Genomic DNA, 144179 nt, shown 5'->3' with positions numbered 1-144179 from the left:
TTTACATTGAATCGGCTCTCCTTTGGATAATTTTCTTTTTCGTTTTTGTCTTTTGGGGGCCGTACCCAGGGCATATGGAAGTTCCCAGGCTAGGGGTTGAATCAAAGCTACAGCTGCTTGGTTACACTACAGCCACAGCAATGCCAGATCCCAGCCACATCTGCAGCCTATAGCATAGCTCACTGCAATACTGGATCCTTAACCCACTGAGCGAGGCCAGGAATCAAACTTGAATCCTCATGGATAATAGTTGGGTTTGTTACCACTGAGCCACAATGAGAACTATATCCATGGGATAATTTTTAAAGAACTGTGGCATTTGCCTATATTAATAAAAGTTATGGAGTTCCCTGGTGGCCTAGTGGTTAAGGATTCATCGTTGTCACTGCTGTGGCATGGGTTCGATCTCTGATCCCTGACCTGAGAACTTCATGCCATTGGTGTGGGCAAAAAAAAAAAAAAAAAAAGCAAAAAAGTTAAACAAACAGCCCCATTGAAATGAGTCACTCTGTTCACGGTGAAACTGCTGTGGAGCATCCCCTGATGCTCTTTACTTCTTGGGCCCTGGGCAAAACCTATTCCTAGGTGTGCTTCGTAAGAATAGGCTGAGGGTCTCCTGGGAGATTGGTCTGTACTTATCCCAAGACACTGTGAGTGATGTACCTGCTCATGCCTCTTGATGCTGTCTTTTTGCCATTTCCTGGGCCGCTCCCACGGCATATGGAGGTTCCCAGGCTAGGGGCCCAATTGGAGCTGTAGCCACCGGCCTACGCCAGAGCCACAGCAACGCGGGATCTGAGCCGCGTCTGCAACCTACACCACAGCTCACGGCAACGCCGGATTGTTAACCCACTGAGCAAGGGCAGGGACCGAACCCGCAACCTCATGGTTCCTAGTCGGATTTGTTAACCCCTGCGCCACGACGGGAACTCCTTGATGCTGCCTTGATCAGATCAGATTTGATGTAAGATTCCACACGGAGGTAAAATGGTACCTTACGTGCTTTTTCACACAGGCTGAATTTCTGCTTTCACTTTATAACTTGGTTTGTAATCTATAACATTATTATTATGCATGTCTGGTTCTGCCTTCTCATTTCTACATTAAATATCCTGACGAATTTCTTGAGTGGGTGGAGAACAGGTGGAAAGTAATGAATAGCGTAGAAGAGTTTTGCTTTTTTTGGTTTAGACGGAATGAGAATATCATTCAGGGTTTTACAGAGTCATGAGCAATAAATACTTCAGTGTCAAACACCACTTAAATCGTTCAGTACCAAGCCCATAATGAAACCAAAGGATCTGCAGTATTTATACACTTTTCACACTGTCTGCAATAATTAGAGTCTGTGGGATTGATATACATTTTGCATGACATGGGGAACTGCAAAGTGTAATCAAATAGAAAAATCACTATTACATTGTAAATGTATCCAAAGGATGACTATTTAAATATGTAAATGATCCTGCAAATCATTTTCCTTAATGGTCTCCAGTTTTTTCACCTCCATGATAAACCCAAGGACATTTGTTTCACCTTCTACTCCAACGCTGAATAGGATCAGTCTTTAAATTTTTTGACAATGTAATAGGTGATAAATGGTTTAAGTTTGTTGGTGAACTTGAATCTATTTTCATAAGTTCATTGGCCATTTCTATTTCATCTTCTTAAATTTTTTCCCAATATTTTCCTATGTTTATTTTTCTTATGCTGCTATGCAGTGAATTCATATATGAGATGGGAGAGAGTAATATACATGCAATATTAATTCCCTCTACCAAAGTCTTCCATTGATGGTTTATAAGATTCTCCATTAAGGTGTGCAGTTCTTTAATACTGTGGAAACAATATATAATTGATATTATGTATCAATATTGCGAATATTTCTTGGCCACTTGTATGTTATTTATTTATTTATTTTGTCTTTTTTAGGGTCGTGCCACCCACGGCCCATGGAGGTTCCCAGGCTAGTGGTCCAATCAGAGCTGTAGCCACCAGCCAGCACCACAGCCACAGCAACGCCAGATCCAAGCTGCATCTGCAACCTACACCATAGCTCACAGCAATGCTGGATCCTTAACCCACTGAGCGAGGCCAGGGATGGAACTTGTGTCCTCACGGATACTAGTTAGATTCGTTTCCACTGAGCCATGACGGGAACTCCTCATGTTATTTTTATATTACAAAAGAGTCCATAATCTTTTTTCCATGTCGTCAAATCCAACAATACTGCTTTGATTCTGAATATTTTCTTGAGAAAATCTTCCCTATTAAAATAGCTGTAAAAATGTTCTTGAGTTTAAAATTTATTTACACAAGTTAAATCATTATGCTGTCCTTTAAACGTATACAGTGCTATATGTCAATTATATCTCAAATGGGAAGGAAAAAATAAAACAGATTGAAAAAGCAATAGATTATAATAAGCATGTTCTACTATAAACAATATTATGCATTAGCTGGATAATACTGAAAAATCATCTTTAAATGGAAGCATTTTGGGAGTTCCCATCGTGGCTCAGTGGTTAACGAAGCTGACTAGGAACCATGTGGTTGTGGGTCCGATCCCTGGTCTTGTTCAGCAGGTAAAGGACCTGGCGTTGCCGTGAGCTGTGGTGGAGGCCGGTGGCTACAGCTCTGATTAGACCCCTAGCCTGGGAACTTCCATATGCCGCAAGTGTGGCCCTAAAGAGACAAAAGATTAAAAGACCCCCCCCCCCAAAAAAAAAGAGGTATTCTGGAAAGCTTCCTAGAAAAAAATTATTTGGCCATAGTTTTTGTGTTTAAAATTTTATGTTTTTTGTTCTCTGCTTTTGACCCCACTGATTCCTTTTTTGTTTTGTTTTTCGTTTTTATGCTATGGAATATAAGTTGCTTTGCAAGTTTCATTTAAGATCCCATAAAGACATATAAAAATGATTATAACTATTACGAAAAAACTCACTTTATCTACAAATACAAAATCACATATTTACATTCAGTTTTTAAAATGATTTGGAATTTTTGTTGCCGGTGGTTGTAAATTAAGGATTTTCATTTTTTTCAATTTGTTAGCAAATTGTTCTGAACAACTTACTGTTCAAATAACTCTTCTTTTCCTGTCTTTTAAATAAGTCCAGTTGTCATATTCTAAATTTAGATGAACATGAAAGACTGTACACAGCCTTCATTCATTCATTTTAACTTTTGTTTGGAGTCCAACATGTGGATAATGACATCTTTATTTATCTGTTTCCATTAGGTTGTTCATAATTTTTTACTGTTACAAAACGCTATACATCTTCGTACCTATCTCCTTTAATGATTATGTGAGAAAATTTTCTATCACGACGCCCAAGTCAAGATAATGGATGTATCTGTCACCCCATGTGTGTGTACGGATCCATCACCCACATGAAAACTGTATCAGTCAATGTATATAAAATTCTGGTAGATGCAAGTGAATCTGTAGTGACAAAAAGCAGATCCCTGGTTGCCTGAGAATGGCAAAGTTTGGGTGAGTGCAGAGAGGCGAGAGGAAGATTACAAGGGGGGAAAGGGATTGTCTTTGTTCAGAATTTCTTTACTGTTCTTGGCTTTTCCTGCTTCCACAGAAATGCAGAATGTTATTCAAATGTCACAAAACTATGATTTTGGAATTTCGATTGGAATTGCATTTAAATTCATCCGTGAGTTTGGAGAGACGAATACGTATGCACCATTGCTTCCTCTATCGAGACGTGGCTGTTAAAACTAGAAACCTCAAAAATCTTAATTTTAAGAGTTTTAATAATTTTAATCAAATTTAAATGTCATAATTTTTAATAGTTTAATTTTAACAAATTTATGTTTGATACATTTTTGACCTTGCTACATAGACAATCGTGGGAGCTCCCTGGTGGTACAGTGGGTTAAGGATCTGGTGTTGTCAGTGCAGTGGTGTGGGTTCAATCCCTGGCCTGGGAACTTTCACATGCTGTGGGTATGTCCAAAAAGAAAAAAAAAGGACAACTGTATTGTTTGCCAATAATGACAATGCTGTGTCTTCCTTATGTCTGTTTCTTCTTCTTTTTTTTTCTTTTGATTTTTAGGGCTGCACCTGCAGCATATGGAGGTTCTCAGGCTAGGGGTCTAATCAGAGCTGTTGCTGCAAGCCTATACCACAGCCACCGCAATGCCAGGTCTGAGCCACGTCTGCCACCTACACCACAGCTCACAGCAACACCGGATCCTTAATCCACCGAGCGAGGCCAGGGATTGAGCCTGCGTCCTCATGGATGCTAGTCAGATTTGTTAACTGCTGAGCCACAATGGGAACTCCTTATGTCTGTTTCTTATCACACCGACCAGTACTTGCAACAGTATTGAATGGTAAGATCTCCCCAGTTTGGAGAGATGCAATTTCCCCTTTCACCAAGGTCATAAATATACTAGGTCAGACTCCGTTTAAGTTTGTTTCACTAGAGTTTCCTATGGTGCCATAAAAGGGGCCCTCTAAGGAGATATCAACCCAGTTAAATGGATGCAGATTCCAGGGACTCCTTTGTTACTCAGAGATTCATGTCCAACTGGCCATCAGCTGAAGCTGTTAGGAGTAAGAAATCCAAAAGTTAAAGGAATCCTGAATCATCAGTTCAATGTTTTTTTATGCAAAAATGATGAGAAAGGGCTACGTTGGGCCCGGTGTCCTACCATATACAAAATTTCTTCTTCTAAGCAGTTTGCTACATTCTTCAGCATTTTATTTTTACTGTATCCTCAGCCTGGGGTGCATTTGGTCATGGATAACTGTGTTAGATTAGAAGATTTATTTTATTGTTTGTGAATTTAAAAATAGTGTTTATATTAATTAAAATTTCACTTGTACTGAAGTGAATATATCCCTTTAAAAATTAATTAATGGAGTAAATTATACGGACGGATTTCTTAATGTTGAACTGGCCTTGCATTCCTTGCCTAAACTGATTTGGTCTTACTGTATTGTTTTTCTTCACACTGTTGGACTTGATTTGCTAATATTTTGATATGATTGTTGTAGCCTGTGACTTTTAGAAGATACTGGTTATAATTTACCCATCTCTTTTTAACTGTTGTCTCTTTTTTAAATGTTTCTGCAGGCTGAAGTTTTTATTGTGTAAAAATATAGCTGGATTTTCTTGTAACTATTGTTTTAATCTTATATAATTTTCTTAGTCTTAAAATAGTCTTTAGTTTGTTATTTTGCCAATATTTAAAATGATTTCAGGAGTTCCCGTCATGGCCCAGTGGTAACGAACCCAACTAGTATACCTGAGGATGTGGGTTTGATTTTGGCCTTTCTCAGTGGGTTAAGGACCCAGCATTGTCACAAGCTGCGATGTAGGTCACAGAGGCAGCTCGGATCTGGCATTGCAGTGGCTGTGGCATGGGCCGGCAGCTGCAACTCCGATTGATCCCTAGTCTGGGAACTTCTATATGCCACAGGTGTGGCGCTAAAAAGACAAAAAAGAAAATTATTTATAACCTACTAATTAATATACTTTGACTATTGTGCTTTCTTTTTGCTTCTTTTTCCTTTGATATCTTCTTATAAACTGCTGAGGTTTTATTTTTTGTTACCAATTTGAAAGTTATTTTCATTTCTTTTTAGTATTGACCTAAGTTTTAAAAAGGTTTTACATCAACTTTAAATTTTATAACAACATTTTCGATTGTTCACTATCTCTGTTCTCTTGGAAAAAGAAATGAACGCACTTTAATTTCCCTCCAGATTCTACCATTTCTGTTACTAATATATATTTTTGTTTTTTAAACTGAAAATTATTAATTTTGCTAATATTTGTTTAGATTTGTTATTTCTTTATGGGTTTATTTTTTCACCTTTTGTAGTAGTTATTATTTTGCTCTGCATTACATTCCTTAGTGTTTATTTAGCAAATGATACCTTCATTTTTACATGGCTGTTACTGCCTTTATTTCACTTGATGTGGAATGATATACTTGCTTGGTAGAATATCTTTGAGGACATCGCAATTCTTATGCCATTACTGATTCCTGAGAGGGTGCTCCTCCACTGCGTATCCTTATACAATCTTTTGTCTTCTAATCACAGACCAATTTTTCTTTTTGACTATTTACAATTTTCTTGTAGTGTTTCTAGATGGGATTTAGCTTGTTTGAGAACAAATGAATTGCTTCACGTTTAGAAAAGCATCTATTTCAGTATTGTCCTTCTCTTGTTCCAACTATTCTTCCTTTTTGGAATGCTTATTTGATGGATGTTGGTCCCTTTCTAGGTCCTCCTTATTGTTTAAATTCCTCCACGTTTCCTGATTTACTCCTTCACTGTATGTGTTTGAATTACTCAGCTCCGTTTTCGCATTCACTGATTCTATCTTAAACTGTATCTTTACTCTTTAACGCCTCTATTTGTGCTTTTCACCGAAGAATGTTTATTTTGCATTTATAGAAGTTAAAAAATATCTCGCTAGTTACTGAAACGAAAAATGACATCACAGAATGAAAATTAAGATGGGAAGCAAAATAGAGGAAAACGGACACTCCAAAATAAAGGCAATTTTCAGGATAAACTGGAGTTCCTTTGAGCTACAGAAAAGGGAGAGGATGATGGACTTAGTTTTTCTGTCTGTTATATTTAACATACAAATAGTAGTAATTCCTTAAGGACCTAGAAAAGTGGGAAAACACAGTGACTAAAATGTGCATGGGAGAAGAAAATTTTCTGAACTGAATAAAGAGCTATATGTGTAGATTTAAAATATTTTTCTTACATTTTAAGGCAAAGCTGATAAAAAGGGATTTGCACTTGCACAAACGTTGGCAAAACTGCTTCAATTACAAAGAAAAAGATAAAGCAATTTAATTTTGTTCCTGTAGGAATAATAGGCTGGTCTTAGAGTTATTTGTAACTCTGAATTCCAGAACATATGGAAACAATGATTACAGTGTATTGGGACTAGTTTGTGCCCCAAATTGTGTATTCATTCCAAACCTTGTTGTGTTTGAAGATAACAGTCACCCAAGATTAGCAGCTTTAGAAAGTGTACAATGCACATAAGCACAAAGCAAAAAGCAAACAGGAACCTTGCTACTTAAGACAATCTCAATATAATTGAGAATCAAATTAATATTGGAATTCAAAATATATAGAGCGTATATGAATGATACGACAGTGAGCATTGAAATTGTTATACATATAAATTTATTTTAAATTACCTTAATAATTTAATTTAAGTTTAATTTAAAATGTCTATTTTAAATTAACCTACAAATTAGATACCAATTACTTTTTAAGTGAATATCACGTGATGGAATTAATACCAGAAACAATTATGTTTTTGTTTCTAAAATCTCAAGTTACAGCAACAAATATCATGAAGTGTGTGACTAAGGATGTAAAATTGTAATAAATTTATCCCCCTTGTTAAGGAGGGGATGAAAATATGTGTTTTTCACTTGACTAATAGGATAAATATAAGTCCATATGCATTTTTGAAAAGATAATTATTATTACCATTAAAATACAGAAAATATACCCCCAAAAATCACAAAAAAGCTCTATTACATAGGGCTAATACAACAAATATAGGAGACTAAAATACATTTAAAAAGAGACAAAGTCCAAGCATAGGAGTTCTACAGTAAGGTTATTTCTTTAAATCCCACAATAGCAAAAAAAAAAAAAAAAAATGTATAGCTTCTATTGTTCTACATGGCAGATTCTGGACCTTGACAGAAAATGGATGGGACTTGGAGACGGGATGGAACGTCTGAGTAGATGAGTCTGAAGATCCTGAATCCCAAGTGCCCCCTTGAACCTTTCCAGCTGGCAGATGTGATCTATTCCCCTTGTTGGAAGAGACCACTCTCACCCTGCAAAGTCCTCAGCTAAGGCAGACACCTTGCAAAGGGAAGTCTGCTGCCTCAAAATCCACCAGCCTCCTAATGGTGGGTTGATTCCACTAAATCCCTTCTACCAGGGGTGTGGGTGTGTCTTCTTTGCCTCTGCCATCCAGGCTATCCAGTGACTTACAGAACACCAGATATATCGACATGGGCTCCCACACAATGCCCTGGACCACGAGACTGATTTCAGGACAAAGTTGCAAAAACAGGGACATGATCATAGGATCCACTCATCGCATCTCACCCAGATTCAGCAAGAATAACGGAGTATTGGAGTAGCCTGTTGAAGACTCCGCTAATGGGTCTGCCTTAGGACAATAGCCTACAGGTTGGACACTGTCCTTCATATTGCAATGTATGCTTTAAAGCAGTGGCTGATATGAGGTGCTATAACCCTGTTAGTTAGAACACAGAAGTCCAGGAACCCAGGTGGGAATAGAATTGGCTCTACCCACTTGTAGAATATTCTCTTGCTAGGTTAGATATCCTAGATCCTCAGATTGGGGTGGGAGTGGACATTTCTACCAGGACACGAAATATGGTTCCTTTGAACTTGAAACTATGACTACTGTTAGGTCACTCTGGGCTGCAGGTGGTTGACTTTGAATGCCACATAGAGCTAGGGTTGCTGCTACAATGGATCGGGGATATTCACTGGGATGTGTCCTGTTGCTCCTGTGCCTGGTGACCTAACTGAGTGAACATTTATAGCAACCAGAGCCTGGCAAGGACGAGATAACCGAAGGCACAGATTTATCAGTGATGATGCTCTAGGTAACCCTACCTGACCAGCAGTGTAGACCAGCCCAGGTGCTGAACAAACATAAGAGAAATGTAGAATAGACAGTGGTCGATGGAGATGGTGAATAGCAACCGCAGTGTTGGGACCAGATGTGGCAGAGGGGACCACAGCCCATAGCTTGTCCTACTGCCCCAGGCCATCAGGTTTTGATGTGATTAAGTTGAACCATCACCCCGAAGGGGACTCCGTGGCTGGATGAAGGCATGAAGAGATCTGAGAGGGGCAAGAGGGCAAATTATGTTGGGTGCTTTGTGCATTTCTTCATAATTTCTTGATCTACTTTTCAGCTCCAGCCACCGCTGGAAAAACCAGGTCTGTGTAGGCGCCAAGCAGCTTCACCCAGGTACGACTTGTGCCTCGGAGTACCTGCTTCCTGTCCGGGGGCTTCTCAGACACTGTAGTGCAGGATGCTCCTCAGACCTGGAATAGCACCCATGCTCCGACAGCCATCGGACAGCAGGGAAATGCAGGAGGGCAAAGTCTGCAGAGACAACTTTGACCCATAGGACAAGGAAGCTGGTGGACTGATGCCTTCTACCTGTCATGGTCTGGCCAGGCAGCTCTGAGAAGTATTCCATACAGCTCCATGGAGAGTCCCATGGGATCCCATAGGCATGCTCAACTTGACAACACATTGGCTTTCTTTATGTTCACTTTCTCTGCCTTCCTGAGATCTCGTTACCAAATAAGCTACCTGCACACAAGTCCTTATCCCAAGCTCTGCTTTCGGACTAAGACAACTCAACTGTATTAATTTTATTCCGACAGTCATATCACATAATAAAGCAGTTATCAAACTTTTTGGTTTCAGGACATCTTTCTCTCTTAAAAATGACAATTCGCAAAGTGTTCCTTTTAAAATGTTTTTGGTTTTTTAAAAGAAGGTGTAGTCGATTTATAATGTTTCAGTAAACTTGTTACAGTAAACTTATTTAGTTGTGTGTGTGTGTATATATATACATACATATATATATGGAAAATAATATATATGTACATCTGAAAAACAGTGTATATGAACAATCAATGTACATATACATTGTTTTCAGATTCTTTTCCATTATAGATTATTACAAGATATTGACTATAATTCCTTGTGCTATGTAGGAGGTCTTTGTTGTTTATCTGTTTTATATACAGCAGGCATATCTGCTGATCCCCAATTTCCAATCCATCCCTCCCCACACTTTCTTCTTTGGTAACGGTAAGCTTGTTTTCTATGTCTGTGAGTCTCCTTCAGTTCTGTAAATAAGTTGACCAAAGAACTTCTTAATGTAGACAATCTCTATTGATAGTTAAAACGTTAGCAATGAAAATTTGAAATTTTTACCTTGCTTATAAATTCCTTAAAAATAACATTAAGTCCATTTGATGTTAATATAAATAACATTTTTATGGAAATAGAAACTAAATTTTCCAAAACAAAACAAAATGTTGGTTAAAAAAAAAAAGAGTTGTATAGAGTGGTAAAAAACGTCTGGCCAAATGAAAAACAGCTGGAGTCTCACAGTCTCTGCAATAAGTTGTTTCAGTTCAAATATTTGCAAAAAAAAAAAAAAAAAAAGAATCTAGCCTCACAAAGGCTATACAGTTGGAAAAGGGAAGAGTATTTAATAGTTTTTTCAGACAATTGTGGATATCCTTTGATATATCACTAAAACTTGACCAGTAATAGTTTCTTAAAGGTTTGTTGTGAAGTTTCCATAGTAGCTTAGTGCGAATGAACCCGACTAGTGTCCTGAGGACACGGCTTCAATTCCTGGTCCTGCTTCATGGGTTAAGGATCTGGCACTGCCATGAGCTGTGGTGTAGGTCATAGATGCAGCTCAAATCTGGGGTTGCTGTGGATGTGGTGTAGGCTGGCAGCTATGGCTCCGATTCGACCCCTAGCCTGGGAATTTCCATATGCCATGGGTGCAGCTCTAAAAATACAAAAAAAAAAAAATGTTACTTGTAATTCTGCACATTTATCAAAAAATTTTTGTTCTCTATTACATTAAAATCTATTCGGCCTATCTTATGATTTTGGTGGATTTTTTTACCTGTGTGTGATATTTATAGATCAAATGTTTATCATTTGCGTGACACTGTTTCACTGGGTTATGCAAATCTTCCCAATTTTAGCACATTTCATTATACAGTATAATAACGTATGTGTTACAAATCCACCATTCACATCAGAAAAATCTTTAGTTATTGAGAGGCTTTCAAGCTCAAAGCGGTGGCTACAATTTTTTTTTAATTTAATTTTTTGTTTGAAAACTTCAGTTCAGTCAATGGCAACAAAGACTGTCATTTGTTTTTCTTAAAGCACTTCCTCCATTGTCACAGAAAATATTAAAGATTGATTGTCCAGGGTTGATATTAATGTATTAATCTGCCTCATCAAGGTCATTCTTCTGTGAAACTGGCATTTTTTGTCATTGGGAGCATATGGAGTGAAGGGACACTAGTTTGTGCCCCGGTGTTGATGTTGTTTTACCACCACTATTTGTGCACGATTGGGGCAAATGTTAACACGGTGAAAAAAGCAAGGTTCAGCTCCCCGTGCAAAGAGTTTTGACCTTGAAGACCCCGCCCCTGAAAATCCTTGGGGAATCCCAGAGACCCATGGGCTATGTTTTGAGAAACACTGGTATGAAATATTATGAGTTTTGTTTTCCCTTCCCCATATTTTCTGAAAGTCAAAATAAAACAACACACACACAAAAAAAAACTTTTTTTTTTTTTGCTTTTTAGGGCCACACCCGTGGCATATGGAGGTTCCCAGCCTAAGGTTCCAATTGGAGCTACAACTGCCAACCTACGCCACAGCCACAGCAACATCAGATCCGAGCTGTGTCTGTGACCTACACTATAGCTCGTGACAATGCCTGATCCTTAACCCACGGGGCGAGGCCAGGGATCGAACCCGAAATCTCATGGTTCCCAGTTGGATTCGTTTCCGCTGCACCATGACAGGAACTTCAGCTATTTTTAATGCAAGATCTAGTTATTTTGCCCCAAAGTCTCCAGCTAGCCACAGCCAGAAAAGGAAGTCTCTATTTCATTATTCACGTGGCCAGGGTTGTATATCAAAACATAAATCTGATCCTATCACTCCTTTGTGTAAACATGCATAAACCCTTCTTGAATTTTCTGCCACTCTGAGGATAAAATTAAAACTCTTTGCAGGGTCTCTTTATGGGTCTTCTAAATACTCTCGCTCGCTTCCTTCCCTAGAAATCTCTCTCCTCCAACATAATTTATTACCCCTTACTTGAATAACTTCTTTATAGCTTTCTGGTGTCCCCTTTGGCAGGTTGTCTCATATCTCAAGCCTGATTGGGGTCCCCCCACCCCGTGTCCTCAGTGCTGGGATTCCCGTACATCTCACGGTGACTTGTGACTTAAGTATCCTTTTCCTCACTAGTCTGTAAGTTTATGGAGACAGTGATGTCTCTTGCTCTCTGTGATATTACTGGTTAGCAGACATTTGGGTCTGTCAAAATGTCGGCAAGACATTGGTCCTTAAGAAATTTGGTCCATGCCACAAGGTTCTTGATATTTTGTCATATGTCCAGAGCATCCATGGACTCCATGCCAAAAGGTCCCAGATATTTAGTCCTGGCCAAAACCACTTGGCATGGGCCAAATATGCTCATGGCTCATTTTTATGGGACCAAATTTGAAGGACCTTTTGGAGCAGACCAAATGTCTTATGAACCAAAAGTCTTATGGACCAGATGTCTTAGGAACATTTTGGACAGGAGCAAATGTCCTGTAAGGACGTGAGGATAATCCCACTAACTGTGAAAGTGCTTTTTGCATTATTGGCCTTTTATGTAAATGAGGAATTTGGTCTGGGGGGGCTGGGCTGGAAACAGGGATGCTATATACCTCACTCAGGTTCTATAATCTCTGGAATTTTATCAAAATGTTATTAAATAATTAAAGTATTAACTGTAACTACAATAATAGATGCAGGATTTCCCGTTGTGGCTCAGCAGCAATGAACCCCACTGGTATCCATGAGGATGCAGATTCAATCCCTGGCCTCACTCTGTGGGTTAAGGATCCACCATTGCCATGAATGGCGATATGTATGTATCACAGCTGCAGCTCCGATTTGACTCCTAGCCTGGGAGCCTCCATAGGCTCACTGCAGGTGGGGCCCTAAAAAAAATAAATAAAAATTGCACACATTACATACATACTTATGTATTTATATATTTATTTCTATATTTTAAATAACGCAATCATGATTTGCAGTGTCCCGAAACTTGCTCTTGATACAATAATATATGTATAATATTTTTTATGTGGGTAACACGGATTATCCTTATTAATAACAGCTGTCCGTATTCCCTCTGATTTTATTCCATTGCCTGTATACATTAACTAGTTGTCTACTAATATATACTTGTAGAAAATTTCTCACTAACCACTACAAGTAAAGCATTGCTGAGCATTTTTAGGCACATATTTTTCTATTGCGTCATTATTTCTACAGCGTAAATTCCTGGAAGCGAGACTCCCAAGTGGACACGCTCCAAAAACCAGTTTCACTGGAAGTGTGAGCTGGTGTTCATGCTCCTGCCCTGTATAATCAATGAAGACATGTCACGTTGCTAAGTAAGTACGGTGCTTTCTTATACTGTTTTTAATGAGTTCTTGGTAAGCTGACTCTCTTTTAACGTCTTTGTCATTTATATTTCTTCTTTCTTGAATTGCCAGTTCATGACCTAGCAGTATGTTTTTTCCATTGGCCTTCTGCTCTTCCATAATAGTTAAACATTTATTTATATATTGCAAAGAATCATCCAGTGTCTGTTTTATTTTTCATTTGTTTTAAAAAAGAGTCTTTTAGCTAATTGATTGTGTTCTCTTGGTTACCTAAATTTACGGTTTTTACACAGCCAAGCCTCTTGTCAATATTTTCCTTTATGGTTATGGTTTTCTCTGTCTTTTTTTTTTTTTTTGCTCTCTCTTTTTAAACGGAAGTAGAGTTACTTACTTGACACATTGTGTTAGTTTCAAGTGTACAGTGACGTGGTTCAGTTACACGCAGTTAAACACACACATATGCATACACCTATATTTGTATATATTCATTTTTAGATTCTTTTCCATTACAGGTTATCACAGGATATTGCCTCTAGGGCTACACATTAGGTCCTTGTTGTTTATCTCTTTTACAGTCTGCGTATGTTCATCCAAAACTCCTAATTTCTCTCTCCACCCTCCACCATCCCCTGTGGTTAGGTTTTGATTTTTCTTCTCTGTCTGTGAATCTATTTATGTTTGGCAAATAAGTTCATTTGTCCTGTTTCAAAGGCTCCCAACATCCAAGAGTCTAAAACATGCCCCTGTTTTCTTCACAGACAAGACTGCTGTGTGCACCTGCTGTCTGGAGCCAGAGCTGCGACATGAAGCCGAGAAGCCCACCTCCCGTCTCCTGGGCCCTTGGCCCTTCGTGATGCTGTGCTTCCTAGAATGGCTGAACCAACTTTATCATAAACACTCACCACGCCTTTCAAACATCAAACATTTCCTCCTGTCGGAATTGCTCCTGATTGTTTTCAGTCTGGAATTGAAGAGATGTTTTTGGTGGAAATTTGGGAGGAAGAAATTACAACTTGAACACACGTAAATCTCTCCTGATCAGGCCAATGAATGTGAGTTAAATCAAGACAAAATTGGAATCTTTTGGCTTTATTTTATTTTTTAATTTTATTTTTATTATTGTTATTATTATTATTATTTTTGGCTGTCGCACATCATATGGGGTTCCTGGGCCAGGGATCAGATCCGAGCGACAGCGTTGACCTGCGCTGCAGCTGCAGCATTGCCAGCTGGATCCTGGATTAACACTGCGTCAGGTTTAGCTTTACTTTAAATAGCTTTTACCTGAGATTTGAAGAAAAAAGTTTCATCAATTTTTTTTTTTGGTATTCATTTTCTTTCCTTGAGTTCTGAAATTCCTTGTATACTCAACAGCTGGAAACAGTAATTTTCACTATCATCAACACAACTAAGCATAATAGGATAATAGTTCAAATAGTTCAGATTATGAATCACTGTCTTAATGAATAATGGTTATATTGTTCATTATTATGGCAGTTGCTATGATTATTTTGGGGGGATTAAGAACGCTCCAGAAATGGCATCTTTTTTTCCTAAAATTATGTTATAAATAATGACAAAGATGCCAGTAATAACATCACAACAGATTTCTACTTTGGGGAGCACACAAAACCATTCTATGAGTAAGATTTATTTTTTTTTTGTCTTTTTTTGGGGGGGAGGTGGCACTTGCAGCATGTGGAGGTTCCCAGGCTAGGGGTCGAATCAGAGCTGTAGCCGCTGACCTATACCAGAGCCACAGCAATGCCAGATCCGAGCCACATCTGTGACCTACACCACAGCTCTCGGCAATGCTGGATCCTTAACCCACTGAGTGAGGCCAGGGATTGAACCTGTGTCTTCATGAATGCTAGTCAGATTCGTTTCCACTGAGCCACAGCGGGAACTCCCTGGGTAAGAGTTCTTAAAAGCACATTTAGCATTTCTTTTATAGAAGGCAAGGGAATAAAGAGGACAATAAGAGCATGATGTTTCTCAACCTCTAGGAACCCTCGTATTCTAAAGCAAAGTGCAGGGAATTCTAAAATTTTAACACTCATTTCTCAAACATCTAGTCATGAACGATTCTCAGTGATAAGAGATGTCATGAGTTAAAAATGATCAGTTTCACATGTTTTAGGTTACAGCGATATGGGTGAAATGCAAAAAAAAAAAGATGCAAGAGAGGACACAGCATGACTGGTAATGAGGGGGTCGGGGGGACCACTGTAACCTCCAATGAGAACGTATCGAATGGCATCTAGAAAACAAGGCCCTTTAGTCCAAGACCCCACCCCTCTCATCCTCCTGGGAATTTAGGCATTATCTCTATGAGATTATGTGAGATACAGCAGACCTTAAAGTTTTAATTTCTTTCAGATGTGACTAACAGGGACATATTTCCCTTGAAAACTCTGCCCAAGGTTTTGAAATATGGCCATATTTCACAATTTTAGAAAAGAAGACTGCTTTTATTATCAATAACAATAAACTTGCATTAAAGATGCCAAGAAAATAAACACACTTTACTGAAAACAAAGCTCAGCTGTCTTGTTTCAAGCTCAAAATATTGTAATGTTTAGTATTACAAAGTTTCAATTTTTATTTAGATTTACATAGAAAATGAAAAAACAGTAGAAAAAGATGAAAAGTGCCCCAGTACAATACATGAAGTGTAAAAATATCAAAAAAAGTAGAAAATGGGAGTTCCCACTGTGGCACATTGTTCCCACTGTTAAGGACCTGGCAATGTCTCTGTGGTAGTGTGGGTTTGATCTCCAGCCTGGTGCGGTGGGTTAAGGATCTGGTGGCATAGGTCGCAGCTGTGGCTCAGATTTGATCCCTGGCTGGGAACTTCCGTATCCCATGGGTCTACAGAATTAAGTAACCCAGGTCACGTGACTAGTAATTGCTGGAACCAGAATTTCAGGCCCCAGAGCTGCATAGCGCCCCTCAATACCTGACATAATACCCAGCACACACCAGGTATGCAGTAGTCATTTAACGAATAAAATGACAAATGATGGGAATCACTTGAGGATGGCGTTTTTTGCTAGCAGCATCATCGGAGAGCAGGTGTGGTGAACATCTGACTCTGTTTCACTGTATTCTGTTTATTCTCTTATTTATTTATGCACTTGTTCAGCAGATATTTATTGACTACTTCTCATGTTTGGGAACTGTGTTGGCATCAGGAAAAGAGAAGTAAATGAAAACGTGGCTCCCCTTTTCATAAATTACATAGTGTGACGGGAGCAAAGAGCTCTGAATAGTCAAACCCATATTTAGTTACAAACTCTGAGATGTGTAATGCACAGAAAGTGTAGGAATAAAATTGACCACATAATTGGATGGATTTGGATGGAGGGAGGGTGACGTGTGATGTGAGACCCAAGTGACATTAGCAAGGCAAGTAGTGTGGGGACACTACAGGTGACAGGCATTTGAGAGGATTCCAAAGTGGGGGAGAATCGGGTACTTTCAGGAGAATTTTTTAAAAGCCAGTGTGATGAGAGCTGGGAGCAAAACGTCTCAGGGGCGCCAAGAGGAACACTCGTTACATTGTAGAATCCAAAATCGATCAGACATGGAAGAAGGGGCTCTAGAGGGTCTTATGCGGGGAAGTGATGTGCTCCTATATTCATCTTATTTTATTTTACTTTGTTTTATTACTGTTAGGGCCAGACCTGTGGGATATGGATGTTCCTAGGCTAGGGGTCAAACTGGAGCTGCAGCTGCAGCTGCAGCCTGCACCACACACACAGCAGCACCAGATCTGAGCCATATCTGTAGCTTGCACTGCAGCTTGCAGCAAAGCTGGATCCTTAACCCACTGAGCAAGACCAGGGTTTGAACCTGCATCCTCAAGGAGATTATGTTGGGTTCTTCATCCACTGAGCCACAACGGGAACTCCCCAACGTGCATTTCAAAAAACATCACTTTTCTTGGTTAGCATCAGAGACGGTGAGCAAATCTCCTGGCCTCAGCTTCTATAAACCTGTAAGTACTTCTCCTAGAGACACAGTTCCAGAGGTTCAGGTTCCTAAAGGATTTTATGTTATTCCTTTTCTTCGATCTAAAAAACTCTAATGTCTCTGAATACAAGGAATATCTTCGATAACTGCTTTTAAATACCTTCAGCCTCTGGTAGCAGAGTTGAAAGCCTAAAACGTGTTTAATAATTCATCAGGAATTTTAACCCATTAGAACACATTAAAATGCATATGTTTACACCCATGCACACACACGTATACACACTGAGGTCCTTGGTTGCATTTCTAGAAGGTTCTTTAGAGGGTTCACACGCAGGCAGTGCAAGGCACGGCTTGGGGGCAATTTTATGGTCCAGCCTGAATCTTCACCAGTGAAATTTCCACCCCTGTTTTATAGACTCAATGTTACTCCATCTTAAGATAAGCATCTGGGAAGAATGGAAACACCTGCCCTGGTCTGAGTTCCACATTCTCATGGCTGTAACTCTAGCCTGGGCCATAAAGCTTTAAAGAATGAGACTCTCCCCTGACAGATGCGCCTGTTCGAAAGTTCATAAGGCACAGCAGTCTTCGCTGAGAATTTCCTTTTTGTTTCAAAAAATCCTACTTTGCAATTTTGAACTTGCAAAAGCTATTCTAGCAAAAGGCATTACAGAGAAACCTAATTAATAAAGGCATCCAATGAATGAAGATATTTTTTTAAGGGGAAAGAGGCATGAACTTAAGACAAGGGCCAATATTCTGAAAGAACTGGTGTGGAGACTGATAAAAAGAACAAATCTTTTGGAGTTTCCTGGTGGCTTAGTGGGATGAGGACCTGGCATTGTCACTGCTATGACAAGGGTTCCATTCTTGGCCAGGATGAAATAGGTGGGGGGGAAAAAAAAAAAAAAAAAAAGGAAGAAGAACCACTCTTTCATGAAAATCAAATATGAATCCTCAGTACACTTTAGTTACCAATGTGAACTAATGCATTTTATAAGGATTCTTCACAAGGATAAAAATAAAAGGAGGAGTTCCTGCTGTGGTGCAAAGGGATCTGTGGCATCTCTGCAGCGCTGGGATGCAGGTTTGACCCCCGACCCAGCACAGTGAGTTAAGGATCTGGCCACAGCTATTGTGTTTGTCGCAACTGCCACTCAGATCTGACCTCTGGTCCAGGAACTATATGATGCAGGGTCATCCAAAAAAAAAAAAAGAGTTGCCATGGTGGCTCATCAGAAACAAATCTGACTAGTATCCATGAGAACGCAGGTTCGATCCCCGGCCTTGCTCAACGGGCTGGGGTGTCTGCGAGCTGTGGTGTAGTTCGAAGACAGGGCTTGGATCTGCGGCTGTGGCTCTGGCTTAGGCGGGCAGCTACAGCTCCAATTGGACCCCTAGCCTGGGAACCTCCATATGCTGCAGCCCTAAAAAGACAAGAAACAAAAACAAACCCAAAAAGCAAACAAAGAAAGAAAGAAAAAAGAAAATGATTTGCCACTGAACCCTGAACTTATCATAAAATTCAGTTAACTGGAAGAGGCATCCTACTCTCAAGCATTTTGATTAATTGTCTGTTGTGTAATCATTAGACTCTGATGCGCCAACATTAAATGTAAAAACAAAAATCACGGAGCATTTATTGTATCCCCTGGAGTGGGTACAGGATTATACGGATCCAGACTAAACTAGGCTACACAGAAAGAACGGCCTTCTCAAAACACATGAAAGTTTACAAAGTTTTATTGCCATAATTTTCTAATTCCTTTGTGACCAACTTTTTGAAAATCATGAGTGTTATATTTTTTTAAAATCAAACCATGGCATTAACGGAATTATTTAAATAAGTTCTAAAATTCATTGCAACAGGCTTTAGTAATAGATTTTGTGTGAAACGCAAACAGGAAAATAGCCCCAGAGTATGTTTCACAAATGAGTCAGACATAAAATAATTTATTCATGGCTCTTGGAAGTTCCTGTTGTGGCTCTACAGGTTAAGAATTAGACATAGTGTCTGTGAGGATGCAGGTTCAATCCCTGGCCTCGCTCAGTGGGTTAAGGATCCAGTGTTGCCACAAACCGTAGCACGGATTGTAGTAGATGCAACTTGGGTCTGGTGTTGCTGTGGCTGTGGCATCCAGCTGTGGGTCCGATTCTACCCCTAGCCTGGGAATTTCCAGTGGGGCTGGCTATTAAAAGAAAAAAAGTGTGCCCGACGTGGCTCTTGTTGTGGCTCCCGTCGTGAATATGACTAGTATCCATGAGGACACAGGTTCCATCCCTGGCCTTGCTCGGTGGGTAAGGATCTGGCATTTCCATGAGCTGTGGTGCAGGTCAAAGATGTGGCTTAGCTCTGGCATTGCTGTGGCTGTGGTGTAGGCCAGCAGCTGTAGCTGATTCAACCCCAAGCCTGGGAACCGCCATATGCCACAGGTGCAGCCTAAAAAGACAAAAAAAAAAAAAAAAATTCATGGCTCTAAATATCAAGAGTTTAGGTATACATATTATGTCGTGCACATTTCAGAAAACATTACTTTCACAAAAAAAGCATATTTTTGGAATTGTTTTGTAGATCTGAAACCCAGGAAATATTGAAAATAAAACCCCACAACTGGAAGAAAGACACTGGAAGAAGAAGCGCATTTTCATTCATTTCTTGTAGCCTGATGGCTACTCCTTATAGGAGATATCATGCGGTGTCCACGCCAGCAGGACTGTCTCATCCATTTGCCCTGCACCTCATTAATGCTCAGGGTTCAAGGCATGATTGAAATGATCCCATCATTTAAATAGATGGCCATAAAATTACTATTATTGCCAAACATTTGTTTCCCACAGCTTTGCTGGAACTTCATAGTGTACTTGGTTAGGAGATTCAGTGTACATGAAGCTCCCCAGAGTATAACTCCTCTCCAAGGGCGTGGAGGGGGGGACAGTATTTGCAAGGATTTTGGATTCATACCACAACGGGCACTAGGAGGCATTTTGCCACTGCTCTTACCATTGTGACTCTAGCAAGCACATCAGCCACCCACATTTCAAAGGCTTCTTGGTCAGAAGGACATAGTACTTTCCCTGGAGGAGGTCTCTTTTGATGTTATCTACAGAATCTGGCATGGAGTCTTATATGTGAAGGGACTCAGAGCATATTTGTTGAAAATGCACTAATTTTCTTTCTTTCTCTTCCATCCACACCCATTGCAGACTTTTGCCTCAGTCTCCAAACGATATTGACAGACCCTTGGTCAAAAAAAATCAGATATTTCACTTGATTTCTGTTGTTAAAAGACGTATTTCTAGGATCACAGAAAGGATGATTCTCTGCCCATCTCTGGGAAGTTGTGCAACATCGATTCCCCCAAACTAGAACATAGCCTCTGCTAGTGACGGCCACGCAGTGCCAGAGGAACTGTCACCTGACCTTTCACTCAGGAGAGTCACTGCTAAATGACCAAGCCCTCTGGAAGCCTCCAAACCCTCCACATGGCACCCCAGGCAGCCGCTGCACCCTGGGCACTGACGCAAGGTGACCATCCGTCTTACCGTGACTTGCATACACAATAAAGTCTTGTTTACTATCAATTAATTCACTCACTTTTAGACCTACCTGTTTTAAACCTAGTGCAAGTCGGTGTCTTGAGGGTTTTGTTTGGTTGTTTGGTTTTGGTAAAATACTCAGCCTTGGTTCTTGGCTGTCTTCTATCCTTCCTCTTCCAGCTGCTCTCTGAGGGGTGTCTGGGTGCTGGAGGAGTGGGCCGGCTCATGGGACTGCATGGTGGATGGACTTTGGAGGCCTCCTCCATTTGATGTTCAATATTCTTTGTATCCAGGTGGTCCTTGTCCTGTTGGCACCCAAGGCTGAAGTCTGTGACTGATGAACTGTGGTCTGTCATTTTGGCTCAGCTGACACTGTGTGTGGGGGTCATCAATCACGTCCCCCGGATGACACAGTGCCCTCTCTGCTTCTGATGGCTGTGGAACACCAGGTCTCCATCACCCCCGCCCCCACCCAGTCCTGTGCCCAGTGGTCCTCTACTGCAGGGTATGGGATGCTCGAAGCTACCAACTAGGGCTCTGTCTGTTTGACCCATCTGTTCTGCTCTCTTAGCTGGGCTAAAATGCAGCATGTTGGCAGAAGGCTCTGAGCACTGATCTCTAAGAATCATGAATGGAGAATTTGGAGACAAAATTCCTCCTTCTGTCCTCCAAATTACTCTAATTTATTTAACGTATTTTAGCTTCTCTGTGCAGAACCTGGAAAGAGGGAGATTGGAACACATACCTCTGCTCTAGTATTTTCCATCTCTCTACCTCTTGCTTCCTAAACACTCCAGGGAGGAGAAGGCTCTCCTCTCCTGGGTAGCGCCTAGGGATCTGTAGTTTAACAAGCTCTCCAGGTAATTCTGACGCAGCTAATGCTTGAGAACGACTAAATAGGTCATCTTTTTTCTTAACCCATCATGACTAGGCTTTAATGGAAAATAGGTAATCCTTTCCAAAAAGAGAGAAATTTATGGTTAGAGTCCCCCATCATTAACCCTTAACAGTTGAAAAGGGAAGGAAATACTGTCTTGAATAATCTCATATTATTTGAGCTGGAGCTCAGGTTTTGAATTAATTCCATGACAAAGCCTAATCCCTCTCCACCCAAATTCTTCTCTCATCCCCCCAACCAAGAGGCTACCCTGGGCCAGTGAATAAGAAAGTCATGATCTTAGAAAGAAAATAAGAAAAGCCCATTCATTATTGTCCTAGCTATTTAGCTCTTACAATATGCAATGAACCGTATGTAGCATCCAATATCACCGCCATTAGAATGCACTTGGCGACCACTTGGCCAGGTACTACTAAAGTGAACGCTTTGATCCAAGGCAGCATCCTGTGACTTAGGGATCCTGTTATATATCCTATACTGTTTGGATGCACATCAGTGAGTTAGGAATCACTCATCCGCCCATTGTCTGCCTGTGGACTTTCATATTTATTACAAAAGATTCTGGGGTGTTCCACCTGCAGTGACTCATGGTTCACATCCTCTTTTAAGGCATAATAAGGTTTGCCTTCCTCCTCTGCACCACCTCTGAGAAATACCAGTGGCTGAGGCTCATCCCAACTCTAGCTCCTCTGGTGCACTCTTCACACTGCGTAGACACTGAGGGAGGGGGCTTCTTTCTCCTTTTTGATGGATAGAATACAGACTTCAGAAACTATATCTAGAAAAAACATTCCTGTTGTTTATACCTGTTGGATTCTTCAATATTTTGTTTAACAGAATTTAACCATCACAATAATTTCCTGCCCCCTCACTCTTGCCAGTGACCAGGTATCAGCACCAGTGTCTTACAGATGAACTCTTTCCAACTCTGTGGATGTGGACCCCTGGCTCTCTAGCTTAGGTGTGTGTCAGCATCATCTGGGAGGCTGGTTAAACAAGAGCTTCCTGCAACCTTCATCATACTGCAGTACGATGTGATAGGAAGACATACTTCAGTTTGTCATGTCTTATCTTCCATGTAGTTGGAAGAATAATGGCCCCCAAATGCTGTTCACATCCCAACACCTGTAGCGCGTAAATATGTTACCTTACGTGGCAAAGGAGAATTAAGTTTGCAGAGAGAATTTAGGTTGCGTCAACCTTAAACTAAGGAGATTATCCGGACCATCTAGGTAGCCCCAAGATAGTCACAAAGATCCTTACATGTAGAAGAGGAAGGCAGAAGGAACCAGGGTGACGTAAGGTGAGAAGAACTCAACTGCCTGTTGCTGGCTTTGAAGATGGAATGATGTGGCTGGGAGCCAAAGGGTTCGGGCAGCCTCTAGGAACTCGAAAGAGCAGGGAAAAACATACCCCCACAACCCTGAACTTCCAAAAGCAATGCAGCCCCGGCGAAAGCTTGATTTTAGGCCAGTGGGAGCCTTTTCAGGTTTTTTTGACCTCAAGAACTATAAAGTAATATATTTGTATGTTTTTCCACTGAGTTTGTGGTACTTTGTTACAGCAGCAAATAGAATACTAATACAATAGGGCTGGAGAGGGTCCAGTGATACTGATGCTGCTGGTCAGGGGCTATCTTTTAAGAAACAAGATGTAGGCTTTCCTTGTACATCTTACTCTCTGAAGACTCTTCTGGTTACGGCAGGCAGACCTTAGGGCCACCTGCATTATCCACTCCTCCTGGACTCCTCTTGTATGATCCCCTCTTATTGAGTGTGGGTGCAACCTAGGTCTTGCTTCTAACCAAGAGAATATGGCAAAGTGTTGGTATGTTACTTCTCTGTTGTGTAAGACTCTGTCTTGCTCACAGACTCTTTATTTTTCTCTGCTGTTGTCTTTGAAGAAGCAGGTTGACATACTGTATAAAGACCTATGGAGAGGATCCCATGGCAATGGACTCTGGGTGGCCTCTATTTGCTGATATATAGTAAGAAGTCAAGGAACTCAGTCTTATAGCTGCAAGAAGTTGACATCTGCTAACACTTGACTGAACTGAGAAGAGGATTCACTTCCAGTTGAGTCTCCAGATGAGAACACAACCCCATCTTGATTGCAGAAGTTTAAACAGAAGACCCAGTTAAGCTGTGCCCAGACTCCTGATCCATATAAACTGTGTGAGAATAAATGTAAGTTGTTTTACGCAATTCAGTTTTTGGTTGTTACACAGCATGGAAAACTAATAGTATAGTCCAGAGACTAGAATAGACACAGGTCACTGCGTGTGGATCGTGTCTGTTGTTCAGTTACTGCTACTAAAATAAAGCTACTGAAGGATAAATTAGTAGATTGGAATTAACATATACACAATACTATTTATAAAATAGATAAGTAACAAGGACCTATTGTACAGCACAGGGAAATCTACCCAATACTCTGTAATAACCTATATGGGGAAAGAATCTGAAGTAGATATATGTATATGTATAACTGATTCCCTTTGCTGTACACCTGAAACTAACACATTATAAGTCAACTCTATTCCAATAAAATTTTTAAAAAATAAAAAAATAAAGCTACCACTTAGGGAACATATTCTGTGTGGCTGGCATTGAAAGATCCTGAAAGTTGCATACTCACTATCTTACAGAATCTTCGCAATAGCTATTATCCCATTGCACATATCAAGAAATGGAGGTCCCAAGAGGACAAGCTGGTGTCCCTGAGTCATTAAGGAACAGAGCCCGGATTGAAATATGCATTCGTCTGTCTTCCAAAGTTATACCCTAAACACCGGTACAGGGACACGACCCTGAAGCGAAGGCGGCCAAGGGAGGCACTTGCAGCGGCCCAGGGGCTCATGCCCATCACGGTCAGTGACGACCGTGGCTTTCCCTCCTCAGGGTCGACCCGAGGCATGGTCTGGGAAGTCGGAACTGAGAGCAGCAACGCCCAGAATTTTGTGTTCATTCCGCCTGCAATCCTTCCTCAGCCCTCCGGCCTCAGGGTATCTGAGACGTCCTCCAACAGCTCCTAAGTTCTGTGTCCCGCAAGGGGGCTGAAGCAGTGACCCTCCTTGCAGAAATTGAGAACATAGTTAAAGAAATAAAACTTTAACAACAAAAAACACTTGTGCCAGAACATTTACAGTCTGGAAAAGGGAGTATTTGCCTAGACCACTTGTCCCCATAACCTATTTCCCTTAATTTTGCTCATAATGGACGGTTGCTGCACCTTCATGAGTCCAAGGATGAGCTCCCGATTTTAGGCAGACCCACGCGGTTGTGGCCACATTCGTAACGGTCTCATTTGTGAATCTCAGCACACCCGTTGAGTTGGATGAAGTGAAAAAACTAGGAGCTCAGAAGGTCATTCAGCTCCGCGACTGTGTGTAAAAACAGTTAACGCACACCTCCATAACGTGCTGAGGAAGTGTCCTCCCGTAATATCCGATTCAAGACAACCAACAGGACTAACCCGGTGCTTTGTCTGGAGAGACATCTGAAATATATCAAGGAAATAAATTAACTGTCAAAAGCTTCATTTATTCTACTGAGATTATGAAATGCTCCCAGAGAATTCATCTGGAAGATGTGGCTGCAGGAGCTCTGAGTGGAGCTGCAGTTCATACCCACCGTGGAAGGTCTCCAGGTAGCTGGGGTGAGGAAGCCCAGGACGAGAGGAAGGAGGCAGACCCAGCAGAGCCATGGAGCTCGGAAAGGCAAGACACTGGGAAAAGCGAGCTGGGGCAAGTAGTGGCCAGGGTTGAAGTAGCAGCACAGCCGATGTGGTTGTGGTAAACGCCTCTATTCAGTTTTTATTGAGGAAATGTCATCCTCCGCCCAGCTTTTTCAAAGCGTCAACTCTCTACCCCCGTTTTCTCCCAAGATAATTATTTTGTGGGTGGTAGGTCGGGGGACGTTGGGGATGGGGCAAAGGTTAGAAGTTAAGGGTTCTCCTTTTCAAACACTGGACTTGTACATTGCAGTGGCTCAGGGATAAAACCACAGGCCAACGAGGTGAGGTGGTTCATTCTATTCGAGAACAGAATGAGCCACGGGTGACAAAGGGCATCCATGAAAGTTGGGCTCCATGAGGAAGAAAATGGAGTGGCCTTAAAACAGTGTTACTTTTACACTGCCTACACATCTGTAGTCTTTTAGAAGCAGCCCCTTCCTCCACTCTCCAAGAGAAAGGGATTTGTGTTTTTATGAATGGTCAAGGGTAGGGCTCCGTTTCTTCTTCCAGGGCCCAGAATCACGGAGCATATGCTTTCACAGGAGCAGCTGACACCTTACACGCGTCAGTGCTGAGCTGTTCTCTTCCCTAAAACCCACTTAGGGGCTCCGAAGACAGAGCGCCCCCATTCTGCAGGCAAGAGCACAGCCGTTCAGTGGGCTTAAGCGACGTCCCCAACATCGCCATGTTAGCAAGAGTGGCAGCGTGGCTTACGCAGCAGAGCTGTTAAAAAGAGTCACTGAAATATGAGGATGGCTGATCCGAATGATATTCAAGTGTCTTTACAAAAGGAGACTGGCCCTGGTGTCTAATTAATCTTGAAGATTACTAGGTATGGAGAGTCTGTAGAGAAAAATTAACCCTAGGAGAGTAATTAGAAGAAGCTTCTGGAAACTATTTAAGGGAGTATGTAAATATGCATATAGGGACAAACATGGAGGGAAAGAACATATTTCCGAACGAGAGAAAGATTTACAAACACTGTCGAGGAAGAGGTCGGGGGCCAGGGGGAGCAGGTGTGGAAGATGAGACTTGAGGAAAGAGGTCGGGGTGGGAATGCCAGGGTTGGCTGGGCCCTGGCTCCACGTGGTTGGTTTTCTCCCTCTGCAGCTTGGCCCTCTCGGTTCAGCTGGGGCCCTGAAGGCAGACCCCTCTGCCCACCCTTCTTGACGGGAAGCAGGAAGTGCCCAAAATCTTGCAAGGAAGCTGATTCCCTTGACACTTCCTGCCCTGAAGATTCGAGAGAGGGAGGCAGATCTTGAAACCTGAGGAAGCTCGGGTGAACTTCACCAAGTTCACGGGATCCAGGGAGAGCCCCGCGGGCTGACAGCAGCTCTCACCAGCAGCAAGGATTTATGTGCCCCCTTTCAAAGGACACGCATTTGAAGGATTTCTTGCTGTGTGAGAAACCATTGGGGCAAAATGGAGTCGAAGAAAAGTACACCTGATTGTAATTAGCGCTGACAGTAATCTTCAGCTCTCATCCTGAAACAGCCAGATGGGAAAGTTGGAACTGGTAAGAGTAGAAAACGTTGCCATCCGCAGTTCCTGGAGCCATAACTCTTTAAGACTGTTTGGATTCCCGATTTCTCCAGACCCGCCCAAGGCAGAGGCTGCTGGGTCTGGTAGGAAAGGAATCAGAAAGAGGAAAGCTGTGCTCTCAGACCCCATCCCTGACGAGAGGTCTCTGTGCAGGAGGCCTGGAGCTGGGGTTGGGGGGGGGGGGGGGCGGGCAGGAAGGGAAGGTGAGGAAATACTGAGAAAATGCGGGGTCAGAACATGGTATGGAAACCTCTTAATTAATAGTAGCTTTGGTTCTACGGGCCTCAGCCAGGGAGGTGCCCAGGAAGTGCGTGGGGCCCAGGCTCACAGGAGGTTTAAGAAGCACGTTGCAAAAGAAGGTTCTTCCTTTTCCAAGGGCCCCCTCGAATGTGGCTCAGAGGGGGTGTGCATGGGGGATGGACCTGGGGGTGGGGAGGGGGAGGGGCAGTGCTGTTTCAGGTTGGGGATGAAGACCAGAAGGGGAGGAGGTCTGGGGAAGCCGTCTCTCTGCCGGGAGCAGCACCCCGAGGTCCCCTCCTGTCCCTCCCTGACTCACCAGAGAGCCCTCCGGAGCTGGCGAGGCTCGCTGTCTGAGGGGTCAGGTGCAGCCTGGTGCAGAGAGGGAGGCGGAGCAGCAGGGGATCCATGGGCCCCCAGGACTCCCTTCGGGCCTTGGAGAAGCAAATCGGCTGCTTCGGGATTTCATGGCCAGAGAATTCTGGGGGTGGAGGTGCAACATCCGGGGCCAAGGCGGCCTTGGACCCCCGCAGAGGGAAAGTCCTCCATCAGAGCAGGGGGCGAGCCTGCGTGAGAGCTCCCTGTCCTGCCCCTTTTGTATCCTGGTCAAGCGCATCACTGGGGTCAGGATCCCGGAAGGAGCCTGGGGAGGAAGGGAGACTGTGCCGCGAGGAGGAGCCTGGGAACCGTGGACTTCACCCCCGCCAGCCCCCGCCAGCCCCCGCCAGCCCCCGCCAGCCCCCGCCAGCCCCCGCCAGCCCCCGCCAGCCCCCGCCAGCCCCCGCCAGCCCCCGCCAGCCCCCGCCAGCCCCCGCCTGTTGACTTTGAGTTGGAGAGAACTCCTTACACCCTCCCGCCTCCCGGGGCCGAGCATCTTTCCAGCATCTCAGCCCCCAGCTTGGGAAAGACACACGTCTGTTCCCTCCTTGGGGGTGCCAGGGCCCTAGGGAGCAGGAACTGGCACAAACGAGCCTTGTGGGTTTTGGAGCTGCTTCTGTGAAAGTCGATTTCCACATATTACAAGCCTGGCTTTACCTCCCCTGCCAAGCCAGCCTCGCAGCAGCCCCCACCCCCAATGAAAGCTTGGGGAGTGCGTGGTGCCTTGCCTGTGGCTGCGGCCTTCCAGCAAGCGCCCTGTAACCCGGGTAATTACAGAGCCTGAGCCCACTCAGGGGAATTAGATGGAGCAACAAGCTATTATTTCCTTTGTTTGCAGAAGTCATAGTACGTGGCATGTCTGCGGCCCCTTTCATCAGGAGACTTCAAGGTGCTTCCCAGGTATCGTTGGACTGGAAGCTCTTGGCCCCCGATTTGCAATAAAGAAAATTTGGAAGGGCCTCCTGTTGGTGAACAAGTACCAGCCACGGAGCAGGTGCGGGGGTGCCTCTGGGAGGAGGGTCTTCACCCCGAGTCCCCCCCCCCGCCCCCGCCCCCGCCCCACACCCAAAGGGAGAGACTCTCAGACCACAGGGGCTGAGGCTGCGACCTCCTGGGCACAGGTGGGGGTGCAGAACGCCATGCCCAGCCCTGGAGTTGCAAGGAAAATTCAGCATTTCCACAGCGCCCCCTCCTCCCCTGCCCCCCAGGTCGGGTTGGGCACACAGAAGGGGGGCCGAGGGAAACGGGAGGAGGCTTGAGATGTTTAAACAAGTTCACTGAGTTCAAAAAAGGGCCCTGAGGAGATGAGATGACTAAGACCAATAAAGCCACAGTTGTATAAAGCAGCCCTTGGGGACAACCAGGAAATGGCAGGCCCGTCCATTTGACATGAATTGTGGGTCACTTTGAACTTCTTTTAAGAGTCAAAGGGGAGAACATTTGGAAAGATGGAGCTGGTCGGGGGTGACTGGGGTGTCTTCAGGAAGCAAGGGGCATTGGATTTCACGAACTCAGGGAATTCTTTATAGATCCGGCTGGTTGGGCTGACAGAGGGAACAGGCCCTTGTGCTGGGAAAAGCTACCTCCCTGGGGGAGGGCAGGCAGCGCCCGCAGCCCAAATGTGCTGAGCCACTTGTGATGGGCAGTGAAACGCGGATGACACACAGGAGGGGTTTGACGGATTTCTCCACCACACACCCCCTGTTCACTTTCGCCGGCTGTCGACGCTGGCACGGAGACCCACGCTCTGCGTGCACAGCTGCCTCTCCCAAACTGGGTCCCTCAGAATCCTGAGTGTGCGATGGCCCTTGAGAACTGCCCCGTATTGAAATAAAGTTTGGAAACGCTGCAGAGTGCTAAGACTGCAATCTGGAAGATGAACCCTGCACATGAGCTTCTTAAAGGCCCTGCGAAGTTCTGTACAAAAGAAACATTTTATTACTATTTTTATGATTATTATTTTCCAGCATGGCCACATCTGTGGCGCGTGGAAGTTCCCGGGCCGAGGGTTGAATGAGAGCTGCAGCAACAGGTCTAACACCACAGCCACGGCAACACCGGATCTGAGCTGCATCTGTGAACTACACGCCAGCTTGCAGCAACACGGGAGCCTTAACCCACTGAGTGAGGCCAGGGATTGAACCTGGATGCTCACAGAGATGTCATCAGGCCCTTAACCTGCTGAACCACGACAGGAGCTCCCAAAGAAACACTTTAAAGTGTCTTTAGCCCTGTGTTCCTCGGCCCTAACTGCCCTTGGGTCCCCTTTCCCTGTTGCAAACGCTTGTCACTGTCTCTTGGAAAGGGGATTCCGCAGAACTCTGCGGGCCAGCACTGGTATGAGGACATTTGAGGGCGCGGTCCATGCTCCTATTTGGCCATCCAGGCTGTCAGAAGGGCAGAGGCTGCTGCCTGAGGCAGCCTGGGACCACGTGGCAGCCTTGCGGGGGGCGGGGGGGTGTCGGGGACATCAGAGCCGGGAGGAATCCTGTTCAGTAGCGCAGGGGAGAGGCTCATGACTTGCAAGGCAGTCGCAAAGGCTGGCTCCAGCAGGGCTGGCTGACCAATCAATAAAATCACATTCTAAGAGCGGAGCACACGCAGGCATGGCTGGGGCGCAAGCGAGCACTGGGACCCCAGCGGGCGATCAGCTGGTGGTTGTTTACCATGTGCTTAGAAACCCTCTTCAGCTCTTTATTTATTTATTTATTTGTGTCTTTTTAGGGCTGCGCCTGCGGCATATGGTGGTGCCCAGCCTAGGGGGTTGAATTGGAGCTGTAGCTGCCGGCCTATGCCACAGCCACAGCAACACGGGATCTGAGCCGCGTCTGCGACCTATGCCACAGCTCACGGCAACACCGGATCCCCAACCCACTGAGCAAGGCCAGGGATCGAACCTGTGTCCTCGTGGATGCCAGTGAGATTCGTTTCCACTGAGCTACGGCGGGAACTCCCCTCTTAAGCACTTTATGTGCATGAGTCTCTCTGAGGTCTTAGAAGAGCATATGCTGTTGACACTTAGAGCAGTCGGGTGAGTTGCCTAAGTCTGCACAGATGAGAACCCGCCAGGGCTCAGATTTGCTCACGCGCATCCGTGTTCAGTGCCTTCCCTTTTAACCTCTATGCCAGGTTGGCAAACTACAGCCCGGGGCCAAGTCCAGATCACTGCCTGTTTTTGTAATGAACGTGTTTCATCCGCCGCGGCATTCACCCGGGTACGGCAGAGTCACACAGTTGCAACGGAGACGGTAAAAGCCTATGACACCGCCTCCCTCGCCACTTACAGAAAAGTCGCTGATGCCTGCTTCGCATGCTGTTAGGCGGCTAGCTGGGGGCTGGGAACACGTGGAGCAAGAACCAACTCCAAGGAGAACAGGGACAGTTTCTCAGGGTCTTAAAAAGCGGTGTCTATGACACTTAGAATGGATAAGCAATCAGTCCCCACTGTATTGCAACAGGGAACTAGATCCAATCTCTTGGGATTGAACATGACGGAAGATAGTATGAGAAAAAGAATGTGTGTATATATATATGTGTGTGTGTGTGTGTGTGTTTGTGTGTGTGCATGTGTGTGTGCGTGTCTGGGTCAGTATGCTGTATGGCGAAATTGACATGACAGTGTAAATCAACTTTAAAAGAAAAAAACAAAACCCATGGTGTCTGTCCCAGAGCAAGCAGGCCATGTGCCTCAGTCTCTGCTGTCAGGTGGGGCCAGGTGGTCCGTGAGCATCTCGAGTGTTCAACATTTGACTGTTTATAATGTGTCTGGCCCTGCAGGCCCCACAGCCAGGAGATCCCAGGTATATCGCAAGAGATCTCAATTCTGACTCATAGTGAAAGTGGGTTTTGGCTGTAGATAATTCTCTGACCCTGTCTTTGAGACTATTGAGAACTGAGGTTGTCCTGGGCCTCTAATTGTTTTCGTAACAGCACCAAATGCAGCTGCGGTTGGGCCTTTGGGAGGCTTTAGCCCCAGGGAGCTGGGAAAGACCAGCCTGAGTCAGGGGAAGGGGTGAGGGGCTTGGCACAGGTCCCCATTTGAGATACAAGCCCCGAGCTTGTGACCTTGGGGAGCCGGGCTCTCGGCCCACGTGGGGTGTAGACTAATGATGCGGGCTCCTTAGCACAGCAGGCGGGGAGCTGGGGATTAGCCCCGGGGGTAATGAGCCTTGTAGAAAACTAAGTGGATTCTCAGTTTTGAAGTCATTTTGTCCCAGGGACTCTTGGCCCTAAAGACAGTCTGAGAGGCCGTGGTCTGGGCAAAGGCTGGGAAAATAAAGACAACTTCAGCTGAGGCGGGTTTGGTTCAGTCACTCATTCTCCTCCCAACCCTGCTTTTTAGGCCCACACCTGCAAAATATGGAAGTTCCCGGGCTAGGGGTGGAATCGGAGCTGTAGCTGCCGACTTACACCACAGCCACAGCAAAGCCAGATCCAAGCCATGTCTGCGACCTACACCATAGCCCAAAGCAACACTGGATCCTTAACCCACTGATCGAGGCCAGGGATCAAACCTGCATCCTCATGGATCCTAGGCAGGTTCGTTACCGCTGAGCCCCGATGGGAACCCCCAAGTCACTCATTCCTTCCTCCAGCTCTCATGGGTCAGTTCACACTGAACCCCAAAGATTCTGCTTCCTGGGTGCCAGGTGGGATCCAGGCACCTGCATTTGCAGCATGAAACCTGTGTGTGTTTTCTAGTGTTGATTCTTGGACTGTGCTCTGATAATGTGGAGGCTCGAGCTCCAACGTGGGCTGGCGGACACTCCCGCCCTCATCTCCTGGAGCCCTGGTCCTGAGCTGCCTTGATGGGGTGCTCCACTGCTGTGACCCCTAGAGCCTGGTCGCCCGCATCAGGGGCCTTGGGATGTTTGAGACTCAACATGCTGTGTGTTTTAGCATCCTGTGTCAGTGCAAACAAAACTTCTTGGCTTCAGACCCTGGTTTTATGAAACGCTATTTCTAGGTGGCCCCCGGCCTCCCCATCCTGTGAAAGGCAGTGGGTCTAGGCAAGGGCATTAGAGTGTATCCTTCCCCAACCTTTGTCCTCCCCCCCTCCCCCGCCCGGGGGCAGTGGGTGAGATCCTAGCCATTCCTAAGCCCCGATCTGAGGAAGACATCTGCTGATGGACAGACAGGGAGCCAGGTGCTGCCCCTATATTCTCTCCCATACGGGAAGTGGGGGCACGTCCCAGGAAGCAGCAGGATTTCTCCCACGATGGCAGCTGTGTCTGAGCAGGCAGGTGTGGCATGAGGGGTGTGGAGCAAAAGCGGTCTGGCATGGACTTCGTCATCTCCCTTCCAGGGACTTTGACCCGTGGGAAATGCGGTGGCCCTGGAGCCCAGCTGACCCCAGTGGCCAAGGGGTCCCCACAGATGCCCACTCCAAGTCCATCGGGAATGCGTTGACACTGCAGGATGGTATGGGAAGGGTTCTGAGACGCCCTCAGAAGGCGTGTTTCTCTTCACCTTTGGAGAGCCTGCAGGGTGTTCCCGATGTTACAAGAATTCCTTCAAAATGCACACGAAACAGAAACAAACTCACAGATTTCAAAAGCAGACTTATGGTTACCCTAGGTGAAACACTGGTGGAGGGAAGCATTGGTAGGGGGGAAATAACACAGACCCACTACCGTATAAAACAGAAAATTAATGAGAAGCTACTGCATAGCACAGGAAAACCTGCTCGATAGTTTGTAATAACCTATATGGGGAAAAAGAATGGATGTGTGTATACGTATGACTGATTCACTTTGCTGTTCATCTGAAACGGATACAACATAGGAAGTCAACTACATCCCGATAAAATTAAATTAAAAAACAAAAATAAAAAATGCAAACACATATCACTTCATGGAGACAAGCAGCAGCTGAGTTGTTGGCCTTACTTTCTTGAGTCATAGGCCATAAAGGTCAGACTCGTAATCGCGGTCATTTGGGAGGTGGAAACGGGAGGTTATTAATTTAGGATGCAGCATGGGTGTTCCATTGCAACATTCACATGCTGTTTTTCTTTTTCCATTTTTTTTTGCCTTTTGTCCTTTTAGGGTTGCACCCGCAGCATGTGGAGGTTCCCAGGCTAGGGGTCTAATTGGAGCTGTTGCCGCCGGCCTACGCCACAGCCACAGCAACGCCAGATCCGAGCCCCATCTGTGACCTACACCACAGCTCACAGCAACACTGGATCCTTAACCCACTGAGCAAGACCAGGGATCAAACCTGCAACCTCATGGTTCCTAGTCAGATTTGTTTCTGCTGCACTACAATAGGAACTCCTGTTTTTCTTTTTAAATATATGACCTTTTGTTTGCAACAGATTAAAATCATATATTAAGAATGGTCCCATTCAGGTTGTCTCTCATCCCTTCCTTGCAGTGACCCAGCAATATTCAAATTCATGTCCTTCCTGGTGGCAGTCACGGCTATTGCCCCTTTGGATGCTGTGGCAGGCTAATAAAAAGGGAAATAGAATATGTGAGTATTTTATGGTTTCAGTTCTTAGCAGGGGATGAGTTACAATCGAAATAGTGTGAGGCTTGTCCCAGCCAGAGATCTCATATTGATTCACCAGTATCTCAAGGCACCATTGTTCTTTCTTGTGCCTCCCGGATGAATTTTGTGGTTTGGACCCTTCTGTTTTCCTCCTCTCTCTCTCTTTCTCAAGCACGTACTCTGAGGTGAGCCCTGGCTTACAAAGCCAGTGGCCTTGGTGCATATGCGCTTCTGCAGGTGCAGGATGCTCTGCCTGTGCCCAGGATTCTGGACAGTGGGGTGGTCAGGGAAGAGCCACACTCTGGCTTGGACACAGGCTAACAGAGAGAGCCTGAAGAAGCTACTTCCTTCCTCTAATCCTCAGTTTCCTCATTTCAAAACTGGGAAGCTTGGTAAGAGTTCAAAATAAAGTGGCTTTAAATGTATTAAGTCCCTCACTGGGACCATTTAGGTTGGTGAATAAATAACCTAAGCCATTATTTTGGACACTAACTCTCCCCAGACTTTGCATCTGCTTCCGCGCTGCCTCTGGTCTGCTCTGACTAGTCCAGGCTTGTCTTCATCTTACTGCATCCAGTGAATGAATTCATTCCTTTAACACATATCTATTAAATGCCTAGGATGTACAGGTTCTCTAGGCTAGATACAGAAAAGCAGTGATTTCAAGGAAAACAAGACTCCATTCCTCTCTTCAGGGAGTATGGAGACCAGGGACTTCTCGTTCTCCCAGCACCTCAGCAGTCATCTTCCCCCTGAGTCCAGGTCACCGTGCACACCCCCTTCGAGCTGCCTCCCTCTCCCCAGCCCTGTCTCTAATCTGTACCTGAGTCAACAGTATGTCCAGGAACTGGCTCTGCCTTGTCTGTATCTGACGGCTCTCGGTTTAAGAAGTGAGGGCCAGTGTGCTGCTGTGGCACAATGCATTAAGGATTTGCTGGTGTCATTGCAGTACCTCGGGCCGCTGCTGTGGCCCAGGTTTGATCCCTGGCCCAGGGACGTCCATAGTCTATGGGAGTCGCCAAAAAGAAACAAATAAACACACACACACACACACACACACACGGAAGAACGAGGGCCAACGTCACAACAGTGAATACTTGGGCCAGGGCCTACGGTGTGCGTGTTGCACGTACAGGGCCGTTTTTCCTTACAGCCACCCATGAAGACACAGGCTATCTTTGCAATAAGGAGCCGGACGTGTAGACATGCGACCTTGCCTAAGGACCCGCAGTTCAGGATCCTCCTCCAGCAGCCCCGCTGCTTTGTTCTCAGCAGCCTTGGTCTGCTCGACTAGCTACGCCATCAGTTACTTCTCCTCTGCTGAGAAACGAGTTGGGATGACGGCTTTCTCCAGGCACTGAACTTGCCCACGCCGATGGTCAGTGGAGAGAAGCAGGGTTGTAGAAGCAGTGTCTTATTTTTGTCTATTAGTTTTATTTCACTTTTACGCCAGTTGTTTCTACTGCAAAGAAAGTCAAAGGGGCAAGCTTTCTCCTAAGATGGTATCAAATTCACATTCCTTCTCCCAGTTCCCATTAAAATCCTTATGAAGATGAACTTCCCAGATAAGATGGCAGCTAGTTAGGGGCACGTTTTTACCTTCCCCAATTCTAATTGAAATAATTATGGAAATTGAGTGAGAGATAAAAGCCTCCACAGTACTGGAAATTGGGAATACAGACTAATGATTTGCTAGATGCCAGGAAGAATTTCTACCAACTAAAGCTCCGATGGTGCCTGAGGTAGACAAGCCAGATCAAGCAGAAAGCCACTGAGAAATTTCCACCCCGTCTTACTGAGTTACGTATCCTAGCATTCAGGAGCCTTCACCAATTAAAGGATGAAGCAACTGCTTTCCGTCGTGGCTAAGTTTATTTCAGCCAGCCAAACTCTTTCCTTGGCACGTCTCTTTTGCTCTCCTTTTGGGGAGCTGGGGAGTAATGCAAGAGGGTAAGGTCGGAAATAGTCAGACACAGGTATGAGACACGGATGATGGTAAATGGAGGAACGTGAACATAGTGAGTGAGCAGACAGGAACAATTTCAATTATCTACGAACAAACTGTATTTTTTGCAATATAAGATGCCCAGGATGGGAAAGCAGACCCCTCACCAATCCCAGAGGGCCATACTACATAACTGCCTTTTAAAGACTGAAAGTAAAGTGAAGTAGCCTTCTAGTCTGGGGTCTAGGAAGAAGATGCTGATGGAGATCATATGGCTATTGATGGGACCCAGTGGCTCCCTGCATTTGTCAGTATTGGCAAACTTCACGCATGGAGAACCCTCGGGTCCTTCAAGAATGGGCAGACAGGAAAAACAAAGAAATCTCTCATTGGAATACAATGAAAGAAATGTATCAGTAATGTCAAGGTGCAGAAGGAAGAAAGGATTCTAAATAAAGATGGTTATAGGAAAAGCTCACCAAATAAGCCACCTGCATACGCATCCTAAAAAACTACTTACGACATGGGGCAACTGATCAATAAATGAGTCAAAATTAAACAGCTAAAAGTCAGCAAGCAGTGGTAATATGGAAAGCAGATAAATATTGAGTCAAGTCTAAATAATTGTTGTAGGAATTCTCACTGTGGCACCAAGGGTTAAGAATCCAACTACAGCAGCTTGGGTCGCTGTGGGGGGCAGGTATTTGACCCCCAGCCCAGAACCTTCGGTTAAAGGATCCTGTGTTGCTGCAGCTGTGGTGTATCACAACTGCAGCTCGGATTCAATCCCTGGCCCAGGAAATTCCATATGCCTCGGGTGCGACCATTAAAAAAAAAGTAATTGTGATTAGAATATGGGATGGAAATGTAAAAAAGCAGAAAAATATAAATAACATGCACAATAGTGTGCATCGAAGTGTCATCAGAATCATGCTTTAGTCCAGAGAGGCCAGGAAAAAAAAAGGAGGAACAGTGAAATAATGCTCATGTTGCCATCTTACTTATTAAGTGCGAAGGGTCAATACTTCTGCATCCTTCCTGAGGGAAAAATGTACACTGGGGGAACATTTAAAAATGTACACTTCAATTAGCTACCAGTATAACTAAAACCAGAATCTTGTAAGTTACCAGATTACAAAAAGATTAGAAAACATTTCCCACATAGTAAAACACTGAAAAACAAAAGGTTTTCTATGTTTATAGGTTTATATGTTTATAAAACATGTAAAGCATAAAACAAGGTAATAGAAGTAATACTGCATTATTCATTAGTACAATAAATGCAAATGGATTATGTTTAAATACAGACACATGCAAGATGCATAATGAAAAAAGAAATAGATACACTTAAATTTTAAAATAAAATAAAATAGAAGTGGATACCTATTGTGAACCATAAAAATTCTTAAAGTGATGCTTAGAAAATACTCACCTATAGGGAGTTCCTGTTGTGGCTTGATGGTAATGAACCCAACTAGTATCTGTGAAGACGTGGGTTCGATCCCTGGCCTTGCTCAGTGGGTTAAGGATCCGGCGTTGCCGTGAGCTGTGGTATAGATAGCAGACTTGGCTCGGATCCAGCGTGGCTGTGGCTTCAGTGTAGGCCAGCAGCTGCAGCTCCGATTCAACCCCAAGCCTGAGAATTTCATATGCTGTGGGCGCAGCCATAAAACAAACAACAAACAAAGTTTAAAAAACCCTATTTGTTCTGTTATCCCAACATAGCAACAGTTTTCTTCTCTTACTCAATTGACGGTACTTTTTTTTTTTTTTTTTAAATCAGGATTGAACTCCATTTTCTTTGACGTGCAAGATATTCTGAGCCCATAAACGAAGTGTTAAAGATTCTGTGCAGGTAGGATTTCTAGGCTTCCTTGTGTCTCATCAACTAGAAATCCAAACTTTATTGCCCACGATCAAGGGTAAAGTGGGTTCCCAGAGCCCAATTTGCAATTTCATAAGCTCTCTCTTGGCTAATGGTGTGGTGAACTGTTCAAGAGCAGCTCCGGTGTTGTGATTAAATGTAAGTTCACATTAGAGCAATTACACGGTCATTTGTGCCTACAATGTAATCACCTTAGACAAAAGGTCCCACACGAGTCAAAATGTCAGCCATCATTAATATTACCGTGAGCTGTGGTGAACGCCACAGTTAGTGGTTCATACGCAGATGTTCTACGCTTGTTTCTGTCTTACTCAGAATTATCCTTTCAGGCTGAATAGATCCTTATGTGATCTGAATATCGGTTCTTGTTTTAGGTAGGTGTGACAGTCCGTATTTGTCATTTCTTACTTGAATGGAATCGGTCTTACTTTAAAAATAACTATTAGTGTTTGAAAGTTTATGCTATGTACAAATACGAGAAACGTAGCCATGCATCAATGTTAAAATGATCTAGTTCTGATAACTCTTGAGAAATTTCCTCCCGGTCAGAATGGCCATGATTCAAAAGTCTACAAATAATAAATGCTGGAGAGGGTGTGGAGAAAAGGGAACACTCGTGGAGGTTCCTCAAAAAACTGAAAGTAGAAGAATTTCCATATGATCCAGCAATCCCATTCCTGGACATATATCAGGAGAAAACCCTAGTTTGAAAAGATACAGGCACCCCAATGTTTACAGCAGCCCTATTTACAGTAGCAAAGACATGAAGGCAACCCAAATGTCCAATAAATGTATAAAGAAGATAAGATATATGCATACAGTGGATGAGCCATAAAAATGAATGAAATCATGCCAACACGGATGGAACTGCATGGATGGAGCTAGAGATTATCTTACTAAGTGAGGTAAGTCAGGCAGAGACACATAAATACCATAGGATATCACATATGGAATCTACGATATAATACAAATAAGCTTATTTGAAAAACAGAAACAGACTCATAGACATAGAAGACAAAAGTATGGTTACCAAAGGGAAAGGGGGTGGGAGAGGGATAAATCAGGCAATTGAGATTAGCAGATAAAACTACTGCATATAAAATAAGCAACAACGTCCCACTGTACAGCATGGGAACCATAGTCAGAGTCTTGGAATAAACCACAGGCCAAAGAATATACATGGTGTAGAATGGAATCACTTTGCCGTACACCAGAAACAGACATAACGCTGAAAATCAACTAGACTTCAATTTAAATAAAAGGAACTCCCTGAGGAATCACCACGCTCCCATTTGTCGGTGATGTGACCATTCGATTTAGGATCTGTCCTGGTGTCCTCGGCGGCAGCAATGGACGGCACTAACATTCATTACGTGTTGGGGAGCCACAGTCAGGATTTTCATAGAGCATGATCTCCACTCAGAACCCATTAGGAGTACAGCCTGGGTTGTGTGACTGCAGCAAGAAAGACATAATTTACTTTTTTTTATCAGTAATATACTGAGTACCCCTGTGTGTTAGGAACAACTATCATTGAGTTCATATTTCAGTTTTAAGGACCTATGAGGTTATGAAGATAATAATATGTTCAGGTAGAATGTAACGAGTGCCCTTAGAGAGGTTCAGATAAGGGAATGAGAATGCGTTTGGACCTGTAAGATTAAGTCCAGGCCCCCAGTCTAAGTAGCATTGGGCATCCCTGTACATCAGGGATCAGATCGGCTAAGCCAACAAATTGGAGGTCTTCGGGACGTGCCACTGGCTGGAACTGGAGAGTCAAGGACTGTCTTCTACAACTGGCTCTCTGTTTTGTTATTTTTCTTGTACAGTTCAAAGGTCTCATGAGCCTTTAGTGAGTATGTACTGAATTGTTGGCAAAGAGTGATAAAACGGATATGCAGGTTGAAGAGAGACGGTGTGAACTTGCAAGAGAATTACAATGTGCACACACACACACAATCTTAAGGTATTTGTTGCCTACAAGGTATTGAGCAGACAATACCAAAAAAACGAATAGCCCCATCAAAAAATGGGCAGAAGATCTAAACAGACAATTCTCCAAAGAAGACAGACAGATGGCCAAGAAACACATGAAAAGATGTTCAACATCTCTCATTATTAGATATACGCAAATCAAAACCACCCTGAGGTACCACCTTACACCAGCCAGAATGGCCATCCTCAAAAAATCTACAAACAGTAAGTGCTGGAGAGGGTGTGTAGAAAAGGGAACCCTATTACACTGGTGGTGGGAATGTAAATTGGTGCAACCCCTGTGGAAAACAGTATGGAGATGCCTCAGAACACTAAAAATAGAATTCCCATTGGATCCAGCAATCCCACTCCTGGGCATCTCTCCAGAGAAAACCACGACTCGCAAAGACGCATGTACTCCAATGTTCACTGCAGTACTATATACAATAGCCCAGACATGGAAATAACCTAAATGCCCATCGACAGAGGAGTGGATCAAGAAGATGTGGTACATATACACAATGGAATATCACTCAGTCATTAAAAGGAAAGAAATACTGGCATTTGCAGCAACGTGGATGGACCTAGAAATTATCATGTTAAGTGAAGTCAGTCAGACAATGAGACACCAACATCAAATGCTATCACTTACACGTGGAATCTAAAAGAAGGACACAATGAACTTCTTTGCAGAACAGCTACTGACTCACAGACTTTGAAAAACTTACGATTTCCAGAGGAGACAGGTTGGGGGTGGAGTGGGGGGATGCACTTAGGGTTTGGGATGGACATGCTATAAAATTTGGTTTTGATGATCATTGTACAGCTATAAATGTAAGAAAATTCACTGAGTAATAAAACAGAGATAAACAAAAAGATATTGAGCAGAGAGGAGCAATGATTATTAGATCTAACTGGTTGTTTATGAACGGACCCCTGAGGGCGGTAGACTTTGAGACGGGCTGCAGAACGGTCAAAACAAGAAGGTCAGGCGAGGAAATGAGGAACTCTGTTCCAGGCAGCAAGAAGGACAAGAGCCCTGGGGATGCATGGGGTGCACGGATACCATTCCCCATGTCTTGGTCCAATCCAGGTGGGTCTGGGTGGGAATACAGTGGGGGTCTTGCAATTGTAGTTCATGGAGCCGTGCGAGCACGAATCCACATCCATGAGGAAGGTGGCCGAGAAAGTAGTGGCGGCTCCTTTGTGTCATCTCACAACTAAGGGAGGGAAGGACCTGAGGAAGAGTCTAAGGGCCAGATGGGTACAGGCTGTCAGTGTCTTTTAGTTTTTACTTTATTATTATTATTTTTTTTTATGGCTGCACCTGCAGCACATGGAAGTTCCCCGGCCAGGGACTGAATCTGAGCTGCAGCTGGGATCCTTTAACCCACTGCACTGGGCTGGGGATCAAACCCACACCCTAGCAGCCACCCAAGCTACTGCAGCTGGATTCTTAATTCCCTGCGCCACAGCGGGAACTCCTGTTTATGTCTTTTAAAAGGAGCAAAGCTCAGCCCAGAGGCAGGTGGATCTGCAAAGAGCACTGAAGGAAGCAGGTGAGTGGAATGGAGTTTGGAAACTCAGGGTAGTTTGGACTATTGGAGTGCAAAGCAGCGAGAGATGAAACCAAGAGAGAGGTGAGCAGGGTACAAGTAACAAGAATGTGCTCAGGAGCTTTATTTCATAGACAACAGGGAGTTACTTATTACAGGGATCTGGTCAGGTCTGGTTTTGGAAGACCGTTTCCAGTGCAGTGTGGAGAATGGCTCAGAGAGGAGGAGGAATGGCCAGGAGGCAGGTAGGGGGCTGCTGAACTAGGTGGGTCTGGGATGCTGAGCTCCCGAACCCTGGCTGGGGCCTCTCTGTGCACGCTGCTCTTTCCTCAGAGCAAATGCACAGGGTGGGCTTCTTGGTTCTCTTGCCACCTGGGTCAGAACGTGGCAGGTGCCTGTTACCTGGCAACATCCCTACATTGGGAAGGTCCATACAGGTCAGCTCTGTCCCCCTGGCGCACGTTCCCACACTGACGTTTCTGGCAAGTGCCTGACCAGCTTGGAACCATACCTCTCCAACCTCCGCTCCCTAAGCTGTCTGCTCCGGATGCTTCAGGAGCTGGCAGGGCTCTTTCTCTGCCCTAGGACTTCACCCACGCTCTTGCCCCCCGACAGCCTTTGGGTCTAGATAAACGGTCAGCTCCTTGAGAACCTTCTCTGAGCCAGTTCTTAGCCCCCCTTATTCTCCCTCTCTCACCATGTCCCTCCACGCCTGCCATCCCCATAGCTGGAAAACACAACGGACATATTTCAATGCATTTTTAACCCTCTTTCCCCTAAACCGTGAACACTGCAAGGGCAGGGAGTATATGTGTTCGTTGCACTAGAACATTTTCCCAGAGAACCACATGGCTTTGTTTAGATGCTCTCAAATGCGAACATAAATGTTCTTCCCTTCAGTGTCCAGATCTGTTTTTTTAAATTAAAAAAACATTAGAGTTGATGTACAGAGTCGTGCTAATTACGCACAGCATGAGACCCAGTACCTAAAATATGTGTATATGTGTATCACTATCTTCCGCCACGGTCCATCCCAAGAAACTGGACCTAGTTCCCTGTGTTAGACAGCAGGGCCTCATTGCGTAACCAGTCGCAATGTGGTGGTTTTGCATCTACTAACCCCCAGCTCCCAGTCCATCCCTCCCCTGCCCGCCCCCGCCTCTGGCAACCACAAGTCTATGCTCAAAGTCTGTCTCTTTCTGTTTTATAGATAGGTTTAGTTGTGCCATATTTTAGATTCCACATGTAAGTGATATCATATGATATTTGTCTTTCTCTTTTTTTACACATTAACCTTATTCTATTTTTAAATGATTTTTACTTTTTCCATTATAGCTGGTTTACAGTGTTCTGTCAATTTCCTACTGTACAGCAAAGTGACCCCGTCACACACACATGTATACATTCTTTTTCTCACATGATCCTGCTCCATCATAAGTGACCAGACATAGTTCCCAGTGCTACACAGCAGCATCTCATTGCTTATCCATTCCAAAGGCAATAGTCTGCAGCTATTAACCCCAGATTCCCAGTCCATCCCACTCCCTTCCCCTTGGCAACCACAAGTCTGCTCTTCAAGTCCATGATTTTCTTTTCTGAGGAAAGATTTATTTGTGCCGTGTATTAGACTCCATATATAAGTGATATCATACCGTATTTGTCTTTCTCTTTCTGACTTACTTCACTTAGTGTGAGGGTCTCTAGTTCCACCCACGTTGCTGCAAATGGCATTATTTCGTTCTTTCTATGGCCGAGTAGTATTCCATTAGGTATATATACCACATCTTAATCCATTCATCTGTCGATGGACATTTAGGTTATTTCCATATCTTGGCTACTGTGAATAGTGCTGCTGGAGTTCCCGTTGTGGTGCAGCGGAAATGAATCTGACTAGGAACCAAGAGGTTGCGGGTTTGATCCCTGGCCTTGCTCAGTGGGTTAAGGATCCAGCATTGCCATGACCTGTGGTGTAGGTGGCAGACGCGGCTTGGATCCAGCGTTGCTGTGGCTGTGGTGTAGGCTGGCAGCAATAGCTCTGATTTGACCCCTAGCCTGGGATCCTCCATGTGCCACAGGTGCGGGCATAAAAGGACAAAAGACAAAAAAAAAAAAAAAAGGAATAGTGCTGCTATGAACATATGGATACATATGTCTTTGGCTTGGAACTAAGAACTTCTTTGCAAGAAGCTGCCCTCCAGTAGACGTCAAAAAGCAGATCTGCTATTGAGTCTTTTGCAAAAGCGTTTCGTTCCAGGCCACTGAGGAGAGCTAGCACCTCGGGCGTCAGTGAGCACGGATGGGGACCCACACTGGGTTCTGGCAACAGGTCCTGCTATTGCAGGTCAAATGACTTGCCTCTCAGTAATAGAACTCTTCATCTTTCAGAAGACGCCAGACTTCACGGGGAGAAGATTCTGGTTTATGGCTTCCAAATTCTCCCGGAGGATACAGCCAATGTGGAATGGCTAGAATAATGAGGATGAATACTATGCCGTTTAATTACAGCCCAATAAACATGTAAGCCAGATTATCAGTCATTTATAATTACCTCTTGATCTGATCCTTCCGGGGAGGAAAGAGTGAACTATGCTCCCTTTGGAGGTGAATGAACCCTTCCTGTCTCCTTATTGCGATAGGGCTATAATTTTCTGAGTGCAACGCTTGCAGCAAAACAGTTCAATTATAATCCAAACGCAGGCCATTTACTTACTGGTAGGACGAGTGCCCTCAGTTCATACCCAGGAGGAATCAAACATCAAGTGGAGGCTGCCTCTGTTTTAAGCACCCGTGGCCAACATCGTCGGAGAGGAATTGAGACTTGTTCAGGGCTCAGCCTCGCTACTAAGTGAGGGCTCATCTGTTAAGAGCAAAGGGCACAGCGGGCCGGGGAGGGCCCACGCGCCTTCCTTGCTAATGGCTTGGAACCTGCAGTGAAGAGGGCCCGAGGTGCGGATCTGGTCTTTGTGCTCCTTCGGTCCAGACCTATGGGGCCTTGGAGAGCGCCCTGCCGAGCTGAGAGAACATGGCTCAGTGCCTCTGTGCTCACGACTGCGCCTGTGTCTCTCTGGAGGGGGCACAGATGAGTCCTGGGAGGCCCATGCTGTGGATTCCACAGGGCGGGAGGAAGGCCAGGGGGCACAGGCCTTCTGGCAGAAAATGACACACATCCGAAAAACGCCTTCAAAAACGGCAAGATGATTTGGGGCTGGGGACCCATAGGTCATTGATCCAGCATTGTCCATCACCATCTGTGACACAGTCTCTCCCTGCAGGAAAATGTGCTCCACACACAGTGCACGGCCACCTGGAAAAGGGGTGGTTGTCACAGAGCCCAGGAGCCCGTGGGGCAGAACTCTGCGTCCCTGAAAAGTGACCTTTGGGGTTGCTGCTGGGGATATAGCTTCGGATGGCTTTCTCCCATTTCCTCTCAATTCTTAGTAAGTGGGCAGAAAAGCGAGACCGCCAACGCAGCGAGAGACAGGGTGTCATCCCAGCGGCTGAGGGCGGCAGGGCAATGCACAGAGGTGGCTTCGGCCAGGCGGGGACACCCATCTCAGGGGTTTCGGACCCTCTGCTGCGGCATGGCCTTCTCCCTCTCTTCCAGAACTTACAGGGACTTCCTCAAGGAAGGAGGATGGGAGCTGAAGAAGCAGGAGCTGCGGGAAGGGTGGGGCGGCAGGTCTGCAGGGAGCCTGCCTTCATCTTGGCTCCGCCCCACGATCTGGCCACGCCCACTGGAGGGCGGGACAAGCCCCCGGCCGCTGCTGAGCTGGTCGCTGCGCTTGCAGCTTCCCGAAGCCTTCGGGGCCTTGCTTCCTTTCCGGCTGACTTCCTCCCCACCCCCGCTATGGGGTGGAGACAAAGGTGTGTTGCACTTTTTTCTTCTGTTTGTTTGGTTTTTGTTTTGATAAAGGTTGCCTAGGGGCAAGAAAGCAGAAGTGACACTGGGAGTGACACGCAGATATTTGTGGGTGTGCTATGCTTTTCCTTTCTTAACGGAGCGCCCTCCACTCCAGCCGCCTCCCCCGGAAACACTGCTCCTTTGTCCTGGCGGAGGAATCTATTTTAGCCGTGACCCCATTCCTCTGCCATGCCATCACAGGGTCCTCAGATGGGCCTGGCGGGAACTGAAGGTGCTTTTTCCCTGGCCACGCGGCAGCAGAGGATGTAGCCCCATGGCCGGGGTGCCCAGCAGAGACCCTTCCTTCTGTCATTCGAGTCACTCGAGGGAAGCGGGCTCAAGAGAGACTGAAAGCATGGTGGGTGGGACGAGTCCAGACCCAGAGATTTGTCTTTCTGTCTTTCAGACTTTCCTTTTTCTGGAACAAAAAACCCAGGCAGGCAGCAGTCCCCTCTCTCAGCTGTGGACACAAGCATCCATCATTTCCCCTTAGGTATCAGGCCCCCAGGGAACCAGCTGTGGTGAAATGACAGGCACTGCTTCTGTAAATACTATTATGTTTAGCTATTTTGTTCTCTGTGGACAAAGTACAATAGTCAGAGTGCATTCTTCTTGAAAGTAAATCTAGAGGAGCAATTTCTCTCCTCAGGGTTTCCAAGCGCCAATGGGAGGCAGAGATTGCTGATCCTTTCCCTTTTTCCTGGTGCTAGAATTCCAGTTGTACTCTACAAATCCAAGTACCTAGCTAAAAGACTACAACCCCCAGTTTCCCTTGTGCCTAAGTTCTGGCCAATGAGACATAAGCTAATTTCTAGGGCAGTACTTCTCAGAAGGATTTTTTAAGGGAGTGACTCTGCTGGGGAATACCTTTTTTTTTTTTTTTTTTTTTTTTTTTGCAACATCAGCTTTCTTCCTTCTTTTAACCTGCTAGTGGGACACAATGGCTGGAGTGACAGCATCGCTCGATCTTGTGCTGTGAGGTAACGTTGAGGCTGGAAGCCCCACGTTAGGTTGGGAATACAAGGGTCTCAGATCCCAAAGGCTGCAGTACCACCAAATTAGTCCTTCTTTTGGGCTTATATGCATGAGTATAATAAATAAATGTCTATCTTAAGCCATGAATTAAAAGGAAAGGTTTTGTTTCTATTCTGTATGCTGTCTGGTCCTGTGACCATCAGGTTGCCTGTGGGTGATCACTTTGTAGTCTGTTTGGGTATTGACAGAATCTGATTGCAACTAATTATTTTACTGATTTTACTCCAGCCTTGGGGAGTTCGCAGTGCTGTTTTGTTGGCAACGACCACTCTCCTGGTTCTAGAAAAACTGGAAATACCCTGTGGTTATGCTTCCCTGTGATCAGCCACTTCCTGATCCAGCCCCTGTCCAGGAAGGAGAGCTTCCTACCAACACGCTAATCGGGAGCCTCAGGTACCCTTCTCTTTCTCCTTTCCTATTAGAATCCTGACTTGACTTCCTCACTTGCCATAAATTAGGATCCTTTATCATCTATACATCTCAGTGTTGCTGGCAAGAATGATGAACCAAGCAACACGTGTAAGTTAAGAGGCCATATCAACATATTTGATAATGGTGATAGGAAATTCTGGTAGTAATGGTATCTTCTCCATGGCTCTGGTGACATAGCTCATGGGTCTGCAGATTTCTTCTGTAAAAGGCCCAGATAGTAGATATTTTAGGCGTTGCAGGTGACACATTCTCTATCCCAACTATTCAGCTCTGCCATTGCAGCACATAGCTAGAAATCATAGCGAGAGTATGAACAAAGGAGTATAGCTACATTCCAATGAAACTTTATTGGCAAAAGCTGGCAACAGGGCTGGATTTGGTCCACAGACTGTCGTGCGCCAACTCCTGATCCCTTTCTGAAGCAAGGGTTTGAGGGATACCCCGGGTGCTCTTGATGATTGAAAAAAGACGCTGTGAAGTGACAGAGAGGGAGTGCATGCAGCCGCTGTGATGACGAGAGACCATGCACGTGGAGACTGGGGTGCTCTGTGATTCTGTGGGGTGCTTGGACTTTAGTAGGTCCAAGGAGAGCTTGGGGAGCTTTGGGAGCGTAGACACAGGGAAAAAAATTTTTTTCTTCTGAAAATAAGAGTAAGAGATTTTGTAACTAAAAGCATGATTGTCGGAATTTGAGCCTCTGTCAGATAGGACACGTGTCCAGGTCTGTCCTGAGACCTGTATGTTAAACAGATCAGAGGAAGTAGGGCTGATGGAGCCCAGCCTGCAGCAGCTTCTCCCACAAACCACACGTGAGGAACTGCACAGTTTGAACCAGAACCTCCTGACCAACCCTGGAAAAAACAACTCGTCTTTCTTTAGGGGGCCGCCACCTAGATCCTAAACTCCAGTGGGATTTGCGGGGGGGGGGTGGTCAAGGGAAAAATGGCTCCAGTCAAATATTCATCCTCATGGTACTATTGAAAAAGAAGTCTCAAGGGACCTTCTGAGAAACACCCCAGCCTGAAAGTTAGAGGGCTTTTTTTTGTTTTTGTTTTTGTTTTTTAAAACAAAAACAAAAACAAAAAACCTCTGCCTCCACTTCTAACTTCTAAGGACCTTGGGCAATTTGCCTTATAATCCTTGCCCTCACTTCCTCCATCCACAAAATGAAGAAGGTGAATTCGGTCCTTTTTAAGGGTCCTTTTAATTCTCAAATTCTAGATTCATGTGGTTTCTGCTGTCCCCCAACATGAGAGCTTTCTATGGCTTTGTGCATCTATGGTCAGAAACAGGTAATTCTCCTGTACCCCCTAATTCCTTTAATACAAGTCTATTATAGCTCTCAAGAAAGAAAAAGATGAATTTAATTGTACAAATTTTGGCTAGACCTCATGATCTATGAAGTCACAGCGAGCTCACATTGAGGATGAATGAATGGATGACAGTGCAAAGCCTATGTGGATAGACTGTGCTCCATTTTTGTTGACTCCTTTCCAACCAGACTGCAGTTATCCCTTGTTGGGAGTCTAGCTTACCAACAGCTTGCAGTTAGCATTTAATGCTTAATCCCATATAGTGCTTTGTGTTATATTTCTAGCTTTGTTGCTTGCACACACTAGGCTCCTATGATGAGACTACTTTGGGGAAGACCTATGGAGATATGAAAAGCATACAGAGAGTTTCTTGTTTCATGGAATTTATCTGGGAGGGAACTAAGTTTTATTATACACATTGCAAATATAGAATATAGAAAAATACATGAAAAGTACAAAAGAAGGTACTTGACAAAGAGCAAAAAATTAGATGCTTCAAAATTGCTCTTTATTATTTAGTCCTGCTGTGGGGACTAAGCACATTCTGTCTTTTCGGGGACCACCTTGATTTCAAATATTCTGTCTATTGCTACCAAAATACCCTATGCGGAGCAGCATTTTTGTAGCACAGTAGCATTCAAGCTACAGTTTCATTGCTTCCCATATATCCAGAAGTAGTCCAAAATATTTCTGTCAGATTGTGTTCTGATCTTTGGTACTGAAATAGGGACTTGATTAAGAAGAGAAGTGATCCATATTGGCAAAAGTTATAGGAGCGTCTTCATGGGCAAAGTAGGACTTAGATATAGGGAATGTTAGAGCTGGATGAAATTTTAGGAATTATGGAACCCCATCCTTCTTCGTACAGGCCAGGAGATGAATGGACATGTTCAAGCATAATTCTAAGGAGTCACAGAGTCAAGGGTGGAAAGAAAGGAAGGCTCTTGACTCTCAAGGCAAGATTTCCACTGTGTGCAGAAGGGCTGCCGGGATGGGCTGCCATCATTCATTCAAGGTGTGGTTACTCTATGCTAACTATCCTCCTGGTAGGATTAGTGGTGGACACTCAACCTTGTCCTTGCTCGTGATGACGACATGTAATGGTACCTGCTAAGGACCCAAATGGGATGTCTTTGGAAGATCAAGAGATGGGAAGGGGCAGTGTTTGGAAGTGAAAGGACACAGTGGGGCGGCAGGCTGGGTAGAGAAGAGTGAATGGTGATTGCAGATAGTGTCAAGTGGAAAGGAGGGGACTTACTGGAACCCAGGATGAGGAGTAGGGGCTGGACTGTCTAGGCAGTTTAGAGAGGCATCCGAACATACAGCAGAGTCAAAGTATCTAGTCTTAAATCCTGATTCTGACCTTGGTTTTAAGACTTAGTTTGCTCATCTTTAAAAGTGGTATGTTAATGTTACCCCTCTAAAGGAGGATCTAATGAGAAACCATATGAAATGGCATGATGCCTGGCACGTAGCAAGACTCAATAAATGTTTATTGTTACTGTTACTATTATTATTATTATTATTTACAAAGTAGTGGCAGTATTTGCCCCATGAACAAAGGATTTAGCATCAAAATCAGGATCCTATCTTGGGGAGAAAGTTCTGAAGTGAAACTGCCCAGTGCTTCTGAGGGTAGTGGTATAATCCTTAGGAAGGAATGGTATAACATATCATGACCTGGAGATTCTGTAAGCAACCAGAGTGGGGACCAGCTCCCTCCCACCAAGGCGGATCAGAAATCTGAGTAGCACCAGGCGATGTGGAGGGAAGGAGGCAGGGTAAGGGAAGTGGAATAAGGGTTTGGTGAAAGAGCGGGGCTTCCACGTGGGCCAACCTGTACAGCATGGCCCAGGGGTCCTGCCAAGTATGCCAAGGAAGGAAGACCAGCATCCACAAGGATATGGGACTAAGAAACAAGCAAATTCTTGGATTAGACAGTTAAAAGATAAAGTGATCCACTGTGGAAACTGAGTTTTGAAGTCTGAGCGCTTAAGGTTGTATTCATTTATTTACAAAATCTCTGGTGGCTCTTATGAAACTTGGGGTTTCCTCAAATCAAGTGTGCCTGTGATCACCTATGGTCCTTGTTAGATGCACAGATTCTAGATTCCAATTCTGCAGTATTGGAATTCTGCAGTATTCGTGGTGAGACCCAGGAATTTGTGCTGTAATAAATCCCCAAGTGGACCCGATTAGGCGTTTGTTGGACCAAACTTGGAGAAATACTGACTGTGACTTGTTCTGAGCCTCAGAAGGGTCTTCATCTACAGAATATCAGTAATAATCTCGTGGTGTGATACCCACTGTGGGTTGAGTTGTGTCCCCCCCCCCCCCCCGAGATATGTTCAAATCCTAACTCCTGGTGTCTCTAAATGTGACCTTGCTGGAAAATAGAGTTGTTGCAGATGTAATCAGGTTAAGATGAAGTCATACTGGGTTAGATCAGGTCCAATACAATGATTTATGTCCTTATAAGATGGGGAGAAGCAACTCAGGTGGAGGGCAGCCACATGAAGATGGCAGCGAAGATTGGAATGACATGTCTTCAAGCCAAGGGTAGTCAAGAATTGCCTGCAAGGAGCAGGTGCTGCAAGAGGCAAGGGAGGACCCTTCCCTAGAGACCTCAGAGGGATCATGGCCCCACTGACACCTTCAACTCAGACTTCCCGCCTCCAGAACTGAGAGAAAATACATGTCTGTGGTTTAAGCCACCCAGCCTGTGGCATTTTGTTACGGCAGCCTGAATGAACTAATATGTCACTTCATGGTATTCTGTTACAGCCTGAGGGAGATTTTCTCAGAGATAAAAAGTATCCCAAACAATGATGAAGCTGACGTCCTCCAGTTTTTTCCAGATCATCTGTGTGCCAGGACCCCACAGGTGGTGAGCAGAGACAAGCACTTTCTGATCTGAAAATAGTGTTGTCTGACTCAAAAATTACCAAGAGCAGGAAGGAATTTCATGAATACTTCTGGAAAGATCTATCTCTTACCACTTGGGACACATACTTTGGGTTTCATCTCCAAGTTTGCTCTGGGTAAGAGATCTCCTTGGTCCACTCTTAGAACTAACTACAGCTGGGAAAGGAGCAGCTGAGTCCTTGACCTGCTAAGAAATTCAGAAGCACCCTTTTCTAGGCTCCCATAACAATCAAACCAAAAAAAAAAAAAAAAGGGATGTTTCCTTTCCATCTTGGAAAGTCACCAAGGAATACAGCTCTGGGATTGGAGCTTAGAAAGATGGTCCCAGAACCAGACGTAAAGAGTGCAGAAGGCTGAGATGGAGAAGTGAGAAAATCAACCGAGGGAGGGTATGTCAGCTGGCTGTTTACTGCTGTTCACACCTGGGCTCAATCCTTCAGGGGCTCTCTGAGGACCCAAGGAGGATCCCAACTGAAAGATGGGGTTGGGCATTTATTCACCAAATCCCATTGGTTACGGATGCCATTGGCACATTAACTTCCCTGTGGGACCAGGTTGCACCTGAACTCAGGCTCTGTCACTTTCTGTGGTTTCAGAGAAAGTTCCATGGTAGCCAAGCAGAGTGATGGAGGGACATACCCATGATGTACAGGTTGGTGACATACATGGAACAGCTCACCAGAGCTGTGCAATCAGGTGGGCTGAAGACATGGGCCAGGGTGCAGAATATTCCAGGCAGCTCAAACAGCCAGTACAAAGGCCCTGAGGTGAGGTCAGAGAGGTGTTCAAGGACCACCAGAAGGCCAGTGTAGCTGAATGGAAGAAGCAAGGGAGAGAGCCATAGACACTGCAGTCAGAGAGACAACTGGGGGGTTGTCCTATGGGAAAGGTCTGGCTTTTGCTCACTGAGGATGCCTATAGCATGAGCAGGATGGGTATGATACTGGGCTGAGAATGGACTTGAGTTGGGGTAAGAGTGGAAGGGAGGCCGTTTCAATAGTCCAGGTGAGAGATGCCAGTGGCTTGTACTGGGGTAGGAGCAATGGCAGAGCAAGAAGTGATATCCATTCTCTGATTCTTTCAGCCACCCAGCAAGGCGATTCCTCTTCCTAATCCTCAGAGTTTCCATTATCTGGGAGTTTGAAATCGCTTAGTTTATAGATAAAGTACCCATGCATCTTATAGGTTAAAAAATTTCCACGACGTCTGCCCTTGATAAGGGGTAAAACTGAGTCCTGAGCCTCCGTTCTGCACTGCCCTTCCTCCAACGACCTCAGAAAAGCTTTTCCTTTTCATCTCCTGTGTCGTTAACCACTCGCTAGGAAGTACGTACTGACAAGGATGGACAGGACCAGCAAATGAAAAGAACAAAAAAGTCCATATGGTTCTTCTAACAGAGAGCTCTCTCTTCTCATCACATTCCAAGATGCTGAACAAACTAGATGCGAGACTTCAGAAACCCTATAACAGCCAATTATTGAGTGGGGAAGCAATAATTAGAAAGGAAATGAAGAAAAAGGACGTTGGGGGCCGTAATGTGAAATATGACATTGATAAATCAAAGGAAGCCGTGAATTAGAGATGTGGATATTGCAACTGATTATCCGAGAAAACGCACATCCTCCATTAACCTCGTCCATCTTGTTTGGCCTTTGTGCGGACAAAGGGAGTCTTTGCAAATTGCCAGGCCGCAGAATTGTGTCTCCCAAATATTTACTCAAAGAGGGTGGAGAGGAAGAGGATGAAGCAATTGAAAAATAATTGGCTTGTTATGTAGCCCAGAGGAATGTTCTCCTTTCCTCTGAGTCTGGTATGTGTGTGCGAAAGATCATAAGAGAGGTTGAGGATGGCTTTTTGACAGTGAGGCAAAAGCAAACCATCAGCCCGGAGCCCGAAAGTGTCACTTTCACCTGCCTTTACTTTTGATGCTGAATCTAGCCGTTGAGCATAAATGAAGCACCGCGTGACTGACTGTGTGGAGAAGAGTAGAAATTTCTCGATTGCCCCTCTTTCCTGATGATTCCGAAGTAAATGGTATTTGTTTGGGGAGACTTTGTGTTTTTTTTTCTACCTTTTTTTTTTCTCTAAGAAGGATGCCACTAGGGACAAAAGGCATGTTGGGACATTCGTCTGACCTCGTGTCTCCAGATCGTTTGGATTCCTGTGATGGTGCGAGGGAGTCTAGAGGAGACCCCAGAGGTGGGAGTGGAAAAGACCCGCTTGGATGATTCCATTTCAGCCACTCCGCCCTTCCTGGCAGGAGAGAGTCTCTCGACAGGAGCTGGAACGCCCAGCCTCAGCCAAATGTCCCAGGAGCCTGGAAACTCTGACGATAGGACGGGAAGTTGAACTGGAGCCATGAGACACCTCACCAAACCCTGTGGGCTGAGTAAAACGGTTGGATTTGTTTGGCAAAGTGTGTTTCTTGGGCGTTTTATAAATGCTTCGGTGCTTGCTTTATGGTGGGTGACCTTGGGGAAGATCCCAGAGAATACCTCCTGGGGCCTTTTTCCAAACCCGTGTCTGCCTGACTGTTGAACTATCAGCTTGTTGCTTTTACAAGTAGAGCTGGGGAGGTTGGCCTGGTTTTCCTAGCGACCCAGCACCAACGCGAGAGAGACTTGGTTTCTGCTTAGCTCCGGGAACCAGGGTCTGATCTGGCAGTAAGCTTGGAGGCCTGAGGTCTTCTAGAGCTGACCTCTCAATGCCACTTGGATACTTCCGTTGGGTTTTGGGACCCTTGCTCACTCAGCCTCACAGTTAGCTCTCATTTAGCCTCTTTTTCTCCTTACATATGTCCTTCCTATCTCCATTTTCAGTCTTTAAAAACCCGATCATGTGATACCAACCTCCTCAATTGCCCTTCACTTTCCTCCTGGTTATTTAAAATCCAGAATACATGGGTCTCTCTTGGGAGTTCCCTTGCGGCACAGCAGTTTAAATATCGGCCTTGTCACTGCAGCAGCCTGAGTCGCTGCTCTGGCCCAGGCTTGATCCCTGGCTCAGGAACTTTTGCATGCTGTGGGCACAGCCCAAAAAACAAAGGAAAAAGAAAAATACATGGGTCTTTCTTGGATATCTGTTCTACATGTGCTTAATCAATGTTGAGAATTATGTCACCCATCATTTTTCCCATTCTTGCTTTGGCTGCTTAAATATTCAGGGCTAAGTGAATGCTGATTCTTAGACCCTTATTAAGTTGTTGTTGGTGTATTTGCTTTCTTTTTTCCTGCATGTTTTCTCTTATTTTCAATTGTGAATTTTAAATATGTGCATCATTTATTATTATAAGCCTCCTTATTTTTTTTTTTTATTGGAAGCAGCAGAGACATAATGCAAAAATGATCCCATGATAAGGTTTACTTTCCTCAGGGCCCTAAAGAAATCAACTCCCTCAAATCAGAAACAGGCATGATGGTTTTTGCCATGAGCAGCCTTGGCCACCTGTCAGCACAAGTGTGCCTACAGAGAGGAGGGCCACAGCGAGAGGACACAGGACCACTGTCAAAGGACAACAGGCATCCTCTAAGTATATTGCCTGGAGGCACCTGCTATTCCCAAGGTTCTCAGTTTGGCACCCAGACCTTTTAATTTCTTGCTTGATCCAAGTCTCATTCAATCCTTTTCATTCACAGAGGGATCATTTCTCTGTGTCCCTACTTCTCGGCCCACACAATTGGACTTGATCTTAAGTATCTTCTTGGACCCAGAAACTTTCTTATATTTCTTTCAACGGGCATGTTACTAAGATGTCAAGTACTTTCTTTTGTTTAAAAAAAAAAATGTATTTATGTAGTTGCCCCACCAAAGCATGTGGAAGTTCCCGAGCTAGGGATGGAACCCTCACCAGCCACTGGGATCCTTAACCTGCTGCACCGCAGGAGAACTCTTCAAGCGCATTCTTCATTCCTCTGCACCCCGTTCTCATTCATGTGCTCCCTGGTGGCCCTGCTGACTCATGCTGACACTGTAACTCACTGTTCCTGTCATACTGAACTTTACCAGAGGGATAGGAACAGGCTATGAAACAATGAACAGTGAAAATTCCAACAAGGCCCTAAGTGTGCGACCTCGAACCCTGTCTTCTCCTGGCCCAGGGAGTTCTGTCATGGGTGCAGGGACGATGGTTGAGGGATGCGATGGGGTTTCTAAAAAGTGGGGGAAAATCAAGCCGCACTCTGCCTCGGCGTTTGCTCTCTCCTGCCTAAAACCAAGGGGATGTTTAAGCCCTTTCCCAGCACATCAGGGGAAAGAAGACGCTTTGTGTTTTCTCAGCAGACATGGGACAGGGAACAACCGCCAAGGAAGAGCATCGCATTTGCCCCTGAGCCTGCACTGCTCCAACTCGGTGGGATGTTCATTCCTTTCTTTGAGGTTCTGAACAAATGGGGGTGGATAACTGATGCAGACTCAGCCATCAAGGAGAGAAGCAGACGGAGTCTTGAAGACGTGAAGGCAGCAAGAGGGGAAGCTTGGCTCACCTGCTGCAGAGCAGGGCCTGTGGCTGTTTGCATGCACTGCCATCTGTGAAGTCCCCGCTCTGGTCAGCTCTGGGGTGGAAGGTCCTTCTCTTCTTCTCATCGGGCTCTGTCTTCCTCCCCTTTTCCAGGTCTGTCCAATCCACTTAGCACATAATCCATGGGCCACAGTATTTTCCATGGCTTGAGGCCACCTCCAGCCCGAGGACATGAGAATTGTTCTATCTAGAATTAACCCAGATAGTTACAGTTCGTCTCCAGTTATCGAGTTGAGGCAAAGAGGAGTAACCTCAGCTCACCTGATTAAGCTTCTTTTTCTTTTCTTTTTTTCCTTTTTCTTTTTGCCTTTTCTAGGGCCGCTCCTGTGGCATATGGAGATTCCCAGGTTAGGAGTCGAATCTGAGCTGTAGCTGCAGGCCTACGCCACAGCCACAGCAATGCAGGATCTGAGCCCCCTCTGCGACCTGCACCACAGCTCACAGCAACACCAGATCCTTAAGCGCTGAGCAAGGCCAGGGATCGAACCTGCAACCTCCTGGTTCCTAGTGGGATTCCTTAACCACTGAGCCACGACGGGACCTCCCGCTTCTTTTTCCTTTTTAAAGTAAAATGATCGTTTGGTTTTTATTCTTCCTTTTGCCAACGTGACACATGGCATGGACTGACTTGTGACTAGGAGACCATCTTTGCCTCCCTGATATAAACCCCACTTGATCCTTTTGACGTATTGTTGAATTTGGTTTGCTAATATATTTTTGAGGATTTTTAAATCTATATGCATCAGAGAGATTGGCCTGTAAATTTCTTTTTTTTTTTTTATAGTGTTTTTGTCTGGTTTTGGTACAGGGTAGTGGTGACTTCATAGAATGAATTTTGGAGTCTTCCCACCCCTTCAATTTTTTGGAGTAGTTTGAGAAAGATAGGCATTAGCTCTTCTTTGTTCGGTCACCACTGCGAAGCTATGTGGTACTGGACTTGTGTTTGCTAGGAGTTTTTTGATTGCTAAGGCAATACTGCTACTAGAGATAGGTCCCTGCCCGAGTGTCTATTTCTTCCTGATTCAGTCTTAGAAGATTTCATGTTTCTAGAAATTTATAAGCTTTTTCCAAGTTGTCCAATTTGTTGGCATAGAACTATTCCTGATATTCTTTTATGACTTTTAAAAATCTCTATTATAACAGTTACAGTGTTTCTTCTGGGTTGTAAAGGCTAACCCTCTCAACCTCAGTTTCCTGAGACATGGCCATTGTCAGGCTTAACTCCCAGCACTCTTGTGAGGTTTCAATGAGATAACAAGTGAGAGAGGACCCCACTATCATGCCAGGTGCAGCTTGTGCTTTATAAATATTCCTTTCCTTCTTTCCAGACCTTTAGCATCAAACAGCTGTCTGAGTATTTCTTTGACAGACCATGAGAACAATGGACTCAGAGGATCCAAGGGCATTGAGGCCCTCTGATCCATCCATGGAAAGGACCATGAGGGACCATTTCTTTGCAAACTTGGCATTGGCCTCCCCTTTAAGGCCGTTTTTTTCCTTTCAACTGTTTTCATCCCAGACTCTCAGTTTAATAAACACATCTAGATGCCAAAAGAAAGATTGCTGGGGATTTTTGTTTTGTTTTGTTTTGTTTGTTTTTTGTTTTTGTTTTTTTGGGTTTTGGTTTGTTTTCTTGTAGCTTTGCCCAAACCAATCTAAATAGTAATGAGGGGCAAGGCGGGGAAGCCTCTTATTTTATTTTGGTCTTAAACAAATAAGCATCAACATCTTAAGGAGCTGATGTAACTGATTTTTAGGCAAAATTGTGATTCAGGAATCTAGAGCAGGAGTTCTCATTGTGGCTAAGTGGGTTAAGAACCCGACTATTGTCCATGAGGATGCGGATTCAATCCCTGGCCTTGCTCAGTAGGTTAAAGATCCAGCATTGCTGCAAGCTGCATCACAGGTCGCAGAGGTGGCTTGGATCTGGTGTTGCTGTGGCTGTGGCATAGGCCTCAGCGGCAGCTCTACTTTGACCCCTAGCCTGGGAACCTCCATATGCAGCAGGTGCAGCCGTAAAAAGAAAAAGAAGGAAAAAAAAAAGAACTCGAGAGCAGTCAAGGTGTCACCACTCCTTTTGTTAACTTGACCAACATAGGGAACAGCATGTCTGCGGGAAACATAATGAAGGATAAGAAAGTTGGTCTGGCTCTTAGCTAAGTATGTAAATCACCTCTCTTTTTTTTTCTTGACATAAAAATATTCATTAACTATCTGTTAACAAATAGGCACAAACTATTTATACAGTCACCCTATTCCATGGGCTTACTGATGATGTTGATTGGACTTGAGACACGCATCCACATCCCAGAGTCAGGATTCTTTATCCTAAATGTTCATCAGGCAAACAGAACTCCCCCTCAGCCAACTGCTGTTCACAGGATGTTAGGCGTAAACCCTTAAGTGCCATCCCTATGCTAGAACCCTTTTGGTCCTGTCTCTTCTACGTGAACCTGCTTAACCCAAGAATCCTTCCCATTGGACGGTCACTAGTAGAATCTTTTTCATGGACAAGGAAAGAATGTGTGACCCCACAGCAGTGATTACACGGGCTTATCGGAAGCTTACCAAATGGTTTACTGTAAATAAGAGGTGAGACAATGCAACTCCTTCTGGAACTACGAATACCAGAAAGAAGGAGGCAGTTGGCTACACTTCCATCTGAGTTGGAGCTCACAGAATGCCGTGGAGGAGAGGGCACTGAGGCTGGCCATAATGAGCCAAATGCAAAAAAAAAAAATGCTCATCAGGGACAGAGCAGAAGAGACGCATTGCAGGAAATATCCGGAAGAAGAAGGTATAAAAGTCAGCTGATGCCAGGACAGGAAAAAGGAGATGCCCAGAGCGTCTGTGTTGTATGAATACGGAAGCCCTAGCGCGTGGGTGTGGACTCTTGCTGCCGAAGTCTTCAGAACACCCTTAGACCCGGGGACCCTTCTGGTCAGGGGTCCGTGCAGCTCCCTCCAATGGTAGCTCCTGGCTATCCACTCCCCTCCTTGTTGTCTTCCGGGAGAATGTGTCCTGCTTCTCATTCCACATATGTCCTTAATAAATGGTCCTTTGAGTTGAACTAACCTGGGACTCTGAAACCTGCCACCAGAAAGGGGAACCCTATTGTATTTCTTGGCTGTGTATTTGGCCACACTGCAATATTTGGATTTATCACAGATTGAGCCTCTGAACTCTCCTCACCCCTTTCTGTGAAATAAAGAAGGGGTATTTCATTAGATAAGCTTATTCCCAGGTATTTTATTCTTTTTGATATGATGGTAAATGCGATGGTTTCCCTAATTTCGCTTTCTGACACTTCATTGTCAGTCTGTAGAAATGCAATTGAATTCTGTGTGTTAATTTTGAATCCTGCAACTTTACCGACTTCATGGATGAGCTCTAACAGTTTTCTGTAGCGTCTTTAGGATTTTCTAGGTACAGTCACATGTCATCTGCAAACAGTGATAGTTTTACTTCTTCTTTTCCGATTTGGATTCCTTTTACTCTTTTCTTTGATTGCCATGGCTAGGACTTCCAAAACTGTTGAATAGATGTGGCAAGAGCAGACATCCTTGTCTGGTTCCTGATCTTAGCAGAAATTGTATGGAATCAAAAAAAAAAAAAAAAAAAACTTCTTTGCAGAACAGAAACAGGCTCGCAGACTTTGAAAAACTATGGTTACCAAAGTGGACAGGACAGGGGGTGGGAGGGATGGACTGGGGTTTTGAGACTGGCATATGCACACTGAGGTGTATGGAACGAGTGGCCAATGGGGACCTGCGGTACAGCACAGAGAACTCTCCCCAATATTCTGTGATCATCTATGTGGGAAAAGAATCTGAGAGAGAATGGATATGCATATATGTATGACTGGGTCACTTTCTTGTACAGCAGAAATTATCACAGCCTTGTAAATTAACTATACTTCAATAAAACTTAAAAAGGAAGAAGAAGAATGGCTGCTTCTCCTGGCTTCTAGAAAGCGGCATAACACAATTGTAACTGAAAATCCCCTACAAGTTTTTTCACTTTTCACGAATGGTAATTTCCATTTCACCATTCTTCCTTAAACTGGGCTTCATGGTTTCAAGTTTTTCCGTGAATTTTCTCAGCTCTTGTGCTGGCTGGCCTGAATATCATGTTACAGTGGCTCATAGCCCCTCTGTTCTCAATGTCATGTTGATTCATGCATAAAAGGACCACAGTGAAGTTAAGTGCTGTTTGGGGACTGTCACTTTTAAAAGAAATGTCTTATATATTTATATATTCTTCTTGCTATAAAAGTTATATGTGCTTACGGGGAAAAATGGAGATAGCAGAAGAGTCAAAAAGAAAAAGAATCATAATCTCAGAAAAAAATCACAATTAAAATCTCTCTGTATTTTATCCTTATTTTTTGTACAGTCAAGAAATAGTTGGGGTCATATGGCACATACATTGCTGAAGCCTCATAATTCACTTAGCATTATAATGTAAACATCTTTCCAAGCTTTTAAAAACTCTTTGTAAACATCAGATTTAATGGCTGCACAATAGTCCGACCAATGGATTTCGTCACTTTCTATATACCTAATAATTCCACAGTGTTGAACATTTGTTTACAATATTCAGCTAATATAAACAATTATGTAATGGCTAATTAGTCCATGTTTTAGATGATTGTTTTTAGATGGATGTTTGAACACTCAGTCACTGGGAAAGAGTTAGCTGTAGCGTTGGGAAGGCCCTTTCAAGGCTTTTGTCAGACTTGGGAAACTTTTGAGATTAAGCAGCTTGTCTTCTTGGAATCTGACGACTCTCATGAAAATGCGATAGTGGGCTAGTTATCATGAAACCTGGATGTCAGATCCTCTGATGACTAAGCCTGCTTCTATGCCTACCTAGCTGGGAGATTTCAAAACATTAAAGAGTAATAACTTGGTTTTTCTTCCCAGAAATTTGACTAGATGATTAATCTTGGCTGATGTCAAGTAGGAGTTTGGTGGATTCTACTGCTGTGTTGGGTCCTGAACAGATTGTTAACAAAAGTGGGGAAAAAGGTATCAACAGTATATACACTCCCATTTACACATGCATGTGTGTGAAATACCCCCTCCATCTTCAAAACCGCCTGCCTGGGGCGGGGGGGCATGAGGGGAGCAAGAACTGAGAGGCAAACACTCTGTCCACCCCAACCCAACCTGTGCTTCACCCAAAGGACTCGGCATGCGTCTGCTCTATATTTGCCTGCCGGGTGAACTATCTTTCGAAGAAGTGATGCTTGGAGGGTGGAAGATTTAAGAGCACCGATCTTGAGGCCAGTATAGGCCTGCAAAAGAGAAGCTAGAAAAGTCTAGCCTCCTTCTGAAGTTATTGTAGTAAGATAACTGTGTTTGAAGCACAGCACGTGTTCCGAACTATCTGAAAAATACAGCTTAATGCATGTATCAAAATCCATAAAGGGACGTTTCCTGGTAGCTCAGCGGCTTAAGGATCTGGTATTGTCCTTGCTGTGGTGGACTTAGGTCACTGCCGTGGTGCGGGTTCAGTCCCTGGCCTAGGAACTTCCACAGGTTTTGGGCATACAACTCCCCCCCCCCAAAAAAAAATCCATAAAGGGAAATAGGGGTGAATGAGGATTTATTACCTGCCATTTAATTTTCTCTGCAATGCCCATTTTAAATAATGTTAAAAAATATTCTGTGTTATAGAAATGGAACCTTTACATGCCTCTGGAAATTCCAGAAATACGAAGCCACTGTCATATTTGCATTCTTGCAGAACAATTGTTCTAGAACAACCAGAAAAACAACAGACCAACCAAGCAACTAAACACCAAAATCTGTGAATAGAAAATGAAGCAGAACAAAGACATAACAACAACATTCTGTAGAAAACACGTTACAGGAGTTGGGGTGGCTCATTCATTCAGTCAACAAATCCAATCTAAGGACCTGTTAAGTACCATATGCTGTGCCGATGCTGAGTAGGCAACATCGACCAAGCCCCGTTTAGGAACTTCAGCCCAGTGAGGAAAGAAAAATGAAAATACCACAGGGTGAGTGTAAGAGAAGAGACATCTGGGGATGTAGTGACAGTCTACCTCCTTTAGGGGAAATGGGAAAAGCTTCAGAGAAAGAGAAGACGGAAGTGAGGACTGGGCGTGGGAAAGTTGCCCAAATCTCATGCTTAGAAAGGCCCTGGGCTTGATGGAATGCTCTGCTCTTGCCATTCTGAAATTCTTAATAATTTTTTAACAAGAAGCCCATATTTTTATTTTACACTGGGCTCTGTAAATTATGTAGCTGGTCCTGGCTGAGCAGCTTGCTGGGTGATGTCGTGGGGAAAGGTATTCCAGCCAAGGGGAGTAAGAGTAAAAGACACAGACCGGAAAGAATGGGAGATGGAAATCTCCGGAGGGTCATACTGCTGACATGGGTACGTGTTGGGAAGGGGTGGGAGGGGCACGTGAAGATAAAGTGAGGCCAATTGTAGGACCTGAATTCTGAAGGTTCTTGAGTTTGTTGCAACAGAGTTTGGATTTTGTCCTAGGAGTAACACAAAGCAGTTCAAATTTTTGAGCAGGTGATTAGTTGGATAATATTGTGGGAAAAATAAAGAAAAACACTATTGAAAATCCTGGCAAGGCACTGGATGGCTGATGCCTGGTGGCCATCTCTTGAGACGAGTATGTACGTCTGGATGTGACCCAAGTTCTGTCTTCCTAAAAAAAGGTGTGTAACCTCTTCACTAGGAAGGCATGCAAGACAAGACCTTGGTTTCTTAGTTTGGACAAGCTTCCTGTTCAGTGACTGGGGCTGTGCCGAGAAGCTGTTTTGAGAGGGTGCATGTTTGCAGGAGGGTGAAGGGGCAGGAAGCAGGACAGGGGTTGAGGGACCTGCAGAAGAGATGACAATGGGAGGATTCACGGGGACCTGCCACACTGAGCCTCAGCTGGCGGAGCCCCCAGAGGTCAGACTAGGGGCAGCTGCTTCGTTGGATCTAGAACAATGAAAGGGTTATGCTCTCTAGATAATTACTGGCCTTAAAACTAGAGAGAGAGCGAGCGAAATCCTGGCTCACCGGAAATAGTATCTCCTAGTATTCTCCATAATATAAAACACGAGGTAAAAAAAGAGAAAAATCCACCTTTAGCTTGAATTTTTTGGCCCATTGAAACTGTTCCAAGGGGCTTTTGCTAGGAGCCACTGGGCCAGTTACTATGCCCTGTACAAGTGAGAGAAGAGGGTTGGCGAATGTCCCGGGATCTGTATTGACTGTCCCCTCAAGGATCCCTACACCTTGACTCTTTCACTGCCAGCCTCCTCTCAGTCCCTGTAGGATAGAGACGCGCCTCATCTGCGGGGCGAGGGCACCTGCCTCTGGCCCTCATTTCTTCGTGCTTCTCCGTCATCCTCTTTGAATGGATCCCGTTACGTTTGACCCTAATACCATGCATTCTAGTCTCACTGAACTTCCAACAGCTTTTGTACATTCATTCCACAAGCTATTATTAGGCTCCTACAATATTCTCAAGGAATTCCTGATTTGATTTGAGTAAATGGGCAGATGGGAATAAAATATTGATAGAGATTAAAAATCATGAGCTATTTGGCCCGTGTGAGGCCATTCACAGATGAAGTGACTGCTGGAATGTGGTTAAAATACTGATTTCGAAGACGCACAGGGAATCACTGTATACATGCAAATAAGTAGATTGGTTCTCAAATTACTGTCCAAGTGGATTTATTAACCCCTTCAACATACTGAATAAAAGGCTGCCCGTGGGGGAGTTATCCACATTGAAGGTTTTTGTCCCTAATTATGTATTTATTATGGGCTAATAATGCCCATGGGAGGAAGATAAGGCATTACCTTTGGGGGAAAGAACATTTATTCGTATTTTCCACCCACTGAGTTATCCAGAAAGGCTACCCCGATGCCCCATGTTTGTTCGTGTATGACACAGATTACAAAAGAGAATTTAGGATGGATATTGGAGGTATCCAGCTCAGTCCTAGTACTTAATGTCTAAATTCAGTGCTCTGAATTGACTCGATTTCCCCTTCTACTGCTTGGGGGAATCATGCTTTCCAATGGTTTAGATCCCTTTTAACTTCTCGGTTGAGAAATACAAAATGCCTATCTGAAGAAAAAAATAAGGAAATAAAGTGAAACAAAGCAAACCCCTTGAGTTCATGTACTACCACCAGAAGCAAAGTTTAATTTTATGTGTGTGTGTGTGTCTTTGTCCTTTCTGGGGCCGCACCTGCGGCATATGGAGGTTCCCAGGCTAGGGGTCCAATCGAAGCTGTAGCCGCCGGCCTATGCCAGAGCCACAGCGATGCAGGACCCGAGCCGCCTCTGCGACCCACACCACAGCTCACGGCAACGCCAGATCCTAAACCACTGAGCAAGGCCAGGGATGGAACCCGCAACCTCATGGTTCCTAGTCGGATTCGTTAACCACTGAGCCGTGGCAGGAACTCCACAGTTTAATTTTTGAAGTGATCTGCTAAAATACCCAAACAGTCTCATTTAGTTCACCTTGACTCACTTGCACAGTCCCACTCTGCAAGCCTCAGAAGGCACAGGTGCATGCCATGTGCACCTGTCGAGCCAAAGCACCAGACAGGGTCACGTGGACCGAGGACCAGCAGGTCCCAGGTCCCTGTGGCCATGTGTCTGGGCCTGAATGCTCTGGGCTCTGCCCCGAAGAGTTTCTCTCACTGTCTCTCTTTCCAGCAGAATGCAAGTGCGAGTGGCCTGGCGGGCGGGGATTAACACTGGGGCTGGGTAATCAAGACCCCTGAGCCCAGATGACACCCGTTTGGTGGGATGCTGTGAAAGGCCACAGCCCTGAGCCGGGAGATGTGGAAGCCCCAGGCCTGAGGGAACCTGAACTGGGCACAGCTCTTCCCCTGGCAGATCCAGAGACCTAGGAAGTTGGGTCCTGAGCGCCAGGTCATTGCCAGGCAAACGGGAGTGAGCCTGTTCTGGGAGGATACCTACAATTTTGAGAGAGATTTTACTTGTCAGTCATTGATGGTGTGGATTCCTTAGCCTATTTTTTAAAGTTTCTAATTCTCAAAGAATGGAGTCGTAATTTCCATTCGGTCTCAACATCTAACCCTTCATGACTTTAAAAGCGGAGACTTTTTAAATTGTAAAATTGTACTATGTGAAGGTAAAATTTCAAACCGTGTGTATAAGTAACAGATAAAAGGATGAAATCAAAGAAGTTAACATAAGAGAGATGAATACTTAAATTGGTTTATTTTATTTTATTTTATTATATGGCTGCACCTATGGCATATGGAAGTTCCTGAGTCAGGGACTGAATCTGAGCCATGGCTGTGACCCAAGCTACAGCAGTTGGACCCTTAACCCATTGCACCACAGTGGGAACTCAGATACTTGCATTCTTGCTGGTCTCAAATATTTAATTAATTAAAGGGATAGACATTTGTCGAGCACCTCGGCCACTGGGCTCTATATTGGGGATGCTAAGACAAGGAAACATACTCTCTGCTTAGGAGGAGCGGACTTAGGTGTACACAGTCGGGGAAAGCAACTGGGTAAAGAGATGAGTGAGGTCCAAGGATCTGAGGGGGGCATGTGAGTGGGGGGTGGACGGTGAGTGGGGGACAGGAAGGCAAGTTGGGCAGAGTCTTCCAGAGGATGTTGCCTGAACCAAGTCCGAAGTTCATTCACTAGGCGGTGGGTCTTTATTACTGTGAATAAAAGCTTTCTACTCGTGATCTTTTCCAAGTTGTTATGAACATCATATATGAAGTGCTGATTTTTAATATGCTTATCTTTCATATATGCTAGAAAATTATAATGGCTCTAGTTTTTTTTTTTTCCTTTGGCTGACTGTCATGAGTAGTCTAAGTGGAAAACTGTCATCTGTAAAAATGATAATTGGTGTGGTTTCCAGGAGCCTTTTATATAGTACTTATTTATTTTTTTATTAATGTATCATTGATTTGGAATTTTCTTCAGTTTCTGTTGTACAGAAGAGTGACCCAATCACGCACAATTCCCTGTACTGTACAGTAAGAGCCTATTGCCCATCTATTCCAAATATCCCCAAATGTCCACTAACCCCAAACTCCCCGTCCATCCCCTTCCCTCCCCCAGCAACCACGAGTCTGCTCTCTTTGTCCCTGATCTGTTTGTTTTGTACATAGGATCATCTGTGCCATATTTTAGATTCCATATGTAAGTGATATCTTATGGTATTTGTCTCTTTCTGACCTACTTCACTTAGTGAGAATCTCTAGTTCCATCCATGTTGCTGCAAATGGCATTTTCTTTTTCAAGACTGAGTAGTATTCCATTGTGTATATGTACCACATCTTATTAACCCATTCATGTGTTGATGGACATTTAGGTTGTTTTCAGGTCTTGGCTAGCACTTTGATGAACATGGGGGTGCTCGTATCTTTCTGAATGAATGTTTTGTCTGGATATATGCCCAGCAGTGGAACTGCTGGATCTTATGGTAGTTCTATATTTCGTTTTCTGAGGTACCGCCATACTGTTTTCCATAGTGGTTGAATTTATATAGTAACATGTAGAGTTATCCTTCCTTCCTTTTTTTTTTTTTTACTGTCTTTTAGGGCCACATTCTTGGCTCCTAGGCTAGGAGTCAAATCAGAGCTGTAGCCACTGGCCTATGCCACAGCCATAGCACCAACACCAAATCTGAGCCATGTCTGTGACCTACACCACAGCTCATGGCAACTCCGGATCCTTAACCCACTGAGTGAGACAACGGATTGAACCTGCGTCCTCGTGGATACTAGTCAGATTTGTTTCTGCTGAGCCACAACGAGAACTCCTATCCTTCCTTTTTATTTACCTGATTTTAGTGAGACTGTTTCTAGGTTAGCATATCCCCAAAACGTGTCTATTAAAGATTGTTCAAAAGCAACTTAATATGGGTGTTGTGAAAAAAGAGTAGTCCATGATCAAATAAATCTGGTTGAAAACCTTAGTGCTAAACTCAGTTCTAGGATTTCTCAGAACAATTAATATGCTAATTATTTTTAAAGGTGAATTCCAAAAGGTGAACTGCTCTGAGTCCTTCATAAAGTGATTTGACCTCAGGACATATTCCTTGAAACCAATGTTCTACGTTCCTTTTTTTTTTTTTTCCTATGTAATATATCAGGATCATTGTCCTGTGTGGTTAATATTCACCTACACATGTTTTCTAGTCAAGTAAATGAAAGCTTAATTTAATTAACTTCCTTGTACATCTAATAGTTTTTGCTTTATCTGTTTTTGGGGCAGATTCAGCTTTGTGAGATGACCATTTTACTCGTCATACTGAAAAATCACAGACAAAATTTTTAGCAGCTTTGTATGTTTTCTACTGTTGCGTCTTCAGTTTAGATGTTGTCTTTAATGAAAACGAATATGACCCTCTATGTTCCTCTTAAGGTCTTTGCTCTATTTGATAGTAAAATTTGATATAAAATGTGATATTCATTTGATGTAAAGTTTGCTTTGATATTTGATATTAAAAGACCACTCTGCCATTTGTTTTTTTTACTAAATATCTTTGCTGTTTTGTCTTCGTCAGCTCTTCTTCTAACTATTTAGTCAGAAAAATATGACAATTGAGTAACTTTGTCTCTTTAAACTACTTCTGAAAAGGTTCCATTTAGCCCATTGATTAAGAGCTAACTCAAAAGGAAGATTTTAATTGTTGCCATAGTATTTTTAGAAATAATAATTATAATACTAGTAGCTAACATTACTACTTTGCTATGTGCCAAGCCCTGGGGCTAAGTACTTAACGTGGATTATCTTTTTTAAAAACAAAAAAAAACAGATACTATCAAAATAGCTTTCATTAATAGTCACATTTTATCGAGGAGGACGCTGAGGTAGGAAATGCTGAACAGCTCGGAGTGTGGAGTCAGCTTTGCCCCTGGGCGGTTGCCAAGTGGCCTCCTCGGGAGATGCTTCTTCACGTGAGGCTGGTGCGGGGGGCATCTCTAGCCTGCCCGTGTGATAACAAAATGGAATATTCATGCAAAACCTCAGGCATTTTAATAAGCAACGGACACACTTCAGACCAGGAGCTGTTAGCATGATGCCATGTTATTCTAACCTGTGAATGACCTATAAGCGTACCGGCAGGGTGGGGGCTCAGGGCACAGCTGTATATCCGCTCATGCCCTTGGCGTGGATTCCATGGGATAACGCGTGCTCCCCACCCCCATGCTGTGCTCAGACACGGAAAACGCAGGGGCCCCAAAATATTGGTGGAGGTTCCTGGAGAGGAGGATTGGGAAACACTCAGCTGGGTGGCAGCTTGAGGCCCAGGAAAGCCAAAGAGAGGGAGCACCAGCTCCGGGACAGGTGACAGGTGACTGACTGGGGCCCTGCAGCCAGCTCTGAGCTCTGGGGGCCCCGTCCAAGGCCAGGGCCAAGTGGGGCCCTGGTCAGTTACCCCGGGTAGGGTCTTACAGATTCAGAGGCCAAGAAAACAAAGGTCCGTTGCTCTGCCACTGCTGGGTGGTGGCAAGGTTGGCCTCTGCACCGTTTCTAGGAATGCCCGCCCTCTGGGCATCCAGCCCCAAAGTGCTTGGCGGCATTTATGGCAAACCTGTCTCCCCTCGACCCCCCTGAACCCCAACTCCACTCTCGGGTCCAGCTCGCCCCAGCCCTCTCAGACAAAGAAATGGTGGCTCTGGCGACAGTACTCCAGGGCCATCCTTTCAGGGGCTGCGGGATCTTACCCCGTGGCCCCAAGGTCCCTAAGTCTCCCCTCAAAGGCTGAAGCTGCTCTGGTCTCAAAAGGCCCCTCTCTGCAAAGTGAGTACTTCCCGACTGCGGTCACCTGCTGTCAGGGGACATCAAGAGGGCTCCCCTCTCTGCTCTGGATTGCTTTCAACACCCCACATCCCCGAGGCTCCTGGCAGGTTCCTTTCCTCGGAAAGGGAAGGATTTATGGCGAGGGCGGTGCACCTGCTCCTGAAATGAATGGAGGCTAAAGTTCAGCTTTTCACCTGGCCTATAATCTTTAAAAAAATTTTTTTTGATTTAAGTATAATTGATTTACAATGTATCAGTTTCAGGGGTACGGCAAAGTGATTCAGAGAGAGAGCTATGTGTGATCTTTTTTCAGATTCTTTTCCATTATAGGTTATTACAAAATACTGAGATTAGTGCCCTGTACTCTGCTGGCGATCCTTGCTGCTCATCTATTTCTGTTTAGCAGTGTGTCTGTGTTAACACTAAACTCCTAATTTACCCCTCCCTGCTCCCCTTTATCTTTGAAGGTCTGATGCACGCGTTCACCGGCAGATGGTTTTCCCTGGGTGTTTGCAAATACACGGGGCTTTTCTTGCCTCACTATGAACACCAAAAGGAACTCGGAATCGCTCTCTTTCATTATGTGTCTCCGAGCCAATGAGCCCTGTACTGCCTAGACTGGCAATGCTTCGTATCAGACAGCTCTGTCTCTAGCCACCGCCACTGTTGGAAACGTATCCCCAAGGCTATTGTGTTCAACCTTTACTTAAAGATCATTTTCTATGAGGCATCCAATTTCTGCTGCTCCCTGGGGCTGCGGTTTTAAGACAGGCTTCCCAGTATTTACTGTTTATAGTTTTGAGCTGACAGCTATTTAAGGGCAAGAGATTTCAGCTGCCACCACCTCCAACAGCTCTTGCCACCAATGCATTTGCCAGACGGTACCAGTTGGAACTTTGTGAAACCAAGGAAAACAAGTTTCATATGGTAGAGGAGAAAGAGTTTAGGATGTGGAGCTATTTTTCTGATACTTTTCTGCATCCTCTGTCACATGAGAATTTGGGGAATCATCAGCAATGTGTTGCCTACGGTTATGATTATGTATTCATCAGGCATCTGGGGTGATCGACTCCGCTGGAGTTACTCACACTCTTGGGTGGGGTTACCGGGGTTACTGATGTCTGCTCCCCAGACCTCAGCCTCCAGCAGGCTAGCCTGAGCATGTTGTCGGAGTGAAGGCAGAGTGCAGCAGAAACTCTTAACAGCCTCCTGGGGGACTAGGATCAGAAGTGGCCCATGGTCAAGTGCAAGAAACTCTCTTAGCCAAAGACAGGCTCAAGGCCAGCCCATTTTTCAGACATTGAGAAATAAACTCTAAGAAGAACTGTGAAGTCGTAAGACACCATGGATGGATACAGGGAGAGTTGAAATGTTGGTGTTATTATCAGTATGACCATATTTTTTCATGTCTAGCATTTCTATCTTAAAAAAAATCCCACTGGATCTCATTTCATAACCCCTGGTTCTTGTTTTGCGGATGTCATTTTTCCCTTAAAACATTTTAAAAATTCAGAATTTGTGTCTCATTTGTATTGTTTCATTATCCGTAACTCCTAATATGTAAATGCCCCCAGTGGCTGCATTTGGCAACTATCGTGGTATTGAACTTCCTCCCAAGCCTTGCGATTGTTTTATTTTTGGGTTTCTGTCGTTGCTGCACCTGTAGCATGTGGATAATCCTGAACCTGGGATCAAACCTGTGCCACAGCAGCGACCTGAGCCACAGCAGTGGCAATGCCAGATCCTTAACCTGGTGATTGAGCCGCAAGGGAACCACCAGCAAGCTGTGTAATTTTTGACTTGGGTCCGTGTATCTTGTGCCTTGGGATGTGAGGACCTCCAAGCAGGCTGTTTGCTTATGCCTGACCCCGTGGATTTCACTGCCTCCAGGCCAATTTTTGCAGAAGTGTAGCTTCTGGAGGTTTATACTGCCCATACGTAGAGCTCAAATTCATGGTTTGTATTCTGAGCTCAAGCAAGGGACCCATTTTACAGCTATTACCTAGGGTGGGAGGGTAATTTCTATTCTAGAGGATAAGGATAACTGGGTTTTTATTTGTGGACGTCCAATAACTTCCTGGATTCCAGAGCCCGGTTCTGGCTCCTTGGCTGATCTTCCTGACGGGCATCCCTGCATCCAATTCCTAGGTGTTTTTATATCAAAGAACTTTGATGCTGCGAGTGAACACATAGCAGGGATACTTACCAGCTGTGTGACCTCAGGCAAGTTACATCACTTCTCTGAGCCTCAGTTTCACGTATGTTAATCAAAGATGTATATCTCATGGGGTTAAAAGAAATACCTAAGACAAGAAATAGAAGGTACTGTTCAGAGAGTTGAAATGAGTGAACAGCAGGCAGTTTATCAAATATTCTGTTTAATAAAGCCTTCTACTTTCTCAAATTGTTAAATACTTTTCCAAACTTGGAAAATACTCTTCCAGATATTTTCTCTGTGCCCTCTATTTCTGCATCTGCAGGTACCTCATCAGTCCAGGTGGGAACCCAACTCCATCACCAATTTCCCAAAATTCTCCTTACACGACGTATTTAGAGACGTCATTAATATTATTCATGTCTTCTGTTCCTCCTCCTTTCTCTCTCCTTCATCTTTAAAGGAATCAGAAAATGCCCCCCCATCCGTGATTTCCTGGAAACACGAAACCCCTCAGAAGATCACCTTCTAGTAGCAAGTGTGTGTGTGTGCCTGGGTTAGCAAAATCCTGTTTTCCTCCTAAGGCAGGAATGGTGACATACTTTCTGAGCATGCTTAAGCCATCTGTGTGCTTGCTACAGTATCTATACTCCCATATATCGCACTATCTCTGCAGTCGATATGTAATTGGCCGTGACCCTCTACCTACATCCCCTACTGACCAGGGAAGAACTGCAGACCGTTCATCACATGGGAGGGAGAATTTGCTGCCCTGGCGGCTACAGCTGGAAGGGCAGGATTCCTTGCTAGTAGCTCTAAACTTTTCCATGGAGTGTTCAGATCAGCACCTTCGGGAGACTGAACAATACGTTCCAGAAGACAGAGGGGGAACAAGCGATTGGCAGAGAGGAAGCCGTGGTGTAGCAGAAGCCATGAGAAGCAGAAGCCCTGAGGGGACTAGGCATAGGTTAATGGGCGGACTAGCAGGCAGCTACCTGCTAGAAATGGAAGGGCATAGAGCAGCCATACGGACGACTCTGACAGTGAGAGGGCCAAGTTGCTAGAGCTGGGTGATCCCTTAATGACGTTCTGCTCCTCAGGAACCCCGAGTTCCACCTGCGGGGCCCCAGTTACTCTCTAGACCCAGCTCTAGATCTGTGGCACTTATTTATCTCCTAGTTTAACTCCTCTACGTCCCGCCACCTGAAGCGTCCTGAGAATCTCTCCCCCTGTCCTTTGCAACAAGATAAGACCTGATGAAGACAAGAATGGGACAGATCCTGAGACTGAGAAATCCAGAGAAGTCTGTCCATGCCTAGTGATCCTGGTTTAGCTAAATGGAGTTTCTTTCTCTCTGCCCTTCCCCTCCCCTCTTCTCTTAGAGGCAGATTCGTTCCCCTTTTTTATTTGGCCAGATATGATCAGAGGAGAGGTGTTCCCTTAACTGGGACACAGCTCTCCCATCACTTTCTGGGATTTTATTATTCAATTATTCAGGCTTGAGGGAGAGAGCATGGACTCTGACAAAGCAGAGCACACACTCTTCCCTTCGTGTTTGTCTCAGAGTCGGATGCTCAGGCTCTCCTTTCTGGTCCAGCTCGGGGACCTCACTGTCTCAGTCTAACTGGTGCAGCATAAACGTTCTCTATGTTCCCAATCCCCAAACACACGCCTGTGTCCTCAGGTACCCAAGTACAGGTTCTGGGCCCTTCACTGAAGACACAGGAAGTTCTTATCCCATTATCTTCAACTCTGAGGTCGTCCTTGCTGGTTCTTGCGGGTCCTTGCTGCTGCATCTTCTGAAGCTGACACCCTCTACTGTTCTTGAGCCCATAGAGTGCAATCATGCCCCGGAGGTGAACGGGCATCCCTGGAAGGTAATGGCTCCTTCAGACAAATAACCAAGCTCATTACTTGTACGTGGTCACCCAACTCCATGCAATGCTACATGCTAGCGGGACTTCCCAGAAGTGGCCTGTATGCACCTTCACCTCTCTAAGTGACACCTGACTCTCAGCCCTCCTGAGCAGCACCCCTGGGGATGCTGTTCCCCCGTATGCATGCAGGGGGTGCAGGCCTGCTCACGCAACATCAGTTGGCCAAATAGCTGAAACCCTATAGGGACCCTTTTTCAGAAACATTTCCTCCAGCCCTTCCTGAGGCTTGGGGCCCTATTTAGATGAATCCCGGGTACCTTACTGTGGCCTTCCTCTGCTCTTTCCTCAGAAGGGCTGATATGTTTAGTCCTATCAGGACTGTTTACTCACGATCTTGTCCCAAGATGCCACCCAGAGATGGACTCACAAAAATCCTTGGTACAGCTCTCCTTCATAGGACTTAGCAATGACGTGAGTTTCTTTATAAAACACGCTTTGCATGACAACAAAAACACAGAGGGCATGTTGGCGGGGGGGGGGGATGTATCAAGATTAAAATGAATCCAATGTGCTAGAAAAGTTTGTGTCATGCCACAGGAAAATCAGTGCCCCTTTCCCTCACACTCTAATTATTACCTTCCATTTTACTACAGAGGCTAAATTATCACTGTCATGCCACGTGACATGGAATTATCATTGGAAGCTAGCCAGCTAGACAGAAGGTGGAGTCTGGTTGAGACACCAAGTGGGTAAATATTCCAGGCTTCAGGCAAATATGAACGGCAGTGAACTTGAGTCCAGGCCAGTTTCTTTTGACGTATGGTCTGTGCAGGATGGAGATCCCATATATGGGTCCTTCTCACTGTCTGAGCGCTGCCAGCTAAAGGGCAGACCTCACCAACAGTCTTGGAGGAGGGGGAGTGTGAATAGGGGCTCTTTTAAGAACTCCTAACGCTACTCACTCTTTCAACAATAAACAAAGTGGCCTCTTAGACCTGCTTTCCTGGCCAGACCTCATGTGCATTTTACCCACGAACTGGAGCTCCAGTCTGGCTGATTACTGTTCAGTGTTCAGGTTCCAGTTGAGATGTCTCTTCCTCCAGGAAGCCTTCCCTGACAACCGCAGTTTGAGTTGTTTGCTCAAACCCCTTCCTGTTTCCTCTCTTAGCCCGATGGGTCCGCCTCTTCCTACCAGCTGTCGCAGCCTGCTTAAGACAATGCCACTCAGACCAGACTGCGAGCAAGGCGAGGTCAGAGACCAGGACTGCTGCCTCCGTGGCTCTTGGTGCCTCGTTAGGTATATTCTGTTCGAGTCCGTGGAGAAAGAGACTGGATGTCGTGGCGTGTCTCTTAAGAATATTAATTTACCATCAGGATATTAATTTATCATCGGGCACGCAGCACATGGAGAGGACTTCGCGGTGGAGGGTGGGGTTGGCGTGAAAGAGGGAAGGGACTCTTCCTACCAGAATCACCCTCTTGATCCACGTAGCCTGCAAGACACTTTGCACATCTGGTCTATTTATTCTTTACAGAGACCTTGAGAGATCATCTCATTCAACTTTTCTCAAATGAGAAACAGGACAGAAACATTCCCAGCAGGGACATGAAATGCCCCTATTTATGGAAGTAGGTATGTGTGTTTTCACACCCTCTTGAATCGTACCCAGGGCTTTTGTCGCTTTTTTGTCTGCTGTGACCTTCATGTCTTAGTCCCTCACAGAGTTTACCTTATCCCTCAAATCCAGTCCTAGTATTTCCTCCACCTTAAATCTTCCTGGGACAAGCCTTCCTACTCCGCCATCAATCCTTTCAATCAGAATTAAGGATTACTTCCTTTGAACCTCTTTTGAACCAGAGTTTCTATCAGACACATGCATGTAGTTGTTCAGTGCAGGGGCTTTGTACTCAAACGCCTTGAGTTTAAATCTTCCTCCCCGGGCATTAGCCCCATGACCTTGGACAAGTTACTTAGCCTCCCTGGCTTTGTTTACGGACTCATTGTATCCACCAGGGTTCAACCAAAGAAACAGAGTCAGTCAGAGATATCTATATTAAGAGATTTATCACAAGGAATTGGTTTATGCGATTATGAGGGCTGAGTTTGAAATCCTCAGGCAAGGCCATCAGGAAGGGCAGGCTGGAACTCTGGAGTGCCAGATAACGCTGTGGGTCCAAATTTATAATTTCTTCTTCATCATAAAGCCTCGCTTTGCTCTTAAGGCCTTTCAACTGATTAAATCAGGTCCACCCAGATTATCTAGGATAATCTCTCTTACTTAAAGTCAACTGTTAATAGGCTTTAATCATATCTACATTATATCGCCATGGCAACACAGAGGGCACTGTTTGATTGGATAACTGGGGAAAGTTGATACTTCAAAAGGCCATCACACTAATAAAGCTGGAGGAGGGGGTGATGAGAAGAGGGGAGTAACCATAAAACCTACCTCCTAAGGCCATTTATAGAGATTAAATGGGTTTATCCACATGTGCATTTAGAATTGTGTTTTGTTAAGTTACAGGCCCCAGTTCATGTTGACTCCTAATATGGTATTTATTATATTATAATTATTTTTACATGTCTGCTTTCCATCCTAGACTTTGAATTCTCTCATTCATGTATGTATCCAAAGCTTTGTATAGAGCCTGACCTACAGAAGGGATTGGTTAAACTTTTTGAGTGAATAATGATTTTTTTTCCCCAATTTCGAGGTGGCTCACAGACAACCTAGAAGGATGCTGTATGAGGGATCCATTAATGAGGACAGTTTTTCTTCATGGAATTTTTTTCATTGCACTGGAGGACTAAGGTGATAAAATATTTTGTGCCATTTTCCAAAGAAGGAAAGTGTGTGGTGATACCACAGCTTATATATTCTATATACACCACAGCTTATTCTATGCGTATGATACCACATTCATATACATATATATTCTTTTCTGATCATATCAGAACATGTTATAATTTGGAAGCAAGCCATATAGGAGAAGCTCCACCAAATGGCCTAGGATTTGAAAATCTATGAAGCCTAAGAGGAGGTCATTTGATTTTCTGCAGAGTCACTGGGTAAGGATTATGAAAAGACATAAGCCAAAATGTTTTACTTTCTTTTATGTTCCATAAAGAAAGTGCCCTTACCTGTTTGTTATACCATGATGAGTGGATTTCTGTCTCACAGAGATTCAAATAATGACCAATGTCTAAGTTCACATACCTCTAAGATAAGGAAACTAAGGTAAAATCCAGAGAAGCGTCCAAATCATGTGAAGTAGCTTTTCCTGCACTCCCTCTGCCCACATCCTTGGAGATTTCTTTTACATGGTGTAACCTGCTCCTGGAGGAGGCTGAAACTTGTCAGTAGTCTCTTCTTTTATGTGGCACAGAGGTTGCACTATCTAGGATCCAGAGAGTATGGTTGCAGGAGAGGGATTCACACTCAGTTTTCATTTTTCACTTTATTTGGATTTTTTCCTTTATCCGTCGGAGGTACTTAGACTTAGCGCTTGTGTGTCAGCATCACCCTTAAGCGCAGTTGCAAGGAGAGCTCAGGGGGGTGGCTTCAGAATGATCCCATTCGGAAGGCTAAGTGTAAGCAGGGTTGAACGTTTAAGAAATGAGGATCAAATTCAGGTTCTGGTAAACAGCTTGTAAACATTTATCCAGGGCTTGCTGGGTGCAGGGAATGTGACGGGCATCAGTAGTACAAGGATAAAATAGACATTCCAATCTAGTAGACAAGCTACTTAAATAGTGTCAGGGAAAGACAGGGTGCCAGGGGAGAATATTATAGGGGTCGCCAGGCTCTAAATATTCAAGAAGGCTTCCTGGAAGAAGTCACGCCTACACTGAGACCTGAATGAATTCATCAGGTGAAGTGTGTGTGATGGTGTGTCTTTGGGGCAAGGCAAGTTCAAACTGTTGCAGACACAGAGGACACAATGTGTGGGGCTCGGTGACCAGTGGAAGCATGGTCCTGTCCTACTGCAGTGTACTTAGTACAACTAAAATACAGAATGTTTCTGATATGCTTTAGGACCATGAATGGTCAGAAGATTGGAAGAAGCAGAAGTCCAACCAGGGAGGGCAGTAGATGGGCCCAAGAGATGTTTAGGTTATATTTCAGAATTTTATTAAAGATGGGACTTCAGTGGTGAGGGAAAGGATGAATCAATAATAACATTCATAGTTCTGCTGCGAGTAAGTGGGTAGATGGTGGCACCATTTACCTAAAAAAATGACCCTAGGAGGAGGCAAGGTGTTCAGGGGCAGATGACATAAGTGGGTTGGAGTTTTGAGTTGGAAGTGCCAGTGGGATAACTAGTGGAAAGACTTGGTGGGCAGTTATAGCTGTGGCCCTGGCTCTCAGAAGCCTCTGCTGGAGAAACAGATTTTTGATTCATAATCACGTAGACTAGGTTTTATCAACCTTGGCACTATTGACATTCAGGACCAGTGAATTATTTGATGCAGGGCCATCCTGTGCATTGCAGAATGTCCAGCAACATCCCTTACCTCTGGCCTCTAGATGCCAGGAGCGTATCACCCAAGTTGTTACAGTTTCATAGGTTCCCAAACATTGGCTAATGTCCCCCAGGGGACAAAATTGCCGCAGCTGAGAACCACTGACAGAGATGGTACCTAATCTAGGAGTAAGGCTGAATACAGCAAGTGAGAAGAGGTCTCCAGAGAGAGCCCTAAAATATACTAATGTAGGCACCAAGATGGGAGAGAAACTCCCTTAAGAGAGAGTGAGAAGGATAGGTCAGAGAAATAAGGGAAAATACAGAGACCAAGGGGCAAACGTTTCAATAAGAATGACATGATTCCTAAGGGCAAATGCGGCTAAGAGATGAATCCAGGTGAAGCCTAACAAGCAGCCCTCTGTGTTACAGCACGGATGTCTTTGATGACTTCGGGGAAAATAATTTTTGCAGAGCAGGGGGCAAAAACCAGAGAGTAGCAGAGTAAAAAGTAAATGAATGTATATGTGTTGTATTACTTACCTGGTCAGACGTGAGAGCCCAGGCAAGCGGATACGGACCGTTAAAGAGGTGTTGGCTCAGGGTTTTGAAAGAGGGTTCCAAGATGGCTCATTGGCAAATGGAAGCTGATGTTCTCGGCAGGAGAGTGATTGAGGTGGAGAACCATGAAACGTAAACTAGACAGAGAAAGAAGTGACTACGGGAGAGAACTGATGGGTCCAGATAAAGCTGAGAGTTCGGATCCAAGGGCTCTGTGAGTATAGGGAGTAGGTAAAGTGAGGATGACGGAAGAGAAGACTCGAAGGTGCACGTCAGTAGAATAGTCCTCAGTCACACTGGGTCTTTATCAGTAAGTTCAAGGGGTTAACCTAGATGCCCTCACTATCTTTTCAGCTGGATTGCTTTAGATTAATAGGAATATGTCTGATTCTTAGGAGATGGAAATATGACTCTAGGAAACTAGATCTATAGGTCTATACACTTTTATTTCTAGAAAGTATATTAATATAAACATTTTCTTTTTTTCTTTTTTTTGTCTTTTTGTCTTTTTGCTATTTCTTTGGGCCGCACCCGTGGCATATGGAGGTTCCCAGGCTAGGGGTCCAATTGGAGCTGTAGCCGCCGGCCTACACCAGAGCCACAGCAACACGGGATCCGAGCCGCGTCTGCAACCTACACCACAGCTCACGGCAACACCAGATCGTTAACCCACTGAGCAAGGGCAGGGACCGAACCCGTAACCTCATGGTTCCTAGTCGGATTCGTTAACCACTGCGCCACGACGGGAACTCCCTAATATAAGCATTTTCTGAGATAGAATTATGTTTGATTTGAGGCCATCCTAATTTTGATGCTTTAAGCTTGATGCTGTAAGTTAAAGTATTTTTTTTCCCCAATGATTATGTCTAACCAATGTGCTTTTTTCTACTTTTTTTTTTCCTTTTTGGCCACACTAGTGGCATGTGGAATTTCCCAGGCCAGAGATCGAACTCATGCCATAGCAGCAACCAGAGCCTCTGCACTGACAATACTGGATACTTAACCTGCTGAGCCACAAGAGAACTCCTCGGTCTAACCAGCATTGATAGATGCTTTAATTTAGAAAGAGGATACCCTAGATATATGAGATAATATTTGTGGGTCAATGACTATTTTGGAGAAGAGCATAAATTCTTAAGAAATACAAAGATCATGGAACCTTGGTTTTGGGGGGCTTTCTTCCCTTTTCTTTAGTGTGATTTAACTCTCTCGCCTGTAATTCCTTCTGATAGGTTAGTAACACAAAGGCTCAAATGAGGTAGGAAGATGAGAGAAAGAAAGTGAGGACTGTACACACCTCTGTCTTGCCTCCCGACACTCTAGGCAGACATCACTAATTGATTGGAGCGCTCCTTCCTCCAGAATGTGGACATGTGCTTATGGCCATAATTCTTACCTTTGGCTGAGCATCAGAATCATTTGTGGAGATTAAAAAATAAATCAAGCTTCATCTGAGATTTACTCCATCAGCATCTTCAATGATTCTGATGTACTCTGCCTAAAACTGATTTTCCACACATGGCTCCAAGCAGACAGATTGGAGTTGGCACTTGAGATGAAAGATACATTATCTCAGCTGGAGAATAACTTCCAACTCTTACCCTCCTCCCTTTTCCCTATATTTTCACTTTACAAAGTAGAGATGCATTTCCCTTCACAAAGTTGCCAATTCTGAATTAGAGCAAGACTTAATCCACAAGTGAGCTACAGCAAGACTGGAAGGAATTCTCGCCAAACTTTCCTCCGTCTAGTTATTATCTTTAAGAGTAACAGAATTAACAAGCTCATGGGATAATTATTCCAATGAGAGTTGATCATTGATTCATTTATTCTAGAAACATTTATTAATAGCTCATATAGTCTAAAGATGGCATTCATTTCAGATGTAAGCAGAGCAGATGATAAAACCACATATTGCAGCAATTAATTAGCTCCAGTGCTCTTGTATTTGTGCTTTCCCAACAAGCCAAAAAACCTTTTAACCAAAATCCAATCATTAAGGCCTCCAGAAACAAGGGACACATGAAAAGCAAGAGCAGGCAGTGTGACAAAGTCAGATCACCTGAAGGTGTGTTTCAAGAAGACTTTCCTGAGAGAGGCAGGATGAAGATGGTGGAGTGAGAAGACCCTGAGCCCACCTCCACTTACAAACACACCAGAACTGCAATTTCATGTAGAATAACTTTTTCTGTGAGTGGCCTGAAAACTGGAAGAATAGCTCTTCTACAATTAAGGATATAAAGAAAAAAAAAAAAAACCCACCAAGATGGGTAGGAGGGGAAGAGAAGCAATCTAGATAGAACCCATATTCCTGGCAGGTGACAAAAAAAAAAAAAAAAAAAAGGATGTGGATATCACAAACTTGGAGGTCCTTCATAAGAAGCAAGGGGTTTGAGCTCTACATTGGGTACCCCAGCGCTAATGACAGGCACTCGGAAGACAAGTCTCTTTAACTGATTTTGAAAACCAATAGATATTATGATCGAGAGGGCCAGAAGGATATAGGAAACCCAGACTCCACACTTAGAGGACCTGTGTACAAACATACTTGTTCTGAGACCCAGTGAAGAAGCAGCAGATTAAAAATTACCTGGTGTTCTAGCTGGCCTGCCAAGGCAACCCCAGGAAAGCCTCCAGCCTGCATTCAGTTCCAGCTTCAACAACCCCATTAAGGCAGTGGCCCTTAGTGTGCCTCAGGAGAAGCCCTGGCTCCAGTCCTAGGGAATCTAATCAGGGTGGTAGGCCTGGTGCACTCCAGAAAATGCCCCAGCCTGCACTCATTTCAGCTCCAGCACTCCTGCTAAAGCCACTTAAGTGGAAAAGAAAAGACAACAACGAGAAATGTGAAATGTATGAAAGGAAAAAATCTCATTTGTAAAGGCAAATATATAGTAAAGGTAGTAGATCAACTACCCATATAGCTAGCAGAGATTTTAAAAGACAAAAGCTTAATAATTATCCATATGCACAATAAGAAGTTAAGGGATACACAAAAAAGATGTAAAGTATTATGTCAAAAACATAAATCATGATGGGAGTTAAGAAATGTAGCAAGAATTTGAACTCAAATGACTATCAATTTAAAATGAATAGATAGATACATTTGTAGACAGATGGGTAGATAGATAGTTATAAACCTAAAACCTGCAATAGATACACACACACCAGAAAGAGAGAGAGAGACACACACACAAGCATAACACTAAAGAAAATCATCAAACCACAAGGGAAGAGACTAAAATAAGAGGAAAAGAACAGAGAAGACCCACAAAACAACCAGAAAAAAAAAATAGCAAAATGGTAATAAGTACATAGGTACCAATAGTCAATTTAAATATCAATGGACTAAATGCTCCAATCAAAAGACATAGGGTGACCAATTAAAAAAAAATTTATGTTGTCTACAAAAGATTCACTCTAGAACTAAAGACATGAACAGACTAAAAGTGAAAGGATTAAAAAAATATTTCATGCAAATGGAAACAAAGAGAAAGCTGAAATATATAAAATATAGAAATCTGTTGCATTCTATACACTAAGAAAGAGAAATCAAGGAAACAATCCCATTTACAACTGAATTTAAAAGAATAAAACACCTAGGAATAAATCTGATCAAGCAAGTGAAGGACCTGTACTTTGAAAACTATAAGATATTGATGAAAGAAATTGAAGACTACACAAATAAGTGGACAGATATTCCAGGTTCATGGATTGGAAAAAATAATATTGTTAAAATGACCATTCTGCCCAAAGCAATATTGAGATTCAACGTAACCTTTATCAAAATACCCATGACATTTTCCACAGAAATAGAACAAATAATCCTAAAATTTGCATGGAAAAAAAAATCCCAAATACCCAAAACAATCTTGAGAAAGAAGAACAAAGTCATGCTTCTTGACTTCAAACTATACTATAAAGCTATGCTAATCTAAACAGTATGATAACAATTAATGGAACAGAATAGAGAGCCAGAGATAAACTCAAGCACATAAAGGTCAATTAATCTATGACAGAGGAGGCAAGAATATACACTGTTTCACCTCTTCAATAAATGGTGCTGGGAAAACCAGACAACTGCATCCAAAAGAATCAAACTGGATTACTTTTGACACCATACACAAGAATAAACTAAAATGGATAAAAGACTTAAATATAAGACCTAAAACCATAAACCCCCCACTAGAAGAAAGCATATGTAGTAAGTACACACTTTAAGATCAATCATAGGATTTTTTTTTTTTTTGGACCTGACTGCTCAGGCAACGGCAACAAAAGTAAAAATAGATAAATGGAACCACATTAAACTAAAAAGCTTTGCACATCTAAGGAAACCATCAAAAAAATGAATATGCAGCCTACTGAATAAGAGAAGATCTTTGCAAATGATATGTCTGAATTGAGGTTACTATCCAAAATATATAAAAAACTCATACAACTCAAGGAGCAAAAAAACCCCAATAATCCAATTAAAAATGGGCAGAGGATCTGAACAGGCATTTTCCCAAAGAAGATAGACAGATACCCAACAGGCACAGGAAAAGATTCAACATCACTAATCGTTGGAGAAAGGCCAATCAAAACCACAATGAGCTGTCACCTCATACCTGTCAGGATGGCTCGCATCCAAAAGCCGAGAAGTAAATGTTGTGAGGGTGTGGAGAGAAGGGGACCATCGTTCACCATTGGTGGGAAAGTAAACTGGTACAGTCATCACGGAAAACAGTGCCAGGTTTTCTCCAAAAATTAAAAATAGGTACAATTTTTAATCAAAAAAATAAAAATACCATGCAAGCCAGAGATTCTACCTCCGGGTATTTATCCAAAGAGAACGAAACACTAATTACAAAGTATATCTGCCCTCCGTGGTTCATAGCAGCATTGTTTACAGTAGCCACTCTGTGGAGGCAACCCCAGGGTCCACTGATAAATGAATTCATAAAGAGGCTGTAGAGTGCGTATCTACAATGGAATACTACTCACCCATAAAAAGAGAATGAAATCTTGCATTTCGTGACAATGTGGATGGACCTGGAGATGTGACGCTAAGTGAAATAAGAGAGAGCAGCCAAATACTGAATTTTTTTTTTTTTTACTTATATGTAAAATCTGAAAAACATGCTACATGAACAAATATAACAAGACAGAAAGACTCATAGAATAACTAGTGGTTGCCAGGGGTGGGGGCTGGGGCCAGGGGGAATAAGTGAAGGAGATTTAAAGATACAAGTTACCAGTTTTAAAATGAGTCAGTCCCAGGGATATAATGTACAGCACAGGGAACATAGTCGATGACATTATAGCTTTACTTGGTGTGCAACCTATAAAAATATTGAGTCACTATGTTGTACGGTATACTTTAACTTAATAATAGTAAAAAGATGACTTTCCCAGCAATTCCATCTCCTTGATTCTAACAGCCCTAGACGTCAGGGTAGGGGCATGTAAGTTCTTCAGGCTTCTTTGTTCTTCTTGTATATTAGAATTTCCAGCACTATGCTGTGTAGACAGTTGGTGCTGATTCCTTGGTTAATTTTTTTTTTTTTTTTTTTTTTTTTTGCTTTTTAGGGCCACAACCTCAGCATGTGGAAGTTCTCAGGCCAGGGGTTGAATTGGAGCTGTAGCTGCCAGCCTACACCACAGCCATAGCAACTCATGGTCCAAGCCACATCTGCAACTGACACCACAGCTTGGGACAACACTGGATCCTTACCTTACTGAGCAAGGCCAGGGATCATATCTGCATCCTCACGGGAACTCATGTTCTGTCTTTTTTTTTTTTTTTTGCCTTTTTGTCTTTTTAGGGCCACTCCCTCGGCATATGGAGGTTCCCAGGCTAGGGGTCCAAACAGAGCTGTAGCCACCGGCCTACCCCACAGCCACAGCAACACCAGATCCGAACCCTGTCTTTGACCTACATCACAGCCTACATCATGGCAACGCCAGATCCTCAACCCACTGAGTGAGGCCAGGGATCGAACCCGCAATCTCTTGTTTCCTAGTCGGATTCATTTCTACTGCGCCATGACGGGAACTCCTGGCGCTCCCATTTTTAAAATGAGATGCCACCATGTTCTGTTGGGAAATGTCACGTAGTAATCTGGACTTCCAGCTCCTTTCAGAAGATCTGAACTGCTGAGCCTGCATTGCCACAAGACGGTCCTCTGTTGGAGACGAGGTAGCTAATGGCCCCTTAGACAAACACATCCCTTCCCGAAACTTCTCCCTCAGGCTCCCCAAATTCTCAAAAAAACAGACACACTCCTGTTTGAACCTCAGAGCCCACTGGAATTATCTTTGGAGTTATGCAACGAATCCTTTAGTGTTATTCCTCCCTTACTACCATTGCTCAAAAGGCTGCTGAAGAAGAAAGGCCATTTCCTACTGTGCTTGATATATCATAGTGTTAATACAGATGCATGTGCAGGAAATAGAACTTCCTATAAATTTACATGAAATATATTATTCTAGATGAAAATAACTCCCCAGGACTCCTGCCTTGGCTTAAAAGCCTGAACTATGACCTGATACAACACTTCACTTGGGGGTGACACAGGAAATGTCACTAATTCCTATCCATCTGCCAGTGCTGGCTACTTCCTGAGTTTCTATTTAAAAAAAAAAAAAAAAAATGCTGTAGCATGAGAGCTAGAAAAACACATTTAAAATTCTTAGACTCTTTGGAGAGTTGCTTGCTGTCTTTGACTCGGTGAGATTTCTCTATAAATTCTTTGGAACAAAGTCCCCGCCTCCGGATCTTGCAAAGAAGGGATTTGCAGTAAAACTAATATTCCTAGTCCATGCTCATCGGGGTTGGAGGCTGCCTTTTCCACTGAGATCCTTCAATAGTCACAATCATTTCGCACTGTAATTGGGGCAGGTTCCCTAAATTCAAAGGCAGAAAGTCCCCATAGAACTTGCTTTGTTTAACAAAGGAGGCTTTCTTTCCCAAGCCCCTCTGGCTTTGGTGACTTGGAAAATCTTATTAGCCAGATGAAAAAAAAAAAAAAAAATTTCCACCACCAACTCTGGGACTCGAACAGCTATTTGGAGGCTTGCGAAGAGCAAGAACCCAATTAAGGAGCTCAGCTGCACAGCCCCGAGTGCAGCGTGGCGGGCCCTGGGCGCTCTCACCCACTTGGTCCACCTCTGCCGTTCTGAGCTGCCTCTAAGCTCTCTGTCAAAAGGGCCTGAGTCTGAGTGATTCTTTTCCCCACCCAAGACACCAGCGGAGGGGAAAGCTAATGCAGGCTGGGAGTCGCCGGATCAGGGAGATAGGGCTCTGATATCTAAACAGGGATTTGGATGGAGCTGAGGCAGGCTTAAAACAACTTTCTCATAACAAAATAGACGGGCTAAGCGGAGCAGCAAAAGCACTTTCTTTGACCCTTTTGTCCTTAGTTTCAAGAGGAACAAATATGTTCTCCCTGCTTCGCTTGACCTCTTATCGAAGGAAAAAAGTGCCCCTGACCCCAGGAAGAGTGCTGACCAATCCTTTCTAGGTCTGCTTTGAAAAAAAGCAGAGCCCAGGTGGTGGCTGAATCTGCAGAGGAATCCGGGGAATTTTAGGATGTTCCCGCTTGCTCCCCGGAGGCCCCAGGGAGGGATCTGAGCTGGGAGAGGTTTCCTGGTTGCAGAATAACTGCTCCAAGGGCATGACTTGGAAAATTGAAAGCTAGGATGAGAAAACTGAGGCTGAAGCCTCAAGCCAATTAAAACCATACACTTCCCGGATGACTCTCATGTGCTAAGGTTCCCTTAAAACCATTTTGCAAGATACTTTAGAACCAGAACCGTACAATACTATCATAAAAAGTAAAAGTCTCCTTACTCCGGTGAAAGCAAGAGTTTCAACAACTTCATTAAAATTCAAGTGTGTTTCTCGCGCAAACCAAACTCCTGAGCTTTCAAATCAGAAGTGGATCACGTTGTGAATATTATTATGTAGTAACTTATGGGTTGGGAGGGATCCTGATTTCTATGGTTTGGGATGCAAATGAGCCAGTCCCTTTCGGTTCATTATATGTGTTCCTCGCTTCTGAACTGAAATGGATGCATCCAATAATTTCCATGGCTGTATTCCGTCTTCCGTGCTGACTTTTTCTCACCTGCCACATGTCAAATAATCTGTTCTGTGCTCGGAGACACCCTTTTCGCTTAGTTTTATTTTTCCCTCAAAAGGATTATCATTTAGTAGGGAAATGAGTCTAACACGGAAACTAGTAAGGAAAGGTATGGGCAGGTAGGGGTCATTTTTACATTTAAATGTCATTCAGAGTTCCATCCTTGACATTTCTGCTCTCATTTACTCTCTCTCTCTCTCTCTCTCTCTTTTGTTGAAGTGTAGTTGATTTATAGTCCTGTGGTAGTTTCAGGTGTCCAGCAAAGTGACTCAGTTACACACACGTATCTATTTTTTCAGATTCTTTTCCCTGATAGGTTATTACTGAGCGCAGTTCCCTGTGATAAACAGTAGGTCCTTTTTGTTTCTCTATTTTATGTATAGTAGTGTATATCTGTCAATCCCAACCCCTGATGTATCCCCCTCCCTGCAGGAACCATATGTTTATTTCTCTCTATGATACCCTCTCTCTTTGGAGGCACTTATATGCTCCAACAGGTGTCTCCTAAATCATCTGCAACCCTCTATTTTGTCCAGACCTATACATTTCTATTTGAAACCTCCTTCTGGAAATTACCCCTGGGATTCCAGAAATATATTCAGAATCTTCCTGATCTCTTTGTATGGTGAGCCTGTGCCTCCTGGTGCATTGCCATCGTGATGGCACTGCCAGGCACCCAGCTGACCAAACAGAGATTCGAAATTACTCTAGGTTCCCGCTTCTTCTGCTTTCCAGATAATTACTAAGTGTAGCTAATTAAATGAACCTTTAAAAATACAGCAAACTAGTGAACATAACAAAGAAAGAAGCAGACTCACAAGTATGGAGAACAAACTAGTCACCAGTGGGAGAGGCAGGGGGTTAAGAGGTGCAAACTCTTAGGTAGAAAATAAGTTACAAGGATATACTATATAACACAGGGAATATACGCAATGCTTTACAATAACTATAAAAGGAGAATCATCTTTAAAAACTGTGAATCACCGTACTGTGCACCTGTAACGTATAATATTGTGCATCGACTGTACATCAGCTTTTTTAAGTGTGAAAAATTGACTAGCCACGTTCATTTCTTCTCTGTTCTTACCATTCTTATTTCAGTTCCTTGGCGTGGTCTCTTAATAATCTCGGCCACTTCTGTGGGTTGGTTACGTTACCATGCTCGTGGTAAGACTTGTCGAATCTTTATTTTCAGTCTAGCTCTCATTTTTTGAGCTCTGCTTCGTTACTCAAATGCTTATTGGTCTCTATTTTTTGGACATTTTACAGGCAATTTATGACAGAGACTGCTAATTTTTATCCCAAATAAAACCCCCAGTTTTGTTCAAGATGACACTATCTTTGAAACATCCACTTTCCAGATTCCCTTGGAGGCAGAGAGATGATGTGACCAATTCTGATCAATGAGATGTAAGTGAAATTCCCTCGGTGGGGCTTCAGAAAAGAATTGTCCAGGACAAACGTAGTGCGATGCAGCTTTGGTCCTTTGCTCTTTGACTTCTTGACTTTCCCCCCTTCTTTCTGTCTGTAACCAGTTCGTGGGATTAAACACAATTTGTGATAGAATCAAAATAAAACATTATTTTTGTCTTTCATGGCTCCTGTACAATTTATACAATGAGGCCAACTTCTCCTTTGTTCTGTTTCTCAATAAATGATCGTTCAGCATCTGCAAGTGTCTCCTCACCCCGTAATCTCTCCTTTTTCACCAGTATAGTCAGTTTTCAAGTCCTGTTGGCTTCTGCCTCCTGAACTTTTGAATCATTCCACGTTTCCCTCTTCCCATTCCTGACTCCCAGGGGTGTCAACCCTCAGCTCTCACCTAGGTCACAGCCACAGCCTCCAAACTGCTCTCTCAGCCTCTAGTTCTTTCCACTTCAATTCTATGGCCTTTCAATGGCCAGAGGAGTTTTCCCTAATCTGCTGTTCTGGTCAAGCCACTTCCTTGCTCAAAATCCTGCAACGACTTTCCATGTCCTTCGGGATAAGTCTGAAAGTCTGGAAGTCTTCCAGGACCTTCATGATTGGGACACCTCCTATTTCTTCACCTCACCTTTAATACTCACGTGGTTTCTGTCTGGCTCCACCCATTCTGCTCTGAAGCCCTAGCGAACTTCCCTCAGGTCCTCAAATGTGTCCAAGTCAGTCTTGCTCCAGGGCCATCTACTTCAGCTGCTTCCATTGTGTGGAGTAATTCTCCCCTTCCTTCCCTGACCTTAGCAACGCTTGATTCTCAAGCATAGTATTTAGCTTCCCTAAAGTCTCTCTTCCTAATTGGGTCCTGGGGAACGGGCTAGGTTCTCTCAGACTTTTTGATGCCACTACAATGTCACAGCACTTGTCACTTTGCATTGTAATTGCTTATTTACTTGCAATGAGTGGCACTATGGGTTCACACTGCAGAGCTCTCCTCCACCAATAAGTAGCAGCCATAGATAATGCATTTTTTTTTGTCTTTTTGCCTTTTCTAGGGCCGCTCCCGCAGCATACGGAGGTTCCCAGGCTAGGGGTCTAATCAGAGCTATAGCCGCTGGTCTGTGCCACAGCCACGGCAACGCAGGATCCGAGCCGCGTCTGTGACCTACACCACAGCTCACGGCAATGCCAGATCCTTAACCCACTGAGCAAGGCCAGGGATCGAACCTGCAACCTCATGGTTCCTAGTTGGATTTGTTAACCACTGAGCCACCACGGGAACTCCTGGATAATACCTTTTTTTTAAGATTCAAACACATTTGCTGAACTCAAAAACAAGATGAATGGCTCCATAGATCTGAATGGATCAGGAGCACATAGCAGTAAGTAGAAGCAGAAGGTCTAGACCTCTTGGGCCAAGACATAGGTAAGCTACGCTGAGACTCTGTACATGCTCAGAGGCTGAAAAAAAAAAATGGGGGGGGGGCTTCATTCCAGCCTCACAGCTGACAGTGAGCTGCACGTCTAAGGTGTGTGGAGGAAGCAGAGGGTGTTGTACACACTGCAGAGACAGGATGGATCCTCACTCAAAATCTGCTTTGATGTTGAGACTTATGATGCCACACCCTCATCCAGAAGGTAGCAAAAGGATTATTTCTCATATAATTAGTTCGTCCAAGAATTGCAGGAGAGGCTGCCCAAGAGGGCCTGAAAAATGCCTCAATGGAGTTGAGAAAGGAGACTGGTTTGGGGTTGGTAAGGTGCTTAGAGTGTGGGGCTAGGGTGAGGTTTCCAGAAAGAGGACAGAGGCTTAAAGCTCCCCACCAATGCCAACGCAGAGAGCACTGGGGCTATTTTATCAAACTTGCCCAAGTGTGGAACAGAAGGAGAGAGAGATGGATGAGACGTAAAGGCCATCATCAGTCAAACATTTAAAAATTGAAGTGGGGACTTCCTGCAATTATGGTGTAGGTTGCAGCTGTGGCTCGGATTTGATCCCTGGCCAGGGAACTTCCATGTGCCTATGTCAAGGGTGCAGCTGAAAAAGAAAAAAATAAAAATTGAGTCAGATTTTATTACACAGAGGTGATGGCAAACCCCAAGCACAGGTCAAGACAGCTGCTGACTTAGTGCTGTTATCTTGCAATAGCTCCACGGGATCATTTCCCTGAGCTGCAAATATAATGCTGAGTCTTATCTTGGTGTTGCAGAAGAGCAGAGTCAGGAAAAGAAAAATAAAGGTTTCATCGAGGAAGGGGTTCTTTGGACAGGAGATGAGAGAGAGAGTGCAGAAAAAGAAATGTCCACAAAAGTTGAGTTTGCCATCTAAAATTCCAAATACAGACAATTTTGCTCTCTCTTTCTAGTGCTCACAGGGATTTTTGCTTCTTCTTTCCTCTGGGGGGTCTGCTCCTTAGATTTAGAGAGGACCATGTGAACAGACATGACATCCCCCATAAGAGCCCGTGTGGGATCTCAGTGGGGTTTTTTTCTCTTTTGTAACAAACGTTACAGTAGTGTGTTGCAAGGTAGTGTGATGGGAGGGTAGAGGGTTCTTGAATCCAGATCTTTGAGGACAGCGGTGGGCAGAGTTTCCCTGCTGAGATATACAAAAGAGAGAGAGAACAAAACAAAACAAAACAAAACACACCCTTTTGCTGTTGGTTTACTTATTTGTATATTTTATTTTTTATCAGCGGTGTAGCTGGTTTACGGTGTGGAGTCGATTTCTGCTGGACAGCCCAGTGACTCTGTCATGTATCATATACACATTTTTTTCTCATATTATCGATACGAATCCTTAGAATTGTTTATTACTTCAGCATTCAAAGTGAAACACGATAGCCCCCTAGAATTCCCAAATCTTCCCGGCGAAGGCTCACTGTGGGGTCTGGGGATTTTCTGACCGGCTGGGTCTGCTCGGGGAGGAACGACCTCATCCATTGTCCCCAGTGGTACCTTCCTTCCCCCTCAGCTTTCTGAAGTTGTCTGCTTTCTGGGGTCTTCCTTAGGCACAGATGAGGTAGGGATGGGGAAGTGTGTTTCCCTTGGGAGACGTGTAGACCTTGAACCTGCCCCCTGTTCGTGGAAGATTAGGGGTGGGGACAAGCACTCAGGTCTTTAGGGCACAACCTGATAAATATTTACATACCACAGTCTGGCGCATTGGAATGAGCCAAACACTCCATGAAGGCGGAAGAGTAGATGTGAAATCACCTACTTCACACTGGAGCTGAATTCTAATGCTACTTGAATGACCGAACTCCCAGGCATTTCTCGCTATAAATGTGTGTCATGTACATACATACATATTTACAATTATGGGAGCATAAAATATAAGCTATTATCTACCCTGCTATTTAAAAGGGTATATTTTATATCTTCATCTGGGTGGAGATGACATAGGTATAATGAAAATCCACAGCATGTATATGTGTGTGTGTGTGTGTGTGTATATATGAGAAAGAGAGAGAGATTTTAGTATGATAGTTTCTAGGTCCATCTATGTGGCTGCGAATTGCATTCTTTCATTCTTTTTCATGTCTGAGTAATATTCCTTGTATTTGTACCACATTTTCTTTGATGCTGCGTCCAAACATCTTGGAGGCACGTGGTATCCTTTTAGTGAGCACATCCTCATTTTTCAAGGGCCATGGATCACTTGGGTGGATAGGCATTTAACTGATTAGTCTGTTGTGATCTCTCTTCAGAAAACACGTTTATAGTTCTCTTCCTGTTTTTAAAATTATCCTCCTCATAGATGTTTTAATGGGACGAGAGGACCAAATTAATCTTTTTAGTTTGGTGTCACGCACCAAAACCCGCCGGTTTCAGTTACGGATTACATCTATGTAACGAGACATCCTAAAACTCTGTGGCTTAAAAGAATAACAATGTATTTATTTGTTCATGACCCAGCCAGGTACACAGGACAGAGAACGTTCCTTGATGAGACCCAGTTTTACTTCCTTCATCCGTAGCTCTCCATAGATGCTGATTCTGCTTTCTACTTTTCTTAGCTCTGTCTTGGGAAAGTCCTTCACTTCCTGTAACAAATACACCTGCAGCTACAAATTACACAGGCTTCTGCCCGCTTCTTTCACACAGAAAATTGAGAGAGAGCCCATACATAGGCTTCTTTTTATTTTCAAACTGTTCTTTGTCCATTTTAGTCCAAGCTGGTAATGCTTTGCCCAAAAGTATTCACTTAAAACCTTTTGAGGTTTTCTATGAATATTTGGCAGGGCGAGGGAGTTCTCTCTGCACTAAAAGCCTCATCAATAATTCCTGCCAAACAAACCTCTCTCTACTTTGGGTGTGTCACACTAATCTGTGACACTGTCCTTAAGAAGTCAGAAGTCATTTTGCCTAGCTGAGAGGGTATAGGAAGGAGATGCTGTAAATCTTTCAGAAATCTTAACAAGCATCTTATATCGACACCCTTGCTTTGTTTTTAGCTTGAGGCCGTATTTTACGCAATGTATCCTGGATTTGGTCTTTGCCGTGAGGCAACATCTCATTTTGAAAATCTTTTGCTTTTGGAAGAGACTGTCTGGAGCCTTCTATATTTCTTCTATGTTTTGCTTGCATACTTATGCCAATGTTTTAATTCATTTCTCTCATGATACCTTATCACATAACTGCTAAAACAAGCCAAATGGCACTTTGTACATTCCGTCCAGAAATCTTCTTAGCCAAATCCACACATTTATTAGTGGCGTTTCCTACCTTTCACCTTACAACAGGCGATGGTGTTGCCAAAATTCCGCCTCCCCAGAACAGGATCATCCTGCATGCAGCTTCCAGTAGTGATGTCTTCGTCGCTTTTCCAGCCTCCTTGAAGAGTTTTCTCGTCACTCTGCCAGTCTTTGCCGTCAGCTCATTCCCAAGGCCAACACTACAGGTCTTAGGGCTTTATTTAACTTACCTACTTTTTTTTTTTTTTTTTTGTCTTTCTGTCTTTTTAGAGCTGCACCTGCGGCATATGGAGGTTTCCAGGCTAGGGGTTGAATCAGATCTGTTGCTGCCGGCCTACGCCACAGCCACAGCAACTCGGGATCCTTAATCCACAGTGAGGCCAGGGATCAAACCTGCAACCTCGTGGTTCTTAATTGGATTTGTTTCTGCTGCGCCAAGACAGGAACGCCCCTTACTTACTTATTTAAAAGCAGTACAAATTTCTGCTTTAGTTATCTATTAAGGTGTAAGAACCTACCCCATATCTGCTCAATACTGTGCAATAACCTCTATGGGAAAAGAATCTGAAAAAGAATTGATATATGTCTGTGTATAGCTGATTTACTTTGCTGTACAGCTGAAACTAAGGTAACTTTCTAAGTCAACTATGTTCTAATAAAATTTATTTTAATAAAATAAAATTTTTAGAAAATTAAAAAATTAAAAATAAAAAAGAAATTACCCCCAAACCTAATGACTTGAACAACAGTTTATAAGCCCGTTATATGCAGTCAGTGCGAAGCTAGGCAGAGTGGATTATCTCTGCTCCCTGTGGCGTTCGCTGGGATCACGCATGAGCCTGGAAGACTCAGGATGCTTCCCTTTGATCTCTGACGCCTGGCTGGGTGGCTGGGAGAGTGGCATCTCATCTCATTGGTCCTCTCTCTTCCTAACCTCTTATTCTCCAGAGTCTCTCTGCACATGGCTCCTCTTTCCAAGAGGATAAATTGTATTTCTTCCATGGCAACTGGCTTCCAAGATGGCAGACATAAAAGCTGCCAAGCCCCTGAAGGTCTAGGCTGTGGAACCAGCACAATGTCATTTCTAGCACATTCTATAGGTCACGGCAAATGACAGGGCCAGCCCAGAGCTAGCGTGGGAGAGGGTAGGGATGCCGTCTCTTAGTGGGAGGAGAGGCCAAGACTTGTGGTCTCTTTAAATCCACCATAGCTATTGTGTCCCATCAGCCTTAGGGAACAACTCGGGGATAAACAGTGTATTCACCACAAAAGGATAATGTGTAGAACGGGAGTTCCCTACTGGAAGGCTGGTTCCATTTTCAAAGTCACATCCTCTCCTAACCCTGGGTTGGACACTTAGTCCATTGCTTACTGCTGGGCAGCCTTTTGCTTCTTTCCAGGGCTCCTCCACTCATCCATCTCCCCTTCCCTCTCCACCTCCCTTCCCCACACGAGTAATGGGTTTTACTATTAACTCCCTTTCTAGTGGTATGTAAAGACCTCTGAGAAGCAGAAAATTAAAAGCCATATCAAAATATTATATGTCCATTAGATTGAGTGTAGTTGGATAGAGGCAAGGAAACCCACCCATGTGAAGGCATATTGACTGATCATAGCAAACTTTATTTCCCCTTACTTTGATTTCAGCAATGATATGTAAACATTACCTGTAATTTACCTGGCTGTGTCACCAAGATTAGGTAAGATATACAAAGCATTTTCATGTAGGTATTGATGCAGGAAATTTTTAATCTAACCCAAACTAAATCACCAAAATTTCAGTTTAAAAAAATGTCCAATGAATCAGTTTAATAACCAGTTAACTAGTTAAGTGAATTAATTATTAGTCAATTATTACCCAGAAAATTAGTTTTTATTTCTTAGTAGTATTAACTAGTTAATACATTTAACTAATTAGTACTAATTACCAATGAGTTAGAAATTTGTTTAACAACTAACTTCGTGAAGGATAAGGAGTGGGGTGTGCCTTGGGTAGAGGCTGGAATTCCGAGTGAGGAATGGGATAGGTTAGAGGAGGGGTAGGGATGAGAGAAGGATGGAGGATGAGATAAAGTGCAGAGATACGGTGATGCATGAAAAGAAATGAGATTTGGACAGGGCTGAGATTCACACAGAGGAAAAGCATCAAGGAAAGTCGTGCAAAATAGCAGGTACCAAATTACCATCATCATCATTTACGTTTTTCCATAGTTCTTTTAAAATAACCTTGAAACCCCCATCAGAACAGCTATGAAGTACGCTTCCACCAGGAGCCACTGCCTTCTGCCCGTTTCCTGCTCGTCTTCCACTGATGCCATTCCTCCATCCCACCCGCCTCCTCTCCACCAGCCAGCCAGCCAGGTCTGATCAGGAGCTGATCTTTTATTTTTGGCAATCCCAGAGGCATATAAAAATTCCTGGGTCAGGGATCAAACCCAGGCACTGCAGTGACAATGCCAGATTCTTCTCCTCTGTGCCACCAGGGAACTCCCAGAAGTTGATTTTTTAGTGAGTTTTCCCTGGAGGCTAAACAACTACTTAGTACTACTTTGGACACGTAGACTCAGCACCATTTCATTAATCCTGACCCTGTCTAAAAGACATAATTTGTTACTTCAATATTTGTCATGGGAGTTCCCTTTGTGACTCAGTGGTTAATGAACCCAACTAGCTTCCATGAAGATGCAGGTTCGATCCCTGGCCTCCCTCAGTGGGTTAAGGAGCTGACGTTGCTGTGAGCTGTGGTGCAGGTCGAAGATGTGGCTCGGATCTGCATGGCTGTGGCGTAGGCCGGCAGCTATAGCTCTGATTGGACCCCTAGCCTGGGAACTTCCACATGCTGCGGGTGCAGCCTAAAAAGACCAAAAAAAAAAAAAATTGTCACGACATTATATTATACATTGTGACGTATACTGCTACTTTTGTTCCTTATACAAAAACATGTGCCCTTTATCTCGCCTGGACTAGAAATTACGATTCCTTTTTGCCTAGTAGATGCTCTACAAATACACGCTGACCTGAATAATATTACTTTGCTATAGATAACTGATTAAACAGAGACATTCTTTCCATCTGAGTGCTGTGCAATTCTGAGCCTCCGACTAAACGTTATAATTACAAAGAAGCAAAGTGGTAGGAAGATAAAAACTAAAAATAAATAAAAGTGAATAACTCCACCCATTCTTAGGGTCCTGGATTCTTGTTCTCCCTCTCCCAATAATAGTCTTTGTGAGTATCAACCCCTCTCAACTTCCCAGCTTTTCCCTCTTCAAAGTGCCGGTGCACACACCCCGGCTCCCAGGCAGGGAGGCTTCAACGATAAAACCTGCTGATGACAGTGAAAGGACTTTGAATGCCCTAAAGCCTCGAGGGCAGGAATTTTGTTTACTCAACTTTGCACACCCAAGTTCCTGACAAATATGTGGTATACAATTTGGCTTCGGTAAAAATTGTTTCAGGGAGTTCCCGTCGTGGCTCAGTGGTTAACAAATCCAACTAGGAACCACGAGGTTGTGGGTTCGATCCCTGGCCTCGCTCGGTGGATTAAGGATCCGGCCTTACCGTGAGCTGTGGTGTAGGTCGCAGACACAGCTCGGATCTGGTGTTGCTGTGGCTCTGGCGTAGGCCAGCGCCTACATCTTCAATTAGACCCTTAGCCTGGGAACCTCCATATGCCGCAGGTGCAGCCCTAGAAAACGGCAAAAAGACAAAAAAAAATTGTTTCAATTAAATTTACATGTAATGGATGTATAGGCTTTACTCATTCTTTTTTAAAATTATAGTTGATTTGTAATATTGTGCCAATTTCTGCAGTACAGCAAAGTGACCCAGGCATGCATATATATATATATATATATATATATATATATATATATATGATATATATGTGTGTGTATATATAATATATATGTGTGTATATATATATATATAATATATACACATTCTTTTTCTCATACTATTTTCCATCATGTTCTATCCTAAGAGATTGGATAGACTTCCATGTGCTATTCAGTAGGGTCTCATTGCTTATCCATTCTGAGCATAATAGTTTGCATCTACTACCCCCAGACTCCCAGTCCATCTCACTCCCTCCTCCCTTCCCCTTGGCATCTACAAGTCTATTCTCTATGTCTGTGAGTCTGTTTCTGCTTTGTGGACAGGTTCATTTGTGCCATATTTTAGATTCCACATATAAGTGCTACCACTTATATGTGGAATTTGTCTTTCTCTTTATGACTTAACCTCACATAGCATGAGAATCGCTGGTTGCATCCATGTTGCAGCAAATGACATTATTTTATTTTTTATGGCTGAGTAGTATTCCATTGTATACATGTTACCACATCTTCTTAATCCACTCATTTATTGACAGACATTTAGGTTGTCCATATTACAGTAAATTAAAGCTATAATTAACTTAGAGCATATTTAGAGCATCTAAATAATAAGAACAAGTAAAACCATTTCTTGGGTCTTGTTTTAAGTCTGGGTCAAAGAATGGTAGGTCTTCAAAAAATGGCTGTCATTTATGGCTTTAATTTCAAACCACTAGCCCAATTGGCTCAGCAATACCATCACAAAAGCCCTCAACTTTTCTTATTGTTTGTGATATATTTAAGGTATTGTCTTGCTTCTCAAACCAGAAAGTTGAACCTATTGGTCTCAGTACAACCTTGATATTCTTCCTTGAATACAATTCAGAGATACCCTCATGGAAGCACCTTATTTCATGCCACGTCTCACCTCATTGTACACAACTGCCTTGATTTGGGTTCTCCTAGAAGGAGACCTGGAGACAGTGATTCAAGGGGATTCCCGAACTGGCAGGGGAGTGGGGCAGTGAGACAGGAAAGGGTACGTTCTCAAGGAAGGGTCGCTGTAGTTGATGGGAACCCAACTCCATAGGGGAACTCTGGGAGAACGTCGTGGGCCCCTTGCTTCAGAGTGATTCCACCTGAAGCCTACAGAATTTAAAGATTTATTTGCCGCTCCCTTTAGTCATTTGTGGAGGGCTGCTTTCAAGGGTGGGAGGTAGTATTTTCTTGAACTACTGGCTTTCTATGCTCCTGAACTGAGTGAGCTCAGGTTGCCAGAGAGAGCCCACTGGCCATCGGAACTTAGGCGATTAGGTAGTCTGTATAAAGGGACACAGGTAGGGTGCCTTCTGCTCCTGTGGCATTCCCACCCCCTGCCCTGTCCCTGGACCGTGAGAACTCCTCTTTGAATGATATCTATTCCTTCTCATTTCAAAACCTGTCCAATACTGTCCACCTACAACTGAGACATCCGTGCTGAAATGTCACCTCCCTTTGCTCAAATATAAGTACTCCCCCAATAGATAATCCTCAAAAGAATTGGCTCCACTAACGACCAGTATGAACACGTATGTTTGCTCTGAGATTTCGATGGAATAAGCAGCAGCAGGTTCTGGCAGAAAAACAAGAGGCTGGGATTCCCCGTCTCTCTCCTTCCATCACTGTGCTACCAAAAACCTTTTTTTCTTCTCAAGCTTAAGAAAAATGAGGCATTTCTGTTTTCCTCTTCTGCTAAACATTTTTTCTCCAGCCATAGTATCATTCTTGTGCCTTTGCAGGTCTCTTTCTGTCAAGCTTTCCACAAGATTTATAAGCAAACTGTCTCAGCCGACTGCACTCCAGCAGGTGCGGCATATTTGCAACACTAGCATTGCTTGTCTTTAGTGCCCATCTGTTCTTGGGACCAGCCCTTCATTGCCCACCATTCTTTTCCACATACCTGACCAGCTTTCCCCTGGATCAGTCTTATCTCCTCACCTCCTGCATCACCTCCTTGGCTACCCAAGGGCTCCTTTCTTCCATTCTTCCTAACCACATTCATATTTTTCTCTCCTTCAGCCAATGCCTTTATATAATGGCATATTCCCTAGAATGGGGTCAGGAAACTTTTCCTTAAAGTATAAGAAAAGAAATATCTTGCGTGTGGGTCTACGGTCTCTATCGCTGTAGAGTGAAAGCAGCCACAGACAATCCACACGTGGGTAAAAGTGGCCATATGCTCCAGTAAAACATACTGATAAAAATGGGCAATGGACCGCCTTTGGCCTGGAGGTCGTATATACGTCTACCCCAGGCTTAGTAACAACAATGCAAGTGACCACTTTCTTTTAGAGTACCTGGTATATACATGCTCCACAAACATGCATTTATTTATTTATTTTTAGGGCTGCACCCGTGGCATATGGAAATTCCCAGCCTAGGGGTCGAATTGGAGCTGCAGCTGACGGCCTACACCACAGCCACAGCGATGCCAGATCCTTAACCCACTGAGCAGGGCCAGGACTCAAACCCACGTCCCTGTGGATACTAGTTGGGTTCGTTACTGCTGAGCTACAACTGGAACTTCTCAACATTTATGAAAAGGTTTTGAGAAATGTACAAAAAATTAATATTCTTATCTCAACTGAGATATTTGGTGGAAAAAAAAAACAACAGATTTTCTTACCCATACTTGGAATAGTTCACATGGTCTCTTATCCACTTTATTTAAAAGAATTTTTTTTAAATTATTTTTTGGTCATGCCCACGGACCAGGGATCAAACCCGTGCCACAGCCGTCGTCAGAGACATAGCACTGACAACACCAGATCCTTAGCCCACCGAGCCACCAGGGACCATCACTCTCCTTCACTTTAAATGAACAACTAACATGCTATTTTCTTCTTTTTAGGGTCGAACCCGTGGCATATGGAAGTTCCCAGGCGAGGGCTTAAATCGGAGCTGCAGCCATGCGGGATCCCAGCCGTGTCTGCAACCTACACCACAGCTCTCGGCACCGCTGGCTCCTTAACCCACTGAGTGAGGCCAGGGATGGAACCTGCATCCTCCTGGATCACGGTCGGGTTCGTTAACCACAGAGCCACAACGAGAACTCTCTAATGGTATTTTCTTACACAAAAGACATCAAAACATTTTCATCAAAATTAAAAAATGAGGGAGTTCCTGTCATGGCACAGTGGTTAATGAATCCGACTAGGAACCATGAGGTTGCGGGTTCGATCCCTGGCCTTGCTCAGTGGGTTAAGGATCCGGCGTTGCTGTGAGCTGCAGTGTTAGGTCGCTGACATGGCTCAGATCCTGTGTTGCTGTGGCTGTGGTGTAGGCCGGCAGCTGTAGCAATGATTCAGCTCCTAGCTTGGGAACCTCCATATGCCACAGGTGCAGCCCTAAAAATAAATAAACAAATAAAGCAAAAATAAATAAATAAAAGAAACTGACCTTATAAAAAAAAATTAAAAAATGAGAAACAGAAACGAAATTGATCTGAATTCTGATTTTCAATGCCTTTCTTTGTAGTTCAAATACCAGCAAAGCCAGCAGCCTCTTGATGGGTAAGATCTTCTTTAACACAATTTTTTCAGAGAAGGTGTAATTTTACTACAAAATAGGTTCATAAGATTCCAATATATTCCCTGTGCCCCCCCCCCCCCATGCATAGTTTTCCTATTGTCAACCTCTTTTACCAGAATATGGTATGTTTTTAACATACATGGACACATCACATGCGCGCACACTGCGTAATTTAACTTAGTTCATGCTTGGTTTTGTACATGCTATGGGTTTGGACAAATGTACAATGGCATATATTCATCTTTCAATATCACACAGAGTATTTTTCACTGCCTTTCGTTTCCCACCTGCCTGCCTTCCGACATTTGGCAACCACTGATCTTCTTTCTATCTCCAATGTGCTGCTTTTTCCAAATGTAACCTTTCAGATGGATGTCTTTCGCTTGGTAATATGCATTTAAGTTTCCTCCATGTCTTTTCACGGTCTCGTGGCTCATTTACTTTTTAGCACTGAATAAGATTACATTGTCTGAATGTACTACAATGTATTTATCCATTCATCTACTAATGAACGCCTTGGTTGCTTCCAAGTTTGGGCAATGGTGCATAAAGCTACTATAAGCATCCCTGTGCAAGTTTTTGTGTGGACATAAGTTTTCAGCTACTTTGGGAAAATTCTGCATAGTGCAATGGCTGGTTCATTTGGTGAGTGTGTTTAGTTTTGTAAGAAACTGCCAAATCATCATCCAAAGTTGCCACACCGTTTTGTATTCCCAACAGCAATGTGTGAGTATTCCTGCTGTGCCACATCCTCACCATGAATTAGCATAGTCTGTGTTTGGATTTGAACTGTTTTAATAGATGCGTAATGACACTTCATTGTTGTTTTAATTTGCATTTCCCTGATGACATGTAATGTGGAGCATCTTTTTATATGCTTATTTTCTATCTGTATATCTTCTTTGGTGAGGTGTCTGTGAAGTTCTTTGGTTTATTTTTAAATTAGCTTGTTTGTTTTTGTACTGTTGCGTTTTAAAGAGTTCTTTGTATATTTTGGATAAGCCTTTAATCAGATGTGTCTTTTGCAAATATTTTCTCTTAGCCTGTGGCTTATCTCCTAATTCTCATGATTTTGTCTTCAGCGGAGTAGAAGTTTTTAATTGTAACGAAGTCCAGTTTGTCAATTATTTCTTTCATGGATCATCTCTTTGGTGTTGTGTCTAAAAAGGCATCACCATACCCAAGGTCGCCTAGGTTTTTGCTGATCTTATCTTCTAGGAATTTTATAATTTTGTGTTTTACATTTAGGCCTATGATCCAATTTAATTTAATTTTTGTGAAGGGTATAAGGTCTAGCTTCATTCTTTTACATGTGAATGTCCAGTTGTCCAGCAATATTGGTTGGATCCAATATTACTCCATTGTATTTCCAGCTACTTTGTCAAAGGTCAATTGACTATGTTTATTATGGCCTATTTCTGGACTCTCAATTCTGATCCACTGGTATATTTGCCTCTTCTTTCACTGATACCTCACTGTCCTAATTGCTATAGATTTATACCTCTTGAAGTCAAGTAGCATCAGTCTTCCAACTTTGTTCTTCTAAGTGGATAGAACTTTTAGTAAAATATTTTTATTTAAAAGAACTTGAGAAAAGAGGGAAATCTCTCAAAATACTAAGACTCAAGAAATATTGAGTCATCTGAACATCAGGACTCGTATCATCTTGACAGATGTAAATTTCATTCATTTTTCTCCCTATTTTCTCTGCATTGGCGAGATTATTTTTTCATGGTTGTAATTTAATTTTAATTCATTAAACACATATTCACTGAAAGACTACTATATGTCAGGCTCTGGGGATTCAGCAGTGAGTAAAATAGACAAAATCCCTGCCTTCATGAAGGTTACATGCAGTGGAGCCGAGGGAGGAAGATATAGCCATAAAGCAAACAAACAAACCAATGAACAGACACTACAACAGAAGATGGCACATGGCATGAGGGAAAATAACAGTTGGAAAGAGCGACCTGGGAATGCTGGTCTGATATTATAGAATTTGAGAAGAGACCGGAAGGAAGTGAGGGAGGGAGCCATGTGAATACCTAGGGGAAGAGTGTTCTAAGAAGAGGGAAGAGCAAATGCCGAGGTCCTTTGTAGATGTGATGATTCCTTGTGTGCGTTCACTGTTCTAAGCCACCAGGTGCCTAGATATTTGGCCAAACATTATTCTCGATGTTTCTATCAGAGTGTTTTTGGGTGAGATTAAACTTTAAATTGGTAGAATGAGTAAAGCAGATTGCTCTCCCCAGTGTTGGTGGGCCTCACTCAAACAGTTGAAGGCCTGAATGAACAAAAGATTGACCATCTACAGAGTAAGAGAGAGTTCTACCACTTAACGGCCTTGTAACTGAAATGAGTCTTCCCACCTAAGGGTCTTTGAATTGGGATATCAGCTCTTCTCGGTTATATGGTAGCCTGCTGGCCTTCAGAGTCAAACTAGGACACAGGCTCTGCAGATTTTAACATTGCCAGTCTCCATACCTACATAAGCCAATTCCTTATGATAATTTTTAAAAATGTAAAAGATAGATAGATAGTAGATTGATAGATAGGTAGGTAGATAGGTAAATTTTGTTTCTCTGGAGGACCCTAATATAGTAGGGAAGTGATTGAGTATCTGGCTGGCTTAGGGAAATGTAATCCAGAAAGGGCTAGGAAGGCCAACACATACAGGATTTTTCTAGGCCATTGCAAGGACTTAGCATTTATTCCGAATGGGGAATCTTTGGAAGGTTTTGAACTGAAGATGCGTTACATTTTGAGAGGATCATTCTATCTTTCTTTTTTTGCTCTTTTAGGGCCACACCTATGGCATATGGGAGTTCCCAGGCTAGGGGTCGAATCAGAGCTGTAGCTGCTGACCACAGCCACAGCCACAGCCATGCGGGATCCCAGCTGTGTCCATGCCCTACACCCCAGCTCACAGCAATGCTAGACCCTTAACCCATTGAGCAAGGCCAGGGGTCAAACCCTCATCCTCATGGCTGCTGGTCAGGTTCATTTCCACTGAGCCACACTGGGAACTCTGAGAGGATCATTCTAACCTCAATGTGAAGCATAGTATGAAGGGAACAAAGATCAGATTGGGGATAACCATTTCAGAGGCTATTTCAAGAGTCTAAGTGGCTAGAATTATGGCGCTGATTGGGGAACTGATGAAAATTTGCCATATTTTAAATATAATTTGGACAAAGATCTGACAAGATTTTCTCAGGGGTGTGTAGCACAGAGAAAAATTCAGATGGACTCCAAATTTCTTGTATAGCAACTGGAAAAAGGGTGTTTTCATTCATTGAGATGGAGAATTGAGACAAGCAGGTCTGGTGACACAGGGTCTTTCAGCTATGTGAGCGGGGCCATGTTAAATTTGAGAAATTAAATTTATAAAGAACCAAAGGTAGATGTATGGTTATACAGTTAGCTACACAAATGGGACGTTCTGGGAAAAGGTCTCAGGTATAAATGTGGGAGCAGTAGAGTATAAAATGGTATTTACTGCCAAGGAAGTCACTGCGTCCTGGATGCACCAAGGTTTAGCGGTCAGAGGGAGGAGGACCCAGTAGAGAAGACAGAGGACGTGCCGTTGTGAAGCGAGAGGGGAGCTGAAAAGAAAGACAGTCCTCAAAGCTGTGCGGAAAACTATTTCAATAAGGAGAGAGTGTTCAATGACGTTCGATGCCACCGATAGGTCAAGTAAAGTCAGGATCTGGATCGGACAATGTGGAGGTCACGGAAGGTCCTCAGAAGCACTGTTTGGATGGAGTGAGGTATGGAAGAGTTTGACTGTCATTAGCCCAAGGGGAGAGGAGAAAGAACAAACAGAGGCAAGAAAGAAAGGCAATTTTTTAAAAAGACACTTGCTCTAAAGGGGAGCAGAGAAATGGGAAGTTAATAGAGGGAAAATACGCAATATTTATTTGTACGCTGATGGAAATAATATGAGAAGCAGATTTGATGATATAGGAAAAAAATTGGTGAGGTAGCTGAATAGACGAGGGCATGGGAGTCAGTGCCCAAGGGGAAGAGTTGGCTCTGGATGGGCAATCAGACCATTTATTTATTGTGCCTCCTTCTACGAATTGGCAATTGTCCCAAAGGGACAAAGTGACTTCAGATGTAGAGCCTACTTCAACGCGCTTCTCTTTTTCCCAGGAACTGTAGCCCCTCAAGTTCTGACCGCCTTGGTTGCTCTCCAATGCCATTAAGCAGTTCCTCCCTCCCTCCCTCCCTTCCTTCCTTCCTTCCTTCCTTCCTCTCTTTTTCTTCCTCTTCCTCCTTCTTCTTCTGTTCATCTTTTACAGTTTTTCTTTGAAGCGAGCAGTCTAACATTATCCGTATGTCAACCTGAAGCCAAACTTCCCCACTGGACAAATTTTAAAGGGTTTTAACAGGTGCTATCAATGTCCTCACATACCCGTGGACTCTGTCATTCAGAGTGGTACAAATGAATTCGAACTGCTTTTGTCTGTATTACTCTACTTGCAGACTTTGTCTGGAATCCCATGACAGGCTGGAAGTGTCCAGAAATGAGCAACCTGTGTAAACAGCCTCAACCAAAGACTCTTAAGAGTAGGTCTATAAACACTTCACTGTCCTCTTCCCCCAGAAGAACACCAAGCCCTGTGTTTTGTGCTGTTTCCTAGGTTTCTCCAGGAAAGAAGCTCCAGTTGTCCAATGCGGAATCTGTTTTAAAACCCACCCACCACTGGTCGACTTCCTCGCCCTGTTTTACTTGCCTGCCTTCTTCCTGTGTTCCCGGAAATTACCGTGTAAACATTTGAAATATTGTCTCAAAATGTGTCTTTATGGGAACCCGAGTTAAAAGAAGTAGGAAGTACTCCTCCAAAATGTACTTTCTTGTCTTTTAATTCCTTGAACATAATAATGTCACTTAAACATTTTTTAAAAACCAAGTTAGTATAGATACTACAAGGCAAATATCTGAAGAATCCAGTTTGAAGAGTTTTGGCAAATGAATGCACTTGTGTAATTTACAGCCCAATTAAGATGTACGTCATCTATCATCTCCACACGTTCCCTTATGGCTTTTACCAAAGTTCAGTGACGATGGTGGAAGTTAGGTCTGTGCATTCTCTACATCATGTGTATTCTTGTGTCCTGCTTCTTTCTCTTAACATGATATATGTGATTCACGCAAGCTTTTGGGGGGAAATGTATTGTCTTCCCTGCATCACAATCAGTATTCCACTGAGCAAGTAAATATACCACAAATTCTTTATCAACTGTATGAGGCTTTTTGAAAATGTCTGTTCTCATTCTCCTGAATAAATACCTAGAGGAGAAGCTTCTGGAGCATGGGGTAGATCCACGTTTACAACTGTTTTAGAAAGCAATATATGTTTTTCCCAAGTCATATATGAAATTTCCAGCTGTTCCATATCTTCGCCATCATTTAGTGTTGTCATTCTTTTTAATATGAGCCATTCCAGAGGACATGGAGTTGTATTTCACTGTATTTTAATTGTATTTCCCCAGTGACTACCGAGCAACTTTTCATGTGTGTGTTTGCAATTTGTATATCTTATGTTGCCAAGAGACTGCTTAAAATTTTGCCTACTTATAGGTATTTAAGTGGGCAAAATACTTAATATAAATACTTTCTCCAGTCTGTAATTGTTTTGTGTGTGTGTATATATATATATATATTTACCTTTTGTCTTTTGTCTTTTTAGAGCTGCACCTGCAGCCTATGGAGGTTCCCAGGCTAGGGGTCCAATTGGAACTGTGGCTGCCGGCCTACACCACAGCCACAGCAACAAGGGATTCGAGAGCTGTGTCTGCGACCTACACTGTAGCTCACAGCAACATCAGATCCTTAACCCACTGAGCGAGGCCAGGGATCAAAGCCGCGTCCTCTTGGATATTAGTAGGGTTCATTAACCACTGAGCCACGACCGGAATTCCTGTTTTTAATATTTTTGACGAGCAAAAGTTTTCTTTTTTATAAAGTTGAAATTATTATTATTTTTCTTGTTAATGCTTTTTGTGTTTTGAGTAAGAACTCTGGTAAATATACTTGATATTCAAAACCAGTCGTGATCAGAGTAGAAAGCTTCATTTTCCTGAAAATTCTCTGACTTAGAATGTTTCTCCATTTCTGGACTTTTTGTGAAGTTTCTTAGGTAGAATCTTCTTCTTTTCTTATCTCTAGCCTCACGGAATTCAGTCTTGGACACTCACCACTTGGCTGCTGGCATAAGCAAGTGCCCCTTACTTCAAACTGTTTATCTCATCTTTGTCAATAGCAGAAATTTACCCTGTAGTCTGGCAATGGACTGGTGGTGACTTGCATTTTTCTCTGTTGTTCGAAGTATTTATGTTTTTCTGGGTCTGTAATAGGTAATTTAGTAGGAAGTTGAGAAAGGAGCTGTTTTATAAAAATATACATCTTCAATCAAAATTGTTTATATCAAAATGGATCGTGATTGGATTAAAAAGAAATGACAGATTGTAACCTAAATTACAGTGTATTTTAATTTAAAAATGCCAGGCTCTTCCAATGAGTATTTTCAGGCAATAAGTGACTTGCCTCAAGTCATAAATTAAATAGGCAATTATCTCTATTTGTTTAGGAAAAAATGGTCACCCCTGGAGAGAAAATAACTTGCTATTTTCTAGGTTGCGGTAAAGCAGACTGTACTGCTGGCTTTAAAATAATAGCTGTGGAATTTAACCTTGGAGGCACTGAGAATGGCTTATCCAGCCTTTAAAGGTCAAATGCCACGTTCAGGGTATCTTCTTCTGATCTTCCTCTAGGCGAAACTGCTTTAGGAACGAAGTAAAATTCTGTTCCCTTTAAAGTATAAACAGAGGCTCAGGATTCTGTAAACAAAAGATGAATTAACCAGTTAGGGGAAAAGGAGAGCTTGCCAAGTAACAAAGCTAGGCCAACTCTCAAATAGCTCAGCCCTCGCTGGTATTTGTCATTAGCCATGTGTATGTCACTTCTCTTGTCATCAACAAAAGGATGGTTTTTCTAAAGCCCCTTGTAACAAGTAGCTGAAAAATGCAGGCATTTCTTAGTAAATAAATATTTCAGATTTACTGTGTGTCTCAGTGGGACACTTTCAACCTGTGACAAATAATTTATGGCAAATTCTAATGATGTTTCTTGTTATGGCAAGAGCCATTTCAGAGCAAGAAACAAAGGCAAAGAGAGGGCCAATAATATATCCAAGGTCACGCAGCCATGAAGCCGCAAATCCAGGAGCTGAACTGTGGTCACTGGATCTAACACAAGCCCTCAGTAGGCGCCCTCAATCGATTGTATCTAGAAGTTCACATCTGGGACCTTTTTTTTTCTTTTCTTTCTTTTTTTTTTTTTTTTTTGCACTGGTTAAAACAATTTCCTGGCATTTGGAACCATAAATTGGGATAGTACTAGGTGTGGGTGGGCTCCTCCGAGATTCAGTGGGCAGATACAGGGTTCCCCAAGATTTGACATGGTGCCTAAAATGAGCTTAGTGCTCAGTATTCTCATTAAGGGACTGAAGGTACCTCTCGAAATGCAAATATTATCTGGTAGAGGACAATACCTTAAACAACGCTGAGTGTTGACCCTCTAGGGAGCTGATTTCTCAGAAATTAGATGTCAATTCCTTTTTGTCAGGGCTCTGAGGAGAGGGGGATATAGCAGGTACTTTAGAGAAGAGAGAAGTGATTGAGCAAAAAGGGAGTATATTGAGGCTATGAAAGAGGATTTTAGCCTGATACAGAATGAATTTATTTACCGATGTATCTTTGATAAATTTTTCTAGGCTTTTCTGCTGATACCTTTTTTTGGTGGTTGGTGGGCTTTTATCTAACCAAGGAGCAACGGGATGAGGCAAAAGCCAGGATACTCTAGAGCAAAGAATTAGGAATGGAAGGCTCAGCAGGAACTGAAAAGGACTTTCCCAGAGCCCCACTGCTGTAAATTACAATGCAAAAGAAAGCAGCAGTCAGGCGTTATTCCCCTGGAAATGGTGAATCTGGGTGAGGCCTGAGCAGCAGTACATGCTAAAGAATCCAAGGGAAGGTGGAGTCATTTACGTTGGGGACAAAATAGAGCTGACCAGTGAGCTCTATTTCACAAAAATGAAATGTAACTTAACCTAAATTGCAGGAATTTTCACCTCTTCTCAGAAACCAGCAAAGGACCCCAGCTGATCCCCGAACCCCAATTCTGTTCAGGCCGCTTGTGGAATTCTGTGTTGCCCTGACTCAACTCCACTGATATAAATAAGGAAGAAGGAGTTCCCATTCCGGCTCCCAACAATAACGAACCCAACTCTACACATGAGAACGCAGATTCAATCCCTGGCTGCGCTCAGTGGGTTAAAAGATCCAGCTTTGCCATGAGCTGGGATGGAGGGTACAGACATGGCTCAGATCTGGCATTGCCGTGGCTGTGGTGTAGGCCGGCAGGTGCAGCTCCTATTTGACCCCCAGCCTGGGAACGTCCATATGCCACGGGTGGGGCCCTCAAAAAGAACAGCAAAGTAAATAAATAAATAAATAAGACCACGAGGCACACATCAGCTGAAAAACCCGAATAACTTACCCATGTTCCCCATAAAAACCCTTTAGTCTGTGAGCCACTCAGGGTCATTGCTCCCATAGGCTTGCATTTCCCAGATGGCTGTTGAAACACTTGGAATAAACTCATCTTTCTGCTTTGTTTTACTCGGTCTGTAGAGTGGGCCTTCCGACCACACCTATGCCCAAAGGTTACTCTGTGCACGGGCGTTCTCTAACGTACGTGCCCACAGACCAGCCTAGTGGGAAAATGGGACGGCTTGGCACACACCTGTTGGTTTGTGGTACACAAGCCCGAGGAGCTGTTCCAGACCCAGCATCCAGGGTGAGAAATCAGGGTTGGTAGTGACTGTGCGAAAGCCCTTGCAGATGAAATGGGCACAAGACCTGCAAAAGAAAAAGGGACCAAACTGGAACAAAGACAGATTTAGCAGCTGTACGGTTGGCTGATACTGTTGGACAAAGACTCTCCTGTATCCACTGCTAATTGCCCACTAGATACGTGGTCAAGGGCTACAGGCAAACTTGTCTGATGTTCATGTAATGCTGCTTTAATCTGGAGGTTTGTTATTCAAAACCGATCACTTTAAAGACCCGAAATGGAAAAGGAAACTGTAGCCTGCCCAATCAAGTCCAGCCTGCCCCTTGTTTTCCTGAAGAAAGTTTTATTGAAATACAAACTCGTTTGTTTAGTGACACATGGCCTGTGTTGGGGCTACGCTAGCAAAACTGAGTTGTTCCCACACACACTCTATGGCTTGTAAGGCCTAAAATATCTGTCCCTTTACCGAAAATGCTTTCCGACCTCTGACATGGAAGGAGGTAAGCGGAACGTCTGTGTGTCTATGGACCAGTCCCTGAAGATGCAGGAAACATCGCCGATGCTCTTTTATGTCCTTTGCCGTCTTGGTTGTTTGTTGTAACAGCCTCGTGGCTGGTGTTTCAGTTCTAGAACCAGTTTCAGACGTACGCAGGCAGGGAGCTGGGGCTCCAGAACCTCATCTTCTGGGGGACTGAGGAACGTCTTTGGAGAGCTCAGTGATGCAAGATGGAAACTGGGACACTGTGTCTCAGTACGAAGGCGTTGGCTGCCACAGAGGGTTTTTCTTTCTTTTTTTTTTTAACGACTTTATAGGGGTGTATCCACAGCATATGGAGGGCCCCAGGCTAAGGGTCAAATTAGAGCTGTAGCCTCTGGCCTACACCACAGCAACGCAGGATCTGAACCCCATCTGCAACCTACACCACAGCTCACGGCAACACTGGATCCTTAACCCACTGAGCGAGGCCAGGGATCAAACTTGCAACCTCATGGATACTAGTCAGGTTTGTTAACCACTGAACCATGATGGGAACTCCCAGAGAGTGTTACTCTGAGCATAGCTCAGTTGCAGTTATGTGAGTCCGTGTCCCAATCCCAACCCCACAGGACTCATCTTCCATCCTAAGAAAAAATTTTTCTTCTGAGTTATTTTGCTACCATCTCTTTAAGAGATCAGTGAAAAGCTGTGTTGCTCTGGGATCTCTTTGAAGGGGGATAAAGTCACACAAATGAAAGGGAGAGGGCGTCTCTCCCCACAGTGCCACCTCCTATCATGAGGTTTGGGCTGTGTGTGGACTCCGTTTGGTTTTTGGTGCCCAGGGATGTAGCAGCTAAGACGGTGGAAGGCAGTAGCCATAGAAATGACTATTTAGTGAAGCCTGATTGAACAGAAAAGTTGGCTGGAAGTATCAGCCCTTGGGGCTTGATGGAGGCCACAGTAGGAGAAATACAGAGGGAACCCCAGTGCATGCTTCTAGCCCCCTGGGGCCCGGGGGACCTGGCAGAGCTGGATACACTACTCAGGTATCCAGCCGCGGCAGATTTGCTATGAGTTACTGAAGACACACCCTGGTTGGAATAGAGAACTGCCATACGATCCAGCAATCCCATGCTTGGGCACAGATCCAGAGAAAACCGTAATTCGAAAAGTTATACGCATCCCAATGTTCCCTGAAGCATTATTTACAGCAGCCAAGACATGGAAGCCACCTAAACCTCCATCAACAGAGGAATGGCGTAAGAAGATGTGGTATAGATACACAATGGAAGATTCCTCAGCTATAAAAAAGATCAAAATAATGCCATTTGTAGAAACGTGGATAGACCTAGAAATTATCGTACTAAGTGTGAAGTCAGTCACACAGAGAAAGCCAAATATCATGTGAGGTCACTAATATGTGGAATTTAATTTTAAAAATGGCACAGGAGAACTTCCAAAACAGAAACAGACTCAACGTTTTCAAAACCAAACGTATGGTTACCAAAGGGGAAACGCGGCTGGAAGGGATACATTAGGGGGTTGGGACTGACATATACATGCTACCGTAGATATAAAAGCGGTAAGTAACAAGGACCTACAGAACAGCACGGGGTAATCCGCGCAGTACTGTGCAATAACCTGGATGGGAAAAGAATCCGAAAAGGAGCGGATATGTGTATGTATATAATGGATTCACTTTGCTGCACACCTGAAACTAACACAACATTGTAATTCAACTATACGCTGATAAAATTTTTTAAAACCAGCAGACCCTGATCACCCTGGAGTGGCGAAAAGGAATTTTTTTTTCCTAGCAGAACTATCTTCCCATTTGTTTTGAGAGTGGCCAAGGGAATCAGAGACTTGGTCTTGGGTCAGCAGGGATGTGAGGAAGAGAGGACGTGTGCCCCTGGCTGGTTCTGTCTCCTAACCTTAATCCATATATTTCTTCCCCAATCAAAAGTGATAGCTCTCCATGTATCGGAACAAAGCTTTCCTTAAAAAAGACACATGCATCTATTCGCAATACCCAAGACATAGAAACAACCCAAATGTCCATCGACAGATGATTAGATCAGGAAGATGTGGTATATATACACAATGGAATACTACTCAGCCATAAAAAAGAATGAAATCATGCCATTTGCAGCAACATGGATGGAACTAGAGACTCATACTGAGTGAAGTAAGTCAGGAAGAGAAAGACAAATACCATATGATATCACTTATATCTGGAATCTAATATAAGGCACAAATGAAACTTTCCACAGAAAAGAAAATCATGGACTTACAAAATAGACTTGTGGTTGCCAAGGGGGAGGGAGGGGGATGGGTTGGGAGTTTGGGGTTAATAGATACAAACTATTGCCTTTGGAACGGATTAGCAATGCGATCCTGCTGTGTGGCATGGGAACTATGTCTAGTCACTTACGATGGAGCATGAAAATGTGAGAAAAAAGAACGTATACATATATGTGTAACTGGGTCACCATACTGCACAGCTGAAAAAAAATTGTATGGGGGAAATAACTATTAAACAATAATAGTAACAAGAAAAAAGAAGTGATAGCCCTTATTTTTCCTGTAGGTTTACAGAGAGCCAGTGGAGGAGCTGCTCCACTCTAGGCGGGGGACTTCGAGGCCACACCCTGAAACTGCTATCGGAAAGAGAGATCGCCATAAGAAAAATACAGGTCTTTTCCCAAGTCAAAGAAAGGCTTCTTTTCCTCCTAACTTTGATCATACCACTTAATCATTCACAGTCTAAGCTCAATGTCCTGCTATTTATATAGAGAGAAATTCTTCCAGGAAATGGGCCACATGCCTTTGCATTTCACATAGTATTTCTTTTATAACAGGTATAATGTGTTTTTCGAGGGAATGGCTTATATCTAAGAGTAATACTTCATCTATGGACTGTATAAAATGGCCTCAAATTCATCACAGAAGCAAAAGGAAAGCTATGGATGTTGGGTAGCCAGTTCCACCACACACACACACACACACACACACACACACCCACACACATCTATGATCAATTGTATTAGGGAAATGCTGGATTATAATACTTAAATTGTTTATTGACTTCAAAACTTCTCAAGTTCTTAAATATGCTAATGTGTGAAATGTAATTATAAGAGGAGAACATAATTTGGAGTATTTTACCCAAATGTTTTTGATCAGTGGGACCCTTTTGTATTGCATAATGTTACTCAAACACATTCAGTCTTTGTATGTTATACAATCCCGATTTATTAAAGGATGTGCATTTTCCTAAGACGGGTGACATCTGGGAGTGTGCACTGGATTGGACAGAACTCCAAGGGAGGACGGTGATGAAAATTCAATGCAAAACTAGCTTCGGTTAAACTAAAATGCACCAGCTGTGCAGCTGAGACCCATTATAAAGCATCTTCGTTCAGGGCTGAGTAGGTATTTTGTCTTTGCTCTTTCTTGGTCATTTTCTCTCTCTCTTTCTGCCTTTCAGTTCTGCTTTTCCGTTACCACCTCCTCCCGAGAAAGCTCTTTCTATGAGGTGGCAAACCTGTGATTTCAGAAGGGAAGGGGCCTCTTTTCTGGGAATCCCAGCATAACCTAGAGAGGGTGCTCATTGGCCAGTTTGGGTGATGGATCCATTTGTAATCCAAACACTGTGGACAGGGGAATGCAGGATAACGGGGGGCTCAGGTCAAGGTCACATGTTCACCCCATGACGGAGGTGAAAGAGGAGTTATTTCCACTCAACTACACAGAATAGGGTCTAAGAGAGACACAAGGCAGAAGAAGAGATGCCAGGCAGGCAAAAAAATCAACAGATGTCTACTGTTTTTTTCACGCATACCTCAAGTCTGGCAGGGTGCCTCCTTCTGCAGGCTTCCCACTTGTTTTAAGCCTATGCCACTGTTGCCATATCTGGTGCCTCAATGAGTCCTGAAATTGATCAGCTATCTTCACTTGGAAGGAAACATTTCTCAGACAGCACCCTTCTCTCTTTTCCTTGCACAAATGGCTAACTCTGTAAGCCAAACAGTGACAACATCCTCTGTCTCTCTCTCTTGGTTTTTTTTTTCACTTTTTAGGTCCGCCCCCGAGGCATATGGAATTTCCCGGGCTAGGGGTTAAATCAGAGCTGCAGCTGCTGGCCTACGCCACAGCCACAGCAACACTGGATCTGAGCCACGTCCATGACCTACACCACAGTTCATGGCAATGCCGGATCCTTACCCCCCTGCTGAGCAAGGCCAGGGATTGAACATGCATCCTCATGGATACGACCCAGGTTCCTTTCCGCTGAGCCACAATACAAAGGATGTTTTTCCTTAGCAGGTCACCATGAGGAGCTCTTTTCTGATCATTTGGATTCAGCTGGTCTGGGATGGTGCTTATTTATCTATATTTTCCCCAGAGTTCCACAGTTAATCCAAATGCATACTCACATTTGAAGACCACTGTTTGAAAAGAGTAAGATGTTTAAGGTAAGATCGGGGAGCTAGATTTCAAGGTTTAACATAAGACTGGTGGCTAAAAGTATGTGGGCGGACAGGACAGCTACCATAACTCAAGAACGGCCATGAATGTGAGCAGCCTGGAAGCTGCATGGCCCTAGCATTCGAAAGCAGATGCTGCAGAAAGAACTCGAGCCAGGCAGGCTAAGGACATGTGATGTGGACTTCGGAAGCCCTTTCAGGTAACGGGCATGACTGAGAAATACTTGGAAACCAAAAAGGATGAAGGCTTGCAATTCAGCAAGCTGAGAGCTTTTGGGAAAGGGATGGGGCAGAGAACAGGAGGAGAGGGTTTGAGCAAAGGCACCTGAACTTGTAAGGTCAAGAGGCAGAGCTTTAAGCAGCAACAGCTTCTACAGGAAGACGAAGGATAAAATACACATTTTCCAAGACCATAAGCCAGTTGTCTCAGCCCTCCTGACACGTGGATAACAATGCTTCAGCGGTGTCATCTTGGACTATGGAAGGTAAGACACACATGCCCTTTCACAAGCATCCTTGGCAGGTTCAGTGATCTCCACATGTATTAAACATTCCAGCAGCAAGTGCTTGCTTTCCTGAGGGATAATGACACCGAGAGGGAGGACCAGCTGTCCTCCCTCTCAGAGGACCAGCTGTCCTCCCTCTCCGGAGGAAAGGGCCTTAAGTAGTGACCCAGGGATTGCAGGACCGTGTAAGGAGATTCTTTCTGATGGGAGAGTTCTGAGGAGCAGATACAGCGTGGATTATAGCAGGAGGCTTGGAAGGTCCACTGCCTGCTGGCCCATTGCACTCAGAGCTCTTCCCTCTTCCCTGAGATAGTCTCGGCTATCCCGGATGTCTCCACACCCTCCATCCAAGGAAGCAGATGCATAAGTGTTTCTAATGCATGGATGGCCAGGCATCACAGACTTGAAGGAATAAGACTTGAAATAATTCTCTCAAAGGTCCTCTGGGAACTTCTGGCCATCCAAATCAGAGCATGACATCAGTCTACTCTTGATAAAACCGGATATTCTTGTTGGTGGATTATTTCTACCTGCTTTTAGTCATTTCGCGGCCTCTTAGGACTTCCTCCAAGTGTTAAGCATGGATAGAAATTGAAGGGAAAAACTCAAGTCATTTCTGCTGCATGTTAGCTTTGGCCTCCTAAAACTCAGAGGGACTAGAACCTCCTTCGTAAATTGCAGAAAGATGATTGCCATCTATTTGGACTCTTCCAGTAGCTGTCTAGTGCAGGAAAGACAGTGCAAGATTGACAGCTAGGCAGACATCACTCTCCCACCCATTGATACTCTGTTTATAACCAGTAAAATGGAGATAAAACTGTTTACATCATGGGGTCCTGGTAATAACCAAATGGGCTGCTGGATCCTTAGCACAGTGCACTGCCTCTCTATACTGTCAGCGTTGCTAACACTGACTCATTCCCCAAAGGAGCAAGTCTTCATCCAGGATCCTTTTTTTTTTTTTTTTTGTATTTTGTCTTCTTAGGGCCACACCCAGAGCAGCGTATGGAAGTTCTCAGATGGGAGTCCAATCGGAACTACAGCTGCCAGCCTATACCACAGACATGGTAATTTGGGATACAAGCCACATCTGTGACCTACACCACAGCTCACAGCAATGCCAGATCCTTAACCCACTGAGCGAGGCCAGGGATCAAACCCACATCCTCACGGATGCTAGTTGGGTTCATTAGCTGCTGAGCCATGAGCCATGAGGGAAACTCTCTCTTAATGCAGGATCCTGAAGGGCCCTGAGCAAGGTCTGAAGAAAGAACAAAATGAGAGGAGAAGAAAGAAGCAGCAAGAAGCATGAATGTAGAAGCTGAGTCAACAGAGCCCAGGCTACCAGAGGCCCTGGCTCTCTAAGGCTGCTACTCACAATGGCCATCACCACCACCCATAGCACCTGCCATTCCCTACCATTTATTGAGGACTTGCTATGTGCCAAGGACTGAAGAAGCAAGCCAGCACCTCTGATCATCTAACTCGTAAGTGGCAGATCCTAGATCTGAACCAAAGTATGCCTAAATGCAAAGCCATGCTTTCACACCCTGAGAGATGGTGAATACAGACAGTCTCCAGTGAGACACGGCTATATATTTGCCAACAACTTTTTATACTGTTTCACTTTCCTTTGTCCTCCCTATGCAGTCTTTCAATAAACTCTCACTAAACAAGGTTCCCTAAGTTTGTCCCCATTCCTTGAAACCTGACAGAGCCTAAACACACAACTTGGGATCCTCTATGCCTCTGCTCCAGACCTTCTCCATCCAGCAGAGCAATCTCACAGCCACTAACCGGCTTCTAGACATCTCCGCCCTGGTATGACCATTCAATGCTATAAATTTCCCTCTAAGTACTGCTTTAACTGCATCCCATAAATTTTTATATGTTATATATATTGTTCCATTCAAACTATTTTCCTAAAGCCCCTTGAGTCTTCTTTGACATATTGATTATTTAGATAAGCGTTGTTTAACTTTCAAGAGTTTAGAGATGTTACTATTATCTTTTTGCTATTTTTTTCCTAGTTTAATTCCACTAGGGTCAGAAAATTTACTCATATGGTTTTATATTTTTTTAATTATTAAGTTTGTTTTATGACCTAGAATATACTCTATTTTGGTAAATGTCCATGTGCACTTGACTGTGATATTCTACTATTGCTGAAGAAAAAATTTTGTTAATAGCAATTAGATCCATTTGGTTGCAGTGTTATTGAGGTGTTATTTTGTTCTGTGTCCTCACTGATTTTATTTTGAACTGTTTTTGATTATTGAGAGAGAAATTTTTATGTCTCAAACTATAACTTCTCCATTCATTTCTATCACTATTTCCCCCCCGCCTTTTTTTGGTCTTTTTAGGGTCTCACCCATAGCATAGGGAAGTTCCCAGCCTAGGAGTCAAATCAGAGCTGTAGCTACTGGCCTACATCACAACCACAGCAACGCCAAATCCAAGCTGAGTCTGAGACCTATACCACAGCTCACAGCAGTGCCAGTTCTTTAACCCCCTCAGCAAAGCCAGGGATCAAACCCAAATCCTCATGGATCAAACCCAAATCCTCATTGGTTAGCACTGAGCCACAATGGGAACTCCTGTCCCCATGTATTTCGAAGGTTTTTGTTAGGTATATGAGTTAAGGATCTTGAGATGAGGAGATTACCCTGGAATATGCAGAGGGGCCCAATCATGAGCTTCCTTATAAGAGAAAGAGGAAGGTATGGGAGTCTGACAAGATTGATGAAGGAAGTAGGGGTTGAAGTGATGTAGCCAAGAGCTAAGGAAGTGGGCAGCCTACAGAAAACAGAAAAAGCAAGGAATGGATTCTCTCCTAAAGCTGCCAAAAGGAATATGAGCCCTGATTTTAGCCCCATTAAACCCATTTATGACTTCTGATTTCTGGAACTATATGATAATTAATTTGTATTGTTTTAAACCACTAGGTTTGCCATAATTTGTTATAGTATCAATTCAAAAGTAATATACTAAGGTTCTGGAGTTGGAGCCACATGAGGGAATCACGGCGGCTTATGAAGTTGACCGTATGTCCCACAATTAATTTGCCAGGTTCAGAGCCTCATTAGAAATGTCTATGGAAGAAAAAAGAAAGAGATGATAGAGATAGAAATATAGAGAAGGAAGGGGTTAGCGAGGAGGAGGAAGGGAGAGGCAGGGTTAGGAAATGAAGAAAGGGAAGGAAGATCATTTTTTGAAAGTCCTAAGGTCACCTGGAACTTGAGACTCACTTTTGATTTTATCAGTTTATCTAATTGGAATGTAATTTTCTCTTCCACATTTCCCTCTATGGTGCTTGGCTTCTCCTTCAAAAGTCAGATGTGGGAGTTCCCTTGTGGCACAGTGGGTTAAGGATCCAGCATTGTCACTGCAGTGGCCCAAGTCACTGTTGTGGTGCGGGTTCAGTCCCTGGCCCAGGAACTTCTGCATGCTGTAGGTGCAGCAAAAAACAAAAAACAAACAAGTCAGAGATGGAATGTTTTGATTCAAATAGCATTATAAAACTCACTGTGAATATTTCATATTTTCTGCAAGAATCAAAGATAAAGACTGCCTATCAACTGTCTTCAGCTCGCCTCGAAGTGACTTCTAATTATTTTTTTAAATATAAGTTGAATATTTTTGCTTTTCCATCTGTACTAATGTCGTAAAGAAAGATTTCCAGAGAAGAGCAGCAAAACCAACATAGGCACATAACATCTCCAGCTCTCAGACTTTTATTTAAATAATGAATGGCAGTAAAAATCGAGATCACCTTCCACCAGCACTGGGAATGCCATCCACATACGGGAAACGGCAGGGGATACAGTTAGCAGGAGGTAACGAAACGTCAGCTCTGTTCCTGAGAAACAGCAGCTGCCTGAAGCAATCAGACGCTAATAAAACTCTGCTAAGGTCACCTAACTCAGCAATAGGAGAACTGGAGTTGAGAAAAGACCCCAGGGCACTTGGAGCCTTCTGCCACCTGGAAGCCACCGATGTACTGCCGGCCACAGTGCTTGGGGTCCCTGGGGCATCAAGAGAGAGCAGGGAGGGCACTGTCTCCTGCCATTGCTTATTCTTGGTGTCTGGGTTATGCTAAAGGGAAAGCCGATTTCCAGCAGAACTTGAGTCCACCTTGTGTTTTTTCAAATACGGTGAAGGAAGACCCTGATCAAACTGCTCCGGAACTGTAGTGATGGCCACCCCGTTTTGCTAGGGGTAGGGGATGTCTGAAACCTAATGTAAAGCTTTAGTCCTCTTTTTTCTTTTTCTTTTTTTTTCTTTTTAGGGCCACAACTGTGGCATATGGAGGTTCCCAGGCTAGGGATTGAATAATCGAAGCTACAGCTGCCAGCCTATGCCATAGCCACACCAGGTCCGAGTTGCATCTGCAACCTACACCACAGCTCACAGCAATGCCAGATCCTTAACTCACTGAGTGAGACCAAGGATCGAACCCACCGCCTCATGGTTCCTAGTCGGATTTGTTTCTGCTGCTCCACGACGGGACTCCAGTCGTCTTTTTTTTAATTCTGGATTCAAAAATTTCCTAAAGGTGCTTATCCTGTTGCTGGGATAATTGTAGCTCATGTTTAACCATAAACCATTGTGTGAAGATGAATACTCATCAACTCTCTTCCAAAATATTGCCTGTCAATGAAAAAAATAAAAGTTCTCTAGGAAAACAGAGGAACTTGCTACCAGGAACAAAAGGAAAAGTTAGAGAAAATTTCTCATGTTCAATTTTAAATGACGAAGGGGACATTTTATCTTCAGAACAAATTTGAGCCATCATGCATAGAGCTCAAGGGAGTCTGCAAAAAGAATGAAAATAAATATGGGCTGGTTGAGGGATTATAAACAAAACAAGCAGAATGTGATAGATTAGTTTTTGGAAAAATCACATTGGAAAAATAGTAGACATATAAGAGACAGCCAAAAGTTACATGGGAAAGAGGAAACTAACAAAGTTAACTGCCTCTACTACCATTGGCTGATACATCCTAACTGTTAACTGAGCAGCCTCTGTCTCATCGAATGATTTAATAACTCCTTCTGCAATCAGAGGCATGAAAGGGACAGATGTACTCCAACTGCAGACAATACTGGACAACTTCTCTCGCAGCCGAACCCCGGCAGTGGTGAAGGTCTGAATATTATGGATTAATGTCCTTGCCCTTCCCTTGATCAGGGCGAGAAAAAGTTTTAATGATCAATCACACACCTAATTTGATGACAATGAATTTTTTGAGAAAAGCAAATTGGATCGTGAGTCTCTAGTTCCTTCATGGCAGAACTACAGCCATCGATGGGCTACAAATGCAAGAGTTTGGCAAAAATCAATGACAGCATTCTGTGAGAATCAATTGGCTATTTAGGAATTCCATAAAAAGTATTGTAAACTGTTTAAAATTGTGAGCGACAATCCTTTCTATCAGTAAAATCTATAAACCTCTGTGTGTGTATGTACATGTTTTTCTAGAGCCGGTTATTAAACACTCCCAGCACATTCTTTTTTTGTGGATAATCATTATCCCTTCAAAGTCAATTAGAATTAATTGAAAAACTATGTAAATAGGAGTTCCCATCATGACTCAGCGGTTAACAGAACTGACAAGCATCCAAGAGGGTGTGGGTCCGATCCCTGGCTACACTCAGTGGGCTAGAGACCCGGTGTGTTGCCGTGAACTGTGGTGTAGGCTGCAGACACGGCTCGGATCTGGCATTGCTGTGGCTACAGTGGAGGCTGGCAGCTGCGGCTCTGATTCGACCCCTAATCTTGGAACCTCCGTGTGCTGTGGATGTGGCCCTAAAAAGACAAAAAAAGAAAGAAAGAAAAAGAAAAAGAAAAGACTATGTAAATAAGTATGAAAATACTTATGGAAATATTTGATGACATTTATAGCAGTATCTCATTTGTTAATTGAATACTTATTAAGTAAAGAATAATTAAAATTAAATACATGTGTATATATACACACACATATATATCTGAGAGAGATTATTTCAACTTAAATATTTAGAACAATTTTCCATTTGGAGGGGCATAAAGTTAAGGTCATTTCTTTTACTATGTGTGCACTCATTAAAATTCCTTTTTGCTTTGCTTAGATAAATCATATCCATTAATGCCAAGAGTTCAAGGATCTGAGACCCAATGTATATGACTTGTCCAAGGTCACATAAGCAGGAAAATGACAGAGCTGAGACTTGACCCCAGACAGTCTGGACACACAGTCTGTGTTCTTTAACGAGGGCACTGCCCCAAATCTCCTGTGTAGATGCTAGAGAGCAGGTGACTGTTCGTGAGTATTCATTGTACAAGAGGCATTAGCCAGTATGTCAGAGAGGGGAATGGGAGGAAGAGGTCTTGAGAATATCTATTACAAGAGTCACTGTAGCTGTACTTTATAGCAGCGATAACTAGTTAAAAGGTATTATGAAAATCTCAATTTGAAACCATAATATGATCCCATTTCCTACACACTAGGATGGCTAAAATCAAAAAGTCAGCTAATAACAAGTGTTGACAGAGCTGGAGGAGTTGGAACCCTCATCTATTGCTGGTGGGAATGTAACGTGGTGCCGCTGTCATGGAAGATGGTCCAGCAGTTATTCAAATGGCTAAATATAGAGTTGCCGCGTGGTCCAATCCTGCCACTTCTAGGTGTCCACCCAAGAGAGATGAAGACATATGTCCTTAAAAAAACTGGCATAAAAATGTTTGTAGAAGCATTATACATAACAGCCAAAAAGTGAAAATAACCCATATGTCCAACAATTGTTTAAAAAAATTCAAAGGAAAAATGTTTAAAGTGTACGTTATTTAATGTAACACAAGATACACTTGTCCTATGTGAAGAAAATGCTATAACTTTGATAAGGGGTGTAAAAGAAAATTTGAAAAGAAAAGGAGCTCTACACATTTGTGTAAACAGAATTTTGTGCTGAGTATGTAACATGTTGGAGAGTTCAATATTACAAAAAGATGAACTCTTCCCAAGGCATTTTAAAATTTGATGGAGTTCCCGTCGTGGCTCAGTGGTTAATGAATCTGACTAGGAACCATGAGCTTGCGGGTTCCATCCCTGCCCTTGCTCAGTGGGTTAAGGATCCGGCATTGCCGTGAGCTGTGGTGTAGGTTGCAGACGCGGCTTGGATCCCGCGTTGCTGTGGCTCTGGCGTAGGCCGGTGGCTGCAGCTCCAATTGGACCCCTAGCCTGGGAACCTCCATGTGCAACGGGAGTGGCCCAGAAAATGGCAGAAAGACCAAAAAATAAATAAATAAATAAATAAAAAGATCCCCAATAAGGAATATGTTGGACAAATTATGGTAAAAACCCACATGGTTGAAAAGTACTAAAAATCATAGTTCCAAAAAATTAATCATATAAAAAAAGCTTATAATATGTCAAGTCAAAAACTTTCCCCCTATGATTCCAAATATTTTCTTTTCTTTCTTTTTAGGGCCGCACCTGTGGCATATGTAAGTTCCCAGGCTAGGGGTCAAATTGGAGCTGCTGGTGAGGCCTCTGCTGGTGCGGCCTCTGCCACTGTTCTCAGCAATGTCAGAGCTGAGCTGTGTCTGTGACCTGTACCGCAGCTCATGGCAATGCCAGAGCTCCAGCCCCCTGAGCAGGGCCAGGGGTCAAACATACATCCTCATGGTCAGGTTCATTACCGCTGAGCCGCAGTGGGAACTCCCCCAATTATTTCCTATGCGTACAAACACGCCTGTGTGCACACACCCAAGTACCAAACCATGTTTATAAAAACACTCACACAAGAGCTGGAAAAAAAATATACTGAAAGTTGCATGATGCCTGTCTCTAGTTAATGGTGTCACTGATCATTTAAGCCACAGATTTGTATCCTAGCGATGCCTTAATAGAAGTTATGGGTGGTTTAAGTCCAGACTCATTCTCTAAAACTCAGAAGATTTTCCAAAGCTTGGCATTTCAAGTGTCTGCATCTTTATAGAAGATTTATAGCGTCTCTGCTGCCTGGTTTGTGCAAATTCATTAGTAGTCTCGGATCTGCAAAGTCTTGCCTATTTACAGCCAATGGGAGGGAAACTACTTATTCTCTCAGCTCTGTGTCATTTACATAAATTCAGATTAGATTCTAAATTCTGGAGGAAAGGGGCCCTAGAGGCTACTCTGAAGTTTGTATAGACACTAACTTAAACACATTAATTCTTAATAAAGAGTCTAATGCTTCAGGGTGAATAACACTGCATTACTCAGAACATCGTCGAGAACTGGGCGCATTATCTGATTAACGACTTACCTGGGGTGGCGTATTAAAAATTCGTCCGTACACGCTTTGCTAATCATGTTTCCAGACTATGCACACAAAATAAAGCTGAAGCTGCCCCCCCAAAAGTATTTTCTTCTTGGTTGAAAGAAAGTATATTCTTGATGTATATTTTTGTAGAGGCGTCTAGGTTACTGGAGGGGTACGACATAATTGTAATGTGTGATTCTCGCTTTTGTGTGACCATATTTATAGAGAGAGCGTGTCGTCAGGGCTAGATTATTTTTCCATCATCACATATATTAAATATGTGAAGGAATGGCTTACAGTAGCCACATATTTTATTTATTCAGTCTCTCCTTTTCTGGGAAAATAGGTTTTTGGCTATTCTAGTACATTCACTACTTTGTTTAATTAGGATTCAATTATTAGGTGGTCCAAGAAAGGTCCCCAAATCCATGTAGAGCTCGGAAGACAACCATCTCTTGACTTCCTCAAACTAGTATTTTCAACTTTTATGAGCATCAGAATCCTGCATAGCACTTTTAAAAACAAGTTCCTGGGGCTCATTCTCTGTGATTACAGTCTTAGTACATTTGCTGGATCCAAGGATTGCTGTTCAGAATAAACAAACAAAAACTTACACGGTGACTCCGACATGTCCTAAAGAGAGAGAAGCACGATCTGGAGATCTGGTAATAACTTCTCAATGATTTCTAAAATCATTTCAGAAAATTAACTGCTTAGAGTTTTCCCATACAGCTTAAACTTATCAATTTGGCTCAACTCAACCAAATCAAGAACCTATTATGAGAATGTGTGTGTGTGTATTTTTTATGAGATTGGGTCACTTTGCTGTACAGCAGAAATCGACAGAACATTGTAAATCAACTACAATAGAAAAAAATCTTAAAAAATAGAAAAGAACCTGTTATGTACAAGATCACCTTCCTCTGACTGGGAAATACAAAGACATACTATAGACTAACAAGGCCCTCTCCCCCCCAAAAAATCCCCTGTTGCACATTTACAATAAATTTATTTTGTTTGTTTGTTTTTGTTTTTTCAGCTTCTCTCTCTTAGTGCCCCTCCTTCCTGCCTCCTGCAAGCCCTGGCCCCTCTGAGGGCCTCCCTTTCTCTCTCCATCCCAGTCTCCTGCTCTTTCCCGACTCCATCCTAACAGACCTGATATCTGTCCCCAGCCCTTTGGGGTTTTCTTCCCACACGGGCCGGCCCACACCTCCCACTCTGCAATGAGGCTGTTTGTGTTCTCACACTTATACAGGGTGCCCTGAGTTCCTAATGGGTTTGGAGTTGGGGCAAGTATTATCACTCCCACTTTTTTTAGGGCCATGCCTGCAGCATGTGGAGGTTCCTGCAGCATATGGAGGTTCCCAGGCTAAGGGTTCAATCAGAGCTGCAGCTGCCGGCCTACACCACAGCCACAGCAACGCCAGATCCCAGCCACGCCTGCGACCTACACTGCAGTGCTGCATCTTTAGCCCACTGAGGGAGGCCAGGGATCGAACCCACATCCTCAGGGTTACTAGTCAGAATCCTAACCCACTGAGCCAAATCGGGAATACCTACATTTACTTTAATAGTTAGACTCCAAGGGAGAATCTTTGCAGGATGTACAAGAGATGGAAAAGTGCCATGAGGGTTTGAAGGAGGGAAAGGTCTCATCACGTCCATAAAATCTTTATTAAAGATGTATTTGAAATAGACATTGAAGGATTGGTGGGAACTCTGACAAGCAGAATGTGCAGGGCAGGACACTGCAAGAAGGGATGAAGTGGGGAAAATCGACTGGAGCTTAAGTAGAAAGAGTGAAGTGGAAAGTTCTTTTGGGAAATTAATTCCATAGGCAAGGACTCAGTCCAAGGAAATGAAACGAATTCCCCTACTACCACACAAGTGAATAAAAACTCATTTTCGAAGAAAGAGCTCAGAAAAAAGGAATAGTAAAGACGATAGAATGAATTTTTTAAAAAAGGAGATTGTGGCTAAAGAAATAAAACAAGGGACAAAACAGCACTATTAGAAACACATACATTAGAAACTATAATAATCAGAGCTCTAGGCCTGAAATTATATCGTGCATGTTTGAGACACAAGAGTTAGTGCAAAGGGCATGTATAAAAAATTAAAACATTGATAAGTGATGTGATGTTTCATTAAATCAAAAGCATCATCAATCGTAAGACCCACCACTCTTTCATGTACCACTCAACAAGGAACAAAGCACTGCCAGGGATGTTATGAGGCCGTGCTGTCTTTTTTCTGGAATTTTTGTGTCTACCAAAGGAGCTCGCTTAATCTTAGACATTGATTACGTTATATCACATGTCAGTCTGGTGCATATAAAAAAGATACATTATCAAGATGCATAAAAAGATAAGTTAGTTAAGCCATTCCTAGTTCTTCACATAATGTCCAACTGCTCTAAGTCCCTTTTCACCTCAGAGCTGTTGGTATCTGGTTTTTCATTTTTTGTTTTCTGCTTAATCCTCAGTAACACAACATAACACAGAATCATCTGATTGTGAGTGCTACTGCTTGATAAGAAAATATGCCATGAATTGTTTAGCCATGGATGTATATTTGTTTTAAAATAATCCAATATACAAACGCCAGATGTACCAGAATAAAAAACTCAAATTTGAAGATGTGTATATAAATACATATTTTTGTTTTTTTGCTTGTTTTTGCCTTTTTGCTTTTTCTAGGGCTGCACCTGTGGCATATGGAGGTTCCCAGGCTAGGGGTCCAATCGGAGCTGTAGCCACCAGCCTACACCACAGCTCACAGCAACCCTGGATCCTTAACCCACTGAGCAAGGGCAGGGATTGAACCCGCAAGCTCATGGTTCCTAGTCAGATTCATTAACCACTGAGCCACGAGGGACACTCCATGAAGATGTATTTAAACTGTAAGGGAAAACCATCCATAAAATAACATATACTCTGTTTCAGTAAAATATAGAGAGAGAGAATTTGGATACGGGGGAAGTGCGGATTAAGCCATCACGTTTGCAAAGTAGGCCGTATGGTCTATTATTGTTAAAGCAGGGGAGGCTGCGATTCAGACCGCCAGAGTTCAGGCTACAGTTCGTGCAGTTATCCTCTGCCTTCCCAGGCAATCTGTGCGGCCTCTCCCGCAGTCTCAGGGTCCACATCCCACAGGCGAGTCGTGAGGATGAAGCAGCTGTCAGGTACCAAAGCCGTGACACACGACCATTCAGAATCCCACTCAAGCTGACAAGGAGTGACAGGGACCGGACGGACGGACTCTCCCTCCCGACACTAAAAAAATGGACCAACTGGATGCAACAAAGTTGTTTCAAGACATTAGATGCCAGGCAACAAACCGCAGTGATCCCTGGGAGACAGGTAAGAAGATGAGCCCCACCACTGCCCCGTTTTTCTTCCCGGGGAGAGTTTCGGGGGCCGCAATGTAGGCGAGGGGACCCCAGGCCACGCTGGGAGGTTTCCCTGGGCGGAGGAGGTGGAGCTAGACGTCTGGGGGGGTCAGGTGCCCAGAGCATCCCAGTAGCATGGTGGAAAAGAGCGAGCTGGCCAGAGCAAGTGCTGGAGCTGTGCAGGGCGCCCCCTCCTGTGTGCAGCGGCGTGGGGCAGCCCAGGCGCTGGAGGAAGCGACCTGAGAACCCCTGAAAGGATCAGGGGAAACAGTTTCTGAGGCTGGAAATTGTATCCTTTCCCAAGAGCCAGATGAGAAACCTCAGAATTCATGGGCCAGCGGCTAGGATGCTCTGCCTGCCGTCTCAGCCGCAGGAAAGAAGGCCCTCTAGACCAAGAGCTGCTCTGGGCCAGCCTAACCAAGCTTAAAAGCAGGACCCAGAATGGTTCTACGTTGTTCAGTGTTTTCAAATAACTCCTTTGGTTACGTCTGACAAAATCCTTTGCCTCTGTTTTTCAGTTGAACGTTTTGTTTTCCATTAGTGTTTTAAAAGATCTGCTTATATTCTTTTAATTCAGTTTTCTTGAGACATCATTGACATATAACGTTGTATTAAGGTGTACACACCATAATGACTTAATATTCTGTGTGATGCTAAGGTCACCGCCTTATGTTTACTCAGTGCCCATCACCTCATAGTCACAAGCTTTTTTTCCCTTGCTATGAGAATTCTCAAGATCAACTCTCTTAGCAACTTGCTGGTATAGTAAATATATATTTGACATAAGAACTGTTTCAGATGCGCGGTGTGTAAATACTTTCTCCCATTGTGTGGTCTGCATTTTTATTCTCTGAACAAGATCTTTCGGAGAGGGTGGAAATGCGTGTTCATGAGTTCCAGTGTACCAACACACACACGCAAGTATTCATAGCAGCTTTACTGGCAGTAACCGAACTGTGGAAACAACGCGAATGCCATCAACCGGTGCAGGGACAAATACATTTTGGTATATGATTAGAATAGAATACTATTCAGCAATTATTTTTAAATGCAACAACATGGAGGAATCTCAAAATAATTATGCTCAGTGAAAGAAGCCAGGCCAAAAAACATGTGTATGTCACGCTTGAAAATGCAAGACAGCATGTAAAGTAGCGATTGCCTGGGGGCGAGGAGATGGGGCATGAAGGAGCAGTCACAGAAGGACATGGGCACACATTTGAGGGTGGTGAATACGTGTATTATCTTGATGAGGGTAATAATTTTATAGGAATATGCATATTTTAAAGCCTCAAATTGTATGCTAAAATTGTATGCTAAAAGACATACAGTTCGTTACATGGAAATTATACTTCTAAAAAAGCCCTAAAAGGGAGTTCCCGTCGTGGCGCAGTGGTTAATGATTCAGACTAGGAACCATGAGGTTGTGGGTTCGATTCCTGGCCTTGCTCAGTGGGTTAAGGACCTGGTGTTGCCGTGAGCTGTAGCATAGGTCACAGACGCGGCTCGGATCCCGCGTTGCTGTGGCTCTGGCGCAGGCTGGCAGCTACAGCTCCAATTAGACCCCTAGCCTGGGAACCTCCATATGCCTCAGGAGCAGCCCTAGAAAAGGCAAAAAGACAAATAATAATAATAAAATAAAAAAGCCCTAAAAATTAGTTCTTCAGTCGTCTAAGCATAGAAACCCAATACCAAAAATGGTGAAAAAGGTCAAGCTACCCTCAGTTTTCTCCACGGCAATATCACTTTAGTCTCTTTACTTAGTGATTTCATGAAGACTGTTGACAGACTTTCTTGAGTATGAAAGACCTCAGAAGACATAACGTCAATGAAGACTTCTTTAAAAGAAGAAGTAAATAATTACAACTCGGTAGCAATGTGACCACAGCTATAGGCTAGTTTGGGTGCTGCTGGAACGTATGGTAAGGACCCAGATCCAGCCTGAAGATCTGAGGAGGGCGCCTCTGGAGGACGCACATCCGGGTAAGATCAGGAAAAATTTACGTTGTGAAGAGGAGTCCGAGGAGCATTTGGGAAGAAAGAACATGTGCAAAGGAGGGCTTCCTTTACAGTGAGCTCACGTGTGCTTTACAGGAATGGTCCCAGATCGCAGAAACTCAATTCGGATGTTTAAGGCTTGGCCAAAGGCACACCCAGAGGTGACAAGGCCCGTACAAAACCTAAACAGCTCTGTCTGACCTGTTTGATCAAAAGGGAAAAAAAAGTCTACATATTTGAACCATCTGAGCTTAAAAAAGAAAAGTCCTACTACCACAAGGGAAAACACAGAAGATACACACAGGTGTTCCTGTCTTTAAAAAAGCAAAAACCAGGAGTTCCCGTCGTGGCGCAGTGGTTAATGAATCTGACTAGGAACCATGAGGTTGCGGGTTCGGTCCCTGCCCTTGCTCAGTGGGTTAACGATCCGGCGTTGCCATGAGCTGTGGTGTAGGTTGCAGACGCGGCTCTGATCCCGAGTTGCTGTGGCTCTGGCCTAGGCCGGTGGCTACAGCTCCGATTCAACCCCTAGCCTGGGAACCTCCATATGCCATGGGAGCGGCCCAAGAAATAGCAACAACAACAATAACAACAACAACAAAAGACAAAAAAAAAAAGCAAAAACCAGCATTCCTGTTGTGGCTCAGCAAAAATGAACCCTGCTGGTATCCATGAGGAGTTGGGTTCAATCCTGGCCTCGCTCAGTGAGTTACGAACCCAGCATTGCTGAGCGCTTTGGTGCAGGTCACAGACACAGCTCAGATCTTGCAGAGCCTGGCAGCTGCGGCTCCGATGCAACACCTCGCCCTGGAACTTCCATATGCCGCAGGTGTGGCCCCAAAGGCCTTCCAGTGGCTTAGCGAGTAGTTATTGGACAAAATCCAAGCACGTTTGCATGCATACAAAGCCTGCACCATTTGCCCACAACCTACTTGTCTGCGTGTATTTATCCATTGCTTTTCTTCATGCTCCTCCTTCATGCAAAATAACTTCCACTCATAAGGACCATCTTCCGGTCACACAGAACGACTTCCGACTTCCAAATGCATTATGGTCCCCTCTCACTGCAGGTACTGCTCGCCCTGTGGGAAAGCTCACCCCCTCCTGCCAAGCAGCCACACTTTCTCCTGGATAAAGATTTCTCCTCCAGGGCACTCTCGCTGGAGGGCGCCACCTGGGCCCAGGTTGCAGGCCATCCATCAGCGGACCCAGAGCATGTCCCTCCTGCACCCCCGTCACTTTTCAAACCTCATGAGGAACGATCAAAGCGAGACCTGGAAGTGAAGCATCTTAAAACTGCAGCATTTCATGGGCTGATGGGCCACATGGACGTCCCCAGGGAGAGAAAGAACATTCTGGACAATCTGGAATCGCACTGTGAGGCTCTGGTTTTCAAACATCTTAGACAATGGAGGCCTTTTTGTCACGTGCAACATTACTTGAGATGTCAGCATATATAATACAGCTTTAAGTAGAACTTTATGAGTAAAAGTTTAACTTATAATTTCACATTTGTGAGAGCAAATCCGTAAGAATAACGGGGCAGTTTAGGGGACACATTTTTGTACCTAACACATGTGAGCATGTGTGCTTTTCAAGCATGGTTTTATTAAAAGTTTTTAATGTGTTCTTTAAAAAGTCATGCAAACATTTGCAGACCCCGAAGCAGTCCTGAACCTGGCTTGAAAATTACTGCCTTACATGGGGAGGAGTAGGGCTTAGACTGGAATCAACGGGCATTCAGGGAATTCAGTGGTGTTGCTTGATTTAAGCCTGGGTCTTTCCAATTCTGAAACCCTGCGCTCTTTCCATTGCATCACTGCTCCCCAGGCTTTGTGAATTCGCCCCGAGGAATTACAGACAGGCATTTGCAGGCCTGAGTCTCTAATTAACAGACCAGAAAATGCACGGGGCGGGGGCGGAGGCAGGGAGCGGAGGGCTCCAAGGGCTGTGCCCTCTGCAGAGGCCTCGCTCTCCCGCAAGGCGTGCCGGGCCCGCATCCTGCAGCCCCCCTGGGAAGAAGCACTTGAGGAGGCCCCAGCTAACTGGGCGTGGGCAGCTGAGCCGTGATAAACAGGGAAGGTATTTGACTTCATCCAATGACTTTTAGGAACGGCCAGTATCAAGTGCATTGGTGAGGTCCCCTCACCTCAAGAGGAGGAAGGTTCTCAATGGCGTGATTGTACACAAGCTGAGAGGCAATCGGAGCCACGGCCAAGCCACACGAGGATACTAGCCATCCATCGGCCGCGGCGACCGGAGCCATGGAAAGCTAACACACACAGGCGCTGGGGGCCTCAGCCTGTCTGAAAAGGCAGGGAGGTTGTATGGTATATTAAATCCACTGAATTTTACAGCTAACATCTGGCCTCAAGGACAGCTGTGGTCAGAGTTCGTGAAAGCCTTCAGTGAAAAATGGTCAATTCAAAATATGTGAGCCTTTCCGTTTGCGCCGGCACAATTTGTTAATCCGATGATCTGCATCGAGGCTGAATGTTTACTCGTTTGATTTTACGTGAGACAAGAGTGAACTTCTCAGACGGGGCGAAGCGCTCTCCTTTAGACCCCAGGGAGTCTTAGTCGCGTAGCACCGTGTTTTCTGTTTGAGAAAAACGTGTATTTTACGGTTAAGAAATTGTGAGGGTCTCTCTTGACATCCCGCGAGTTTTAACCCACTTTGCTACCTCGAGGCGTTTCATAAGGAGGAAATCGTGGAGAGAGAGAGAGAGAGTCACACGATGGGCATCTAGGCCGGCCGCCCCGCGCATCCCAGGTTTTGCAGCACAGGCCTTTTAGCACACACGTAAGAACTCTTCATCAAAAGCACGAAGACAAAACTGTAGGGCTTTCTATTCAGGGCAGACAAGCTGCATCTCAGAGCTGCCGCGTTCAGTTAGCAGAGTCTGTTTCTAATCTTTCAGAAAACACAAGGTGGATTTAATGTGACCCTGAAGGGCAGAAGCAAAACAGGGCTTGCCCTCTGATCCTCCATTTGAAGCTCTCGCTGAATGAGTCCAAGCATGTGGGACATGAATCAGGATGGTTAACATCTGCCTCTCTTTATTAGGAAAATTCTTTTTTATTATAAATAAACACTTTGTCCGGGTAAGATTGTGCGTTCCACCAGTCCACGGACTGGAGTTTCCTGAGTGGCTTGAGCAATGGGGCCAGAAGCACAAGCTATGAACTAAATCTCTCTAGCATCCATCTGAGGACACAGAGGAGATAAATAGTTAGCTAGCCTGCGGCAGGCTTTTGCCTCGTCCTGCGTAGCAGCTGGTTGAGCTCCCACCGAAGGATCTTGGAGCCTCGTCTCCTTTTTCTTCAATTACATCACAACCAAATGGTTCAAAGGTGCTTGGAGCTCCTGGGAGAGACTCACAGCCGAGGCGGCACCTTGCTGGTTATCAGAACACAGGAGAGGCCCAGCAGATGGTTGCTTTGCCGTTCAGTCTCCTCACTGTGGGTGTTCACTGATACTGGGGGGAAAGTAGCCCCAGATGAGACGGTTCTTCAAGGGCGTGTGGGTATTAGAGAAGGGGGCCTTTAGGAAGGGCTGGCCTCCTATTCCCCCCCCCCCCCACACACACACTCCGTCTCCCCCCTCCTCCCCAGCTCTCACGAAGGCACAGAATGTGGCTTTTTTGTAGTCCTTCAGAGTGACCACACTGATGTCACTTCCACCTCACTGAGTGGGTAAAGGCATGATGGGTTCTGCGAATTCAAGAAAATGATTTCTCACTAAATGCCTCTATTGGAAGTGAGGTTTTTTGTTTTTTGGTTTTTTTTTTCCTCTCACACTTACCCTCCCAGTCAAAGAAAACAGGTTTGATTAGAACACTAAATTATTACGATGTGACTTTGGATCGGATACTTCACTCCTTTAAGACTAATTCTCTAGTTCAAACGTAATAGACTTTTGAAGAATAATCTCCACCGCGTGCCTTCACTTATGTTGTAAAATTAGTGCCCTCCAGTTAATCCATGGAGATGTGAGCAGCCCCTTTAACCCAAGATGAAAAAAATTAAGGCCAGGTATTTGTTTCTTGTAAGATGCAGAATGGGACAAATGTCTAGATGTCCTTTTCCTCAGTCCTGTGCTCGTTTCAAAACACCAAATCCAAGGCACCTAAAAACGAAACGAAAAAAAGCAAAGCAAAGCAGACCCTGGGAACTGTCACTACCTTGCTTTACAAGGCCCGATGGAAAGGAAGACGCTGTCTTTGGCGTATGTCAGGCTGGGCACCTTCGTAAACCCACCGAAAACAAACAAATGCACGGCATGAGATGTTTTTCTAAAAAATCTTGTTAAAACAACCACTCAATTGTTGTGACGTAAATGTCTTGAAGGCAAGAACTGTTGTCTGTTTCTCACCCCGCCATGTCTCCAGAACATGGACTAGTTGCTGCCTCATTGCAGGATGTCCACAAATACGTGTTGAGTAATTGATCTGGTGAGCTAGAAAGAACGTAATGGATACTTAGGCCAAAATCTAAGTGAAGGTGAGAACCTAGAGAAGCAAGCTTAGCATTTCATCCAGTGTTTTTACCTGAAGAAGATTTGCAGAACTTGACCGTTTAAGATTTTATGATCCTGTAGTGCGTGGAGGCCAAAAAATAAAGCACTGATCCCTCCCCAGGAAGAGTGTCTAATGGAGACCTCCCTTCATAAAATGGGAACACCTCAATGTTATATCTTAAGCATGTGTGAACTAGAAATAAACTGTCCTCCTCATCATTTGAGAAAATGGTAAAAAGAAAAAGGAACACATGGATATAGAAAATTGCCTGTCTTAAATTTTGGCATTGAGTGAAAGAAGGGGAATGAGTGGGAAACTATACATACAAGTTAGCACTCATGTGGCTTTGCTGCCTGCCTTCATTGCACAGCACCTGGATGGCTCAAAATTTTTAGATGAAATTGTCAAATAATGCTATATTGTCACCTGGCAGAGGAAAATAATAATCCCCTTCAAAAGTACATGCCTTCATCTCAGCTCTTACAGTATTTTCACACAAGAAAAGTTACACAGGAAAATCAGCAGCTAACTTTTAAAAATGACTAAACAAATGAAGAAACGAGACGCCTTTGAATGAGAAAAAACAGAGTTGAACACTTTATGTTAAGACTTTAGACACAGAAACAAAACATTGAGGTTTGCAAAGTTTAAATAAATAGATTATAACTTACAAATTTTTAAATATGGACATAGAATTAAAAAATGGAAAAATTGTAAAGAAAAATCAAGCATATTTGAAAGAAGACTCAAAACTGCTAAAAATGAACCATAAAATTTTGAAAATTTAAAAACTCAGATGAGTTTGAAAACAGATCAAGCAAAGCTGAATTTTAAACAGTAAATTTGAAAGTTGCACTGAAGGATTTACCCAGAATGTAGCACAAAAAGACAAATAAGTAGATTACTATGTAGTTAAACAGTATAGTAGATAGAATAAAAAGATCTAATTTATATTTATTGGGAGTTCTAGGAAAGCTAAAAAAACTAAAAAATGTGGCAAGGTCAACGTTTGAAGAGAAAACCTTGAGAAATTTTCAGAGAAAGAGATTCAAGATTTGAGTAACTAAAAAGGGGTAAACAAAATCATATATAAAATAAGATACATCATATTAATATTGGGACACATCAATGCCAAAGCAGACATACTAAGGGAAGCCATAGATAAGAGACAACTAACCTTCAAAAGTATGTCACACCGACAGCAGACTTTTCAAAAGCCATCATGGAAATTAAAAGATAGTGGAGTGGAATTTTTATTGTATTGAGAATAAAAAAAAATTTTAAAAAACAAGCAAACAAACAAACTCAGAAATCATTCAACCCAGGATTCTTTTTAAAAAATGCTTTCAGTAAAGTATGGTTGATTTACAATATCGTGTCAATTTCTGCTGTACAGCAAAGTAACACAGTCCTATAGATATATATATTCTTTTTTTCATGTTGTCTTCCATCATGTTCTATCCCAAGAGAATGGATAGAGTTGCCTGTGCCATACAGTAGGATCTCGCTGCTTACCCATTCTCAATATAATAGTTTGCATCTACTAACTCTGAACTCCTAGTCCATCCCACTCCCTCCCTCTCCTTGGCAACCTAGGATTCTTTGCCCAAGGGAAAAATGTTTTTCAAAAATAAAGTCGAATATTTTTAGAGAAAGAAGAATTAATATATTTTTCTGTTCACAGAACTTACTAAAGATAATTCACTAAACTATGTTCTTCAGATGAAAGGACAGCAATTTTGAGGCAAAGGTTTAGAATACCAGGAAAAACAAAGAGCAAAAAATTAATACACTTTTGGGTGACATTTAATGGCTATTGACTGAATAAATCCATTATTGCCCTGAGATAAAGAGGGAAATAATATGAATCACAATAACATGCAATTTGGGAAGGAGATGAATGGAGTAGAGATTCTAGGATCCTTACATATCTGGGAAGAGGTCAAAGGTAGTAACAAAATTTAACATTAGTAAGAATGTATTTTATAATTCCTAAGGTAAGCAGTAAAAGCATGTACAACAGCCAAACCAGAGGAGAAAAAAAGATCCATTAAACAAAAAGTCTCCCAAAAGTCCAAAATAGAAAACAAAGCATGTAATAGATGAGACAAAGAGAAACCAAAAGTAAGACGGTAAATATAAATCCAAATATAACAATTAGACATTGCAATAAATGTAAACTGACTAAATAATCCAAATAAAAAGCTAACATTGTCAAGACGGATGTTTTAAAAAATCCAATTCTATAAGACATGTGTTTACCAAAAGGCAGACTCCCATCAGTAAGGACAAAAAACACTACAAGTAAAATGATAGAAAATGAATCATGGAATACTAATGATAAGAACAAAATCCACCATATGTTAATAACATACAAAATAAATCTCAAGGCAAGAAGCTATTCTATATATAGGTTATTATAGAGTGATAGCAGACCTTAGACTTTTCAGTAAATAATCTCTCCTAGACCAAAAGGACCCACCCCCTTACCCTGAGTGCAATATATATATATATATTAAAAATTTTTTTGTCTTTTTTTTTTTTGCCATTTCTTGGGCCGCTCCCAGTGGCATATGGAGGCTCCCAGGCGAGGGGTCTAATCGGAGCTGTAGCCGGCGGCCTACGCCAGAGCCACAGCAACGTGGGATCCGAGGATCTGTGACCTACACCACAGCTCACGGCAATGCCAGATCCTTAACCCACTGAGCAAGGCCAGGGATCGAACCCACAACCTCATGGTTCCTAGTTGGATTCGTTAACCACTGAGCCACGACGGGAACTCCATATATATTTAATTTTATGATGTAATTGAAAAGAAATTCACCCATGGCCAAATAATTTGTCTTATACATTTATGCAATGGAATGAAGGCATAGTGGTAAAATTTGGTGGAGAGATAGAAGAAAATCACAGAGGGGGCATCTAAGGAACGGCACAATCTGTTTCTTTACATGGGTATTGAGTTCTCAGATATCTGCTATGATACTTTTAGCAAGCTGTTTAAATATAACATATATACACAAATGTGCACAAACAGAATCATACAGCTCAGGGAATGGAGCTAAAATTTCCAGTGTGCCAGCACCAAGACCTCCCTACATCTGAAGCACTAGCTATCCCAATGAGGAAGAGAGAGAGTCAATGAAAATACACAAAATAGGGAATGGCACATTTCTAACTCCCTCTCAAGGGTACCTGTTCTCACGTCCAATACCACTGATCAGTTTTGCTTGCTTTTAAACTTTATATAAATGGACCTACATAGTATATACTCTATTTTGTTTTTTTTCCTGGATGCTTTCCCTCAATATTTTGTTTCTGAAATTGATCTATGTTATTCCATGCATAAATAGTTTTCTTCATTCCCTAATTTACAGGCATATCCTGTTTTATTGCACTTAGCAGTACTGAGCCACACAGATGTCGAATTGTTACAAATTGAAGTTTTGTGGTAACCCTGCATCTGGCAAGTCTGTTGGAACAATTTTTCCAACATCATTTGCTCATTTCATGTCTCTGTGTCTCATTTTGGTGATTCTCACAACACTTCAAACTTTTCCATGAGTATTGTATTTGTTACAGTGATCTGTGATCAGCGACCTTAGATGTTACTATTGTAATTAGGGTTTTTATCTTGTTTGTTTGTTTGTTTTAGGGCTGTACCCACAGCAGATGGAAGTTCCCTGGACTAGGGTTTGAATTGGAGGTACAGCCACCAGCCTATGCCACAGCCACAGCAACATCAGAACTGAGCCGCGTCTGTGACCTACACCACAGCTCACGGCAACGCCAGATCCTTAACCCACTGAGCAAGGGATCAAACCCTCATCCTCATGAATCCTAGTCAGGCTTGTTACCACTGAGCCACAACAGCAACTCCCAAAGGTTTTTGTATTTTTAATTAAGGTATGTACATTGGGTTTTTTTTGTTTGTTTCTTTGTTTTAGACATAATGCTATTCCACCCTTAATAGACTACAGTATAGAGTAAACTTAACTTTTATATACACTGAGAAACCAAAAATTTCACATGACCCATTTGCTTTATTTGGTGGTCTGGAAGTGAACCCTCAATATCCAGGAGGTATGCCTGCGTTATTTTTAAATCATACGCGTGTATTTTATATAAATACATATGCCTATGCTTTCTTTTACAGTAAAACAAGTGAAAATAAAACTTTGAAAGATCAGATTCAGTAGTTAGGTAGTTGCTGTGACTCTTTGCATGTCCCCTAATGTTGTAAATCCTAACTATCCAAATATTTTAGACACTAAATATTTCCAGAAAGGCTAGAACTAAAGTCATTTCTCAAACACCTCAGTTGTTCTACTTTTGCTGCCAAGTCCAGACCAGACACAGGGATAACAAATATGGACTCTGTCAAGTAAGTTTCACCTAAAGTGTTTCTAGGACCGAAATTCAAACAGCAAAAGCAAAGTGCTCACTCAGCCAGATTTCCCTGCAGATCTGCTTCTGGCAAAGTTATAGAGCCAGTAAATTGTCTCAAGTACTTGGCTCTCACCATCCCTCAGCCTCCTCACACACACTCATACACCTCTTTGTCCTTTTTCCCTGTCTTTGCCTTTTAAATCTGTACATCCCGCCCCTGCACCATGCTTAATCCCGCCCCTGCACCATGCTTAATCCAGAGTCTGATAAAAACAATGCCCAGTGGCATGTGAAAAAGGAAGGACTCTTCCACATCGAATAGGTGAAAGATAACCTTCACAGCAAAAATACCTTTCTTAGCCACTGAAAAGGGCAAGAAGTCAACTGCAGCAGGGGTCATCATGGGAAAACATCTAAGCACTGCCTACTCCTCAGAACAGGCTGAGCAATGCCTGGAAATCGGAGCATCTTTATTTGTGTTTGAGGTTAGAGAGCTACGGGTCCAGCAAGAAACAAGCTTGGGGACAGCTGCCTGAGGTTAGATCTGGGCTCAGCTGTACCCGAATCTGTTTCCCCGAGGATGTTGCTTTCTATCTATTCTTTTCTGGGGGTGGTGTTCTTACTCCCACAAGGGGGTCCTTACTTTCTGATTTGTCTCAAAGAGTCCTAGCTGTCCTTTTATGCCTGTTTGTCCTGGACTTCCTTTTGGTTTTGCATTTGTCCTGCATTTTTCATCTTCTGACAAGGCATAAGCAGTAGTAGTTACATTAACCTATCTTTCCACTAAGTTGGATGCAAGGCTGGGTGCACTTCGACTAGTTAGCTCCAGATCCTTTCATGGTTGCATCTGGAGGTGGAGGATATGCATCATCAGGGAGCAGAATTCTCGTTTTATGGGCTGATTAGAGCAGAAAGGCAACCAGGGAGAAACTTCTCTGGGACCTTAAACTGAACCACACGAACCATCATCCGATGTTCGTTAAATAGTTATTGAAGAAGTGCTCATGGAATGCAGAGCTGGATGAATGCTCGATTCAGAAAAACAGATTAAAAGAATTTTCTCCTCCAACCAGACACCCAACTCCTTGTGGGTGGGAAATGTGACATGTTTGAAAAATCCCATGACACCTTGGTTATACTGCCGTACTTGGTCAATAAGTAGACACGTAATAAATATATGCCATTTGAGGCGTTGTATGTATATTAACATATGTTGTCAGAATAGGGACCCAGGCTTGGAGTATCTCAATAAAACAATTTTGTAAAACCCCAAGCCTCCATTTTTTGCTTCTAGACATCTGGTTTTTTTGTTTTTTTTTTTTTGTTTTGTTTTTTTTTTTTTTTAATGCTAACACCTGCAGCCTATGGAAGTTCCCACATGAAACATTTCTTTTACGAGGCAGCATGCAGGGTGGTGGCTGACAGACGAGTCTGGTCGGACAGCAGTGGTCAGCGACAACGCAGCCCTTCCAGTTTCCAGTGATACGGGGAGGGACGTGTTCTGGCCATCTGGTACACTAATTTGTGGCATGTGGGACAGCACTGCAGACGGCAAAGGCACAAGAAGCCCAAAGGCCACCAGTCATTTCTTACGCTTGGTGAGTGGTTGAACTGGGATGCAAACCCAGATGTATTTGACCTGAAAACTAAGGCTCTTAGGACACATACCACCAAGCACTCCCTCGGCTTCACAAAAGACAGTGGCGAAGGTCAGCCTCTCTCTCCTTCTATGTTTCTTTATATCCAGGCAAGTTCATGTCCTCAGGGCCAGTTGCACCATCATGGGAAGTCCACAGCTCCGTGCCAGCAGATACACCTGAGGGATTGAAGGCGGATAGGAGAATTCTACCACTCTGGGCATTAGTGCAGTTACAATTTTCTGGGCTCCTAGAAATATGCCTTGACAACTCCTTTGCTCGTCTTTGGTACTCAGTCTTCACCTAAGCCACAGTTTAAAACAAGTCCTCTATCCTGTACTTACTTTTCAAAGATTCCCTGTATCCTACAACCTTTGGAAAAATGATCATGAATTTCACAATCTTTAGATACTACCTTCTCCCACCTAGTTTTTCCCGTGTGAACAGCCAAAATATCTACCTATTCCCTGACCCTCTCTGCTTTCCTCCCCCCCCACACCCCAAACCTGGCTCCATCACTTATCGCTACAATCTTGCTCCCTGAAATATGTACACTAAGTTGTTACACAGATACCTCACAACTCAAAGGATCCAGCATACTTCCTTATTTCCCCTGAGACCTATTCCCTGTAATTCCCACCTCATTTGTTTTTTTTTCAATTATGGCTCCACTATGTACCAGCCACTCAGGCCAGAAACCCAGGATTCCTCTGAGTCGCCCCTCCCTTCAGCATGCAATATCCACAAACTCATCAGCTACCAGCTTGTCCTAAGTATTTTTCAGAATGCTTCTCATCCTTTATAGCTTCTGTTCTTGGGCCCTCGGCTCCTAACTCTTCTCTTGCTTTTCTCACACTGTCTTCTCTCCATGTCTCCACCACCCCCACGCTGACATTTCCCTCAACTTCTCAAACAAACCTTTTGGGGGCTCCCTACTGCCTGCAGGGTCAGTTCCAGGCTCCCAAGATGGCAGAGGTAGCTCTCCACGGCGTGCAGGCCAAGTTAGGTCTCAGTCAGGCGGCTACCTCTCCATGGAACACTCCAGAAGAAGCACACAGAAGCACCTTCTCTTCCCTGCCGACGTGAAATTTGAACACGCATAAACCAGCAGCAAGGTGATGTAATCCCATCCAATTTTCACAGATAATATCCAGGGTAGAAATGTTTCCAAACCACAGCTGAAAGACACATGTGGTTTTATTCGGCATGAAATTCAGCAAGTAATTAATACTCTACTCCGTCATGCTCCTGAAAGGCGGGCCACTCCTGGGGCTTTGAAGGAGGAGAGTGACACCCTTGCCCTGGTCTTTACCGACCCCTTCTCTCCCACCAGGGAAGGCTGAAGCCTCGCATGGCTACGGCTGTGTAATCCCACACCTGTGCCACCTGCTCCTCAATTACACAGAAAAAAGCACCCTGAACCCAGACGTTCTGGTGTTCTCTTGATCCTGGGTGAAGGATCTGGGGTTGTCACTGCAGCAGTTTGGGTTGCTGCTGTGGCACGGGTTTGATCCCTGACCCAGGAACTTCCCCATGCTGCAGGTGTGGCAAAAAAAAAAAAAAAAAACCCAAAAAACAAAAAAACAAAAAGCTGATTCAGAGGCTGTCCAGGGCTATCTCTGAGGCTTATTTCTCTTCGACACTGCCCAGCAACTGCACACAGCTAAAGACACTCTAGAAACCAAATTATTATTATAATTATTACTTGCTTTTTAGGGCTGCACCCACAGTATATGGAGTTCCCCCGGTTAGGTGTGGAATCGGAGCTACAGCTGCTGGCCTAAGCCACAGCCACACAGGATCCAAGCTGCGTCTGCGACCTACACCACAGCTCATGGCAACACCAGATTCTTAACCCACTGAGTGAGGCCAGGGATCGAACCCGCAACCTCATGGTTACTAATCTGATTCGTTTCCACTGCACCACAACAGGAACTCCTAGAAAATATATCGTAATCAAACTAAGGGTTTATACTTTACGAAGAGCAGTCAGATGCTAGAAAAGTTCGCCTTGAAGACCAGCTGAAGGAAACCACGTGAACAGACTGCAGGGGTGATCAGGCTTCAGCCAACTCCACAGGAGCAAACCCCATCTGGACACCTCACCTCCAGAGCATCTTTTTAAACACTTGCCATGACCCATGTGAAGCATCCCTTTTCCTTCTGCCTTTGCTCTGCCCAGTCTCCCACTGGACATGTTCATTCCCTGCTTGACCCCGCCTTCATCTCCAATCCTGCTGGACAGTAGGCATCTGTGGTTTTAACACATTTTCCCTTTTCAATCGTATTTTGTCTTTTAATATGGGGGCAACCTCTTTGAGTAACTAAATGAAACTCTGGACATTCTCTCCAGGAAAAAAAAAAAGAAAAGTACAATACAATGGAAGTTCTGCTTATCATTCCAGGAGTTCATGGACCAGCCCCATCCCAAAAAAGCCCATTCAGAGCCCTCACTGGGCCTCCTATGCCTTCAGGTGACAAGCATCAATGTTTGAAGGGAGCCCTTAAGTGTCGCTTTCTCTCTGCTCTTTGCCTCTGATCTGACTTATGTGAGTCTTTCCTCGGTTGCCATGTTTCTTGCCCTCTTGGAATCTGTTCATTTCCCTCTTTGGGGATGAGCTGAATTGAGTTTGGCTCTCTGGATTTGTTATGGCCCATGCCCAATAGGATGGGCTATTGCCTCCTCTTCATTGGGACAGAGGTGCAGGAAACATAGCCCCTGGCACTGCTTCCTCAGCAGCTCCATGGCAGACTCACACAGAAGGTGCTGGCGACTCAAATTCTGAGGATGTTTCTTGATACGCTGATGCAAAGTCGCATCTCTATCGAGCTCCACTTGTTGGGTCTATGACACCACATGGCAAGGTCCAGTCTATTCTCACCCAAGGAGCAGATTAGGAGTGGCCAGGACCTGGAATCAGAGTCCCCCATGAGACTGAGGGAGGTGTTGTGGTGGGATCAGTTGACAATGCAGGAGACAGCCCAGAGTGGCTGCCACCACATGGGCACCCTGAGTAGGACATCTGTGGGGAGATGCAGAGACTATGATGCACTCTCAGCCAACCAGAGGGAAAAAGCAGTTTGTTGGGATGTTGGTTTTGGACACACCCCACGGCACGCAGAAGTTCCCCAGCCAGGGATTGAACCCACGCTGCAGCAGTGACAACGCCAGCTCTTTAACCGCTAGGCCACTGGGACCTCCCATAACAAAGCAATTGGAAAGCACATTCATGCATTCATTCATTGGATGAACCCATTTTCACTGTGCTCCTCCCAAGTTCTAGACTGTGTTAGTGCCTGGAAGACAATAGTGGGAGAAACAGCTACGGCCCCATCTTCCTGGAACGTCCTGTCTCGGGGTGACTCAGAAACGATGGTGCGGGAGTTCAAGGCACGTCTGACATTCTTCGGGGTGTCAGGGATCGGGAAAGCCATCTAAGGGCCGTGGCATCAGTGTGGACACACAGGTCCAGCCGTGTGGTGTGTGGTGTGTGTGTGTGTGTGCGTGCGTGTGTGTTGGGGTAGAGGGGTGATGAGCGTGGGGAGGGCGGGAGGAAGAGCGGAGACGTGGAGGAAAATGGGCGGTGAGGAGCAGCAGAGCTCGAAACTTCAGGGGATGCTCGGAGAGCAGTGGGAAGGACCCCGAAGGGGGACTTGGACCGATTTGAAGACCTCAATCTGCCCTCCGAAGGGCATGATCAGGGCGTCATCAAGGCGGATGTGGGTCCTGGAGCGGTGCCAGTGGATGTCTGGAGAGTTTGTCAGCTTAAAGCAGGGGCCTCCCTAGCGAGCCGGCTGGGGAACCCCCTGTAGCTGGAGGACCAGCAGCACAACCAACCAGCAAAGTTCAGTTCTGCCCGAGGGACCAGCCGGCAACTCGGGAGCGGAGACCTGAGGACGCAAGACGTTTCTTGAACATCGGCTTCTGGTCTCTCGTCTGAGCGTGGGCCCCTCACCCCCTCAGAGGGTGAAGGACGTTGGTCCCTTCTGCCACCTGTCCTTGTCCCACTGGTCCTTTGTGGAGGAGCAGGAGGGAGGCCTAGGTACCTGGGTCAAGGCCACGGGGCATGGCCACCATTAGTGAACCAATTGTCTTTGGCCGAATCTTACCCGTGCCTCGGCAGCATCCAGCTCTCACCGGGGTTTCTGAAATCCACCCAGAGAGCCTGAAACTGTACGTTTTAGTGGAACCTCTGGGTTGTAGGCCTTAAGGCAAAGAGGCCATGCAGGGCCTCTGGGGGCCCAGCCTGCACCGCCACCTTGGCCTCCGGGGGTCTTGGCCCTGCGCTGAGGGGCCGGCTGGGGGCTGCTTGAGGCTGGTGGTGGCTGAGCCTGCGCCCTCCTGATCATATTTCCAGGAAAGGACACTGCATCGTTGAGTAAACGGACAGTCTCGTGGGAGCAGGAGCAACAGGCGGGGCTTGTCTCTTAAGCAAACTTCTCGTTAAAACAACAAGCTTTCTGGTGTCTGTTTAAAGCCCAGCTAGACATGATGTGCAGAAAGGGAAGAGACTTCTGCACTCTGGCCTGTGAGCTGCTAGGCGGCGGGATCCCAGGCCTGCTGCTTCAGGCCTCCAGGCCTAGCCTCTCGGGGATGCATTAGTGACAGCCTGGAAATAACCTGCTTACCTGGCATCCGGGCCTGGCCCTCCTGATGGAACGTGTTCTAAGAACAGGGTCTGCTGCGAAGGGGGAGAACTGAGGGCCTCGGGGGACCCCTGCCAGTCCGCCCCCCCCCCCCCCCGCCCCCGCCCCCGGTCTTAGCCTTTCTCTGGGTTGACCTTCGGCTGACCCCCTCCCCCTGGGGGCCAAATCCAGGCAAGGCAGCTGCCTGCTAATTCTCAGTGGTAATAAGACCCCTTCTAAACGCTTATCAAAGTGCCAGGCGTTGAACGTGAGCTCTGGAAATTACTTTTGCTGAAAGATCCCTGGTGCCTGTCCCTGCATTCAGTTTCCAGAAGCTCTGAAGCCGCCGGGTGTTTTACTGAGCTCGCTCTATTTTTGCAGCCAGCGTATAAGTCCTGGATGACACTCGTTAAATGGGTTTCCGAGGACTTGAGCGGCACTGCCTGTTTACGAGCCAAGCTGGAAAACTCAGCCCTTCCTGGGGAAGATTCCCGCCCTGCCATGTGTGGGTGAGCGTTGGAGCGCATGTGGGATTACAGCACTAACACGATGCGGCTCGAGGATGGGAAGAAAAGCCCCAGGGTTCCTATCTGTTCCTCAAGGCCAAGGTTAAAAAGAACAGGAGCCAAGCTTTGCACTGAATCCGGTAACCCCTGCACATTTCACCCCACCAAGGGCCTCTCTCAAGGCAGCCCACCTCCCTCTGCTGGGAGAATTTATTTTTCCTTGTCTCACATATCAAAGCAATTGGCAAATTCTCGTAGGTTCCCTCACTAGTACATATTCATGGAACATCTATGGCCAGAGAATAATGACATGGATACACCTCCTATGTCTTTAAGAAGCTTGGTGGTGAGAAAAGAGAAACCGATTCTCAAGGCTGGAAAGGGCTCAAGCGTCTTCTGGGCCAGTCTTTTCTGGGAGCTCGGATCCCCTGGCCGGACTCTCAGGCAGGTTCAGAGCCCAGGAAGCACGCTCCTGGTGACGCAGTGTGCCTCCAGCGAAAGGCCTTGGTTCCTCTTCCAGAGAGCGGCTCATCAGTTATCCTAAACCCAGCGTCCTCTGTCCTCTTGCGCTGTCTCCAGAGTTTTTCAGCTGGGTCTCCCTGATGTGGTCCATGGAAGAAATCCATCTCCTAACTCTTATTTCCCTCACGCTGCGTTTGCAAAGCTGTTTTTGCTTTTTAGGTTGAAGGTCAGTGTCCTATTTTTAGTCTGTGACATTGTCTGCCATCCAAGAATCATTTATAATCGTGAATCATTGAGAACAATCAAAAGAAAAAAATGATCACACGACACATGGAAATCACGTGCAAGGACCTACATGACACCCTCACTTTTACCTCTTGGATCAGAAAGCCCGAAACACTTCCTGTGTGTCCGTGTACAGGAGAAGTTTGCCAAGTGCTCGTCTAGATGTTTACTTCTGTTAGAGAGCAGAGGCTACTCCACCCCTTTTACACATGGGCTCCACACAAATAAAGATCATGTTTGCTATCGTCGATGAAATCTAAAACTGCACGTAGAGCAGGACAGGGTCAGAGAAGCCTAGAGTCCTGCCCTGTCCCATCCCTCTAGTGCTGTCCCCCAGGCGCTATCAGTCTACGAACTGATGAACCGGTACCTCCCCCGGGACCTCCTCCAGTTCACTTGTCTATAGATGTGCCCTGTGTTCAAAGATATCAGGAGAGAGACAGAGCATCCCCACCAGCTTTTCTTGTTTACACCCAGAGAGACCAAGTGCACTAACACGTCTCACTCTTGTTTCCACAAGGAGTTGCCTCAACAGGGACTGAGGTTAATCCGACATCCGCAACGTATCCTTAGGTGCCTCCAGAAGCCTCTTCGAACATACAGGACTTGGCACAGAATTTTTTCCAGGACCTGGTGGCATATGCTCTTTGACGTGAGCTTGTACTGCTGGCCCCCATATCGAGGAGCTCCACAGAC

The 144179-nt window shown here is 44.0% G+C and overlaps 1 long non-coding RNA gene across 2 annotated transcripts; it reads left to right on the top strand.

Moving 5' to 3' along the window:
• The first annotated feature begins 45189 nt into the window (after positions 1 to 45189).
• Positions 45190 to 112433, top strand: LOC125117785 (uncharacterized). 2 transcript variants are annotated; one of them, XR_007132719.1, is made up of 3 exons: positions 45190 to 45306; positions 46607 to 46771; positions 110978 to 112433. It is a non-coding gene; the product is annotated as an uncharacterized LOC125117785 (long non-coding RNA). The 2 variants fall into 2 exon arrangements; XR_007132720.1 differs by lacking the exon at positions 110978 to 112433 and adding an exon at positions 103693 to 104536.
• Positions 112434 to 144179: the final 31746 nt, after the last annotated feature.

This window comes from Phacochoerus africanus, chromosome 16, assembly GCF_016906955.1.
Source record: "Phacochoerus africanus isolate WHEZ1 chromosome 16, ROS_Pafr_v1, whole genome shotgun sequence".
Lineage (NCBI taxonomy): Eukaryota > Metazoa > Chordata > Mammalia > Artiodactyla > Suidae > Phacochoerus > Phacochoerus africanus.
Note: the sequence above shows the minus strand (reverse complement) of the source record. Positions and strands in the feature narration are given on the sequence as shown.